The following is a 144,179-nucleotide window of genomic DNA, read 5'->3' on the forward strand; positions in this document are numbered from 1 at the left end:
TAGACAAATTTCACATATGACCACATTGCCCTTTCTTCTAAATGATCTCAATCGTATCTGCAAACCCATTCTCTCGACTGTGGAGGATTCAAAACATTTGGAATCAAAGCAACCGCTTCCGATCACCTGCAACTCCATTTCAGGCGACCTGACCTATAAATCAAAGGCTGCTACTTCTCGTGATCACCACCGGCTTGGGTTTAAGTTTTTCGGCGACCTGTAAATCGAAGCTGTTGCTACTCTCAGTTCTATACTACATGTAAATCGAGAGATTCTACTACTCCCCCTTGTGAACTTCAACTCAAACTGCGTGTAGGTAAGTTGGGTAACTACAAACTTCGATTAGGGTTTTAGAATTGTAGACGCTGATTTTTGTCACCCCCTAATTGGCGATGATGACAACGGGACATGGACGATGGATGACGCACCCCCCTCTTTTCAGACCCAAAGATACCTGGCCCATAAGACCAAGAACCATGCTGAGCACAAAATGAACAAGGAAAAATGGCACTGCGCGCCCACAGCGCCGTGGACTCTTCCCACGACGCCGTGGACGCCTTCCCACGGCACCGTGGGTACCTTCCCACGGCACTGTGGGGGAGGTGTACCGGATTTCCACGGCGCCATGAGGGGGTGTGACATCAGTCTGCTGACGTCACCCATGGCGCCGTGGAGGACTTCTTCGGCCAGGAGAGAGAAAAGGTCCCTCCCTATAAATAGGAGGGTCCCCTCCCACACTTCCCAAGGAATTTTGGGTAGAGAGACCCTCCCCAAGTGATTCCTAGTATCTTTGTCTCCCTTTTCACCCTCATTTCTCCTCCTTCTTTCATGAGTGTGTGAGTATTTGAATTTTCCTTGAGGTGGACAGATCCTTCGATTGTCCCTCTGAGTATGGAGCACTTTGGCTCCTTAGCTTTGGTATCCCGTCTGTGCACGGATAACCATCGAAACTCCCTTGTTCCAGACGTTATTCTGTCTGTTTAGTCTTTTCCAAATCACTCAAAAGAGCCGTTACTCTGCCAAGAAAGAAGTAGCGTCGGTCCATTTGTCCATCTCCCCTGAGCCAGGGGCATACAACCATACAGGTATAATTCTTGCATTTTTGTTGATTCAATGTAGTCCTTTCATATTTTACCATTTTAGTTCACATTTTTCACATATATAATGTAGTTTATTATACTTTAGTTCAATTCATAGCATCTGAATGTAGTTCATAATATCCCCCATCCTCGTAATAAGAAAGAAACAACATTCGTCCTTATGTAGCATCTAACACAGAGAGACCGGCTTTGGCCGGGCGAGGTGGGTGCCTAACACCTTCCCACACTCGTAACCTGACCCCTTACCCGAACCTTTGGTCAGACCATATGGAGTCACGTAGCCCGATTCCGCTCACCACGGGTAGGGCTACACTTAATGGGTCCTAGGCCCTAACCCTAGGTGGTGACTTCTCATTATGTTAACATTTTTAATGCATGATCCCAATTCCCTATTCATCATACATTGACAATGATATCCACATCCATACACACACACATGTATCTCCCAAAACCCTATGACACTAATACACCTACAAAAAGGACTGAGGAAACCTTCGTCCCGAAGGACCGCGGTACTTACAAGAATGCTTAATGTTCTTCTTCCCTTGTGAATACCAAACCATCCCACTAAAAAACCTAAAACCAAAATGCTAGTTAAGGTTTTACTCAAAATAGCTTGATTTTAGATAACTGTTTATCATAGAACTTGTAGAAACCCTAATTGAATTTAAAATATGGTTGTTGAGATTCAAAGAAATTGTATAATATTACAGAGATTGATATGGTTGTCTACAAGTCTATTTTGTAGGTAAGATGTCGTCTGGTAGAATTAATTTGGAGTGGATGCACCACTTTTTTAGTTTGAATCAAAATAACCTATTCTATAATTTTTTACTACATATTCTCCATGTTTATTATCTCATATTGTGAAGAAGATATATAAATAACACTGTTATCAATCATTCCAAGGTAAGTTACAAAGGGATTTTCCTATTGATATCTTGTCAATTAATTTGTTACCCTTTTTTTTTTTTTTTTCCCCTTGTAGTATGAAACAATTTTATTTTTCAAAGGTAATAATGTCATTTTACACGTATACTCAAAAAATGTACATGACAATATATGACACCTTTTGATAGTGACAGTGATATATCATTTTCAACTTATTTTAAAAAATGCTTTTTATTCCCTTATCTTAAAAGACTTTTGGGAATAAGATAAAATGACAATTAAACGACGGTGTCCAGTTCTAATCAAACACACCTACATACAAAGGTGGCATTCAAACACTCAATTTCATAAAAGAACAAGTTTCCCTCTATCGTGGGAGAAAGAATCCATGATGTGAAAGTCATTATTACTTCTCCTTATTGGCGAATGTTTATACTATCCCTTCTCTTATGACACCTATTTCACCTCTACATTATCCACGGTGAAGGAGTACCTCCTTTGCCTGGGATGAAGGAAAACATAATGGAAAGTTCTTTAGAAGGTCTTCCTATTCGCTACAAAAATGAAAAAGTTTCTAAGTTCTTTCAATTTTCACTAAACAAAGGTCCTTAAAAGATCTTTCATTTTCCATAAGCCAAGGTCTCCAGAAAGCCATTTACACATAATAGAGACGGACAATCAATTGACCTAAGGGTGTCAAAATAGAATCAAAATTGAATACCGGAATTAAAACTAACCGGTATTCAATTAAAAAACAAATAAATACCTAAACTTCATTTTATTACTTCTTTTTAACAGGTTTTATTTTCAGAAAGGGGTAACATCGCTGTTTCTTTTGTTTATTAATTGAGTGGGATATAGGGATTTTCATCCTTTCAAGTGCACTTAGTGCACTTTTAAAGTGTATCAGACGGTTGTCACTACACTTGGGAGGATAAAAATCTAAGTCTCAAGTGCATTGCACCGTTCGATGCACCTTAAAGGTGCATTGACAGTACACCACACTTGAGAGAATAACAATTCTGGGTTATAGACATATAGAGGTTTGTGGAGGTCTCTTGTTTCTTGTATTTACTTTTCTTGACGAGGAGGGTATGTAGACATTTACATGCATTTTTCTAATTTCTGTTGCCATCTCGAAGGCCTGCATTTCGTGGATGTTCAATGTTAACAGCAGTAGATCTTCTGCCTAGCTTACTTGTTAATAGATGGATACCCATTACATGTAGGGCTTTAGTTAAATTTATGATCCGCATCATGCTCTCAAATTAGAGGGTACAAAGGTGATATGGAATATGAACTGACATTACAAATCGTGTATAAACTGAATATGAACCAAATTACACACATTACAAATGGAATTTGCAAACCGTTTTTTAAAACCGACACTATAAACCATATGTAAATCAGATATGATCGGATAACGAAAAGTCGAAAACCAAATAGAAACCAATAAAACTTAAATCGAATATAAAATAGGGGAAAATATAGGGACACCTCCTCAACTATGGCCTGTTTTCATGTACACCACCTCATCTTTAAAACTTTTCAAATACACCCCCTCATCTATTGAAACTAAGTAAATTAGTCCATCAAACTAATTGCCGTTTGTTTTAAACGTTAATACTCACTCAACCATTTTTTTAGGATCAAATTGCTCAAATTAAAAGTTTGAAGATGAAAATTTCCTTTAAGGGAAAATACTAGAACTAGAGTGCTATACACAACTGTTTGTTTCTGATCTTTACCTGCTAATAAGTCGGGGCCCACCGACCGATTCATCAGGATCACATGATTGTTAGAGTACCTTTCTGGGACAAATGTCGATCAAGATTGGCACAACAATTTCATCGTAATCCGTCAATGGCGCAGTGTCATGCGTGGCACTCGATCATTTATCTGAGTCTCGAATCAAACTCAGGCTATTTCACTGTAATTCAACGATGGCGCAGTGACCATGGGCGTGACACTCAATCATTTATCCGAGTCGGAGTCGGACATGGGACTCCGGAGTCGGGAGGATCTTTTCCTTGTACTACGTACTACTATCATGAGAATGGAAAAAAAAAGGAGAGGAGGGGGAGGAGGGAGGGAAATATAGGGACACCTAAAGGCAGACTAGGGGAAAAAAAAAAAAGAAGCATGATTTATATTTAGTATTTACCCTGAAAGGGTATTTTTCTTCTTCAAACTTTTAATTTGGGCAATTTGGTACTAAAAAAATGGTTGGGTGAGTATTAACGTTTAAAACTAACGGTAGTTAGTTTGATGGACTAATTTACTTACTTTGAATAGATGAGGGGGTGTGTTTGAAAGGTTTTAAAGATGAGGGGGTGTACATGAAAACAGGCCATAGTTGAGGAGGTGTCCCTATATTTTCCCCTATAAAATAATTCTGATTTTGATTTCAACATTCAAAATGTAAAATCCAACCATAACATAACTTATTGACATCCCTAGGTTGATTCAAGTCCATGGATTTCTTTTTTGCCAACAAACTTTCAAGAGAAGTTGGTGATAAAACTTAGCTCGGCCTCGGCCTCGGTCTCGATGCTTGGCCTCGGCCTCGGATTCGTTCCGTACGTTTACGTGGTAGCTTTTGGTTGGTTGGGGGATTTTAGGACACATCAATGAAAACAGGCCATAGTTGAGGAGGTGTCCCTATATTTTCCCCTATAAAATAATTCTGATTTTGATTTCAACATTCAAAATGTAAAATCCAACCATAACATAACTTATTGACATCCCTAGGTTGATTCAAGTCCATGGATTTCTTTTTTGCCAACAAACTTTCAAGAGAAGTTGGTGATAAAACTTAGCTCGGCCTCGGCCTCGGTCTCAGTGCTTGGCCTCGGCCTCGGATTCAGTTCCTGTACGTTTACGTGGTAGCTTTTGGTTGGTTGGGGGATTTTAGGACACATCAATGAAAACAGGCCATAGTTGAGGAGGTGTCCCTATATTTTCCCCTATAAAATAATTCTGATTTTGATTTCAACATTCAAAATGTAAAATCCAACCATAACATAACTTATTGACATCCCTAGGTTGATTCAAGTCCATGAATTTCTTTTTTGCCAACAAACTTTCAGGAGAAGTTGGTGATAAAACTTAGAAAAAGAGAATACTATTTGATCGTACAGCACACGCTACCCTTGCCTCCCGATAATAGAAACATGTGAAATGACCACCATATCCCTTAGAACCCCCGAGAAATGACCAGCATTTAACACTTATAAGTTATAAGTAGTGGTCCTTGTGATCGTGGACCCAATAAGTTTAGGCCTTTCTTTTTCACTTTCACTTCCTTTGTCCCGGTGGAACCAACACTTAATATTATAATCTAAAGACCCGTGAATTAGAATCAGCTTCTGTTTATGAGTGATTGCTCCGCAAGGAATAATGATAATATAATAAAGGAGGCAAGCGCCGCCGAGGAAGACGGAATACTAGTTAAGCTTGACAATCGATATAAGATTTCTTCCCCAATCCCACCTGAAATTACCGACATTTAATTCCCCAATAGAATGAGTCAAGCTCAAGTGTTCTCCAAACACGGTTTTCCCCACATGTCCCATGTGTCCCTTTAAATACGGCTGGAGTCCAGTAACTTTAAATATATAATATATATATATATATATATATATATATATATATATATAACTCAACATCTACAACTCATCTTAATTGCAAACCTGAAACTTAGAATAAAGCAATGGTTCAAACTATACAAACCCTTTCCTCCCCTGTGCATCTTCCCAACTTCCGGTGCCGGAAAACAGGACAGGTGCATCGCAGCAAGCGATATACGATGACGGTTTCTGCAGCGAAAAGAGATGATGATTACGATGGTAGGAGTAGGACAGGGAAGCTTGTGGACGAGAACATGGTAGTATTGAGGAAGCGAATTCAGGAGATGAAGATGGTGGAGAGGAATGAAGAAGCTCCGGAGTATTGGATGGAGTGGGAGAAGAGGTATTACACAAATTACTACTACTCTGACGTATATGAAGCCGTGGGTTTGCTTCAAACCCAACTCATGGAAACCAGGCCAAGCGTAGCTTTGGGAATGGTTGCTCTTGTCATTGTTAGTGTGCCCACGTCAACGTTCATGGTGGCCTTGCATTTGATGAAGATGGCCAATTGGATCTAATTATCTTCAGGGTTTCACCTCTCTTGGTCTTAGTCCTATAGGCAATGTTTCATTTATTCCACTCCTTTTTCTTTCATATTTTTTGGCTCTTAATTAGCATTGTTAGCTATTAATATATTTTTTTTCTACCAAAAAAAATGCTATTAATATTTTTTGGGTGAATTTGTAAATTAATGGCATACAACTTGGGTGATTTTTTCTTTTCTTAATCCTCTCTTGTACTTGGATGAATTAATATCAATCAATATGCATATTGGATATCTCAAACGAATATTACTGGCTGGTGCCCGGGCACCGCGCCCGATAGCTTACTATATAAGCGGGTGATGTGCCTATCTTTCTCACAAAATAAAAAAAATTGAATTATTTTCCCATATAAACCACCCTAAGAAATTGCTCATTTAACTAGTATTGATTCATAATTTTATTTTAAATAAAGTGGAAAAGCCAACATAATACAAGTTGGGCAACCTTAAGGTATTAGATGAAGATTGTAGTATATTAAAACACAACCAAGTGTTAGATGTAAGCATTGTAGATTACAAACCCGAAACCCAAACTCCACATAATGACCTAGAACATAAATACATTAACCATAAATAAAGGGATTAGAAATACCTTGCACCTCGTTTGTTGATGAAGAATGATAAAATATAATCCTTAAGCAATCTCCTCATGCAACCTTAAATATTGTGGATTACAAACCTGAAACCCTAACTCCACATAATGACCTAGAACACAAATACATTAAACATAAATGAAGGGATTAGAAGTACCTTGCACCTCATGCTAATGAAGAACGATAAAATATAACCCTTAAGCAATCTCCTCACGCAACCTTGATGAATCAGGCTTTGAAGGGATCTTCTATAGTCTTCCGCTTTTCACCCATGAATACTCTTTCTTGTGGGAGAAAACAGAAAGTGAATGATCGTGTCTGCAGAGACCTTCCTTAATAGTACTTATAGTATTGTCCCAAAATCCAAACTCACTTCCACAATGGGTTTGGGGTAACCCATCCCGGTAAATCGGGTGACATGTTTGAACTAGCCCATGTATTAGAATCTCCATCTAAAGACTGAACCCAGTAATTAATTAAGTCCATAAAATAGCTTTGAAAATCTCTTACACCAAGGTCATAGATAATCGATTTAGAACTATATCTCTGTCACTTTCAACGTGTCAAAACTTCATTCACATAGTTTTCGCATACAAGTATAACTTAAGTTGGTAGGGAGAGATACCACATGTTTATAATTGGGAAAGGTGTTTCCTTTACATGCAGGACTTGGTGTCAACTCATCTTGTTTGGGCATCAGAGGGAGATGCGGAGAGACAGGGCAAGGAGGAGGAGAGAAAGGAATGCAGAGGCCAGGAGGTGAGAGAGAGAGAGAGGGCATCTCTTTTCAGGTAAGATGTTCAATAGTTGAGATTTGATAGGGTTAGATCCATCTTTATCTTTTTGGGTCCATGATCGTGCTGCCAACTTATTCGCATATCCATCTCGCGACAATTTAACCTTACAATTGAGAGAAGTTCAGGAGATCCAATTATAAAACACATGCAATTTGTCACACGTTAAACAATTTGCTAAGCCAGACTTGAGAGACTTGGAAGTTGGAACAATACCCTCCTCCTTCTGACTCCTTCCTTCCTTCCTTCCTTCCTTGCCTTCTAAGGTAAAACAAATGTTGCTTTAAGCACGTGCTGTCAACCTTATCTAAACTAGACTAATTGTGCAAGCATTTCTTATCCCTTCACACTTCACCTATGCTTGCCCCGGATACACTTATACGGGTAGAATTTTTTTTTTTTTTTGGTGGGGGGGGGGGGGAGGGGGAGGGAGTGTAATAAGAAAGTATAAATAAACTTAAGATAACAAGTTCACAGTATCCTTCTGATATATAAAATCACACCTATTAGAAGGAACATTCCTACTACTACAAGTGTAACAACAAAATTTCGTTCTACTAGAAAAAGACAAAGTGAAAAAAAAAAATAGTTTAAAAGGAGAATCAATTTTGGGTGAAGCATAACAGAGACTGGAATATCAGAAATCCTGCTTGAAAGATTCAAAAGTTGGGGAACTAAATGCCATAACCACGTCACTTTGGAAGTGAACAAAAAATGGAGCAGTCCCTTCCTTGTACACCAAATTTCTCGGAGGAAATTTTATTGCTACACTTATAGTAGGAATCTTCCTGCTACAAGGCTCGCACCCAAGAAAATGAGATCTTAAAAGGTATTTTAGAAAATACTAAAACCTAAGAGGGTATTTATGAACCTAAAGGGGAAGTGAATTATTCTATTTTCTTGGTTGCTAGCCTTGTAACAGGAACATTGCAAAATTTTTTCCAAATTTCTCCAATTGCCTATGCAATCGAATCGCATGTTCCAATCCCTTGTCCAGACTAAGAATCCCAGACTCCAAGTCTTGGGATGTGTCCAAGAAACCTGCATCAATCAAAACAATTTGTCCTTCTAACAGAAAGTCGTAGTATGTTCATCCCGCTCTACCTTGGACTGAATTAAAGGATTCTGCGTAAATCAAAATAGAATAACTTAAAATAGGTAAAATAAGAAGTTAAGGGTGACAATATCTAATCTAATCTTTGTCTTTGGAACAGTTGATTATATAATTATATGCGTCGACGTACAAATACAATCCCAACTGCGTCATCCAAACCTTTAATTATATTTTGTTGGGAAGTGATAGGTAGGGTTGGCATTTTAGTCTTCAACTAATTAAAAAGAATTTATATTCAAGAGCTGCGTACCAATTTTAGACAATGCACTTTTGGCCATCATATGCGAGAAACCAACTCCAGACTTCTTGGTTGGGTTTCTACATTCCTGTCAAGAGTTACATTTTTGTGTTGCTAGCCTCCCAAAAGCTCTTTCCGTTACTGTACGCAATGACGTGAATGAGAAGAAATACTACCGGGTGTAATATCTGCTCCTCTTATTAATCTAATATAATATCTCCCTTTCTTCAAGAAAAATAAAAAAATTAAAAAAAAATTATTTGGGTTTTCGACCTTCTGGTTTTGCAATAAATTAAATATATATCTTTTTCTTTGGGGGGTAAAAAATTGAATATATATCGTTTGCAATGTCAACCTTAGTTTGGTTCCAAAAACAAAATTTATGTAAACTTGGCCTCTAGTCGACTCAGAACGGACTAATCCCATACAGAAATTAGGGTTTAGATTGTTTAATATCCATCAATTTTAGATCAATTCTGACTGATTTTGACTGAAATCAATTGAGATAGATCTGAATCTCGATTCCTGATTTTTAAACTCTGATTTAAGGTGAACTGAGCTGTTTCAAGTTACATAAAAGGGAAAAAGTTTCTTATCGTCCGTGCACCATTGCATATGGGGAAGCATCAAGAGGGATGGGATTTCTCCCTTTTATGGGGTGAGATGGTCATTTCAAATCCCTTTGTGTCTGGATGTACGCCACAAGGACTTTTTGGGGTTTTTCTTTCTTTTTATTTATTTATTATTTTTTCTTCTTTATGCTAACGGCTAACCATGTGGGCTCCATGGAGATGATACTATTCTTGCGACGACCTACCTCACCTCCCCCACTCCCCGGCCCAAAAAACAAAAGTCTCAAAAACACAGCCGGTTATTAATAAATATACAGGTAGAAAAAACGCCACTAAAGCCCCACTATTTGTGTAACAGTTATTTGACCGCCTTATTGTGGAATTTTTTAGTGCTTTGACTGCCTTATTGTGAAAACGGATTGCAAGGAATTCTGTTCTTATATAACGGGTGTAAATACAACGATGCCATTGATTGATGAAATCTTATACATCTTAATGAATCGAAGTTTTTAACCCCCATGCTTTGATGCGTTAGCACTCGTAGTAAGAAAATGCGCCCCTAACAAAGTCGAGGCAATGGTGGCCTACGATCAATCGTTGCTAGGTTGCATGGTTGCATGGCTCGTTAGCCTGTTTATCTAGTGGTAGACCTTTTCTTTTTCGGGGTGCGTTAGCACATCCGGCTCCTTGCTTACTGTTGATAGTAGACCACCCTGTTGTTTTCTTCGCTGATCACGACATATTGTTTGTTAATATTGATGGAGTTTAGCTTACTGAATCCATAAACCGTCAAAGTCACCGTTACTGGTACATTAACTCTATAGGTAGGTATCGATAGGGATTGCGTAATGTAGTTGTACTTAAGGTTGCATTGAAGTAGCGCTTTTCTTTTTGAAGATATAGTGAAGTACCAAAGGCGAACGGGGCTTTCAGGCGGGGATGTCTAGTAGAATGCTTGGAACTTCAATGGGAGAGGAAGGGATCATTGAGGGCATTCTTGGTCTTATAGTGCATTCATGCAGCAAGATTCAGATTAAATGGATATAGAGGGAACAAAGTCTAGTTCTGGTAAATTTTATAAAATGAAGTTCCAAATTACCTCTCTGTGTTTCTAGTTATATTCGATGTTGATCGGTTTTAACCGATGTCGATATTTTTCATTGTGTCTCTTGAAGGGACACATCTCTTAAGAAGGGTGTCTCCAAGGGGTCTTTTTCCTCTATATATAAAAGATATTTTTGGACATGCACTTTGTATGATGATTTACAAATGTCTTTCCACACTCTCTTTTGTACTCAATTGCTCTAAAATTTTCTTTCTAGTTTTTTATTGTTTTGAGAGGTCCTATTATTCCATTCATGTTATTAATTGAGTACAACCCGAATGTGTCTCGATGAGCCCAATAAGCGAGTACAATGACTATTAGAGGACTAAAAGGTTGTTTTATCTTAGAAGTAGATTCACAAGAACTCGTATTGCACCATAGAGGGACGTCTCCGTCTTAAAGAAAATGTCCATTGCCACGACTCAACCTCTTAAGTTTTTCAACATAATTTTAGGCTCGTAACGCTATAATTAGAGCTTGAATTACCGACTTCAACATTGGTTTGTCTACAAAACAGATAAGTAATCTAAACTCTTTCTTATACATATTTCATGTATGGTTTGGATCATATATTTCCAACAAGTTCATGTATGCCTGAAAAAACGCTTCGCCATTTCCTATTTCATAAACACGTTTAATAAAGCGGTCATTGAGCGCTAACGCAACAAATTGAAGACGATGAAGAAAATGATTTGTAATTTGGGGTTTTACCTAGCCTCAAGGGTATTATGGATAGTTCATCATGTGAAAAGGGTAATTTTGCCATTATAAAAGACTTAACAACGAATTAACTGCACGGACCTAAAGAATGGACTAAGTCAAAATAGAGTCATAAAATAAGGAATGTCTATGATATTTTGAGAGTTTTTGAGCTGTCCGTAATATACGTATGATATCCTTATAGGGGATGTCTGAGAAATTTTCCCTTCTTTTTTTGGGTGCTGAACTTTAAGGTCTCTCTTATAACAAAAAAAATAACTTTAAGGTCTCTCACTATCGCTCAACAAAGGACTGTTGAATGCCTTTCATTTTCCCTAATAAGACTCTAGAAGGCCATTTACACAGAATGGACGCACAAACCAGTTGACCCAAGTCCATGAATTTCTATTTTTGTCAACAAACCTCAGGAGAAGTAGATGATGAAACTTAGAAGCATTCGTCATCGTGGTGGTTGTGGAACCAATAAGTTTGGGGCTTTGCGTGTGCACCTGTGTCATACACTACCTCAAACCCACGAAAGACATTACTTTTGGCTTTCACTTTCGCTTTCATTCTCCTTTCTCCTTTCTCCTGGTACAACAACTTAATATTATTGTAAACTAAGGAGGCGTGGATTAGAATCCCTTCTGTGTATGTATTATTGCTCTGCTCTGCATTGCACTGCAAGAAATAATTATAATATAAAGGCGCCAAGCGCCGTCAAGGAATATATTACGTACACGAGTGCGTGTGGAGAGAAAAAATGAAAGAGATAAAGGGATGAAGATAAGAATGAGACAAGGAAAAAATACGGATATAGATTGGGCTTGATTGAATCCAGATCCTCAACATTTAACCATCGTAATCGATCTCTCACCATCTATGAGATGTGGTCCTCACACTGCAAAGGGTGGTGTACGTCCATATCCATGGATGGAAAATTATCTCCTTTAGTTTCCTACACGGCTCAGTTTCCCAGTGCCTCTAATAAGGGGGTTGATGGGCCCCACCTGGGTAGGGGTAGGGTGGTCATTGCATCGCCTTTGTTAGGGGCATTGAGCCGAGCAAGACACTGGAGGGGATAAAAATCCACCCATGGATAGTCTAAGATCGACTTTGGTGGTTAAATGTCATTGGGCTGGAGAGGATCTGGGCTCGGCTTGCTTTACTTAACTACAATTACACCTATAACCCTTAATTATTTAATTGCACATACACCTTAACATAGAATAATCACTTGTAACTCACAAGACTAACTCATACAAGAGTAATCCATATACCTTATGTGAGAAAAAACGCTAATTGGTCGTGCGCCTAGCATGGCTCTCATGCCTAGAGACAGAAACCGCCTTATCGTCTAGAAATGATCGTCTTGATTTCATGGGATTTCCTTCTTTTTACAGGGGTAAGACGGTCATTTCTAGGCGGCAAGGTGGTTTTTGTGTCTAAACATGGGAGTCACTCACTCTATGTGCGCAACCGGTTAGCATTCTCTCACCCAAGCCTTATTTTCAATAATATTTTACTCTATTCTATTCCTATACGTAACTTCTCATGCATATCTAGACACGTAATGGGGGAATCGTTATCCTCTCCTGTTACAATACGGTGCTGTAACGTATCGTGTGACGTTGCAGAGGCCATGTGACACAGTGGATCCCATATGATGTACGTGGCCTCTGCAGCCACCGCACGATGTGTTACAGCACCATGCTGTAACAGGAGAAGATAAATACTAATTTGGTAGTTAAACTCGAAAATCTAGATAAAAGCTTTCTTCCCTTCTGAAAGTTACCGACATTTCGCCATTAGAATGAGTCAAGTTCAAGTGTTCTCCAAACACGGTTTTCCCCACATGTCTCATGTGTCCCTTTAAATTAATACGCAATCCAGTTCGATGAGACAACTATATATATATATATATAAAAAGCAAGCAACACAGCTCACAAAGAACATTCCCTCGTCTTCCAACTTGAAACTTAGAATAAAGCAATGGTTCAAACTATACAAACCCTTTCCTCCCCTGTGCTTCTTCCCAACTTCCGGTGCCGGAAAATAGGATTGGTGCACCACTGCAATAGAAATACGATGACGGTTTCTGCGGCGAAAAGAGATGATGATTACGGTAGTGGGAGTAGGACAGGGAAGCTTGTGGACGAGAACATGGTGGTGTTGAGGATGCGAATTCAGGAGATGAAGATGGTGGAAAGGAATGAAGAAGCTCCGGAGCATTGGATGGAGTGGGAGAAGAGGTATTACACAAATTACTACTACTCTGACGTATGTGAAGCCGTGGGTTTGCTTCAAACCCAACTCATGAAAACCAGGCCAACCGTAGCTTTGGGAATGGTTGCTCTTTTCATGGTTAGTGTTCCCATGTCAACGTTCATGGTGGCCTTTCATTTGATGAAGATGGCCAATTGGATCTAATTATCGTCAGGGTTTCACCTCTCTTAGTCTTAGTCTTATAGGCAATTTATCATTTATTTCCAGTCCTTTTTTTTTCAGTTTTTTTTTTTTTTTGTGGCTCTTAGCTTTGTTAGCAATTAATATTTTTTAGGTTAATTTGTACATTAATTGCATACAACATTGGTGATTCTTTCTTTTCTTTAATCCTCTCTTGTACAGTTACGTGGATGAATTAATATCAATCAATATGCATATTGGATATCTTAAACGAATACTGGCTAGCGCCCATTGAATCTATCTTTCTCTTCCCCTATGTAAAATGATCACCGCCGTTCCTGTATGATGCCTCGTTCCACAAACCTATTGGTGCCGCTGGTTAGTCCGCCCATCTCTCTCACAAAATAATATAAAATTAAATAAATTGAATTATTTTGTCCTATAAGCCGGATCGTGATCTTTTACGGATTCAGATCCTCTACTGTCAAGCTGCCCAACAAAATCGTACTGTCAAGACACAGTAAGGCATTAAATGACCGCCGTACCCCCATTTGGGCAAGGCACTCAGGTAGGGGTAAGACGGTCATTTTCTGCCTAGCTGTGTCTTGGCAGTAGGGTCCTGCCGGCCATCTCGGTAGTAGAGGATCCAAATCTGCAGAGCTGCCCAGTAGGACTATGCAACCCAGACATAATGAGGCGCGCAATGACCGCCTTACCCCCACTCAAGCAAAGCGTATGGGCAAGGGTAAGGCAGTCACTGCACGCCTCAATGTATCTGGACTGCACGGTCCTGTCGAGCAACTCTGCAGTAGAGGATCTGGATTGCTATAAGCCACCGTAAGAAATTGCTCATTTAACCACTATTGATTCAAAATTTTATTTTAAATAAAAGGAAAATTTTCATGAACATCCCAAACTTTGGAAAAATATCACAGACACTCCTTGCTTTATGATTTTATTTCAACTTAGTCCACTCCCTTAGGTCTGTGCAATTAAGTCCCTGTTAATTCTTTTATAATGGTAAAATTACCTTTATAAAAAGATGAACTTAACATAATACCCTTAAAGATAAAACCCCAAATTTACCAAAAAAACAAACACCACGGTTTTCACTGGACACGCACACCACCCATTCTCTCTTCCAACATTTTCGCTAGGCTGAAGGAGGAAGATGCAAAGGGAACTTTTGTATGGGCATATATTGCTGTAAGGATTCCCCAAGAGGGGTTGCTCCCTTGACGCCATCAAACTCCTCTCAATAGTTAAAGATTTGTTTTTAGTATTTGTTGGGTTTTCCTGTTACAAAGTTTCTACTTGTTCGCACCTCCAGTGCCTCTTTATTGAATCTCGTGAAAAAGTTAAAAGTCTATGGTGCTATTTCTATAATAACCACATCAAGAGAACGATGCCTAGGTTAAAGTGTTTTCTCTCTTAATGTTCTATTATATATTTTTTAAAATGTTATGCATGTTAACTGGTCAAAACTCTCTCTCTCTCTCTCTATAATAACCACATCGAGAGAACGATGCCCAGGTTAAAGTGTTTTCTCTCTTAATGTTCTATTATATATTTTTTAAAATGTTATTCATGTTAATTGCTCAAAACTCTCTCTCTCTCTCTCTCTCTCTCTCTCTCTCTCTCTCTCTCTCTCTCTCTCATCAATTAATTGATTTGTGTTATAACAAATTGATTGGACTAATTGACTTGGATTATAAAAATATACAGCCCCACCTAGATTTGATTCCTTAGAGCACAGATTGAAGTTATATTTCAGGACTCAAAAAGTTTAAAGATGCGATGATGGTTGACATCTTGCAAATGACAACTGCAGAAGACACAAGAAAGAAGAGGAGCAAGAAGGGAAAAAACATAAAAAACAAAATGAGAAATCAAAAGGGGACTTGCAGCAACGGAGGTAGAAGAAGAACAAGAATCCCATACCCATCGTGTTACCGTTTTGAGTTGATTTGGGAAAGAAGATTGGTGAAGGGGGAAAAATCTTCACCTACCACTAAAACTATATATGGGCTTAGGGCCATTTCTTCAAAAATGTTATAAAAATTATTTATATATTGATAGTTACTAAACGGTTTCTCGTTCTATACTCTATTATGTCTACTAGGTACTAAACGGTTTTCATTTTTTGATCAACGGAGGTCGAAGAAGAACAAGAATCCCATACCCATCATGTTACCGTTTTGAGTTGATTTGGGAAAGAAGATTGGTGAAGGGGGGAAATATCTTCACTTACCACTAAAACTATATATGGGCTTAGGGCCATTTCTTCAAAAATTTTATAAAAATTATTTATATATTGATAGTTACTAAACGGTTTCTTGTTCTATACTCTATTATGTCTACTAGGTACTAAACGGTTTTCATTTTTTGATCGAAAATGGTTATCAGTAATGATTTTTTTTTAAAATAGGCCATAAGAAAAAAAACAAGATACCAAAAAAACAGATCGAATTTCTATTTCATTTGATTTTACTCTTGCTTTTTAATGAACACATGGTTAATTTGATGGACAAAGTAGTAATTTCATGTTAAAAATAAAAGAGGAAATTACTCTTCCCCTTCCCTCAATTATGCTCTAATGACAAACCCCTCCCCTGGGTTTTGGGTAATGATTCTCCCCTCCCCTGCATTCCTTAGATTCTATCAACCGTACCCATTCCGTTAAAAAAGGCTGTTAAGTGTTATAAAAAGACTATATTACCCTCTGACCTCCTTCTTCTTCTTCCTCCTGCAACTCCGGCAACTCTGCCCCCAATCGGTTGATTCAAAAATAGAAAATATAAAATCACTTTTCGTTATAAATTGATCATCCCTATCCATTTAAAAGGAACGCTACCGATCCATAAGTTATCGTCTCTCCTCTTCCTACTTTCAGATGTCCATTGAGGATTTTATGTTATCAGTCTCTGTTTCTTGTCAAATCTTTACTAATCTCAACAAATCCTAGCTAATTCGAACAAACCCAGATTAGATTCTTTATAGGGCCTTCTTTTTTTTCTTATTTATTCCTCAATTGCCGATCACTCTGTAGTCTTTATAGATGGAATTCTCTTTCATAGTGCAGCATAGAAGAATTCCAGAACCACAGGGTTAGGAATTAGAACCAGATTAGAGAAAGTTGATAGTTGGAACAAATCTGGTTGGGGCTGAACCTGGTCGATACGGTCTAATTAACAGGGATAATATGAGAGTAAGATTTGATTACAATACACTGGCTTATTTGAGACATATTGGGGTTTCCTGTTCGGGTTAGGAAACTTGAAAACCCAGATGGAAAACAGAAATTGGTAGCAGTGATTTAAGGGCTCAAAACAATGAACTAATAATGGTATGATCTAGTGATTAAACAATAATATGTGCAATTAAAGCAATAACTGAAACCAGATTCAGAAAAATCAGAATTGAAGAAGTAGCCTTGAAGTAGACTGGTGGAATATCAAACAGAAACCTGAAGATTATACAGAAGCGGAATCCTTGATTAAAGAGGCAATTCAATAGCTGGTTGCGAAGGAAGAGAGAGAGAGAGAGAGTTATGATATTGGAGTAACCTAAAGTAGGGCTTAGCTTCCAGTTGTGATTGGAGTGACCTAAACTATCTTCCTCACTTCACCTCATCACCATGACCCACTCCCTTTCCAAGACTCCCAAAAACGAAACTGTTATGATCATAGATAGATGGATAATTTGTGTTGGGTTAATCTATTTGGGGTAGATAGGTAATTAGCATGTTAGGGGTAAATGGGTAATTAATTGTAGATAGGGCTTTATAAAATGTAGGGGATGTTTGTAAAAGGGGCATCAAGAATTAATCAAACTCTGTTCTTCAATCTCGTCTTCTTCTTCTTCTGCTTCTTCTTCGTCTTCTTCGTCTTCTTCCTCTGTCTCTGACTCCCCCCTTCTTCTATTCCAGTCGTACACGCATCATTGGTCCGACCTGCTCTCGGCTCTTCCAGCATGGCAGAGGGTACCCGTTTGCGCCAACTTGACGAGTCTGTCAAAGCTTTGCAGGAGCGATCTACCGCTCACGGTGCCATTCTCCAGGAATTGCGTGCGACAATCGTTGGCCAGCAGGCTACGCTTTCTAATATCTCCGCGCAACTCGCTACTATCACCGGCCAGTTCGACCAGGTCTTACGCCTGCCTCCAGCGTCACCGGATCTGCGTTCTGGCATCAAACCCACTCCAGGATCATCCACCACCCCTGATCTTACCATTGCTCCGCCAATTCAGGCCCGCACCGTGAGTCTTGAGTTTCCTCGCTTCGTCGGCACCGATCCAGTTGGTTGGATATTCAAAGCCGAAAGGTTTTTTGATTTTCATCGCACTCCCGACGATCTGCGTTTCTTTGTATCTTCCGTTCACATGGATGGACCGGCTCGCCAATGGTTCCAGCAGGTACATCGTTCCACACCGTTCACCACCTGGTCCACCTTCACTGAAGCTCTCACAACTAGTTTCCATCATTCTCCTCCTTCTCCAACCTCTGGTTCATCCACTTCTCTGTCGCCGCTTGATGATCTGACCTCAACCATGACTCCCACTGAAACCCTCGTCACTCTTTCCAAATCTGAATATGAAGATCAACGGATTACTTTGGCCAAGTTGTGGCCAATACCCTCTGTTTTCGACGATTTTGAATTAATTTCCGCAAGCCACAACAATATTCTGCTGTAGGCGTGACATCGAATGGAGAACGAACCGGCCCACAAGCCACCAGGTTCGGCATTGGTTTAGATGACCACCACCTTGAGATTTCCGTCAACCAGTCACCGACTTGGATCAGATTAGTGTTTGATTGAGGAAAGACGGAATGTGTGACATCGAAGACAACGGTGACTGTTTGCTCTTCTCCAACCTCTGCATCGTCTTCATCTCCTGTTCAAATCTCTTTTTCAAGCTTCCTGAATTTATTCACCCATATGCGAGGTTGCAGTTCGATCAAATCCCTATAGCAGTGTTGTATGCGTTTTGGTTGCCGCTCACGGATATACACTTTGGTTCTCCACTCCAGAACCTTCTCGGTATGGAGGAAAAGAGCAACGTCGTCCGAATCAGAAAGGGCAGAGTACACACGATGCTCGACCAAAGACCCTTGGCCAAACTGAAAGCGCACTGGCTGTGGTACGTCGCTTGGCTTATGGCTGAACACACTTCGCCACTTTCGGCGTACACCTCTGCCAAGCAATCTCTTGAAGGCGTGATGCTCATCGTCCTCGTTGTTGTGCTACCACCGATCATTTTGGAGTATGCTGAGAGTGAAAACCCTGCGCCAGCCATTCAATTGTACCGTCAAATGCAGATTTCCTCCACTAGACTTGACACCCACCCCTACTCTTTTCTTCTCAAGGCCTACGCAAAGTTTCTTACCATCAGAGAAGGTGAGAAGATACACTGCACTGCCATAAGAAATGGGTATGGGTTTGAGACATTGGTCTTTGTTCAGAACACTTTAGTTCACATGTATGTTGCCTGTGGGTTTTATGAGCGCACACACAAGTTGTTTGAGTTAATGCCTGAAGGAACCCTTGTGACATGGAACTCTATGATTAATGGGTTTACTCTTAATGGGAGGCCCAATGAGGCTCTGACGCTTTTCAGGGATATGGGCTTGGAGGGTGTTGCACCAGATGGTTTCACCATGGTTAGTTTGCTCCTGCTTGTGCTGAGCTTGGAGATTTGGCTTTGGGTAGGAGGGCTCATTTGTACATGCTGAAGGTCGGTTTAAATAGTAACTTGCATACTGGGAATGCCCTTGTAGACCTTTATGCAAAATGTGGGAGCGTTAAAAAGGCACATACAGTACTTTTTGAGATGGAGAGAAGGAATGTTATATCTTGGACTTTTTTGATTTTTGGCTTGGCCGTTATTGGGTTTGATAAGGAAGCAATTGAGCTCCTTGTGCAGTTGGATAGGGAGGCATTGGTTCCCACTGAGATTACCTTCGTTGGGGTCTGGTATGCTGGCAGTCATTATGGAATGGTGGATCAAGGATTTGAGTACTTCAAGAGGATGAGGGAAGTATATAGGATCATGCCTAAGATAGAACATTATGGTTGCATTGTTGATTTGTTTGGAAGGGATGGGTTGGTACAAGAAGCACATGATTTTATTCATAATATGCCACTGGAACCCAATGCTGTTGATTGGAAGACTCTACTTGGAGCTTGTGCTTATCATGTTCTCAAATTCCCTTCTAGCAATTGGGTTATTATTGACGCAACAATGAAGATCGGCAAGGGCAATCATCTCTCCCGTGAGGGTGCTATCACTCAGCTGCCAATTAGAGTACGTTTAGTGTTCGATCCGGGGATCCATTTACAAACTTTTGCAGCAGAACCTTGAGGAGTTTCAGCTCTAGTTGTCCATGGATATCCGTTCTCAATAGAACCTTGAGGACAAGGTTCTGTCTGAAGGGGTTGGCAATGTTATGATCATAGATAGATGGATAATTTGTGTTGGGTTAATCTGTTTGGGGTAGATAGGTAATTAGCATGTTAGGGGTAAATGGGTAATTAATTGTAGATAGGGCTTTATAAAATGTAGGGGATGTTTGTAAAAGGGGCATCAAGAATTAATCAAACTCTGTTCTTCAATCTCTTCTTCTTCTTTTTCTTCTTCTTCTTCGTCTTCTTCTTCGTCTTCTTCCTCTGTCTCTGACTCCCCCCTTTCCAAGACTCCCAAAAACGAAACCCATCTTCCTCACTTCACTTCACCTCAACTCAGACGATCTTAATCCCTTCTTCTTTCTTATCTTTTCTGGGTCTCTTCTGTTTGTCCAAACTCACCATAACTCTTCTTCGTTGAGAACACCCAGATCAAGAATGTGGTGGTTTATTTCTCCGGTGACCTTTCCAAAGAGATACGTCAGATTCAGGAAGCCATTGAAGGTCTGGATGTTGGCATTCTCATTAACAACGTCGACGTTTCCTAACCCTATGCAAGGTTCTTTCATGGTGGCGGCGGTGGCTACGAAAGTGAAACTGGTGGTGGTGGTGGATACAGCCGTGGTGGCTGCGGTGTTTCCTAGAGATGTTTTTAGGGTTTTGATATGGTTAGAGGGTATTATTGGAATATCACAAATATATGAGTATTTTGGGGTTTTATTGAATATATTTAGGATGATGTCACCATTTAACGGTCATTTTTAACGGAATGGATACGGTTGATAGAATCTTAAGAATGTAGGGGTTGGGAGAATCATTACTCAAAACCCAAGGGAGGGGTTTGTCATTAGAGCATAATCGAGGGGAGGGGAGAGTAATTTACTCAAAATAAAACAGTACCCTTCTTCTTCTCCTAATGGTCTCACCATCACCACCCTTCCCAAAGAATTTAAAGAACTGATTCTCATAAATTGAACTACCAATGGATTTTTTTTTTTTTCATTCTTGAAATATTTCATATTTAATACTACGGTTGTGGTTCGGTCGGGCTAGGTTGGGTTCGGTCGGGCCTACCTAGGCCTCACGGTGCTTAAAGCCTGCACCGTGACCGCCCGTTTAACTATTCAGGCCTGGCCTTTCGGGCTTGATTGGGCCTCGGGCTATAATCAGGTAATATAATTGGTCCTTAACCAGGCCTTAAACGGTGCAATACCGGGCCATGGCCTGTTTAAACATAAACGGGCTTTAAATGGTGCAACCTATTAAAATTGAATATTTTAATTTTACAATGAGGTGTACCGTCTTGCCACCTCTTTTCTATCTTTTCCCATTAAAATTGAATATTTCAATCGTTCGAACATGACCGATTCATTAGAAATTGGTTGAAATGGTGCAACTCGTGCTGCCCCATGGCCTATGATATAAATATAAGCTAGAAAAATATCATAAAAATATACCTAATACATCAAACCCATCCCAATAGAAAGTTAATATCATAAAAGTATACAGCCTAACTCAACAGAAAGTTAATATCATAAATAGATTTGAGCCAATAAATCAAACAGGTCCCAAGCTCATAACAAAATTTACAAGTTAAAGGTCCAGGCTAGGATGGGTTGTAACCGGTCAGACCTATAATCGATTGGTCCGGTTGGGCTCCCGAGCCTACAAGGTTAGTAAACATGTTGGGCTCAAGCCCAACACGTTTAGTAAACATGTCAGGCCGGGCAGTGCTGGGTCTAGAATTGACACCCCTATTTTTCAAAAATCTATTTTTTTAGTTCAACAAAAATCTATTGTTTTGTTCAACAATTTCATTTTTTGGTTCAACAATATCATTTTTTTTTTAACTATTTCATGAAATCAATCCAAAATTGAAATAAAAACCATATCAAATTTGGCCATATATAGTAGCATTTAAGTTGTGGAATTTTAATAAAAAAATTTCTTTTTAATTAAGGGAAATTTACACATACCACCCCTGAGGTTTGACGAAAGGATATTTTCACCCCCAGTTTTGGAAAATTCTGCATACCCCACTGAGGTTTTCAAATGGTAACAAATAAAGCCATTCCGTCAGTTCATGACTAACACTATTAAAAATTAGACTTGAATTGACGGAATTGCCCTTCTAAGGAGAACCCAAAAAAAAAGAGATGAATGGACAAAATTACCCTTACAAAGAAAAAAAAAACAAACCTGCAACTCATCTTCCCCAATTATGAGTTGCAGGTTTCAAAACCATAAGGGTTTTTCTTAAACAATATCCAAACCAGAAGCACATGCAGTCTGAGAACTACATCAACTATCAGATCTACTACCCATTACTCCACCAAAATCTGAAAAAAAAAAAAAAACAACCCGCAACTCATCTTCCCCAAACGATTTGGGGAAGATGAGTTGCAGGTTTCAACCTCTGCACTATTTCTTGCTTCTATTCTTGAAATGGGATAGATTCAGATGAACAATCACCCTTGGAACAATCGAAGATGAGTGGGATGAAGAGAGAAAAACCAGCAACTACTTGCCTCCTTCTTCTGCAGAGCATCAAATGGGTCTTTAAACCTTGTAATATCGTCCACATTATGGAGTGTGGGGCGAAAACCATGGAACATTCTGCGGGACAGATAGGATTCAAATGCGTATTTCTTGTGGGACCTTTTCAAGTAGACAACTGATTCTTCAATGGAGTTGGCAGCGAGGTCAAGATCCCAGCATGAAGCTTTCATCAGACAGATCAAGGGTTCAGCAAAATCCTGAATCGACTTCGCTGCCGCATTGAAAACATCAACAAACGAATATGGATCCAACTCCCAACAAGGCCCATATTTTCTTCCCCAAAATCTTTTTGTCTCTTCAACTGCTCTTCCAAAGTTGCATTCTTCCGATCCAACCCTTCAAGTTCTCGCCGTAGTTCGAAGATCTAGGAGTCTTAGTGTTGTATGTGAGACTGTAATTTCTCCAACCGGCTTTCATGATCTTGGATCTCTGCAAGCAGAAGAGAACTACCAGAGGAGGAAACACAGTTGGATTTGGTGATCTGCTTCTCTTTGAAGGTACGCTTGATGTCAGAAACGACTTTGAGCTGGGACACAACAAGGTCATCAGCGACTTCGATTTTTTCAGTGTTTAAGGGAATGTGAGACTCCTGGAGTTGAATGTAAGCTAGTTTCAGAGCTCAAATGCTATCAAATAGCTTTGGAATCACAGCAGTAGCAGCCGCATTGTCACTTCCAACTAGGGTTTCTTCAATGGGATGGGGATGTATTTTCTGCTCATCAAACTCGATCTCAGCCGTAGTATTACTGCTATCTTCAGTAGAAGAGGCTCTATTGTGGTGGTTGTTGATAATCCAAAAAAAGGGAATTTCTAGGGTTTTGAGGTGTGAATCAGTCTTATTGAATTGGTCAGAATCGAAACCTTTCACAGCCAATTCATATCCGAATCAACCTATTCACCGTTGGATATTGTTTAAGAAAAACCCTTATGGTTTTCAAACCTGCAACTCATCTTCCCCAATTCGATTGGATTGGGGAAGATGAGTTGCAGGTTTTTGCCCCTTTGTTAGGGTAATTTTGTCCATTCATCTCTTATTTTTTTTGGGTTCTTCTTAGAAGGGTAATTCCATTAATTCAAGTCTAATTTTTAACAGTGTTAATCATGAACTGACGGAATGGGTTTATTTGTTACCATTTGAAAACCTCAGGGGGGTACGCAGAATTTTCCAAAACTGGGGGGTGAAAATATCCTTTCGTCAAACCTCAGGGGTGGTATGTGTAAATTTTCCTTTAATTAATGAGCTTTGTTCCTACGTAACACACTTAAGAATGGTTTCATTAACCATTCATCCATCTATCACATGATTATTCAGTTGTGGCCCATTTTTGTGGATAGATAGGCAAGAATGCCCTCAGACATAACTTGTTGCATAGTAAAATAGCTTAATTTTAAAATCAGGACTATGCACTTGATAGTAGTGCGAATAGACAGACATGAAGATACATGCCAAGGTACGAGAGAATTTTCAATTGAATTAGTTGGACTTTGAGAGAGAAAAAAAAAAAAAAAAAAAAAAAGGGCGTACCTAGTGCACGAGGCTCACACCACTGCGGGGTCTAGGGAGGGTCATAATGTACGCAGCCTTACCTCTACTTAAGAGTTAAGACATGTGAATAATTTACCATGTCATCTCCATCCAATTGTTGTAAGCTCTTATGCATTTTTTATTTTTAATATTGGAAAAGGAACACTTACCAGTCGTGCGGAACGGCGTGTACCTGCTCCCAGACAAAGCCGCATGCAAAATGACCAGCGCACCCCTGGTCCTTTCAGCCTTTCTAGGGGGTGCATCGCTCATTTCGCACGCAGTTGTGTCTGGGCACAAGTACACGCTACGTTGCACTACCTAAGCATGTGTGGTGTGCTGCTCTTGCACCCAGACACATGGATGCATAGAATCACCTCTGTGCCACTAGAAATTTCTACCTTTTCATAGCGGCATGATGGTCATTCAGCGTAGCCCTGTGGCTGGGTGTAGGGGCAACCCACTGCCTGCACGCACCCAGGTAGCGTACTGTATCCTTAAAATAATTAGTTACCAAAAGAAGAATCAAATCCGCCTTGTAAAAAAGTAGTCACTTCTAGGGGTGCATATTTAACCCTGTTAGCTCGAGCCTGCCCTGGACTATTTTGAGCTCGAACAAAGCCTAGGCTAAGATACCTTAGCCCTAAGGGCGGGTCAAGGTTGAGAATTGTTGGGCTGAGTCAGGATTGAGGCCTCAGATGAGCCCGACCCTATCTTCTTCTTCCTGGCCAATCCAGCCTTTGCATCTCCATTCCCCCCCCCCCCCCCAATTGTCGAGGCCATTTAGGGTCAGCCTGGCCCAACCTTAAGAATGGGTTAGGGTTAGACTGAGTAAGGGCCCAACTCCCTTGTTGCATGTCTTGCATCCCTAAGTCAGTTCAGTTCCCCCATCCTCAATAATATAAGATTATTCTTCATAGGATTAATAATAATGTTTGTGATACCCTATCGTGAGCATTCATTGATAACATGTGTAGGGTTTTAAATCCATTTAATGATAATATGGTCTTTTAGATAGGTACAACGGTAAGAAGTATTAATTAACTAAATGCAGTAAATGCATTGAGCAGAAGACTAACTCTCTCCTCCTATGTCTAAGATGGTTGAGTTCCCACTTCCCATGTTGCGCGCAAATGAAAAGAAGAAGAAAGTGAAGCATCGAAGTCATGGGCCGGAGCCAAATATAAATACTATGGATGGTCATTTCTCTATCAATAATAACTGCTTCCAAACCCATTATTATCGATCTTTCCTGAATTTTGGGTTTCCAATGCATCTTAATAGAGTTGAGGGAGGTTACTATTGACGATATGATTCTCTTCTTCGGTTGTACATTTCATGTATGATTCAATCTTCTATTTTAGGCAATTGCTATCACATACAATATTATGGGACTCTACCATAGTTAAGAACCTATGATCACATGCGATATGGATTCTATCTCAAAATGGAAGTCTCACCTTCAATCACTGTCAATAATATCACACTAACAATTAGCTTTAATTTCCAAGGAAGAAGAAGATCGAATATGAGAATTCTAGGAATTAGTTTTTTTATGGGTAAAGTACACGTACCCTCTATAATGCACCCAATATTCCTCGTACCCCCCTAAGCGGCTCAATATTCCATGTACCATCCTTCAATATTCCACGTACCACCTTTGCTTTACACCCCAAATGCCAGATAGGTCCAATCCGTTAAATACCACCGTTAGATGCCAAAATGTTTACCATTTTACCCTTTGCTCCATTTCCTTAAATCTGAAAAGACTTAATTACCCTCACTTATTTGTTGCCCTAAACTAATTGAAAATAACTATTTTACCCTTTATTTTATTTTTATAAATAAAAAGACCTAATTGCCCTCATTTATGTATTACCCTAACCTAATTTAAAAAGACTATTTTACCCTTAAATATTTGTTCCTAAAAACCCCAAAATGCCCTCATCTTCCCCAAATCATCATTCTTTTAACCCTGATCCTTTTTTTTATTGGGTAAACAATTCAACTCGTCTCTATAAATAAATAAATAAATAAATAAATAAAGCAATCACCTTATGAACCGAGCACTATCCTATCCTATTATCTTGTGAATGGTCTTAAAGGGACCTTATCCAAGGCTGCCTTCTCTCTGGCAACATCGATCTCAACAACCCTGATCACTTATCTTAAGATAAAAAGTTCATTGTCATACAAAACTCTATCAAGATCAACGGTTGAAGATTAAGCTCCACCAAAATAGCTACCAGATTCTATCCTCCTAGTTCAATTCGTCATATGTGATAATGTTTCACTCTATCTAAACCTCTCTAGTTGCTCCTCATCACGAATCACGATAGAGTTCTTCTTACCTTTGTTGTATAACGACTCTATATCAATTAATTATTTATAGAGGTGATGTAAGCTTCCCGTATACAGCTTCAGATTCATCTTCAAAAACACATTATTGTTTTTGAGAAGATGCCTTCTTCAACTTCCGCAGCAGAGGCTGCAAAACCAGCATTGGAAGCACCAAAAACCCTTGCGGAAACAGTAGATGTGTCGTTGAGGTCGAATCAGATTGAGTTTAACTTTCATATGAAGACGTATAATGCAGTTTCTGAGGCGGTGAAGACAACGGTTGCTGAGGCGGTAAAGGCGGCGGTGGAAGCTTCAAAGTCGGTTGCTGCGGAGGCTCCAAAGGTGGATTTGGCAGAGGTGGTGAAGACGGAGACGGGGACGGAGACGGCGAGTCTAATGGCTAAGTTGGCGACTACGGAGGAGGAAACAACAAAACTGGTTGAGATGCTGACGAAGTTGGAGAAGGAGCCGACCCAGAGGGCGAAGCTTCAGTCCCATATTACCAAAGGAGTGTCCGATGTGTTGGAGATGAGGACGAACGAGAATACTGCAAGAATAGTCTATTTGGAGTCGGAAGTTAGGCGCCTTGCTGTGTCTGTGTCTGCGCTGTCTAACAGATCTGGATTCCCCAAGAATGGTGGCTTTGGAACAAGAATATGACTCTTCCTTAAGTTGAGTTGAGGCCTGACTCCTGAGGGGGCATACGGCCAATCAATCGAGTGTTTAAAATTTTTCTCCTTTTTTTTTTTTTTTTTTGGGTAAAATCTTTTTGGGTAAAATCTAGCTAGCGTCGTTTAAATATATATATATATATATATATTTTTTCCTTATTTTTCTTTTCAAGTTTAGGACCGTTGGATGTTGCACTTGCTAGATGTCGACATCTACCTCCACCTCGAACTGCATCGCACTGCACCATGTTCAATTGATCCATAGAAACCTGCAACTCCCACCCATTCCCTGAGTTTGCATTTTGAACCTTAATGCAAGAAATTAAAATTTTTTGATATTTGCATGCCTTGGCCCTTGTGTGGGCAGGTCCTCATAATCCATATAGAATTGATCAATTCGACTGCTATTAATTAAGTGAGATATCTCAACTCTTGTAGTTGTAGATCGAGTCTCTTCCTCTTTTAGACGTACGGCTTGTGTATCCCTTGGCCCGTTATGTGTTTGAAATTTAAAGTCCCTTTATGTTTACCCAATTACCTGCTCCAATACCCTACTTCTTTTTAGAGTAATACGTATATATTATTGTATTTCTACCACCCCATTGTCGCTATAATTACTTGATCGCCATCATAATCAAAATTATAATTTTATGCCAATTTGGATTTGGTGCCGGTGGTACATGATTTTCAATTTTACTTGAGCCATTGGAATCTTTGGCCTACCTCTGGATGACCCGACCCTTTGGCGGCCGGGTTTCTTTCTTTGTATGGCTGTCCTGGGTTTGTATACCCTGTGGCCTGTTTTGTGAGCTGTCTGGTATCTTTGAAATTACTAATTTTTAATCCTTTTTTTATTGCAAGTAAAAAATAAATGTCAAATTTAAGATTGTTTAATTTGGCTGCTGAAACTTTTACTGTGGAATTATCCGGCCACTGTAAGGTTAGGTTTCTGTTATTATTTGTTTTGATGATATTTTGTGCATTTTATTGATAGTTGTTGTAATTGTGTCTGAGAAGGATATAATGGGGGAGGTATACATGCAGGACCCACAAAGCAATTCAGTGAGAGTATGGAATCGAAATCTTGATTCTGCCCATTTTGATGAATTTTTTTTTTTTTTTTTTAATTCAATTAATTATTAATTATTTGGTTCATTTGCCTATGAATTTTTGTTTTTTTTTTTTTTTTATGGATGATGGGATGATGAGGACAACAAATAAAAACATGTCTTCTAACTCTGAAAGCGCGCTGATGTGGCTTACATGAACCTCTCTCTTTTTCTGTTGAACTATTTGTTGTCAACCCAAAGCAATTCATATCTTTTCTCACTTCTCCCCAAATCATCTTTGATCCACCTTTTGGTCTTTTTAACTCCTCTTATTAATTTGGATTATATTACCCTTCCTTCCATGCCCTCAATTGCAAATGCCTATTACCAGAAAAAGAAAAAATTGCAAATGCCAGTATAACCACAGAAAACCATAACCTTGTATATCTTCTCTGAAACACTCCTATATCACTTCAAATTTTTTATGTGGTGGCATGGAATTCGTTTTTAATCTATTGTACCATGTGAATCGCTCCAAACTCCAATAAACATCGACCCCATCATAGATTCGAATTACCAAAAACAGAAAGAAAAAAAAAAGCAAGGGCAACACCTTCTCCATCACCTCCTCAACTACCGTTCTCGGAGCAATCTGTCTGGGTACTTTTAATTTCTCCTTTGCTTGATTATTGCTCTTTTAAATGATAAAATCTCATTCTCATAATAATGGATTTTATTTTCAAATTTTGATTGCCAGAACTACTCTCACGTTGTAGAGCCGAAAAGATGGTTATTGGCATCTGATAGTTTCTTGAGACGAATGAGACCCGAGGGGCTCCACTTGCCTGGGTTGCAGATTCTCTTGGATTGCCTCTCGATTGTCCTTACTCTTCAGGGGTTGCCGTCTACTTTGAACTGGGTAGCAAAGATTGTGGTTGATGATATCCTGTCACTGTGTAGTAGTTTTTCTTTTATTTCTTTCTTGCATGTTTCTCGAGACCGTGTTAGAAGAGCTCATCTTCTTGCTAAAGGAACTTCTAGGTTTAGCTCGTCTCGGTACTGGTGGTCCCTACCACCCCCCATTCTTGTACATTTTTCAGCCGGCCAGAGTTTCTTTGTTGCCGATTTCTCTTAATAAAATTTTTTGTTCTTGACTAAAAAAAAAATGGACATTTCAACTTTGGGTGCTAACTATACTTAACGTTACCGGGAAGATTGATATTTTGACATAGTTTAGGGTGTTCGTGATATTTCATATACTTAGAAATTTGTCCTTTTTAAAAAAAAAAAGGGATGACGTTGTTTTTTGGGTCTTAGTAAACTCTGTTGCGGTAGGAGTCTAAAAAGCCAAAAGGACTATATAATGTACCATTTGTAGGTATCATGACCTATCGTGATTGGATTGGAAATAATTATTAAAATAAAAATAAAGATAAGAAAAGGAAATGTAACAAAGTCAAAAGGTTATCTTTTATTTTTGGTAGACGTCAAAAGATTATCTTTTAGTTTTATAATTTTTTTTTTATAAGTCAAACCTTTTCATAATTAAAAACATGAATAAATAAATAATCCAAACACAACAGAACCAATTTACTAAATAGTTTATTACAAGACAAACAGGGTATCTTCTTCTGTTTATATGAAGGCATTACCGGACATGGACATGCGGGCAACAAATGCAGCCGCCAAGCCTCTTTACAAGGTGAATTTCAGTCGAGCATAAACTTTTTCCTTTAAAATTTTAGGTCCTTCATTAATAGAAAAAAAAATAAAATTGTGGAAGAGAAACAGTTTAGAATATTGTGTTTGGAACAGTTTTTGAAACTGTTTCTATTTCCATAAGGTTTATTTGTGTTCTGATTTAAATTGCCATTACTTTACGGAGAGTTAGAGTCGCCACTCTTGCAGTTAAGGGTTTTGGACCCTTCAGGACGCAATGGCGGTGGTTTTGGGGTCTAATTTTAAATTGTTTTGCATTAACAATGCTATTTTTGTTTGGTTTTGTATTCTTGAATCCCTAATTGATATATAATGTATCTGTGGGTTGAATCGAATTGAATCAATTGAACTGAATCAAACCAGTTTTGATAATCAGATTAAATCGATAACCCTGTTAAGAGACCCAATTACCCGACCTGTCGAGTCAATACCCGTAGGAATTCTATTACCAATGGCGACTATTATCGATGTTGACTGGCAATTGATTGACATAGTTGACCAGTTTATGCATTATTTTTGTTTCAGTTTAAGTCAGAAACACTTTAAAATGTGTATTCTTATAAATATCTCTGTCTATACCTATTTATGAATTGGTTTATGATTACCATGAACTTGAAAAGTTATTCATGACCAAATGTAGATAGAAAATTCATGGCATTTTAATGCATACATGACATGTTCGGAACACCATATGAATAAATTGGATGTATTTATCTTGTATACTAAGAGCTTTCGCACATTTTTAGATGTACGGTGTATTGGAAAATTGTGAAAAGATTGGATGAAATTCACCAAAGTGGCACATCCTATTCTTTTATAGTTTTATCTCCGCAGTAAAGTTGGTGAAATATGCCCAAAGGTGATGTAAGGAAACAAATATTAGAAAAGACAATAACCTAGGGGTTCCTTCTGCCCAAAGATTTAAAAAAATTTTGAAAATTATTGTTCTTTTCGCAATAAATACAGATTAACAAGCATTCTTTGTTCAAAAGATAGGAATGTAATAATAGTTGTGCCTCTTATTTGGTTTATTTAGTTAGACTGTAGACTGTAAAATCTACATGAAAAAGTGTTTAACCCTTGGACTGTTAGGTTCTATATGGCAACTTTTCTGTTTTAAAAACTCAATTCTGGTCCGACACATTTCTTTGTGTTTCTGTGTTTTTTTTGAATGCTTCTGGGTCCTAAAATGTTGTATGGTAACATTGAAAAAAATGTATCTATAACTAAAAAGAAACAGAAACTTGTATGGGTTGCACTTAACAGATCGTTTCTCAACTAGTGTTATATCAACAGAAAGATAATAGATGATGGCTTCTTGCATGAATTTTTCAACGACAACCCTAACAGAAAAGATTCAAAGTGATACCCTAAAGGTCTAACCCTCTAAATTCTAACCGATAGAAGAGCTGTTGTGTCTGCTCCTTGCAAATCCTTGAATGTAGCATATGCAAGCTGAGAACTTTTAGATTCTCTAATATTAGGTGATGCAAGCTTTCTTCATAATTGAGCTAGTAAACAAGCAAACAGATACATAATAATCAAAACTCTCCATTAAACCTTAAATACACAGATGCACTTGGAGAGAGAGAGAGAGAGAGAGAGAGAGATGGGTTCATAAACTCTAAATCCAAGTAAGAATTCGATACAAAGGGACCACAATAACTAGTAGGACAAACTTATCCACGTAATTGATGAGAACAGTCAATTCAATCACAGCCTTTTAAGTTTAGACATGCAGTCCAGGCACATACCACACACCCCATAACCTAAACATCCATTACAATTCAGGTCATAGTATTAGTGGAGCTATTTCTCCTCACCCTTTCACCATCAACTTTCTCCTTAAGATCACTTGATCCATTACCTACTCCAATGAGCGGATTGGTCAATAACCCCATCTATTCAATGTTAAGGAAGATCAGTGTTTTTGTTATCAATGGGTAATAAACTGGAAGTGATTAACTCTGTAATAAAAGAGGCCAAAACTCTAAATCCAGGCAATAATTCAAATTCATCTTCCATTCCAAAAATAGCTTGAAATAATAACAGTATCAATTCAATCTCATAGTTCATAGGTCTGATGTTTCACTGACCCAGGGTGCAGAAAAACCCAGAAATACATTGATGTATCATTCGTTCCAGATATTTTTAGCATACACAAGAAGCTACAAATCATTACTATTTGATTCATGAAAATCCGCTGCTTAATTGCTCAACATCTCTCTGAAACTAAATTCCTTTTAAATAATTTGAAATTTCTACACTAAAAGATGAGATAGGAAAGCACAAAATGTAGATATAACAATCAAAATCTGAGCAATGCATATTACTAGAGGAGGGTTTCTTAAACGGTTTAAACAATACTGCAATCAACACCAAGTACATTAACATAGCAAATAAGAAAGACTCATTTCGTGAAATTGAAATAGGTAGATCACTGATATATTTTCGCATAGAATTAGCCCCTGCTTGAGCCTTAGATGTTAGAATTTTAGTTCTAATAAAATTCTATATGGACATAATTAAATCCCTAAACCAGGCTAATTAGGGTTTTGGTCTAATAAAGTGGGGTCATTAAGTTATATTAGAAGTCTAATGTGGACTGGCTTAGTGTGGGCCAGATAGATTCCTATTGGGACTGTGATGAGTCAGACCCTATAGGGATTACTATATAAGGAGAGCTAGGTCCCCCCTCTACCCAACACAACTTATTATTCTCAATTGCTATTGAGGAGTGTATTCTAGAAAGAGAGGGAGATATTCAGTGTTCGTCGTCCCTGCGCATTCGGTATTCTCATCAGGCCAGTTACTTTGGGAATAGAGGGGAAGGGCCTAGATCTTTGTTCTTTATTTTCCGCTGCAATCATCATCACTATGGATGCGAAACAAGGTCAGTGGTTCTATCCCTATTTTCTATTATTTATTTGATTGTGTTCTTGAACGCCCTATGGAGATCCTGGCTTTTGGGATTTTGTCCCTATTCGGATCGATTTATTCCAACATGTGGTATCAGAGCCTCCATAGATCCGTTCTTGAACCTATATGGATTCAAAATAATATAACATAATAAGGGAATCGAAAATTTTTCGATTCGAATCAAGGTTTTTAGGGTTTTTTCCAGTTTTCCAAAAACCCGTACGGACACTGGCATTCTGCCAATTTTTTTAGCCGGCGAAAACAGAATCTGATCACATGGGGGCGTAGAGCTCGCAAAATCAGAGTTTTCGGTGGGTGGATCACCGCCAACGGCTGCCGGACGCGCTCTCACGCGCCGGCGGCAGCCGCGGGTGATCTTCACTCGCCGGCAGATGTTAAAAAAAAAAAAAAAAAAAAAAAAAGAATCTGGGTTTTGCTATCGTGCGCCTGATTCTATGTACAGGCGATGCTAACGTGCGCAGCTCGGGTCGGGTCAACCCGATTTCTGACCCGAAACCCGACCTGTTGACCCGTCTAATGACCCGATTTGGTCTGACCCAAACGGTTGGACCGGGTCTGAACCGGTTCGATCGGACCGGGGGGTTGAACCAAATTGATTTGGTTTGACTTTCGGACCGGTTTGACCAAGACAACCAGCGATTTTGACTTGAACTTTGACCGGGCTTTGGGGCTACGAGACTCCATTTGGGGTCCGTTTTTGCGTTGGCTCTATTTTTCTGTGCTCTACACAGTGGTGCCATCTGTTTTGATCAGATATGAATATTTTACATATTTTTGGTATTCTTTTGATGCATGCCCTTTATATAATTTATCGGTTTGTTCTATTGGGAACCGAACCAATTTCTCAATTGCTGGAATACCTACCTTGATGAACAGTATTATTATTATTTTTGTGTTAATTTTAAGACATTTAAAGCCCCTTGTCATAAAGTATAAAATAACACAATTTGTTTAAGGATGTAAGTAATTTTGGAATATCCCAAGAGAGGGTTCCATGGGTTCGACAGGATGCAGCCGCCAAAGCGACCTTCCTTGTTGGATTTGTGAAACACCGGTCTCATACAGTTGTGGGGTGTCCTTCAACTCTAATGTGTGGTCATACACCCAAAGGTGGTGGTCATGTATTGGTACTTGAAGGGGTACATATACAGTATGCTTGTGAATAGGTTGACCCTAGAATTCTGCACACCCAAAGGTGGTGGATTTTGAAAGTTGAGCTGTATTCCCATGACCACTGGTATGTAGGGATTTTTACAATTGCATATTGAGAATTCAGCCCAAAGGTGATTTCACAATGATGTGTGTAAAATTCTCATTAGCTTATAAAGTTTTCAAGCTGTACTTGCATCATTTTAATTATTATACTGTTCATTGTTTAAATTTTCAGTCACCTTCTCTGTCAATAATAACATGGTTACTATTGAGCTCCTCACTGGGTCAAACTTTAAGAAGTGGAAAGAGGACATTATGTTTGCTATGGAAATGGCAGATGTGCACACGTCCCTTGTTATGGACACACCAATGGAACTAACTGCTGATAGTACTGAGGATGAAAAGTCTGTGCATGCTGCATGGCAAAAGAGTAATCGACTCAGTATACTGTCCATAAAGAGGTCGATACCGGAACACCTAAAAAGTGGTCTGCCTGAGAAATGTACTGCCAGGGAATTGCTAGATGCAATTTTCAAGAGATACAAAGTTTCATCGAATGCTGAGATTGGGACACTTCTGCAAGGGTTATTTAATATGGAGTATGATGGTTCTAGGGGTGTTAGGGATTACATTATTAGGATGGTTGATTACCAAACTAAACTCAAGGCCTTAGACATTCCTCTTCCAGATGCCCTAATTGTCCATCAAGCCTTAAATACCCTACCTTCTGAATTTGGCATCATAAAAACCAACTACATTTCCCAAGATGGAGTCTGGAGCATTAATGACCTAATTTCTAGGGTTGTGTCTGAGGAAGAGAAACTGAAGAAAGAGAAAAAGCCTACTGCCCTGTTTACTTCCAAAGCCCGTAAGAGTAAAAAGTCTAAAAACCATACTCATAAGTCTGCCAATAAATAGTCCGATCAGACTAACAATTTGGGACCCAAGAAAGACTCTTTGAAGAAAGAGAGTGATCGCTGCTTCTTTTGCAAGAAGAAGGGTCACATGAAGAAGGACTGCGACAAATACAAGGCTTGGTTACTCAAGCCCAAGCAGCCATCAGGTAATAATTCTTTGGCTTTTGTTTGTGAATCCAATCTATCAGAAGCCCCATCCAGTTCTTGGTGGCTAGATAGCGGTGCAACTAACCATGTTGCTTTTACCATACAGGGGTTCATAAACCGGAGGAGGCCAAACAAGGATGAATCAAGGCTGGTCGTAGGAAATGATGGACATTCTGACGTAGAGTTCGTGGGAGATGTCATTTTATTATTAGATTCTGGTTTTAAATTGACTTTAAAGAACACTTTTTATGTACCGTCCTTTAGGCGGAATTTGATTTCGGTTTCAGTTTTGGACATTAGTGGTTTCTATTTTGAAATAAAGAATACTATGGTTAATTTATTTTTTAATTCAACTAAAGTTGGTTCCTGCTTTATGTCCAACGGATTGTACAGATTGTGTTTGTCTCCCACTGATATCTACGTCTCCTGTAATGTTGAAAGTGTTGTTTCTAAAAGACCCTTACCTAAAGAACGGTCTTTCACATTGTGGCATAAGCGGCTAGGTCATATTTCTAAGGCAAGAGTGGAAAGGCTGATAAAGTCTGACATCCTGCCTACTCTCGAAAGTGATCCAGAAACTTGTGTAGACTGTTGTAAGGGAAAGATGACCAAAATAAAGAAGAAAACTGCAGTCCGTAGTTCTGACCTGTTAGAGGTCATTCACACTGACATCAGTGGTCCCTATTCAGTCACATTGTGTAAAAATTTTTATTTCATCACTTTTACAGACGACTATTCCCGATATGGATACCTGTACTTAATTAAAGAAAAGTCTGAATCTCTTGACAAGTTCAAGATTTTTAGGACTGAAGTTGAGAAACAGTTAGGGAAAGTTATTAAAATTGTTAGATCTGATCGTGGGGGTGAGTATTATGGCAGACATGGCGATGCTGGACAGCTTAAGGGCTCGTTTGCCAAATACCTTGAGGACTCTGGAATAGTTAGTCAGTTTACTATGCCAGGAAGTCCTGAACAAAATGGGGTCGCCGAAAGGCGTAACCGTACCCTTATGGACATGGTGAGGAGTATGGTTAGTAGGACAAATTTACCTAAGTTCTTATGGGGTGAAGCCTTGAAAACTGCTCTTTATATCCTTAATCGTGTACTTACTAAAGCCGCTCCTCTTACGCCTTAAACAAGTTGGATCCCAAGACTACTCGTTGCTACTTTGTCAGCTACCCAGATCATTCGAAGGGATATAAATTTTATAATCCCTGCGGAGGCACTAGGATTGTGGAGTCACAGACAGCGAAGTTTCTGGAATTTGATGTGGCCGAAAAGAATGACTGTTCTCAGACTGTTCAAGATAGTCACATGGTTGGTACATCGGTACCCATTCTTCTACCTATTCGATCGATGTGGGGCATCTTGTGCCATTGGTTACACTTGGAGTTCAGGAGCCTCGATATTGATACCGTCCCGACATTCATGTAGCACTGTTGAGATTCCTCTTATTCGGGATGCGGTTGAGGATCCTATCATTGATGCAGTTCCAGCTGAGATTCCTCAGATTCAGGTTGAGGCAGTAGTGGCACCATTACGGAGATCCACCAGGGAGAGAAGGTCAGCTATATCACCTATCTATGAGGTCTATCTGGGAGAACATGACTATGATATTGGTTGTGTGGTCGATCCAGTTACTTATTCAGCACTGTTTCTAGTCCTCGATGATTTGTGGATAGATGCGATGAGAGATGAAATGCAATCAATGAAACATAATGATGTTTGGGAGCTTGTTGATTTACCTAAAGGTTGTAAGCCCATTGGTTGCAAATGGGTGTATAAAACCAAAAGAGATTCCAAAGGAAAAGTTGAGAGGTTTAAAGCCGGTGGTAGCCAAGGGATTCACTCGAGAGAGGGAGTAGACTACAATGGGACCTTTTCTCCAGTCTCCTCGAAGGATTCCTTCAGGGTGATCATGGCATTGGTAGCTCATTTTGATATGGAGCTACATCAGATGGATGTTAAAACCGCCTTTCTCAATGGCAATCTTGATGAGGAAGTATATATGGTTCAGCTGAGGGTTTTGCGGTGGATGATTCAGATCATCTTGTGTGTAGACTCAAGAAGTCTATCTACGGTCTCAAACAAGCTTCTAGGCGGTGGTATCCGAAATTTGACAGTGTTGTGACTTCGTTTGGTTTTATGAAAAACAAAGTGGATCAGTGTATATATCACAAGGTCGGTGGGAGCAAATTCGTTTTCTCATTCGTATGTGGATGACATCCCGCTTGCAGCAATGACCTAGGGATGTTGCATAATACAAAGCAACTTTTATCTAGGGAATTTGACATGAAGGACCTTGGTGAGGCCTCTTTTGTTCTTGGGATTGAGATCCATAGGGATCGTTCTCGCCGTTTATTAAGTCTTTCTCAGAGGGCTTATGTTGATCGTGTTCTGGAGAGGTTCAGTATGCTGGATTGCAAACCTGGGAATGTTCCTATTCTCAAGGGTGACAAACTGAGTTCGACACAGTGCCCAAAAAATAAAGCTGAGAGGGATGAAATGAAGAAGGTGCCTTATGCTAGCGCACTTGGTAGTATCATGTATGCTCAGGTCTGTACCAGACCGGATATTGCTTTTGTGATGGGACTTCTTGGCAGGTATCAGTCAGATCCTGGTCTTAGTCACTGGGTTGCTGCTAAGAAAGTATTGAGGTACTTGAAGGGGACAAGAGATTATATGCTGACTTACAGACACGTTCCTGAACTCAAGCTAGTGGGGTATACAGACTCTGACTTTGCTGGCTGTGAGGATGACAGGAAATCCACATCAGGTTATGTTTTCTTGATGGCAGGAGGGCGATATCATGGAAGAGTAAAAGCGAGACATTGGTGACCACTTCGACTATGCAGGCGAGTTTGTGGCATGCTATGGGGCTGCTACTCAGGCTATTTGGCTCGAAATCTCATAAAGGAGTTGACTATTGTAGATTTTGTGGATAGACCCATCCGGATATCTTGTGATAACGCTCTGCTTGTGTTGATTATAAACAACAATAAAGGACTTAGAGGGTCTAAACACATGGAGGTCAAGTATTTGACCATAAAGGAGAGAGTAAAGGAAGGTGACATTACAGTGGAGCATATTAGTACAGATGATATGGTTGCAGATCCCCTAACCAAAGGTCTTCGCCCTTGTGTTTTTGAGAGACATGTCATGGGCATGGGCTTAGTTGCATCATGGGATGTGGTTAGTTAGTGGGAGTTTGCTTTATTTTGCTTCATTTCATTTTAAAGTTTCTTTTCATCAGTATTTTTACCTTATGGTAAACTTTGATTTATATACATATCAGGTGTCATTGCATGCAGTTTCTTTTAAACACATGAGTGTTTTATTTATTGACATGATGTATATATTTCTGATTTTAAAGTCTTAAGGAATGTGTTAACCTTAAGCAAGGCTGGGGCATTAAGTTGTTAGCCTAAAGGTATGTCTTGTAACACATAAAGTATAACTCGAGTTATTTCTGATGAGACATACAGATTTGTTAGAATCACGAAGTTTATTTCTCTAGTGAGCCTATGCCACTTAAAGAAGAGAAATTTTGGACTGATAAACGGATAATACATAAGGAATCACTGCGTGACTATTATCTCGTTGCCACACTACCACATTGTATCCATGTTAGTAGAGTTGAGGACTCTCGTGACCATGGAAGGCTCTGTGTCGCTTGATCATAGATGCAGTTACCGCCATGATTCGGTGTCTAAAATTCTATGGGATAGGATTGACTTTCTAATATGACCTCTAGACCAATTTATTTTAAAAATTGTGCACATAAAGTTTTCTTAAAGAGTTGTTAGCCTGTGATTTGTTTTGGTCAAAACTGTTTTTAAATCCTTTTAAAAATAAGGAATTTAATGTAAGTCCAAGTGGGAGAATGTTAGAATTTTAGTTCTAATAAAATTCTATATGGACATAATTAAATCCCTAAACCAGGCTAATTAGGGTTTTGGTCTAATAAAGTGGGGTCATTAAGTTATATTAGAAGTCTAATGTGGACTGGCTTAGTGTGGGCCAGATAGATTCCTATTGGGACTGTGATGAGTCAGACCCTATAGGGATTACTATATAAGGAGAGCTAGGTCCCCCCTCTACCCAACACAACTTATTATTCTCAATTGCTATTGAGGAGTGCATTCTAGAAAGAGAGGGAGATATTCAGTGTTCGTCGTCCCTGCGCATTCGGTATTCTCATCAGGCCAGTTACTTTGGGAATAGAGGGGAAGCGCCTAGATCTTTGTTCTTTATTTTTCGCTGCAATCATCATCACTATGGATGCGAAACAAGGTCAGTGGTTCTATCCCTATTTTCTATTATTTATTTGATTGTGTTCTTGAACGCCCTATGGAGATCCTGGCTTTTGGGATTTTGTCCCTATTCGGATCGATTTATTCCAACATTAGATCCCCCTAATAAATGAACCTCGAAGACTTTCTGTATAGAGACAAAACTAGAAAGAGCAGAAACAAAAAGTACAAGCGGGCAGGGCACATAGTTGGAGGTACTTTGGGAGTGGCCATTTGTGGATCAGGGTTTATCATAAATCACAAATTAACCATCGGTGAGTCTTGGGATGAGGAGCAGAGGTTGTAGGTGAATCTTCACAGAGAAGTAGAGTCGGAATGCGAAGATGAGAGCTCGAGTCGCAGAGGTCGAGCGCAAAGATGGAGAGGACGAGTTGCAGAGGTCAAGCACGAAGAGGAGAGGTTGTGTAGCAGAGGTCATGAGCGAAGAGGAGAGGTCGTGCGCGAAGATGGAGAGGTTGAGTTGCAGAGGTCGTCGTTCTTGCTTAGATGAGTTGAGAAGATGAGAGACCTTTGCGATTTAGGGCTACTTTTACACATTGTTATGTTTTAGATGGCAAATTCTATTATTGCTCTCGTCAACTTAAGTCGGACTTGTGTTTCTCCGAAAATTGGTAGAAGTGTTTCTACCAAGTGAGAAACACCAATTTGGAATTTTGCAAATGTGTGCTAAAAGTATGCCAAGTGCCCGGTTTGTTTCAAAAAATAAAAAAATCAAACTGGACATACCATTCAGTTTTTAGTCCAAAAAAATGGAAGAATACCAAAAACACTAAAATAGAACATTACCATACAGAGCCCTAGCCTATTTGTTTGGGCAAAGTTTTTTATTAACATTGATTATGATATTTACCTTTATGTTTATGAAGAATTAATATTTCATTGTTCATTTTATTGGTACTCTTTTTATGATTTTATTTGACTAATGTTGTTTTAACGGTAATAACCAAAGTCGGTTTGCCAAAGTAATGATTAATATCAAAGTTTATTGCTAGAAGGATATTCTTAAGTAGACTAATTATAAAATCAAAGAAAGTACATATATGAAATATTATTTCCATGGTTATATCTATCTCAAGGCGGTTCATGTTAATAAATGGACTTTTGTTTGTAATGACAGAAAGTTGTTTGTCATATATTGGGGTATATCTTCTGCTATCGTTTAACATGAGTATGTTTATTGGATGAATCAACGTTTTGTGATAATTATTTGTAATGTGATTCTATGGTCACACCACTCTATGGTGATTTTATAATTAATGTATCCCAAGTGGGAGACTGTTAGAGTTCTCAATTGAGTGAGCTTAATTAATTATAGAATTAATAGTTTGCTGGGAGTCTACGTACATGAACCGGTTTGGTCTGTCAATCTTAGAGATAGGCCAATCCTATTCATTATGGAAGTGAAGTAGGGTTGGGGTAATATTATAAATACTATGGTCATGGGTCCCTGCAGTTTATGTTTGACATTCCTCTCTTCTCCCACAAAGAAGAGAAACAAATAAAGACTGACAGAAGCTTATAGAAGACTCGGATCAAGGTTGTGATCGTTGAGTATTCGAAAAATATTTTCTTGATTATTCACCATTAATAGACGAACAGTGCAATGTATGCTCAATTTCTTCTTTATGTTTCAGGAAAAAATTTTGCTACTACACTTGTATCAGGAATGTTCTTTCTACAAGGCTAGCAACCAAGGAAATGGAATAATTCGATCACTTACCCTTTGGGAAAATATCCTTTAAGATGTCATTTCCTTGGCTGCCAACCTTGTAGCAGGAACATTCCTGCTGCAAGTGTAGCAGCACAATTTTGTCCTATATTTCATTACATTGTGTTCTGAATTTATTGTATGGTTTATGATCGGAATTTCATAACAAGGCATCCTTGATTGTCTCAACTATCAAGAGAATAGACCAAGACAGGATAAGTTGTCCTTGTTCTAGATGCCGGATTTGATGATTGGAGCACCACCGATGACAAGACCATTTCTTGTAGAAACTCAATTAACCACAAAAGTACAACAACCCAGCGTAGATTATAATAGTTACGGGGCTTGTGGAAAGATAAGCACAGCACTCACAATTTACAACAAGAGAAGTACAAGAGCATGAGCTATGAGCTACAACATACAAGCATAGATAGTTGAGAGAGAGAGAGAGAGAGAGAGAGATATTAAAATGGGCTCATGGAGGGTCTAGAAAGTTTCTTCGCCTCTAGGGAGAGGACCATGAGATCTGACGATGAAGAAGTTCTCGTACACAAGACCAGCAAGTCCACCACCAATAAGCGGTCCAACCCAGTAGACCCAATGATCGGTCCAAACACCGCTGACCACTCTGATTCCTTGAGTACATGTTGGGTTGAGGGGGTTTTTAGATCTAAGGGTAAAATAGTAACTATATACATTTGTTAAGGGTAGTTTAGGGTTTTAAATAAATTTAACTAGTTGACTTCATCATCATCAGTTAACAAACAATGTAAAACTAAACTAACGATAGGGACTAATCTCTAATATACGGGGCTCTAATACAGAGGGTGTTCTAGTATTTTCAAATAAGAAGGGATGACTTGACTTGAGATAGCGTTCCATTTTCAGGGGTTGAGTTTCGTAATTACCCAAATTTTTATTATTAAGCCTCTCTCACCGGGCAGACTGAAGTACAACTTTAGAAGATCCTCAGAGAAAAAAGGACTCCCATAGAATCCGATGAGGGTAACACTTTACTGTCTATTTTAAAATATAGTGGGTGACAACATTCACTATCCAACAGATTGACATGAAAGAAATAACAGGCCTTAATAAGGTGACTCTTTTACTTGTTTTCTTCCCAGAAAGTATGACCAAGGTATTTAATTATTGGGAAAAACGCAGGCAGACACGGCCACCTAATACGAGCCCCATCACATGCCTACCATCTCTCTCATCATTTTTAAGTAGATGAGAGAATTGGACAGAGGCCAACAAGGATAATATACATATGGATGATACAAATGATAAGAGGGGGAAACTGCAATAAATGTGTAGGGAATTGGACAGAGGCCAACAAGGAATACATACATATGGATGATACAGAAGATACGTATAAATAGATGGTCCAGCTTAGCCATGCCAGCAATCACAGTAGCAAATTAATACCAAGGTCGATGAGGAAATTTTGAGAAATCTGGGTGTCTGCATTGCACATAGGCTGTCTTCCCCTCATTCCCCTCCTCGGTACCATAAAATATAAGTGTAGCATTTCCACCAAGCTCCTGTAATCAGAATGATAAGAAAAATAAGGTCCGCAGGGTGTGAGGGATTTTTCCACTGTTTGTGTCAAAGCAGACCAAAGCCACCATATCCGATGATCAGTGCAAAACAACATGGATCATGCAGTCCAAACTGTTTAGTATTAAAGTTTAAAAAATTACATCACACAGCTAACCTTGGGCCTTAAAGTTATATCAGAACTTTGGAGATACCTGCAGACCAGCATGACCATCATCAACCGCATATTGAGAAGCTTTGAGAACCCAAAGTGCAGTGAGACTGTTTCTTAGGGTCTCCCTGCACTATTTAAGAGTTTCTTTCTCCAAATCTTCAAGCTGGTTAAAGTGAAAAATCAGGTATAGTTTGTTGACCAGAAAAACTATATTGTCTGTTCTGTCAGTGCACGATGCACGTAGTAAGAGAAGGGAACTAAAAAAGTGTTTCTTGAATGCATTCCCATAGAAAGTGGTTAAAGACTTAATGAGGAACTAACCGGCACCATGGTGTTAAGTAGGCCCATTTTTTCTGCTTCAGACGCACTGTAAAATCTTGCCAAAAACCATATTTCACGCACTTTTTTAGGACCAATCTGATCGAGCAGAAGAGAAGTTCTAGAAGTTAATAACAAATGTAATAGATTAAAGAAAAAAACCAAATCCTCTCAAAGAATTAGAACAAGTTCACAAGTGAGCATAAAATGGATGATGCAACGTACAGCTGGAACTTGAGAACCAGCGGAGAACCCAAGGTGAAATTGGGGATGGTGGGACTGCATATTAGCAGCAAGAAGCTCAGGAAGCTGTAGAAAAAGATGGAGCTTTAAATTGTTTTAGAATTGTGTCCATTACTTTGGTTCTGTATCCACTGGACAAGGTAATCTGGTGACCAAAAGAAAAGGCATCTCTTTCTTAGAGGCTTACCCAGCGAGACATAATGGAACTTCCGTAACCTGCATCAAAGCTCCCGACCTGCAATAATCATACATGAAGAATAGCTTGAGCATCCATCAATTACCGTGACATTTTCTCAACCAAATAATCAAATTTTAATTTTAATCATGATTTCAGTCGTGACAGAAACCAAAGTATTTTAATTTTAATCATGTAATATGCATAACTTCAATCCATGTCAACCAAAAATTTTGAAATACTTCAATTCCCTTCCCCATCAAAACGACTATATTTGGTGATATTGACCAAAACTTCAAACATCAAATTCCATGATCCCAACTATAATAGTTGGCTATAAGAATACTGTTCCACAATTCCACTATGTCAAGAACTACATCTTCCTTTAGTTCATAAACCTTCACCTTTTCTCTCACACTACATCAATCCAAGTCCTTTTTGGGCTTCCCCTTGCTTGTCTAGAGCTTTTGACTTCCATCACATGACCCTTAACAGGTGCGATCATTGGCTTTTTTGCCTGGGTATGGCAAGGAAATGAGTATGGATTTTGAAACATCCAGGTAATGTAGGTCATTCCACATGTGAACCATCTCAGTTGATAGCAAGTGATAAAAAGATGAAACCCTATTCTATTTTTAGGTAGGCTTGCTGCAATGAAGGGGATTTGGAAGGGGAGAGCAGCAAATCCTGTAATACCCCATCCCAGAAAAAGGATTTATTTATAAGTATTGATCATTGAGGTTTATGACTAATACGTACAATGCGGGATCGTTTCGAAGGAATCTGGTTCAAGTTAGCCCAACAAACAGTTATTGACATTACAGGTAAATATGATTTACATGATTTATAGCATTGAGTGGGTTGGATGACCCTAAGAATAGTGTGGACCCTACCGGTGTTCCACAGCTTAGAGAAAAGCTGTTAGAGGTACGATTTGAGGTGAAGTGTCAACTTCACTTGAGTTTTAGAGGACCATCGAGTCAGAATATGGAAAATCTCAAAACATGAAAAACATGGGAAATTGAGTTATCTTTCCATGGGAAAACGAATGAGGTCATTTGGATGTGTTTGGCTGAGATACGGCCGAAACAATGAGCATTGGTCGACCAGAGGAATTCCGAGTAAGCAGCCACTGTGACCAACCGGTTTCGACAACTGACTGGAGAATGGTAATCGACCGGTTACACCGAAAAAGGTCTTTTAAAAGAGCTGATTCAGCTCATTTCTAAGTGTTCCAACACTTGGAAGAGAGAGAGAGAGAGAGGGTTTGAGGCTCCAGATCTTGAAGATTTAAGCACCAAATCATGGTTGACACTCTTTGGATTGAAGAGGAAACACAAAAACCAAAGGAAATCTCCCCAGTTAAGGTTTTGAAGCTCTAAAAAGGTAAACTCTAAGGTCCTTCGATACTTGAGAGTTTTAAGATGATCTAATATGTTAGAAAGTTCCCTAATAGTGTTATGATAGTGTCAAAATGAATTATATAGAAAGGAGATGAGATTCCATTAAGTTATGGAAGAAAAAATAGTAAAAACTCTATTTTTCGGTTTAGGTTTTTCCAATTTGACTACCAGTCCGATTTAGGGATCGACCGGTGGTGAATAGATGCCCAAGTAGGCTATAGAGACAAGTTTAGTTAAGTATGGATGGTGGGGGACTATACCCATCATTCCAAGAGTATAAAAGAACAAACAACTGCTAGCTCAGTTGGTTGGTGGCATTGCAAGTTGGTGCATGCCCCCCCAGGAGGTCAAGGGATCGATTCTCCTGGATTGCATATTGTGCCAAAAAAAGGCACCTTTCTCCCCCTCCCCCCTCCCCCCCTAGTTGTAGATTGTGGGCTTGTCTTAGCCTTCCCCTTAGCTTGTAGTTGGCCTATGGGCCCTTGAGTAGGATAGTCCAAAAAAAAAAAAAAAAGAGTATAAAAGAGAAGCTTAATGTGAATGAAATGTCGTGTAGAGGTCCAGTTTGATCCGAAAGGTGACAGAGATTTGTCAAAGACACTGTTGAGTCCAGTAGAAACTCAGACAGGTGAGGGAATTCTAGTCATATCACCATTGTTTCCATACCACAACATGTTTTGAGATTATGACATAGCACTCTCTTACACGTTTTATAAGAAATGAAATATATGATATGTTGAGCACAACAAAGATAAGAAAGAAAATAGCAGAGAGACCGAGAGCTCACCCAGGCGACTCTTAAGATACGACCCAGATCCTTTGAGTCCCAAAGTTAGGGGTAAAAAAAGGGAGAGGCGCTGAGGGAGGAGCATGTGGGTGTCACTCTCAGGAGTGAATAAAAAAGTAAAGAAAAGTTAAAGCACGATAAAGATATTTTCAGTAAGCATGCTTTCCCAGTTAGTTTTAAATGTCATGCATGTTGTTTTATGTATGATCAGTTATAGTATACAGATTTACATATTATGTTAATAGCATGTTAATAGCATGATTGATTACATTCATGAGCATTATGTGAAATCTATTCTTCTCACTGGGCTAGTTGAGCTCACCCCATAGTTTGTGATCATTTTACAGAGTTTGCACATGTTGAGTGCCAGTGTAAGGATTGTATCCGGAGAGTAGAAGGCAGGATGTCAGGCCTTCCGAGTAGTTGATCAGAGAGATCAGAGACCTTTGATGTATTGATGTACTTGAAGTGTATATTGACAGATAGTCTTTTGATGTAAAAGTACAGACATAGTTTCAGTAGTGTAATTATGATAGTAGCAAACTAGCAATAGGGATGTGACAGTATGATGGCTGATGCCAAAGTTTTACAGATGATTAGAGGAATGTTTAAAGTATTTCCGCTGCGATATTCTAATGTCTCTGATGTATGTTATCTATAGTTTCTGCATTTAGTAAGTGACAGATTTCAACCGTTATTTAACGATGGTCCGTGAGGGCCAGCACCATATTTTATCTGGATTTAGGGTCTTACATGAGCTCTGTAGGGATGCTGAAACTAATACCTAAAATGCAAATGTGCAAGCAGCCAGTGACAATGTTTGCCACACAATCTCAGTACTCTTTCTTTTCCACCCTTAAACAGGATAACTATGGCCTGATCTAGTTATTTGTCTAATTGACAATCTAGAACATCATACATTTTAAACATGCTGAAACATAGAGATTGACCAAGAAGAAGAGTATGTTAAATGGTACACTATTAAGGATAAATAAACTTACATTTTCAAAAGCACTCTGTTATGAAACAGCCAAAGGAATTATAAGGATACTTTTTTTCCCGTGAGGAGGGGAGATTTGGGCAAGTTTTTAGTGGTTACTGTGTAGAAGACACATTTGCAGCCATCAATATTCAGAAATTTCATGAAATAGAATTAACTTGATTATGAATTGCAGTATCAAATCTTAAGTTCCAAGTGATGTTTAGACTTCAGAGGTTTCTTAACACTTCAATTATCACCAAGTGACTGGTATCCTGAAAATGATAAATGATCCGAGTAAGTCAAGTCAAAGTGAACAAAGTTTCATCAGCGCATGTCAGTCTTAAACAATGGCTGGTCAAAAATTTAAGTCGGGTAATAACAAGTGACAAGATGAACAAGATAAGGACCTTTGGGTCTGTTTGACCAAAAATAGCATTATCAGCTGTAATTGTTAGATCGCACACCATGTGCAATACATGCCCTCCTCCAACAGTATAGCCTGCAACCTGGAGAAGAGACAAAGATGGTTAATTCACAGGACAAATGACAAGAATATCAGACATATAGAGATAAAAACTGAGAGAGAATTACCATGGCTATTACTGGTTTAGGGAAACGACAAATTTGTACCTGTATGAAAACAAGGAGAATTGAAGAAATAATACAGAAGGATTATAGAAAATACAGGAGTATATTCCGGGGAAAAAAATAGATAATATACCACTGCTTGAATCTTAAGAAGACTAATATTTACACACAAAAAAAAAAAGCATCCTAGTGCAAGAAGCTCCCACTACTGTAGGGTCTGGGAGGGGCAAATGTATGCAGCCTTACCCTGCTTTGCAGGAGAGGCTGTTTCCAAGTTTTGAACCCACAACCAAAAGGGTTGCAATAGCGCAACTTAACCGTTGCGCCAAGGCTCTCCCAATTAAGACGACTAACGTTTATCTCGATATAAATATTTTTTTTAATTGCAGGAAAACAAATAAGAACAAGAAAAAACAACAGATAATAAGGACAAGAAGGCTGTACAGTACCGAACAACCAGTTCTCTCAGAATAAATTCCACCTGTAGGTCTAGAACATTAAGACGACCAAAGTTTTCAAAATCAGCATATCCATCTGTGCTTCTCAGTGATTGATCACCACCGCTACAAAAAGCCTTTGTACCCTGAAATGCAAACTTTCAACATTAACAACGAGCACCAACATATATAAAGAAAAGGACAATAACTGACAAGTACTTGTTAGCAATTATAATTTGGCTCTTATTGAATTTGGTCTGACCCAGACTCCATGACTCTATTTACCATGAAAGATCCAAGCAAACAGAAACTTAAAACAAAGGGAGAGACGTTAAATTACACTAACTAATCCTTATCCCAACTACTCAGGTCTGATGGAAGAATCCAGTCCTGCTGTACCCTAAGGCCATAGCGATTGCCAACTACTATCTTTTCTCACTTCTTCAATCCAGGTAACGTTCAATTTTCTCCTTGTCTATTAAACACCTCAACTTCACACCATATCAACCTCAGTGGTATATTCAATGGCACTCAAAAAAAAATTATAATAAATAAACTCTTCCTTCATCTTGTCAACTCTTGATGTTACTCATAAGTTCCCTGAAATTTTTTTTATTTATGAGTCTCTTGTTCCTAGTTCTTCCACTCATCTTTAAGGGCTCTAAACAAGATGCTTGATTTTATAACCTCGAGATTATGTAACTGCAACCCAGTGAAAGTCATGTTTTGGCAGGGTCCTGGGAGGGATGGATTGAAATGGTCCTAACCATTGCCAATCGTTTGCAGAAAGTGGCCCCTCTTAAAACTCAAACCGGTCTTCCCACTGGCGCCTGAACTTTTTACCTCAAGAAAACCACTCAAGGAAAATACATAGTTTATGACCAAAATAGATGAGCAAGAAGTCAAAACTGTGGCCTTATCAACCAATTAATCCAACATCATCCTTGGCAAACTACAAAGGATTCATAGTGGAAAACTTCCTTCTGATTTATAAATTTTATCAACCCATTAATCTAAAATCATCCTTGGCAAAAAACCTACAAAGGATCCATAGTGGAGGACCTCCTTCTGATTATAAATTCTTATATTTAGAATGTATAAAAGGAAAAGAGGCATACTGACATATTTAATTCGCAGAGATTACTTTTATTTGCTTCAAATATGTACCCAGAAAATTGGACCTAACCAAAATAAGATGTTTGTAAACATCCGAGAAAACACACTACTGCAAGCCCGACGCATGTTGGCACATCATTATCAAGGTTCAATGGTTAATAATCTGGTTGAAATGGTCCAACCTGATTCCAATCCAACCCATGATGTACCAACATATCCCAATCTAGATCACATGATCTGTATCACGATTTAGAAGGTAGGGAATTAACCAAACAAGGAAAATCCTAATTCTGAAAACCAGACATTTTCCATAGCTGGAAATGACAAAATATTAGATTACTGCAAACATCAAAATCACTGGAAATGACAAACATTAGCTTACTACCCAATAATAAGCTGATTTAGGTTCTGAAGTAGTATTATTCCTGCTTTCATCTCTCTCTCTCTCTCTCTCTTCTTTTCAGTTGTTTCCTCCTGAACAAACTTAAACATTCAATTTTGGAGTGATTCAGATTATATTCTGCCGTGGTCTCTATCCCTGTTTTCTCTTCCTGGTTTTTGTGTTCCCTGAAATATTCATTAGTACCCAAGACCCATCAAAAGAAATAGTAACAAAACTTGAGCACCCATGACCCAATGGTTTGCAATAAGTTGTTCTAGTAGATGAATCCAGCCAGTAGCAAAACAGGAGAAAAGAGAGGAACAGAAAAGAAAGGGAATTTGCAGAGATTATGTTCTAGAGAAAAAGAAAAAAGAGACAAAGTGAGGAATCTTTCATAGTAATTACTAAAACATGGAGACAGACACGCCTTCATCTTTGTCACAGTTTAGTTTAGTATAGCTCATAACTTCATAAATGCTATCCTTCTCAATGTATTTGGAAGAACCCATTACTGGAGGGCATATCCATTATCCAACACCCACTATCCAGCAGCATTTTGGAATACATTCTCGCATATCTCATGTTCTCCCATTTCACCAAATGATTGGAAGATCTGAGGTCCAAAGTCCAAATCCATAATCCAAAATCAGTGTGTGACAGAACCTCCAGAAAAATTTTCTCAGATTCTGTTTCATATAATCATCTCAAATATAGGCCATGATTTTCAGACTGGACATTTAGGTACTAATTCCCTATATTTTTGTCGGAAGAATTGTGCTTAATCCCCATCACATATTGGGCTGTCAAATTGTGTGCATCTTTGTACAAACTCCCCATTTTTCTACAGTGATTCCAGGTTGCAATCCTTTAAAAGCCATTAATAATAGCATTCTTGTCTCCAACTTCTGTTAATGAGATGAGTAATGGACGTTGTAATAAGCCCTTTGAATTCTATCATGCCTTGGGAGGAGGAATCCTAAAATGAGAAAGGAAGTAAACCAGAAATTGATGGAGCTTTTTGGGTTAATGAAATTTCTGGTTCATAAAGGCCATATATTCATTTTATTGATTTTGAAGCTAGATTCTTTTGCAGTTTTCTTGTTTGTTTTGCCTAATGATTAAGAACTCTCTATCTAGTTCCCAATCTAAGATTTTGGTCTTGGGGTTGCTTTGCTAATCTTAAGTGTGACTTACTATAAATGATGAAAACCATCTTATGCTACAAGACCTTTTAATTACTAAGTCGGAGAGAGACGATATAAGGAAAGGTAAAGATATATATAGAGAGAGAGAGAGAAGCAACCAATATCAAACAAAAAAACATGACAAAACACATATTTCAGACAAAGAAAGGAATAAGTTATAGCAATTTGTATACTGGTGAAGGAAGATATAGCAAAGCATACTGAATCCAACTAGGAGAGAGATGCATGAAGTTGAAACGGCAAAGAAATCCTAACTAAAACCTCTAATGGGTAAAATCGAACAGGGTTAGAGAGAAAAGAAAAACCCAGAATCAATCTTGAATTAATTGAAAATGATAACACATTAAGTAAAGCAAGACCTTCACTCAGATTCACAGTATGTAGTATATTTCACAGTTGAAGACACCTATTTGTCCAAAAAAAATAAAGTATAAGATTCTTGTCAAAGTCCATCCCTGATGTTCTACTTCAGAACTTCAAAGAACACAACAAATAGTGAGGAGGGGAGAGAAAATGAATTACCTCAGAAGGAAGTCGAAGGAGGACGGACTTCCATCAGTGTTGAGCCACTCATAGGCGATGCAGGGAGAAATGGGAAACAGGGAATCACGGGAGTTGAAGGAGTGGGGGATGAAGGGAAACAGGAGTCGGTTGGTTTTGATAGAGAGAAAAAATATTTGAGTATAATATGGGGTACCAACAATTCGAAAAAATAAAATAAAAAAAGATATTGAGGGAGAGAGGGTATTTAGATAAGAAAAAAAGTAAAGTAATCGAGCGAAACGTAGCATATGGTTGATTTTCTGAATTTTCAGGATTTGAAGTTGTAGCACTTGACTTTGTACGTTGCTTTGAGTAACCATTTATTCTTTACCAAAAAAAAAAGAGTAACCATTTATGTTTCCCATCCCCCCCACCTTTTATTTGCATGTATGGTTGCTCTTACGGTCCTTTTATTCTCATTGTATCTTTGACGTCAATTTTCTACATGCATATATTTGCTGGCATACTAACCTAGGGGGAAAATCCATCAAATTGCCATTAAAGAAAAGAAAAAAAAAAAAAAAAGGACAAATCAGTGGAAAAAATAAATGCAATTAAACCAACACATGAGACTGCTATCACATTATTCATGGAAAGGAGGCAAGTGAATTATTACTTGAACAAGTGCAGATTTTAAAACATAAATCCATTAAAAGGGAACTCAAGTTTTATGGAAATGGGAGGAACTAAGTGAAAAAGAACAATACATCAAATAAGATGTTGCAACATGATTAACTTATACTTTATGGAAAGGGGAGAGGACAGAACTGGGCTGGGTCTGCGGCATTATCCATTTGGACAGAGGGAGAGTCATGGGGTGGATGACAAAAAGATAGGTCATTACGGATGTATTCAAGAAGAGCTCACAACTGGCAAATGTATTTGTTCACCTGCAAACCTGAAATTCATGGAGAAACCTTCAAGTTCCAATTACACTTGTAGTCCTGTTCTGTGGTATATATGCTATATTCGATATTCAGTATTCAATACATCAAATTGTGCCAAGAAGAAAAATAGAGGTGGTCAGTTTTCAATTATTCATGGATGTTTAATGGATTCACAGTTATAACGTATGGGGATGAAGGAGTTATACACAACAGATCAAGTTATATCTGATTCTCTAATGCATCAGAGGAAAAGAGAGGGGGGAGAGGAATTTGCCAATAAATGGATGCATCTTTTTGCTTTCTCTCACGAGGGTTCACCCACCCAGTTTCACTGGAAAATTGGAAGGCTCTGTCAAGACCTCTACAGTGAGAATTTGACCTTTACAAGTGCAAAGAAGAGGAAGAGATTACAACCGTTAGTTAATCAGTTCTTGTGGTAGGTCCAAATGATTCGGCATAAAGCACCAAACCTCCACAATCATATTAGGAAGCCTGGTAGCTGTTACAAACAATTGAAATTGAATAGCTCATTAGAAACGAAAATTTTGAATTTTGAAAAGAAAATACTTCAAACAATGTAATCTTTTAAGCAAGGAGATATACACTACAGATCAAGTTATATCTAACTCTCTAATGCATCAGAGAAAAAGAGAGGGAAGAGCGGTAAGAATCTGACCTTTAAAAGCACAAAGAAGAGGAAGAGGGTGAGAATACAAAGTGAAAGAGACTGCAACCGTTAGGAAATCGGTTCTTGTGGAAGACCCAAATGATTTGGCATAAAGCACAAAACCTCCACAATCATATTAGGAAACCTGAAAATGTTACAAACAATTGAAATTCAATAGCTCATTAGAAAAAACAAATTTGAAAAGCAAAAACTTCAAACAGTGTAATCTTTCATGCAAAGAAAGGCTACCATTTCATAAGTCATTATCTCAATCTATTACAACTTAGATCGAAAATAGAATGATTTAATATTTAGTAGAGAAAGTGAAGTGTACCGAATAGAGAGAAAGAGAGCTTATGATGCTGATCAGAAAGAGAGGCACAGATAATAATGATTTCGGTTGTAGTGAGATAAGATATAGTGCTTATGAATCAATAGAGATACCTTCCCAATTTGTTGTCAAAAGGCTTAGACATTTGAGTATGTGAACATCCAGTTACCATGGGAAACTTAGTAAACTGATTTTTTTTTTTTTTTTTTTTTTTTTTTTGGATAGGAAGTAAACTTATTTATTGAAGCGTGTCCAGCGCGAGGAATCCGAATTACATAATTCCGAAATCCAACGAGTGGAAGGTGGCCAAACTGTCTCACACGCTATAGATAGGGCTTTCCTAGCAAGAGAGTCAGCCACGCTGTTCATCTCTCTTGAAACATGATGGAAACTACAAGCATTAAAGCAAGGACTCAAACAACGGATGTCATGCATGATGTTGATCAGCGCAATTGGGGGGTAAACTGATTTTTTGTATCAAGGAATTACACATGTAATAAAAGTTACAACAATAAACTAAACCAACCAAAAAAACCCATGCCTAACTACCCATTTCAAGAAAATGTAGGATGAACGAAGATGTCAAGCATGTTATTGGTGGTCCAAGTTTAATTGGATTAAATAAACTGGTTTGCTAGTTATTCCAATAAGATGACGTCCAAACTTGAATTAAGAATATCCATGTCAATCACCAGTCACCACAATGTTCAAGAATCATTAAGATCGAACACTTGATATGTATATGAGATGGAAAAGATAAATATAGCAAACGTGTAGCTAATAAAAATACCCAGAAATAAACAGAAGATAATGAAGCATGCAATTCTAATAAACAAACAAGTAAACATTAACCCCAAAATCAAATATACCTGATTCTTGACAGAGGATGCATTGGGTTTTAAGTCCTGAACGATGCTCTTGCTTTCCAGATCCCAAATCTTAACACTCTCTTGCGTCGCCGCGCAAAGCCAAAATCTATTCAGACTGTAACAGAAAACGTGAATAGTACCCCAAGCGTCACGCGAAAGAAGCCTCTTAGTCTCAGACAAGTCTCATACCAGCGTCACACCATCCTTCCCACCATTGGCAAACAGAGCCATCGGGTGAAATTGCAACGACGGAGGTCTTTGTTCTCTGCAATGACGGAGGCAGGGATGGACTATTATGAGAGAGAGAGAAGGATGTGGGGGGGGGGGGGGGGGGAGGGGGGGAGGGGGAATAGAGAAGAAGGGAGTCAGGGACATTAAAGAACACAAACTGATAGATTAGTTGAACCGCAAGCCAGGATGACATTTGTTCTCTGCAACAATGGAGGCAGGGATGGACTATTATGAGAGAAAGATAATGACATAGATAGGCAAAAGAGAGAAATGGAGTTAGGAACATTAGGGATGGGGTCGATTATGGGTGAGCCTTGTGCAACGATGAAAAGAGCAGCAGATGGAGATGTTTCTTGGTTCAAGCTCCAGGGCTTCTACGTGGAAAATTTTTCATTAAATCCTCGAGAGTGAAAGGAGTTTAATGGAAAAAAGTTTTCTTAAAAAAGGTAGAATAGAGAACAAAAAGGATTTTATTAGAAAGGGTACCGGAAATTTGAGAATGATAAAGAAAAAAAATATTGAATAGAGTAAAGCTGTTTGTAACCAGGTCGGTTACGAGTGAATGTTGTAACCATTTTTTTTTTTTCTTTTTTACCCTTGATTATTCTCCTTCTTGTAACACTTTTGGTAATTTCATTCTCTCTCTCTCTCTCCCCTCCCTCGTGGTCTCGGTTCCCCACTCCTCTCTGCCTTCCGTCTCCCTTTCCTCTCCGGCTCTGGTTCCCCCACCCATATTAAAGGAAATGAAATTCCATAGACTAGCTTTTGCAATTATATATATTAGTTCACAGAGGTGTTCATTGATTACCCAATATAATTTCCCCGAAGAAATACTCCCCTTCAACACCGTTTCAAAGTTCCCAATTTTCTTTTTACCGACATGTTCGCAATTAGCAAAGATTCAAAGAGGCTTTGCAACAGAGTCTCGCCCCAGCGCTCCCATGTTTCTCTCTCTCTCTCTCTCTCTCTCTCTCTCTCGTTCTGAAAGAAACACCAAAATCTCAACTTTTTGGAACCTGTCAGATGTTCTCTTTCTGATTTCCTTTTACACCCGTCAGCCTCGAGGAATTGCAGTGGCGACTTGAGTTGCAGCGACACCCAGAAGGCCCAAGATTGGTGTGATTCCAAGTAAGTACCTGAGTCGGGGGGCGTCAATCCTGAAGGACTTACAGTAGCGTCAATCTTCTGGCCCTGTTGTTGAGAGCCGGGTCAATGCATTGGACGAAGTGGCTGCAATAATGGATCGTAGGGGTTTGCAGCAGCAACACTCTCTCCCTCCAAAATATGTCGAGAACCTCCTCGAATTCCGATCTACATCGCTGGCAACAAACAAACTCTACTTTGCTTTTCAGTTCCAATCCGAGACCACTAGGGAATGTGTCTTCCCTGTCTCATCTCCCCGAGCCTCAACCTTACAGGAGATTGGTGAAGATCCGATGTTGCTTTCGGCCATTTTTTTATTTTTTTAGATTTTCCCCTTTTCTTTCCACCCTTGTTTCGTTCAGAAATCATAATTTATATTGCTTGCTGCTCTCGGAGAACATTAAGTCTGAGTGCTCCAGCAGTAATGGCAGCAGGGTCGACAGTTGTTGCTTTGGTTGCTGTACGGCCCTTATAGACGAGATTGAGGTCATCCTCACTTCTCTCGGAGAAGATGAAGTCGGAACTGTAGTCTGTTGGTAGCGACTTTGAATTGAAAAGTGAGAACTCAGAGAACTGGAAGGATTCCATCAGCAATGATTGGAGAAGATCGGAGAAAGAGAAAAAAAGGGGATGTCTCCTCGCTTCTCTTGGAGAAGATGAAGTCGGAACTGAAGTGTGCTGGTAGCGACTTCGAATCGAAAAGTGAGAACTCAGAGAATTGGAAGGATTCCTTCAGCAATGGTCGGAGGAGGTCGGAGAATGAGAAAAAAGGGGATGTCTGTGCCGGAATTGGAGAAGCATCATGATAAGAAGAGGGGTAGGGAAAGAAATTGTAAATTTACATTGTTAATCCTTTTAAACAACTGACATGTCAACTTATAAGGGATAAAAATGTTCGATTACAAAATCTGTTTGTAATCTTCTTGGTTACAAACAGACGCACCCTATTGAATGATAGAGAATAATAAAAATGTGTTAAAGAGATTTAAATAAAAAATAAATGATAAAATAGTCGTTGGGAACAAGACGATGGGGTTTCAGATCTTAATTGTCCTTCAAATGGTATAGTTAACCAGGGTTATGATAGGGGTATGGTTGGTTAATCAGAGTTAGGGTATGGGTTGGGGTAACCAGGGTTAGATAAGAACTTAAAAACTTCTTATTAAATTTAGACCATTAGATCAGCTAATGCCACGCGTCAAGATTCAAGGGGGTATTTACAAGAGCTTACAGATGGGGAACCTGAGAGGAGAAAAATCCGATAACTAACGACACAATTTCACCTTTCTAGATGAGGTTTTTTTGGGGTGTGGATTTCACTGGTAGTTTCTGCTCTTGTTAGTAAGACTGTTTATGCCTGACAACATTAACAAAATTAGTAGTTTCAACTTACCAATTGTATTGACTGCATCTGGTGATGGATGTGTGCTTGGTACTTGTACTTAGGCCTTTTTAACAATCTGCATTACTTCTCAACTTCTACATACATGTTTATATATATTAGTAAACGTACACGTGCATTTGACCTTGCACGTGTGATCATATGTAAAGGCAATAGAGAAACAAGTTGGGGTAGATCATAGAGAGAACGACAGATTTTAAGAGCGAAAGAACGTAAAGGAGAGTCAGAGAAAATAAGGCCCATGGAAGGGGTAGAGAGAGAGAGAGAGACCTTGGGAAGGAGCTGGAAAGAGAAAAGGTGTTATGTGTGTCTTGAATTCTTGGACCCGTTTCGGAGAATGACCCACTCCAACATTTTTTATGGCGACCTGAATGAAATTTTTTATGAGATCTATGATGGTAGCAGAGGGCTAGGACCGATAGACCCAAGCCCGGAGCCCATCACCCGATGGATCGACTCGGATCCGATGGAGGAGTATTTATGTTCTTTACCTGCTTGGTTGTTAGGAGTGAGATTTGGGGTTTTTTTGTTTTAGGGTTTTAGGGAGGGAGCAGTAATGCCGTTTTTGGGTGTTCTTAAGAGATTTCCATTGTAACTTTCTCCGATTTTCATAGTGAAACAGTTTCGCCTTTGCTCGTGGATGTAGCACACCATACTGGTGTATGAACCACGTTAAATCTCTGTGTCATCTTGCTCTGTTTTTATTTTTTTTCGTGTTTTGATTGGTGTTTTGCTCTAACAAAAGGGGACAAGGTAAAGGGGAAGAATTCAAACGGACAAAAAAGAGAGATTGAGTTAAAAAAGAGTCTCCTCTAAAATGTCTACGAGAAAGAGAGTTTGTTAAATTAAATAATATATGAGAAAAGACCTTGCTTTGTCACTGGCCTATGCCCAAACATGAGCACCTGAAATTATTGCCCAACCCCTCCTGAAATAAAAAATCTCATCCGTGTTGATGTTCCTATGCACGCGCAAATGCACATGTGGGCATTTTTAAACAATCACGTATAAGCACAAAATATGCATGGATGGAATAATTTGATGAAACAATATACATAATGCACCAACTTCAGTAAGTAAACCATCTAAAGGAATTCAATCATTAACTTACAACATAGTTTTTTCAAGTCAAGTAACATGACAGACCAAGAGTCAATTGCACTATAGCTATATCATCAATGAAAGGAAAAATTACACTGCCACCCTCTGAGGTTTGTACTAAATACAGAACGATCCCAGTGTTTCTAAATTATATAGCTGCACCCTGAGTTAGGTGTTATGGTTTTAGTTAAGTTTGCCTTCAAATGTCTAATATTCCCCTTAGATTGTCGACACATGGCAGAAATCCGACAGTCAGATTTGAATAATGACTTTCACCCATCCAACCCTAACCTATCCCTAGTTACCCATCCTCTCTCCTCCTTCTCTCTCTCTCTACTGCAACTCCTGTCGGAGACGACGGCACAGCCTCTGTGAGCATGGTAAAGAGAATCGTTGCAGGCCTACTCTTTGGACAACTACTGTCTGACTGTAAGATCGAGTATATACATGACTGTAAGATCGATCTTTGAGGCCTCTCTCATACCTGAATTTTTGATTTTGTGAAGAAGCATTTTACATTTGTCTATAGCATATAGAGTACAGCGTAGAGAGAACAGAGAAGGGAAAAAAAATCATAGAATGAGATGAAGAGAAGAAGAAGAAGAGGGTTCTATGTTTATATCTTCTTTTTCTATTTTTTCCCGTTAATCCTTGAGAACATGTGAGGTGAACAGAAATGAATGATACAGTTGAGTATGGTTTCTTGCTTCTTTCTTCTCAAATGCAGCTTTTCCTCTTCTCTTTTTTTTCCTTCCTCAATCCTCCTTTTCCCTTTCCCCTTTCTTTTAGAGATTTTTATGGAGAGGGATAGAGAAGGATGGGAGAGAGAGGTGCAATCAATCTTCAGAGTTGTCATTTTCAAATCCTCTGGATAATCACCATGAATATCTTTATCTGTGCTTGGTTGCCGTCGAGAGTTGCAAGAGAGAGAGGGTGGGGTGAGATGCTTCCTTAGAAGTGGTTCTTGAGGTTCAACACAGAGACACTGGTATAGAGATGACACCTCTTGGAAGCTCAACCACTTCAAGGTGCCACACCCCCATCAAAAGTTCCTCCCCTGCTAGGCACAACCCTCCGGCTAACAGGTCAGGCCCCTTGGGCTTGGGGTCTTCAAATTCCAGCAGCGTTACTGAGTTCCAGGAGTGCCATTTCGCGAAGCTTGAGTTTGGGACACAGTTTGATTCAGTTGTGTCAAATTGGAGCTCTAGGGAAGAGGAAGAGGAAGTATCATAAAGCTTGAGATATTTTGAGACAGACAGTGGTTGTCCAAAGAGTAGGCCTGCAACGATTCTCTTTACCATGCTCACAGAGGCTATGTCGTCGTCTCCGAGAGAGGAGTTGCAGTAGAGAGAAAGAGAGAGGGAGGAGAGAAGACGGGTAACTAGGGTTAGGTTAGGGTTGGATGGGTGAAAGTCATGACAATTTAAGGGGAAATGGACAGAAACACTGAAAGGGGTATATTAGTCATTTGGGGACAAACTTAATCAATACCGTAACTAAGGGTGTCAATTGGGACGGTTCCCGGTACTTGGGACGGGACGGTACCGGTACCGGTACCAAAAGTGTCAATCCCAGTACCGTCCCATTTACTTAACGGGACCAAACCTAGATCCTAGTCTCGATTACTAGCGGGATAGGACGGTACCGGTTCCTAAACGGTTCTAGGCACTGTAGAAAAAGGAAGAAGTTTAATTGTTCCTAATGGAAAAATCCGATTGTGTTTTCCTCTTTGATTTCCCAAACAAAACCTTATTATCACACATGTTACTGTCACATGGTACTACTAAGTGGAAAAAAGAAAAACCTGGTACATGAAGTTGCTTGCAGGAAGAGAGAGTAGCACTGAACCAGGATTTTGAGAGGCGAGACTTCAAGAGCTGCGACTGTCCCGTCCCTAATGCATGATAAATATAATTCTTATACCCTATTTTTTCTCCCAAAAAAAAAAAGATCTTATATATTTTTTCTTTTTTAAACGGTACTAGTATGTCCGGTACCATTCCGGTACCTTATTGGTATTTCGGTACTGGTACCGTTGGGAATCCCATCCCAGAACCGTCCCGTCCCATTTATCATTCGGTACCAAAATCAGATACTAGTAACTTCCCATTTACTAATGGGACGGTACGGTACCGGGTTTTAACGGGACGGTATTGGGACGGTTCCCAGTTCTGGTCCCAAATTGACACCCTTAACCATAACACCTAACTAACTGAGTGGGTACTTAGGGGGTGCGGCAGTATAATTTAGAAACACAGGTGGTCGCTCTGTATTTAGTACAAACTTCAGGGGGTGGCAGTGTAAATTTTACCTTAATGAAAACATCCTTCATATGGTTCATTAACCTAGCGAACAAATTAGAGAAAGCAAATCAATGAACACCTGTGAAGAAAAGAAAAAGATGTTTAAGTCTCGATTTCGATAAGAAAAGAGAGGATTAGAGAGATTCGATGATCTTCTGTCTTGATTTTACTGTTCCCCTTCACCCCAAGCCCTTAGTTTTGCTTTGTAGCTCATTTGAACTGAAATAGTCTGGCTGCCCATTCAATGGTAACTAAAACCTGCAAATCTGGAATGCGAAAGAATCAAACAGGTTAGAGAGAGAAAAAAATGCAATCTATAAACCCTTACTCAGACAGAGAAGATAGAAGGGAAAGTTAAGGGGAGGGTCAGAGAGAGAGAGATGAGAAGAGATGTGAGTGATTGTAGGGAGAGAGATGAAAAATATATCTGCATTACTTTTACCTTGAACATCCATCACTGGGGAAGAAGACCATGAACGGTCAGGGAAGAGAAACTCTTCAAAAAAAGGTGGAGAGAATCAAAGGTGTGAGAAGGCACAGGTACGATGGAGAGACAAGTGTTTCAATATAAGAAAATAAAGAAATAAAAAGGGTACCAATAATTTGGGAAGAACAAAAGAAAAAAGTCAAGGGGCAAAAGGTTTAGAGGCTGCCATAGACCAAAAGGTCAAGAGGCAAGCTGTGAAGCTAGGGAACACTTGTGTAGTTTTGGTATAAGTATATTCCTATGAAAGGTCAAGAGAGTCATTGAATCTAAGAGGTGAAAGAAAGAAAACTAATCAAACTATATCAACTGTTTGTCTTTACACAAGATTGGGGCATATCAAAGTAGTTTTCTCAGAAGTTGTTCCAATTTCCAAACAATCTTTTTTTCTTTTCCTTCTTGGGGAGGGGTATCTAGGCTGTGAAATTTTACAAGTCACTGAAGTTTTATTAATTGGTTGTTGTACTGCAATGCCTTTATATTCTTCATGTTGGTGAATTTTATTATCCTTTACTTGACATTGTTGTGACATCAATTTGATTCGTTATCTTTTAAACTTGTGCATACGGCTGGTTTAAGTATTGTAAGGGGTATCTTCACTGATTAATTTATGTCTAAGTAGTTACCAAAATCGTGGTTGTTTTTTGAGCAACCAAATAAGAACTGATGCAATGCAAGTTCTTTTTATAAGAGGAAAGCCATTCAGTAAACAGAACAGTAATTAGCTGCACAGGTGGGACAAAAGCTGTGTGACAGATTTGGTGTATTCACCAACTTATGCACAATGTATTGGACTGTCTATTAGACCATTGGTTGCAGTAATTCTGTATTGATAACGTTTATTGAAATCAGAGGTGATGCTTTCTTGGTTTACAATATCTATTTATACAATTTTATTCTTGAACCCTCCCAAAAAAAAAAAAAAAAAAAAAAAAAAAAAAAATATATATATATATATATATATATATATATATATATATATATATATTAGTTTGTCATGTCATTTACTTGCATAGGATTCCTGTGCATTAATGTTTGTGTGTAGAAATTTCTCCATTTACTCTTATGTTGATGACTGAAACAAGGAAGAACACAATCTTCAAAATAATTTCAATCAATTTACATAAGATGTGTTAGGGAACATATCAAAATATATACTAACATAACTCAGTAAAAAAATTCATCTTTATATGGAGTAGCAAATCTCCAGAATGCCATAACATTTGGTATTTGGATTTGCCCTTAAATAAGATATTTTCTTCCTTCAGCGAGTGTACTTCTCCTGAATAGTAAATAAAGTACTGTCAATCATTTCTGCAACTTCGTCAAGGTAAAGAATTAATATTTGTTTGTGGCAATTAGTACACTGAAATACGAAATCAGAATCCTAAGAGAGCTTTACGTCATTGGGCATCAGTTTATATCCACGAGAGTAAGGGAGGTAAGAATAGAATTTGACAAAGAGATGGAAAGGGGGAGGGGGGAGTAAGGATTGCGGAAACTAATAATTTAAAATAATAGAGGAGAGAGAAAGTGATGAGATAAGGACAAGAGAGAGAGAGAGAGAGTAAGGGAGGGGTGTGTTGGGGGGAAGGACATCATTATATCCCTGGGGTGGGAAAATCAGCAGCTTGGAGATAAAGAGTTTTTTATATCTTCACCCATCAGTGTTAGAGGTATCAACAGTGGCCAGACCGGATGAGCAGTGGGGCGAGTGCCCTTGTGCTTTCATCACATTGAAGCCAGGAGTAGATGGATCATATGAAAAAGATTGTCTGAGAATATAATAAAGATTTGCAGGTCCAAGATGTCAGCATATCGGGTTCTTAAATCTGTAGTTTTTGGTCCTTTACCAAAGACGGCTACAAGATACAGAAAAGTTTGCGGTGAGCCAAGACTAAGGAAATGGGACCCATCATGAGAGTATACTGTAAACCAGTTGTGCTTTAGGCAGGGGGTTATGAACTTCTAATATTGTTGTAGTTAAGAGTGTGTCTAAAAGGGGGTATTTATTATTGTTGAGGCTCAGTTGTGGTTCGCTTGTTCTTAATGTAATGATGGAAACCTATCAGTAATCATTATCTTTGGTTTTGGTATTTTCCCTTGCAGTTACAGGGTAAATACAAAAGATCACTGGTAATATGGATGGGTTGCCTAAACATTCCCAGAGAAAAAAGGGGTTGGGGTTGGGGTTGGGGTTGGGGGGAGAAGTAGGAGGAGAAAAGGGTTATCAATGGTTTTGTTTTTGGGGAATCGAAGAAGTCCAATCTTGTTAAGATTCTAATTTCATCTATTAAGAACATAGAGCTTAGAATCCTTTTAACTTCATTAGGCAGTGGAAGGATAAGCTCTTAGATGTTGGGGTGGCTTCTGCTCACTGAATAGTAATTCAGGAGTTGAGCATCCTAGAAATGGATTGAGATGGTTATTTGGCTTTGGTTGTGAAGCCATTGGTTGGATCAGTGGAGACAACAATGGTCAAAAGAATAACAAATATATAGCAGCTATTCCTATGACATGGATCTGATGGACTCTCGATTGAGGAAGGATACAAGCCGTCAAAGAGGTAGTACTTGAGAGACGTAATATGTTTGGAGAGATCGAGAGAGAGAGAGAGAGTACTTGAAGAACGTACTTAATTGTTTGCCACCATAGATTGAACATTTCTGATTGATGAAAATAACTAACATAATAAGATTAAAAAAGAAAAAACTTAAAATTGCAGTGAGGCCATAAAGAACAGAATCTGTAAGGTTACGACAGTTAATTATTGCCTGCCTGCTCTAACCCGCCTCAATCTGTCATTTAATAAACACTATGTTCAACGATTTAAATGTGCAAACATGGAGCGTAACTGTTCATTTGCATGATAAAAACTAGAACCAAACACTTACAAGTTTGATCAAATTTCAATGGCCAGATTCAGATATGCGAGCCAAAACTACAAATAGAAAAAACTCAAGATCCCAAAAAAATTGAAGTCCAACTTTATGTCACCCCATCCAATCACTGGAAAAAAATAGTTATTTTTTTTATTTTTTGGTAATAACATGGAAAAAATAGTCATCCAGGGCCAGGGGTATTAAACCCTTTCCAGGTTAAAATTAATTTTTACAGTCCATCATGGAATGAGCAGATGAAAGAAGTGGAATGAGAGGTTCATTTTGTCTCTTTTTCATTGTAAGATTGAGGGAGAAAGCTCTTCTGGTATATATGGTAGAGAGGGTTATATATTTCCCAAATAGGCTTCCACCAAGTAGGGGTGGTGGTAGTTTCCCAAACTGTACCACCTCTCCTTTATCATAATAGTCACTAGGTTCAATTATTCTACCAAAAAAAAAAAAAAAGACTAGGTTCAATTAGCCACCTTAAGTGGTTGGGAATCAAATCCCACTGACATAGGATGTGGGAGTTTGAATTTTAAATTCAAAATCTCATATCCATGCCTAAGACGAATGGGTGGGTCCTTACTCCTTAGTCCACTTTGATGGACACATCTCTTCCAACAATCTCTCACTCGTACATCAAAGCCAATGGAATTAGGATCTATATCCTTACAACATTAGATCAAATCTCATATCTAGAGATTTCAAAATAATATATCCTCTCGTGAATATATGATTCATATAGACATGTTGTCGTAAAAGGTGATCTAAATCATAAAGGGGTAGGACGACCTCATTGGGATATAATCTATCATGCAATGTATCAAATAGTACATTGTTGATATAATATCTATCAATACAATGTGATACATTGCTTTGTGTTAGACCCAGCTCCATACAAAGAATCCCATAAGGCCTCCATTGACCATAATAAATCTGCTGAATTCTGTCGATAAGCTTCGAATAAAAACCAAACTGCCACATCACATTAAAGAGGAATCCCCATTCTAGAGTGTCATAAGCCTTCTGAAAATCCAACTTCAATCCTATATTATCATCATTGATTTTTGAATGCATTAAAAATTTCATCTATGAAGCCATATAAACATTGAAATTATCACTCTCCTTTTCAAGAAAGCACTCTGCTCTTCAGATATTATTTTTGGGAGAATCAAAGACAAACGAGAAGACCCAACATATAGGCCTGAACTGAGACACCAGCTTAGCACCCTCTACCTTTGGAATTAAGGTAATAAAATTCCTGTTTACACCTTTTGTCACTACCCCTTCCTAGAAATTTTTTTAACAGCTTCACATATATCATTCTCCACAATAGACCAGCAAACCCGAAAGAAAATCTTTGGGAATCCATCTGAATCAGGAGAGCTATCCGGATCTAGATCAAAAAATGTTTTTTTTTTTTTTTTAAAATCTTCTCATCTTCAGTGATTGCAACTAACATAACATTATCAAACGCAATGATCAAAGTTGGAATTGATGCCAAAATATCTGTTGCCCAATCAGATTCTGATACGAAATAACAGTACTGTCCTCCTTTTGCATCTCTATAATCATGCTTTTAGGCCTGGTGATTTTGGAGAAGGTGTGAAAAAATTTGGAATTTCAGTCACCACACTTCAACCATTTCAAACGGGATTTCTCAGTTCATACTTTCTCAAAGAATAAGTATTAACATTCAAATTAAAGAAAGAACATAAGGAAGAAAAGAGAGAAGAGTGGTTGGAAGGGAGAGATCAATGGTGTTTTAAAGAATTTGTGAAGTTGGTTTTGAAGGAGAAACAAGGAGAGCTATCCGGGTCTAGATCAAAAAAATGTTTTATTTTTTAATCTTCTCATCTTCAGGGATGGCACCTAAAATAACATTATTAACCTCAATTATCAAAGAAGGAAATGTCAGGATGGCCGAGAGGTCTAAGGCGCCAGACTCAAGTTCTGGTCTTTGTGAGAGGGCGTGGGTTCAAATCCCACTTTTGACAAAATAAATAAATCTTTTGCTGGATTGTTGACTGTTGGATGCGTCTTTCAAGTGTCGACTTCTCCACCTAACACTGTCGAACACATTTTAAGAATTGAAGAGGATAATTTTCTCTCATTAGAACATAATATAATTATATGGGATTCATCTTGGGTATAATGGACTGTTTGGGGATCATGGACTTAATTAGAACCTAATATGAATAAATAGAACTTATATTATGTGTAAGGACTAATATCATGGAATAAGGGACTGCCCTATACATATTACTTATTTTAGGGTCATAACACATCTTATGAAAACACTAATAAAGGCCATGGTTTGGGTACATGAAATGCATGATTTAACATGCTAAATTAGGCTAGTATTGGGGCTGGACTTTATGATTAGCTTAAATTACACACATTAAATGATATATATACCTAGGGTCATGTAACTTACTAATTAAAGACTAAAATGAAGTAAGTGTGCCACTACTCTAAACTATAGAGGGAACCATAAATAAATACTAACTAGGGTACTGTTAGAATGGGATATGAAACAGTAAGCCAAATTAGAGCTATAAGACTAGTTTATTTTATTTATAGGAATGATTTAGAGCCTAATGGAAAAAGTAATATGATCTAGGGAGTATTATGCACATATTAAAAATAGTAAGGACCTAAGTTTAAAATTATTGAATAAGTATACTATGCATGGTTAAAAACTGTTAATTAAAATAGTTATTTATTGAGATAGCAAATTGCCATCCTATAAACTATAAATCAAGAATTTAAATAAAGGCCGAAAGTAAAGAATTATACCCTATAAATATTAAAAGGATCCTGGCATAACCCTTGGACTTAAAATATAATTTTAATGAGTATGACAAATACAAAGACTCAAATATTAAGATAATTATAAAAGATGGACCTCGGACCTAAGGAACCTAATAGAAGGACCATATATAGAATATAACTAGAGTTTAAAAAACTGGAATAAAACCCTAAATTAAAAGGATCCGTCTATGTTGACGGAAATTCAAGAACACTAGCAGAAAGAGGTTCTTTTAGCTCCTTTTAGACACAAACTGCATCGGTGAGTGGAACATCGATTTACCCATGTTTTACAAAATTACTATTTTATTTAATGATGCCGATGCATACAATTTAAATGATGTTTTATTATTATAAATTGCAATGAAATGATGTGTATTAAAATCGAATGGAATGATAGAAATGGAAATGTAATGGATGGATTTAAATAGAAGCCCATGAGCTGCAGACATTCCCTAATAACCTCCCATCTTACCCCTGCCCAGTACTACCGTGTGTGCCCTAGACATAGTAGGGTGGTGAAAAGACCACCTTACCCCTGCCCGAGCGAGGGTAAGGCGGTCTTTACCGCCTTGTTGTGTGTAGGGCGTACGGCAGTACCAGGCAGGTAGGCGGAAGTAGATGATCCGAATTCGTGATGAAACCTTAAAGATGGCAATATTAAAGTAGTAGGTCTGAAAGAAATTCAGAAATAAACATCATATAAAAGAGAAGAAATATGTAAAAAAATTCTGCGATGTTAGTAAATTTGACAAATTAAGAGAAATCTCAGGTCCAAATGAATAAAAACAGGGAAATAAAATAAAATAAAATTTGGGGTGTCACTGCTTCCTAAGTCAATTCAAAGCAACATAGACATAATTATAACCTCATTTGAACTGGAATAAGTCACAAAATACATATTATTAAATAAGAAATAAGGTTTAAAATATAAATTTGAAATGGCAGTGGGCTTAATTACTCCAAAGGGGAATGATCCTATTTTTATAGACTAATTAAGAGGTGGTTTCACTTGCCTGTTGCCTAAGAGCTTGTGAAGCCTGATAAGAAGTTCAACTTCATCTTGTGTGAACTCTCCTCTCTTTATATTTGGGTTGAGATAGTTTACCCATCTCAATCTGCAGCTCTTTCGGCATCTTCGCAGCCCTGAGAATTGAACAAAGACTCTCTTTAGTTCATTTTTCTGGATCCAGACCTTCTACGGTGCGCTGCCCGTAGCAGCCTGTGCGGCACAGACTGAGCTGCGTGCATAATGACTGTTGCTCGGGCAAGGCGTTTAGACAGGGGTAAGGCGGTCATGCATGCTGGGTTCAGTCTGCACCACTCAGGCCACTATGGACAGCGCACCGTAGTGGATCTGAATTCCATTTTTCTTCTTAAGTTTCCAAACATCTATCTCTCTCTCTCTCTCTCTCTCTCACTCTAGAAAGTAAAAAAACAGAACCTAAAAGAGACCAGAAGATCGAGTAAACGATAATACCTGCTCTAAGAGGAACATGGCGCCAATTTCCTTCTCCATACTTAGTAATGCATTGGCGTAGAAGAATGTCTTCTTCTTCAGTCCAACTTCCTTTTCTTACTGCAAACGACGACCGATCCATCGAAGGGTTACCTTAATTACTTCAATAATACTTTGAAGGGTTAAGGGTTACCTTATAATTACATATTTATATATATATATATATATATATATATATATATAGATGGGACTGCGAGAGTATGGATATTACCAGCCTGTCTTGTGCCCGACCTGTCTTATACTCTATGTGGTTAGCCTAATAAAGATAAGGGGTATAAATGGAATTTTAATATTATCATTTCAAATCCCGAGCAGAGGACCTACACCCTATGGAGGGGTCAGATATGTCCCCACCCATCCCCATGTGGGTAGTTGATCCGGATTCCAATGGAGTTCAGATCTGGTATCCACATGGGGATGGGTGGAGACAGATCTAACCCCTCCATGGGGTGTAGGTTCCACACCCATGGGGTGTAGGACCCACCTCTAGGGTGTGGGACCTACACCCTATGGAGGGGTTAGATCTGTCTCCACCCATCCCCATGTGGGTAGCTGATCCGGATTCCAACGGCGTAAGGGTTTTTCCATTGTCGGCAAAGGTCTTACTGTCCCGATGATAAAAATTAAAAAATTGGTTTTTTTTTTTTTGGTAGAAAAAAAAAGGTTGATTTTTACCGCAAATGAGAATGTTGGAAGTAAGAGATCGAAAACGCAACATAATTATACTTGCACGAAAACACACACACACAGAATCTGATAGAGATCGAGGAATCATTCTTGTTTCTAAACCCCTTCTATGTAAAACTTTGGATTAAGTTTCTCTCCACCCGCCATCTCCTGAATGAAAAGTCATCATCATCTTAGGATTCACAAATCCCTCCTAAATTGTAGTATGTTTCTCGAAATACCCTCTTCTAATAATGCCTCTCTGAATTCGCTTTAATAATAATAATAATAAAAGGTCGATCCAATAACTTTTTTACCATAATTTGATGGTGGAACACTTTTGGTCAAAATAGGCTTCTAATTAGGAACGCTTCTCCAAACTGTTGGCTCTAATGTGCTGAAATTTGATGCAATAAAGGTTGTTGACCAAGAGCCATCAAGTATGGATGAATTTTGGAGCGGTAATGAGATATGGAAGCTGAAATCGAATTCGGATAAGCTATCCACATGGAGACGGGTGAGGATTGATTTGACCCTACTATGGGGCATGGATCCCACACCCTAGAGGTGGGTTCCCCATCCCATGGTGGATAGTAGATCTGTCCCCACCCGTCCCCATGTGGGTAGCAGATCTGAATTCGCTGAAATCTAAGGGTGTTGAAGGCTTGAAGTTGTTTAAGAGAGAGAATTAATTTAGCTAAGGGGGAGGGGGAGGGGGAGGGGGAGGGAGTTAAATAGAAAATTGGGAAAATAAAAGATCTCTCTCTCTCTCTCTCTCTCTCTCTCTCTCTCTCTCTCTCTCTCTCTCTCTCACTCTCACACAGGACCAGCAGAAGAAGAAAAGAAACAAAAAGATGGTTCCTCAATGTTACTTTATGGATGTTATGGCCACCGGCCATTTCTATTTATAGACAAATAGGGACCCTCGAGATGATGTCAAATGTTAGAGCAGATTTTTTCACTGTTTTTTTTTTTGGGGGGTTCAAATGCCGACACATGTTCAAAAGGGTGAACCAACTTTTTCACGCCATAGAAAGTCAAGTTCATTGAAAGGATACTGTGAGTGACAAACAAAGACATTCTAAACAAACCCATCTAAGTATGATTGATGCGACATCTTTGTGTTTGTGGTAAAGTTCTTGTGGTTGTCACTCTTTTTAAAATCCAATGAGTTACGTGTTGGATGGAAAACACATTCAATGGGACAAGCACCAATGAGGATCCCTTGGCCCCTAATTGGAGAATGATACGGGGTAAAATAAATCAACCGCTCAAAATATGACATGTGAACAAGATAGATCTGGAAGAAGATTGGTGAGTTTGACACTCAAACCAGTTCATATCTTTTTAAATAAAAACCAACTTCAAATCAAACACGTATGGCCACCTCTGCTGTCCTTCCCTGGATTGTGCGAAAACTAATAATTTAAAATAATAGAGGAGAGAGAAAGTGATGAGATAAAGACAAAAGAGAGAGAGAGAGGGAGGGATGTGTTGGGGGGAAGGACATCATTATATCCCTGGGGTGGGAAAATCAGCAGCTTGGAGATAAAGAGTTTTTTATATCTTCACCCGTCAGTCTTAGAGGTATCAACAGTGGCCAGACCGGATGAGCAGTGGGGCGAGTCCCCTTGTGCTTTCATCACATTGAAGCCAGAAGTAGACGGATCATATGAAAAAGATTGTCTGAGAATTTAATAAAGATTTGCAGGTCCAAGATGTCAGCATATTGGGTTCTTAAATCTGTAGTTTTTGGTCCTTTACCAAAGACGGCTACAAGATACAGAAAAGTTTGCACTGAGCCAAGACTAAGTAAATAGGACCCATCATGAGAGTATACTGTAAACCAGTTGTGCTTTAGGCAGGGGGTTATGAAATTCTAATATTGTTGTAGTTAAGAGTGTGTCTAAAAGGGGGTATTTATTATTGTTGAGGCTCAGTTGTGGTTCGCTTGTTCTTAATGTAATGATGGAAACCTATCAGTAATCATTATCTTTGGTTTTGGTATTTTCCCCTGCAGTTACAGGGTAAATACAAAAGATCACTGGTAATATGGATGGGTTGCCTAAACATTCCCAGAGAAAAAAGGGGTTGGGGTTGGGGTTGGGGTTGGGGTTGGGGGTGGGGGGGAGAAGTAGGAGGAGAAAAGGGTTATCAATGGTTTTGTTTTTGGGGAATCGAAGAAGTCCAATCTTAATTTCATCTATTAAGAACATAGAGCTTAGAATCCTTTTAAATTCATTAGGCAGTGGAAGGATAAGCTCTTAGAGTGAACAGAGAGCCTTATGTCTTTTCTTTGGTGCTGGACAGAAATGATGCTGAAATACGAAAGCCTAATTAACAGATATATGGAGTCTCACTCAGCCTTCAAACCAGCCAAGCTTAATCCATTGATTTAAAGAAGAATACAAATAGAATAAAATGATTGTTATCAAATAGCTACAGAAATAGAAAACCAAATATCCAATACGATTAAACTGAATGAATGAATTCAGTTTCTGTTTCTCCTAAAAGGCAAATAGAGAAAAAATTTAGGGAAAATTATAAGATTAGGCAAAATCAGCTTTGTCTTTACAAAACTAGTCACTCATTGTTTGGGTTTACAAAAATACACTCTTTTGGGTTTGTGTTTACAAAATTAACCAAAACAGTACTTCTCCCTCAATTAAAGGATTTTTTGGACAATTTTACCCCCACTTCCTTCTCTTCCACAATCGATACCACCGGCTCCTACTCTTTTCTTCTTCTTCCTCTTCTTCCTGCAGTTTCTCCTCAAACTAACAATGTTTGTGGAAATCGAATTGATTGAATCGGAAATAGTAGTATCGACAGAATCATAGATCCTCAAATCCAAAGAATATTCCAACCATTGATGTCTTGGAGTTGTTGATTGAAGTGGGTTCTCTGAGACGGCTTCTGAGACATTAACTTCACTCCTGCTGGAGGAAGTGTAGGAGGAGCTATTATCGTTTCTCCTATTGAGAAACCCACAATCAATAGCGAAGAGAACATACAAGCGATTGACTGAATCCCAATTCCTTCTTCACTAAATTGGGTTTGAAACCCTAAGAAAGCGAAGAAATTACAAAAAATAGATGCGACAATGGGGAGCAACACGGTCAATTCCATCTCTCAATTTTCTTTGAAATTGAAGTTTTCAATTCGTGAAGTCTCTCTCTCTCAATTTTCTTCGAAATTGAAGTTTTCAATTCGCTCTGATCGTTGTTGCTCCTACGCATCTCCCTCTGATCATCGTCTCTGTAAGTCCGGCAATAGCCTGCTCTTTCTTATTTTATTTATTTTTTATCAGTTGTTTTTTTTTATAATGAAAAGGAAATTATCGGCATTTGGGAAGGCGTTTTAGGGTGCCGTCGGTGATTGGAACAGCAGTCGCATCTCCACAAGCGGCTGGGAGATGCGCATGGGCTGTGTACCGGTTGGTCGATGCGTGGCGCAGAAGCGGCTGAGTATGAGTTTTGCACTAGGACGTGGTTGTCACATGTTCCGGGCAAGCATGGCAGGGGAGGGTAGTTGCAGGGGTTGGGGCAGGATTGCAGAACGAGGGGGTGGGGGGGAAAACAGAGGGCGAGGCAGGAGAGGGATTGGGGTTGCAGAGTTGGTGCATGGTGGTTGCAGGGTTGGGGGGGTGGTTACAGGGAAGGCGAAAATCAGCTTTTGAGAGTCGTTTCAGCAGAGATGTCCTTGAGAGAGATACAAACGAAGGCTCGGCTTGATCTTGGATTGGGGCTGGGAGCGAAACCGAGAGTAAGACTGAGGGAAGTATCAACGGGAACAGATATGGGGATTGAAGGAGATCATGGCGGGGGGAAGGGTAGCGGCGGGTGGGGTGGGTTGGCGTACAGCAGGGTGTGGGGGTGTGTGGGTGCTGGGGCATGGAACAGATATGGGGATTGAAGGAGATAATGGCGGTGGGAAGGGTAGGGGCGGGTGGGGTGGGTTGGCGTACAGCAGGGTGTGGGGGTGTGTGGATGCTGGGGCATGGTAGGTGGTTGGTAGGAGGAAGAAGAAGAAGAAGAAGAAGGGGGTATGAGCGGGTGGACTCGTGGAAGAAACGTAATTGGACAAGGGAAGGTGGGGCAAAATGGTTCAAAAAGTTTCTTAATTGAGGGAAGCCTATGTTTTGGCTAGTATTGTAAACCCAAACAATGAGTGGTTAGTTTCGTAAAAGCAAAGTTGATTTTGCTTAATCTTGTAATTTTTCAAAAATTTATTGACTGAAAAATTACAGAAAAAATTGCTTGCACATACAAATATAGAAAAGGGAGTTGAAGGAATGGGTTTGTTGCTAGGTTTGTTTATGGCCAATTTGAAGGAGTTGGGACAAGGTCTTGAGACTGATCAGCGTCTAGACGCCAAGAGAGAGAGAGAGAGAGAGAGAGAGAGAGAGAGAGGGGGGGGGGGGGGGAAGGACGTGAGATGCAGATAAAAGAAAACTATACTAGTTGAGCAAAAATTAATGAGAATCCTCATATACAGTAATATCCAAAAGTACAATTAATAATAAAAGAATGGATATTGAAAACAAAGAAGAGGAAGAGACAGTAGGAGGCATACCCAATTGCTTAACGATTCCAGGTGAAGATCCTGCAATTCTGGAGAAGAAGAAATTCAGTTATTAGCGAGTCAAAAAATATCAAAATAAAAACATAAGGCTACCACCAGCAACGGCATGCATCAGCCAAATTATGACAATCCTTCATTGCAATAATCTCATTTGTAAAGGAAATAAAATGAACAACATCCAATGAAAGAGCACCTTTAATCAGAAAATATGTTTTCTATACACTTTATGGGCAATGTCACACCAAATGCTAGTGCAAGTGCATGTGCATAACGGCAACATCAGGGACCTGGTCTGCAAACTCTTTTATCTGCTTTGCATTGGTGAGTGCCTTTGCTACACAGCTTAATCCATGTAGGGACCTTAGCTGGGTGACCTAGTCAACCAATGGAGATGCCATTATTTATGTCCTTTCATTTACTTGAACCTTTCATGTGTTCCATCACTGTATGGGTGATTAGTTTTGTAAACAATTGATCAACAAGGACAAATATTAAGCCACATGAAGCATAAACGTCATGTTTTAGAGCCTCCGATATTAGTCAAACACAAAAGGAAAACATGTATTAGACAAATTACAATGCTTATGTGAGAGAAATTACTTCCAATTTCAGCTAAAAACACAAAGCATATTAGTATCAGATAAAGTGCAACATTTGTGGGAAAGACCTCTAAGATATGTTGTGGCATTCAAAATAAACAAGCATACGACCATTGAGAACATCCAAAATGCCTTCACTCTTGGATATTGATTATAAACTATGCATAAGCTTCATTGTGATAAAAATTTAGGATCTTCCCCACAGGTTAGTAAATTCTACTGAAGCTCCAATCAAATGAGGCAACGCAGAAAGGGAAAAGAACACTACTAGGTCGTGTGGCTTGCATGGCTCCTGTGCCTAGACATAGAAGCGCATGAAAATATCGCAGTGCCACGTGCCAGTTGCCACCATTGGAAGGGTGGAAAAATAGCTATTACCATTACTCTCTCTCTCTTTTTTTTTTCCCCTCTCTCTTCACTTTATATGAAATGACCTTACTATCCTCTACTCCGCTGCTAGAAAACCCACCCTGTGGGGTGGGGTTGAAAATTTAAGATGAATGAGCTGCTTCAAGCAATTGGGAAAAAAATAAATGAAAAAAATTTCTCTATGTAGTACCAACACCCTAACTCTAATACCAATGAAGTGTCACAGTCCACGGTAGGCCCCACATACCATGATACTTTTCGCTTTGGTTAAGGTTCGTCATACGATTTTAAAACGCATCGTGTCATGTGAAGATTGACTGCCACTTATATGGACATTTCTTGACCAAGGCACAATCGATGTGACACTAAATTCCACAGCACAACACCCCTTACATTGGTGGCGTGGGAAACCCTCTCCCAAAAAAAAAAATAAATAAAAATGTTGTGTATGAAGTGGGTGACATTGGCAAAAAATCATGAACTGAGTGACATTGGTTAAAAGGACCAAAAAAATAAAAGAGTAGAGCTAGAGAAATCCGATTGGTCAAACTAGAAATTAATTACTAGATTGGGCTTTCTTTCAGTCATGGTGTAAGAATAATTCTCATGCCATAGACATCTAAAATCTCTTATTGAACTCAAAAAGGGTATTTGTGATCATGAACAATAGGATGTGAGAGTTAATGATGAACTCAAAATCCATATTATAGGATCACACCACCAATTCTTCCAGAAAAACTTTTACCTTAATTCTATTGGAGAAGAAGATCGATGATACTCGAAAATAATTGAATTAATCCATATTTAAGAATCCTCTAAAAAAACAAATATATATAGTGTAACACATCGAGAATGTTTGATATGATCTCAAAGGCTCAATCAAGCCCCAAATAACAATGACTCAACACGTTTTTGAAGTCTAGCGATTTTCTTGAAACAAATAATGCTTACTCCTTTCATGTAATTAAATTAGGGGAGGGAGTAACACGTACGTTGCATACTTATATTGACATCTTACACACTAAGTAAGGGTGTGAATTATAAATTGAAACATTTATCATAAATGATTTGAATCCTTTTAAATAAGAATTATTGATAAAACCATTTTCGATCCAGTTTTGGTTTTAATAGATGAAGTCATTTATTAATCAATTCCGATTTGGTTTAAAAAAGTGAAATCGTTTACTAAATAATAGTGTAATTCAGTTTTGAACTGATTATAATTGATATGCTATTAAACCAATTATACATATAACATACTGAACCGACTTAAAACAAACAGTTAAGTCTTGGCATTTTATATATATGCTTTCCAGCCTTTTTATAGTGGATTGGCACAATGTACATTATTAATCTAAGTCTAAACTAGTTTTATTTCATCAGTCACAATTTGGGCCTAGATGACGTCGTTCAAGCCCAACCCAGCCTAGTAGTATCAAAATTCTTTATTTTGATTCAATAATAAATTTGTTCCCAAATAGGCCCAGTTAAGTCAAACTTGAAGCAAAGTCGAAACTACCGGAATCATTTAAAAAACCATTTAAGTAGAGAACTATTTATTAGTAATTGATCAACTTGAGATGTTCGAACCATTTAATAAAGTAAATGATTTGGTTCATGTTCCTTCTATAGTTCTTTTTTTTTGTTTTCAAACCTGAATATTATCTAGGACCCAGGCTAGCCCTTAGCATTTTATTGAATAGTCAACTCATAAAAAATCAAGAAGTATAATGGGGGGGACTTAACCCGCCTTACCCCAACCCACGGAGACAAACTTTTCACTCTCTCAACCAACACACAAGTGCAGATAAAACCTGCATCCAACCCTCCCATAGACAAAGACTACTTACGAATAACAGGTAAACCTATTGCATCCTCCCAAACTATTTTCCTTACCACCGGAGGGAAGTCGAGCCACAAAAGAAAAGTCGTGTTCGATGCTGAGTCGCAGGCATGATTAGCTAGCCAGTCAGCCGCTCTGTTACCTTCTCTGAAAGTGAAAGAAACCATCAACCGAAAGGCTTGCACCAAAGCCAGAATGTCATGGAACCAGTACAATCCCTTCCAAATATTGCATCTCTTTAAAGAGACATAGTGAACCTGTTACACCCGCACCCCGGATCATAATTAATTATTATTTCTTCCCCGTGATGTGTGGTTATCACTGCCACGTATGCTGGTGAGCTGTTCTCACTGGTGGTCAAACCCAGCTACAAAATTATTGACCACAGTGCGGATTTACCTGTGGAGGAAACTATTCGGGGTCACGGGGGACAAACCATGACAAGGAAATAGTAAGCCCTAGCACTTAAGTTTATTTATTTATCCTTTCTCTCGATGCCCTTGAAGTGCGGGTCAAGATTGGGACCGCCCGGGCTATTTTAGTTGAGTTGGGAATATTCCATTTGTGGGTCCCACTTATTTAAGGGAGCGTGTGATGGGCTTATAATCCCATGGTGGATGGACCCATCCCCAAGTGGGTTCTTTTTTTTTAAAACCAATGGGTCAACCCATTTAGCTATTGACCCATTTAACTTAAAGGACCCAAGGCCCATTTTCTATAAATAAGACAAAGGGGGGGGGAGAAGGATTCATTTTCATTTCTTCTCCCATCTAGCCTAAATCGTGGAAGAGAGAAAGAGGAGAGAAAGGAGAATGAGGAAAGAAGAAAGAAGGAAAGAAGAAAGAAGGAAGGAGAAAAGGAGGAAGAAGGGTGGAGAATCTTGGTTGGAGGTTTGAAGATCACTTCTTGGAGCCTCAACATGGAGCCTTCTACCTTGGGGTGGGTAAGCCATTCAATCCCATCTCTTTTCTTCTATTTTGGGTTTTGGGGTTTGGGAAATGGGAGAAATTCGACCTAGGGTTCTCTTGGAACCTAAGGAATCGATGGAACCTCTAAACCTAGACTATGGTGGAGTTATTTCACTCCATTACAAGCCCTAAGCCTAAGTAATCTCTTTCCATTTAAGAAATTTAAGATTTCTACCATATTATGTCCTAATTTAGGTTCTCTTTGTTTTCTCTTAAATCCATGGGATTACATGGACCTAATGAGGTCTTAGAACCCTAATGGACCTAGGAGGAAGCTTTCTTGAAGCCTCCCTACCTTTAAACCCCTTGGAAAATGAATCCCTAGTGAGAAACCCTTCAATTTTCGGTTCTGCGGTATGTGGTTTTACACTCGGATTCGTTTTAGAAACCACATCTGCATCCGACCTTGACTAAAACTATCCTAAGCCCCTGGTTAGCTAGGATTTACATGTGGTTTCGGACACTGCAAGAAACCACCCGAAATTACCTCCCTGAAAAGGCCCCTGTGAAGCTCGGATTTACACTCGGATTCGATTTTACGAAACCACATCCGCATCCGACCTTGACTAAAAGCGCTCCGGGCCCCTGGTTTCCTAGGATTACACTCGGATTCAGTTTTTCGAAACCACATCGCATCCGACCTTGACTAAAACGTCACGGGCCCCGGGTTTCCTAGGATTTACATGTGGTTGCGAGAATTTGGGCATGAAACCACACACGCAACCACTTCACTTCGAAACCTTATACTTAAATGATTTATGGGAGACCTTTTGGGGATCCGTCCCTTTACTTAATTAATCCTGTTTGCACTTTTTATTTAGGTTTAAAGTTTTCATCTTGTGACGTGTTACTTGATTGCGGCGACAACTCATAACATCGGGACATAACACAAATAGTGAGTGGGTTTGGTTGTTTGGGCTTGATATTATTATTGCATTGTATATTATGTCATCATTATAAATTATTAAGCATGCTTGCGCATATTGCATACTTTTATATATGAATGTTATGATGTTAATTGGAGATGCTTTACTTTGATGGGTCTCGGTGCCGGTGGGTGCCGGTGCCGAAACCCCGGATAATATATATATTTATGAAGAAATTATGTTGAATGTCATGTTGAATCTGTATGCGCCGTGCCGTGCTTGTAACCGGGCACTAAACCGGATGAAAAGTTGATGCGCCCGGATTACCTCGGGACGATAGGACTTGCATGTAGCTGTGGCTAGGATTTTACACCCTTATGCTACGACCCTTACCAACAGGGGTTTAGGTGTTGGGTAATCGATACCGGATTCGTGGAGGTGGGAGAGGCGATCATGGTAGTATTGATTATCGTGGGTGCCACCTGAGTGGTCTTGGAGGCTTCGATCGGCGTAGGTCCCAGGTGACAATTGAGGTTTCATTGTGGCGATAAGTTAAGTGACCCACAGTGTCTCCCGAGTTGTCACAGTAGCATATGCCATTGACTTAGTTGTGATGTTAGGTGAAAAATTTACTTAACATATGCATGCATCATTGGACTATGTGAATTGTGTGTTTGTGCATCCCCATCCCCTCACTGGCTCAGTGGAGAGCTAACCCCTCGTGTACACAATTTTTAGATTATGATGCAGTACGGAGGAGCCGGAAGTCGTGTTAGAGGAACATGGCAATGGGTGTCCTTGTGACAATTGTGCCTACGGGCCGTGAGAACTCTAGGGACTTGTTCCCCTTTTGTTTATTTTAGGGCGTAGGCCCATGTAAAAACATTTTGCTATACCCTTGTTAATCATTATTAGATGGTAATGAAAAATGGATTAACTACGTATTTATCATCTAGGCTTTGATCATCTTGTAATTATTGATTTTATACGCTTCCGCAAAACTACTGATCATTTGGAATGTAATATTTTCTTTTTCGCACTCTGATATTATATTGTTTTAATATTAGTTATGACTGTGCGTTGGGACACTGTGTCAGTGATCCTGGCAGCTTAATAGGATGACAAGCGTTGTCCTAGTCACCCCTTATAATGTATTTTATCCCTTTATGCAGGATGGGGCGTGACAGTGGTATCGAGCCATGATGCTCGCACCGACCACGCTCTCGAGACTCTTGATTTACTCTCCACAATTAGGTTCTAAACTAAAAATCTTCAAGAACATAAATGATGGTGTGCAGACATAGGAGAAGACTGATTGTGGTGAAACAAGAACTTAGAAGATAATAGGTAACATGGAACTTAGGACTTGAACCATAGGCTGTAAAGCTACAACTATATAATTGCTTGGTTGAGCCTTAAGTAGGTCATAAATGGGTAACTATATGTTATAATTCATAAACAATAATGAATCAATCATAACCAAGCACAATTATCAACAATGATTTAAACAAGAGAGAATTAAGCAAATACATAGAGATACATATAAGATTAATTACAAATATTCAATTATTCCAAATCTTCTTGGGAGGCAATCATATCCTTCCCATTTCAACATTCATGATTTCATCTATTCCAACAAAAACATACGACTCTATCCTGCTCAATCAAAAGATACCAATCTAAACACTATAATTGTTCCAGATTCTCTGCTTCGGCATAACTGTGCCTTTCCCAACTCGAAATGCAAGATCTCATCTGTTCCAACTCAAAACATTTGATTCTATTCATCTCAGATTAAATATACAAGTCTATCATTTTTAAAAGTCATCCTAAGATAAGAACTAGAAGAAATGATCCGGGATAACTTCAATTTGTTGAGAGAAAGCTGGGCTAGTCATTTGCACCACCGCCACCACCGCGACCAAGAAAGGTGTCGATGTCACCTACCCCTCTCTCGATACCCTCTAGGCGCCAAGTCTGGTTGGAGAGTTGCTTCGTGACCTCATCGAAGCCATCCACCACTCGCAGGTTCAGTCGCCTGATGGCCGTCAGAATGTCAATACCTCCCACTTGATTAAGGTATAGGAATTCCTTCTAAGTGAACAATAGGTCCTTGCTCCTCCAATGGACACGTTGATAACGCCGGCCAACTGTGCTGCAATGAAGGCTATAGGAACCCCCTTGACACAAGAAACAACCCGATAATTCTGTATGCCTGGGTTCTCGGTGTCCATATTTGTATAGAATGGCAAATGAGTTGTAGGTAGTATGGTTCAGGAAGGTTGAGAATGTTGGTCCACCCCAATTCCTCGAATCTCTGCCCCACCATGGAAGCTTTGAGATCATCCAACACTACATCCCGCCCTTCCACTATATTTTTTTTAAAGCGGAAGTAGTCTGGGTAAAGCTCTGGGTCCTCTATCTTTTGAAACCATAGTGGATCTAGGACAGTTGGTGCAACTTGTTCAACGCATGCACGCTGTGTTATTGGAGCCATTGATTGTTTTAACCTGCAGCTAAAAGCCAAGATTGATAGCAAATTTGTACCTTGAATGCTAAGGCCTAAGTAGATGATCAATGTAAGGTTGTGAAGTTCAAAACCTAGTCCTTGATTTTCCTTCCAAAGCAAATTAAATTACAGCAGGATTCTTAGGCTAGAAAATTTTGATTTTATCCAATTGTGATCTAAGAAGTTAGGGAAAAAGGAAAGGCATGGCCATTATGTGAATGACATGATAAATAATGAAGATTCATGGTCATATTATGCCTAGGACATGATATTTTATACAAAGTAGTAAGTTCAAACAAGAAGTAGACTTGTTCGATCATGGAGCATGCCTTGGGCTTCAAAAAAAAAAATTTTCAGATTTTGTGATTGGAAGTTTGAATCTTGAGAAACAAGTAAAGTTGGCTTGTGACCACTCAAAGGATGTAAACTAAGCCCTATCTAGTAAGACCGATTCATACATGGCAAAAGAGAAGAGGAAAATTCGAGTAGGTTTTGGTTTTTCCAAAATCCAACCTAAATCCTTGAGTTAGATGCCAAGATCGTATGCAAGCCCTTGTATAGGTTGCTTATGGTGAGAAAATGGTTAAGATTAGATTGTGAACAATCTACTGAGCAAAAGAAAGCAAAACCCCCAAGTTTCCAAAACCTAAATTGTGTTTTGGGGTTTCTCCTTGAGAGAACTCGATGGGAGAGAGAAAGATCTTACCTGAATGCGATTGGATGTTGTTGAGGAGTAATTTGGAGCACTAAAATCCACCGAGGAAGAGAGAGCAAGAACGATCACGGCTTTTGGTTCTTCAAATGTATTAGAGTTGTGTTTTGAAGGAGGGAAATAAACCTCTAAGTCGTGGGTTTTAAAATTTTAATTTTTGGGCCATGCGGTTTCATCCGTGGATTCAATTTTGTGAAACCGACTGAGAATCCGTGAATTTCTAATAACAAATTTGGTTCTGTGAAAGCTCGGATTTACCTGTGGTTGCAACTTACTGAAACCACACCTAAAACCGCCCAAGCCATAAAGGATTTTCTTGCCCTGTCTTGATGAACCAACCTATGTTAGGCTTTTATTACTTCTATTTGATGTTTCCCTCGCCCCTCTTGTGGCATATCTTACCCCGGTAACTTAAGCTTTATCTTGGCAAATAAAAGTATAGAAATGAAATGCCTATAAGATGTGAAAATTGTATTGTGACAAGAGCATGTAAGGGAAATGAGACATGATAACCATAGGAAGATGTTTGGAGTGAAGAGAAATGAATAAGATCAATGCACATGTAAAATCCATGTGAGATTCCTAATGCGTGGATGTGAATAATGAGATCAATGTGAACAACATATACTTTTGGCGACTTTACATCCCAACCAATATCAAACAAACAAGTTATTGGATGAAAATACCCCAACAAAAGACAAGAATTATTTATTTGAGGAAAAGAGGAAAGATTCTAAGGATTTTTATTAACGATCATGTATACAAGAGAATATGCTTGAAGATAAGACAATGTGATAATTTTCTATGAGATTTTATGGCATGTAAAAGAATTAGATTTGAACTTGGAGAGTTTTCCCAAAATATTGTGAATTGAGGATTTTACTATAACTAAAACCTGAACATAATCCAAGTAAAATTCAACTATATATGATAAACCTAGCAACAATCTCTAAAATGCTTGCAAAGACTTGAAATTTATAAAAGATGCAATAATCAAACAAGGATCCAACAACTTAGTGCCATCGATCAAATAGGACTTGATTTACACCCAAAAACCCTAGTTCCAATCGGTTTGGCATGGATTTGGTGTACATGGTCATGGTATTACAAGCAAAGTCAAGACATGATCACAACTTGAAATGATTCATCCCAAATCCAAGAAAAGAGAAAGTAGGAATGGGAAGAAAGCCATATCTTGAACAAGTGAGAGTTAAACCTTGAGGCTTAAGATTACAAGAAAACCACCCGAGGGAAGCTTGAACGGAAGTCCCTGTAGAGCTTTTTCTCCCTGCGGTTATGTTCCTTTCTTTGGAGCCAAAAGTGAGTTTTAAAACTCGCGGCTCTGTTATGTTAAATTTCTGCAAATGAACGAACGAGCGAATCCACTTATCGTGAATCCGCTCCGCATAAAACTTGAAATTTTCATTATAAATCTGTGCGGATCAACGAACGGATCCACACTCATGCATCCGTCCGTAAATCCGTTTGACTTAAACCCTCTCGGCCATTGAGACTTTTGAGATTGGACAAACGAACGGATTCGCATTCCACATCCGCCCATTAGTCCACTCTCCCTATTTTCGCGGAGGGGCCATGAATGCACCCGGAGTGTTGACGTCGCTCGTGAGTCCACCCAATTTCTTTTAGGATTTTTAGCTTGTTTTGGAGACCTTTGACTACAATTATATGTGATGATTATGTGCCTATACCCTAGATCGGACACCCCGTTGTGTGACCCATTTGTGGGAACCACCTAAGTCTAGTCAATACCTTGAATTGAAAGAGGTTAGGACTTGTACCCGATTGGGCCAGCTAATAAAAAGTAGCAGGCATTGGTAACCGCTGTGACTCCTCTCTTACATAAAGGAAGAAGAGTTACCTTTGAGGATAAAGACCTTCGATCCTATGAATTTAAAGACCCGAACCTTATGGATAAAGAAACCTAAACCTATACGGGTAGAGACCCTCAATGGGGTGCGTAGGAAAGGAAAGTAATAGACTGGTTTATTTGAGTAAGCCATGAAGGTCACGTGTATTTGGAAGTCATTCATAACACCTCAAGCCAGTGACGACTCTATTTGAACTTTACTTGGTCCATCCAAACCTTGTTTAGACTCATAGAGAAAGTCCTACACCGTGATTTGACTTTCCAAAAAAAAAAAAAAAAAAAGAGACTTAGTGAACCGTACCTGAGAACTTCTTGTTCTTGTGGATTGACCTAGATGACAGATATGTCCATAGGGATTTGAATGTAATTATTGAATCTATGCCTACATATTGGTGTGATAAATATATATAGATATCCCTTAGAACCTTGGACTTGTGTGACTAGAGTGATTCTCCGGTACTACAAGTATGACCTTACCTCGACCTTGCTGTGTAACTAGTTGATGCCCTGACCTTGGTTGACCAAACCTTAGGGTAATGAATAATGAATTTAATGACCGGATAGGTTAAATTATGGAGACTGCTTGAAGAGTTGACTTGGACAAAAGCTAGTAAAGGTTGTTGGTTCTCGAAAGAGGACTGATGTGGACTCTTCCCTGTGGGATAACTGTGTAGTAGGTTTAAAGGTTGTGAAAGCTAAAACTGAAGGATGTAACAAGACCTTCTCCAACGACAGATATGAATGGGGTAATGGATCACCAAATGCGTTCCCTCCGTACTGGGAGTGAACAATAGGAGATTCCATCAATATTCCAAATCATTCTAAAGTTGGGTTAGGTAATGAGACAACCAGATGTGAAAGCCTTCAGAATGTGAACCCTATGTTGGGACATGGACAGGTTAAATCCTGTAACCCAAGACTGACCAGAGTAGTGAAGGCTAGAATGGTATCACCTGATCTGGAAGATTTAGGGAACTCTGTTCCTTGAGACTTAACTTAGTAGTTGGAACCCTGTTTTTCTAGGGTTATTGTGAACCACACCCCTATGGTAATGTGACCCTGTAAGGAAAAGAGAATTGTGGAACCTGACTTGCTGTGCCACGTAGGCACTGCCTCATCTTGACCCGACCTTTGACTTAGTTCAAGATGTGGGTGACCTGGGATGTTGTTATCCAACAGCCCTTCTCACTTGAGACCCTAGCTGCCTCAAATTTCGGGGACGAAATTTCTTGTAAGGTGGGGAGGATGTTACACCCGCACCCCGGATCATAATTAATTATTATTTCTTCCCCGTGATGTGTGGTTATCACTGCCACGTATGCTGGTGAGCTGTTCTCACTGGTGGTCAAACCCAGCTACAAAATTATTGACCACAGTGCGGATTTACCTGTGGAGGAAACTATTCGGGGTCACGGGGGACAAACCATGACAAGGAAATAGTAAGCCCTAGCACTTAAGTTTATTTATTTACCCTTTCTCTCGATGCCCTTGAAGTGCGGGTCAAGATTGGGACCGCCCGGGCTATTTTAGTTGAGTTGGGAATATTCCATTTGTGGGTCCCACTTATTTAAGGGAGCGTGTGATGGGCTTATAATCCCATGGTGGATGGACCCATCTTCAAGTGGGTTCTTTTTTTTTAAAACCAATGGGTCAACCCATTTAGCTATTGACCCATTTAACTTAAAGGACCCAAGGCCCATTTTCTATAAATAAGACAAAGGGGGGGGAGAAGGATTCATTTTCATTTCTTCTCCCATCTAGCCTAAATCGTGGAAGAGAGAAAGAGGAGAGAAAGGAGAATGAGGAAAGAAGAAAGAAGGAAAGAAGAAAGAAGGAAGGAGAAAAGGAGGAAGAAGGGTGGAGAATCTTGGTTGGAGGTTTGAAGATCACTTCTTGGAGCCTCAACATGGAGCCTTCTACCTTGGGGTGGGTAAGCCATTCAATCCCATCTCTTTTCTTCTATTTTGGGTTTTGGGGTTTGGGAAATGGGAGAAATTCGACCTAGGGTTCTCTTGGAACCTAAGGAATCGATGGAACCTCTAAACATAGACTATGGTGGAGTTATTTCACTCTATTACAAGCCCTAAGCCTAAGTAATCTCTTTCCATTTAAGAAATTTAAGATTTCTACCATATTATGTCATAATTTAGGTTCTCTTTGTTTTCTCTTAAATCCATGGGATTACATGGACCTAATGAGGTCTTAGAACCCTAATGGACCTAGGAAGAAGCTTTCTTGAAGCCTCCCTACCTTTAAACCCCTTGGAAAATGAATCCCTAGTGAGAAACACTTCAATTTTCGGTTCTGCAGGTATGTGGTTTTACACTCGGATTCAGTTTTCTGAAACCACATCTGCATCCGACCTTGACTAAAACTATCCTAAGCCCCTGGTTAGCTAGGATTTACATGTGGTTTCGACACTCGCAAGAAACCACCACGAAATTACCTCCCTGAAAAGGCCCCTGTGAAGCTCGGATTTACACTCGATTCGATTTTCAAACCACATCGCATCCGACCTTGACTAAAACTGTCCGGGCCCCTGGTTTCCTAGGATTTACACTCGGATTCAGTTTTCTGAAACCACATCTGCATCCGACCTTGACTAAAACTGTCCTGGGCCCCGGGTTTCCTAGGATTTACATGTGGTTGTAGAATTTGGGCATGAAACCACACCTGCAACCACTTCACTTCTGAAACCTTATACTTAAATGATTTATGGGAGACCTTTTGGGGATCCGTCCCTTTACTTAATTAATCCTGTTTGCACTCTTTATTTAGGTTTAAAGTTTTCATCTTGTGACGTGTTACTTGATTGCGGCGACAACTCATAACATCGGGACATAACACAAATAGTGAGTGGGTTTGGTTGTTTGAACTTGATATTATTATTGCATTGTATATTATGTCATCATTATAAATTATTAAGCATGCTTGCGCATATTGCATACTTTTATATATGAATGTTATGATGTTAATTGGAGATGCTTTACTTTGATGGGTCTCGGTGCCGGTGGGTGCCGGTGCCGAAACCCCGGATAATATATATATTTATGAAGAAATTATGTTGAATGTCATGTTGAACTGTATGCGCCGTGCCGTGCTGGTAACCGGGCACTAAACCAGATGAAAAGTTGATGCGCCCGGATTACCTCTCGGGACGATAGGACTTGCATGTAGCTGTGGCTAGGATTTTACACCCTTATGCTACGACCCTTACCAACAGGGGTTTAGGTGTTGGGTAATCAGTACACGAATTCGTGGAGGTGGGAGAGGCCGATCATGGTAGTATTGGTTATCGGGTCCGCACTTGAGTGGTCTTGGAGGCTTCGATCGGCGTAGGTCCCAGGTGACAATTGAGGTTTCATTGTGGCGATAAGTTAAGTGACCCACAGTGTCTCCCGAGTTGTCACAGTAGCATATGCCATTGACTTAGTTGTGATGTTAGGTGGAAAATTTACTTAACATATGCATGCATCATTGGACTATGTGAATTGTGTGTTTGTGCATCCCCATCCCCTCACGGCTCGGTGGAGAGCTAACCCCTCGTGTACACAATTTTTAGATTATGATGCAGTGCGGAGGAGCCGGAAGTCGTGTTAGAGGAACATGGCAATGGGTGTCCTTGTGACAATTGTGCCTACGGGCCGTGAGAACTCTAGGGACTTGTTCCCCTTTTGTTTATTTTAGGGCGTAGGCCCATGTAAAAACATTTACTGTTATACCCTTGTTAATCATTATTAGATGGTAATGAAAAATGGATTAACTACAGTATTTATCATCTAGGCTTTGATCATCTTGTAATTATTGATTTTATACGCTTCCGCAAAACTACTGATCATTTGGAATGTAATATTTTCTTTTCCGCACTCTGATATTATATTGTTTTAATATTAGTTATGACTGTGCGTTGGGACACTGTGTCAGTGATCCTGGCAGCTTAATAGGATGACAAGCGTTGTCCTAGTCACCCCTTATAATGTATTTTATCCCTTGTCTGGGATGGGGGCGTGACAGAACCACTAATGAGGAATCTGAATTTACATGGAAATCTTCAAGACCCAATTTAGCACAGAGCTTAAGGCCATCCCTTAAGGCTCTAAATTCCGCAATGGAGTTGGTACACTCCCCATAAAAGTGAGCAAAAGTAGCCAGAACTTTTCCTCTTCCATCCCTATTAATCCCACCCCCTCCCCCCACACCGGGGTTACCTCTACAAGCCCCATCCACATTGAGCTTTACAACCGTGAAGGGGGGACACCAAAAAATTGCTAAAGGTGGCTTGCAACGAAAAGGGACAGGAGCAATATTGAACACTTGGAGGACATTCCTATCCCTAAAAGAGATTGATCTTTTGGAGGCAACACAAGGGATTTTTTTCACCCAATTTTTCACCACTTCAACAATGACACTAGCCGGTCTAGGTCTCCCTCCTTGCCTTCTGTTGTTCCTTTACTTCCACAATTCCCAAAAAATGAGAGAAGGGATCAACCCCATGATATTTCTACTTAAGCCTTTCCCCTTGGCATGTTTCTGCCAAAATAACATACGACCTCTGGCATCTTGGGACATTAATATCTCCACATTGAAAACTAAGGAAAAGTAGTTCCAAACCTTATAAGTTGTCCTCTCTTCCACCAAACAGTGAGAAGTCGACTCAGAAACAAGCAAAGCACAACAAAGACATTTGGAAACCAAGGGAATACCCAAACCTTTCAACGATTCATCGGTAGGGATGTCGCCACACATGATCTGCTAGGAAAAGAAACCAATTTTTAGGGGGAGAGCACAGTTCCATAGCCATTTTGCAAACGATTTCGGAGTCGAGGAAGTTCTGATTATATCCCAAGCGGATTTAGTGGAGAAGGTATCGTCACTAGAAGGAGAACACACTAATTTATCTTCTTTGTGCGAGATGGAATTGAAACTGCTCAAGATACTGTCTCTGACAGCCTGGGAATCAATTTGCATCAAGATATTGACATCCCAAGAGCCATCAATATGTAGCACATCTCCAACTCGAGTCTCCAAATCCAGGTTGATCGTCCCATCCACCTGGTCCAAAAGTGGGCCCCATCCTGACCAATTATCTAGCCAAAATTTAATGTTCCCCAAACCAATGAGCCACCTGGAGTTAGCAAGTAATAATTCCTTGTGTTGTAAAGCTCTTCTCCAAGAGATGGTTCCTATGTTCCTTTGGTTAGCCAAAGCAAGATGCTGATTCTGAAGATATTTAGCCTTGAAGAAAAAGCACCAAAGGGAACTTTCATGCATGATTCTCCAAAGGCCCTTGAATCTCAAAGCCATACTGATATTTTCTAGCCTGCGGATGCCAAGACCCCCTTCTTCAAGAGGTTGAGTGATCTTGTGCCACCCCACCCAATGATGTCGCTTACCCCAGTCAGAATAGCCCCACAAGAAGTCAGCACAGATTCCATTAAATTTCCTAACCACAGCCTTTGGAGGATTTAGAGTAGAGACAATGTGAACTGGCATAGAGCTCAAGACGTGCTTCACAAGAGTCACTCTCCCACTTGAAGATAATAATTTACCCTTCAAACCTGCCACCTTTTTGCGCATCTTGGCCAAAAACTCATCGAAAAGATGGATTCAGAGACGCCCCGTATACATTGGTCCTCTAAGGTAAGTTAAGGGAAGTCTTTTCCTGGAAAACCTATAATCCTCTCAATCAGACAACTTCTACTGTCTTCCATCCTTTTGTCAACAATAAAGCAGCTCTTTTGCTTATTTACTAGCTGCCCTGAAGAGACCTCATATTTGGCAATAAGTCCCATGATTTATTTTAGAGAATTTTTGAGACCCCTTGCAAAAATAATGGTGTCATCTGCAAAAAGACTTTGATAAATTCCTGGGCAGCCCCTAGGAAGGTAAAAATATCGCGCCCGCCCTTCAAGGAATAAAGATCTAAGATCCCTGCTTAAAACTTCCTCCGTCAGGATGAAAAGGGAAGGCGAAAGAGGATCACCTTGTCTCACCCCCCTGGTCGACTTGAAAAACCCCTTAGAGCCTCTATTCAAAATTACCGAAAACCAACAGTTCTCCACAGTTTTCCTAATTTAATTTAATCTAAGGAATGGCAAAACCAAATTTCTCTAGGACTTTATACAGGAAGTCCCATTCCAGGCGGTCGTAGGCCTTGGCCATGTCCAATTTGAGAACCACGTTCCCCCCTATGGCTTTCCTGTCAATATCATTAATAACCTCCTGAACCAAAGCAATATTATCATGGATGCATCTGCCTTGGACAAAACCCGCTTGTTCCTCCGAAATAATCGAAGGGAGGATGGGCGCTAATCTGTTCCTTCTATAGTTCTATTCATACCTTGAAATGAATATTAACCTAATCGATTAACACCCATAAGACCCGGTTTTAGGAATTGATATTGGATTCTTTGATGTGTATTGATATTGATATAGTTGGCCGAACAATACAAATATTATTTTTCTTTATGAAAAAATAGTGTTTTGATCTAAAATCATAACATGGGTCAATATACAGCAGTATCAGTATCAATATCAATATTGGTGGCGACAATAACATCGGCGATACTGTGAAAAAGTCATGTTAGCAGTGGAATGGAATAACCCATTAATTTGCCTTTGCTGCGTCCCCAACCTCCTTTCATCATCCTTATTGATCGAGAATCATATCATAGCAAATGACCACCTACAGTGAATGTCCTGCAAAAAAGGAGATGCATGGTTGAAAGGAATGAATCATGATGAGCCACCACTGTAGGACGAGTGATGGATTGAGAATTATGACTCCGACGATATCTGTGAAGCCATGGAAGGAACATTTTTTTCTTTTTTTTTTGGTGAATGAAAAATATATTCAACAAAAACAAAATAAAACGACACCAAGCGGAATGAGAGGATGGGAGAGAGAGAGAGTGCTGCCCAAAAGGGCCAACCACTAAGGAAGGGATTACATCCAATAAGGGTACAAGAATGTTCCAACAAGACACAATGTGCCAATTAGCATTATCAAGAACAGCTCTAGGGACTGATCTAAGCTTGGCTCTGATCTCGAACCCGATGGCATCCCAAATTTACTGATGTGACCTCGACTTCCCAATCCACCTTCTAAGATTCTGCTCATACCACACACGGTACGTACTACTGCAGAGAATGCTAGCGCCAGCTTCCCAATATAGTCACAACTAGTCTTTCCACTGGAAGACGAACTAAATTGGTGTCATTCTTGCTCGAACCAAAGGAGAGTTCTCGGATAGGACCAGCATTTGCTACTGATGTCATCTCAGATAGTACAAGAAAATGACATTAAAAGAATAAATTATCCAAAGTCTCCATACTAGACCAGCAAAGAGCACAGGTAGGTGACACCATGATCAATCTAGAGAGGAGCAACTCCATAGTTGGCAAGGCATGGAAGAAGGGCTCGCCATGGAACCATCGGATCCGTGAAGGATCAGATCCCATGCGGAGGCAGACAAGAATCTACCATAGCTAGTGGTCGTCCACCTCACCAAATCCCCACAACCATGGGGCCCCCTCTTAATGGAGGGGAGGGTATCCCAAGCAGCCTGGAGGAGAGGTGAAGGGGTGGGGCCAATACACCACGAACCATCGGCCATAATAGAGGACACTAAAACCATACGCTCTATACCTACATCGTATATGATTCGATCACCGTAAGTGTGAAGGGGAAACCCATGTCGATGCCAATGATCAAGCTAGCCACTGAACAATAGGATCTCCTTCATCAATAGAAGATATTATCACATGTCTCACAAGATGCCTAAGCTTCACCAACAAGTTCCAAATAGAGGAGTTCGGGGAGCAAGAAACGGTCCAAATGGAGTCTTTATGAAGATACCTGTAAATATGCCCTGATGCCTCAAAAAAAATTTCCAAATGAATTTGATGATTCCTACTTTACAAACATCCTTAACCCACCGAATTCCAAGCCCTCCCTTAGATTTTGGCTTACACACAGAATCCTAGTTGATAGTATGAAAAAAATTATTATTGTAGCTGCCCTTCCAAAGAAGGAACTCATTAATTCCAATTGGTAAGTACTTACAAACTCAACTGATGAATAATACTTGGCAAAGCTTGGCTGTAAGAATGATGGCCCTAGTTGCTGGTTGTGACTGCTTAATTATCATTGTTTGAAATGGTTAAGAGGATCATACATGAGACTCATCATACTTGATAGATCTTACTCTTTTTTGGGTGATATTTTAACTCATTAAATTGATTTCTAAAAATAAATAATATTACCCTTTCTGCAGGGGTGTCAACCAATCGGGCCTAATCAGTTTCGATTTGGTCTAATCTGTCCCCACCAATTTAAGGCATTGCATTGCTATCGCCTGTTTAGGTAATTGAGCCCCGTAGCCTTGGACATGGACACACTTCTATTCGGTCGGTCGATTACCGGTCCATAACTGGGCTACAGACAAGTTAATTGGCTAATTGGGCTATAAATGGACCATAAGTAAACTATAATCGGGTTATAAACGTTCGGATAACATTGTGTCAGTGGATCTCGGTCAAGCACCTGGCAGTCTACAATGAAACACTATTATCAATCCTTTCCGTAATTGGGCTAAGCTTGGCAACAGACCATTTACTAACTGGTTGGTTCGGTATCAGCCTTTAACTAATTGGGTCTGCCGATGCGGGGTTAGCATTTAACTATGAGTGGAAACAAACAGTTTAGATTTTTTAAAAAAAAAATAAAATTAAATGGCTCAAATTTATCTTGTGATTTTCAAAAACATAACCTTTCATTATTTTCATTCAGTTGATGAGAAAACCAAGTGGTAAATCTTCCTTTATTCACGTTCAATGGTAGGGTGGCATCGGGCCAGTTGGGTGGGCTGAAGGATGTCCTGATGTCAACCCGAGGTCTCGAGGGACCAGACTAGGTCCAACCTGGTCTTGGATTTAAGATTCCCAACCAAGCCCAAAAGCCCAAAAGCCCAACTCCATGTAGTTGGGATTGAGTTTTCTTAGGTTGGGCTAGGCTCGAGGGTTCAAGTGTCATTCTTCTTTTTTTTGTAAATATTATTTTTGGGGAACACACTGAAGTCTAGGGTAGATTAAGACCAATTTATATTTTCATTCAAAAAAAAAAAAAAAACCTATCTTCATTGTTCTTTGGCACTTAAGGGTGTCAATTGGTTGGTTCAGGGCAGTTTCCATTGGGCTGAATTGGTTTCAGTCTATTGCTAGGCCAACCTGAAACCAAAATGTTATGGAAATTTTATTTTTCAGCCTGGTTGCTTATCGATTTTTGTTATCGGTTTGTAATCGGTCTACTATGATGTTCAGTTTGGTTCGAGTTTACATATATGTATAAGGAAATTAATAGGAATTTTGTAAGGTTTTCAGTTTCTTATCAAGTTACTATTGATTCGGTCTCGTTTTTTTAATCGGGTTTGGCACTGGTTGTTGTTTAAGTAGGTGGTCCGTTTTGGTTTTGGCTGCTACTAGTTCTATAAAACCCCAACAAGAACCCAACCCAATAAGGGTCTGATTCGGTCTGGGCTGAATCGGCCGATTAAGTCAATCCAACCAATTTGGGCTGAACTTTGACATCCTTATTTGGCACCCATCCAAGCGTAATAGTAGGGCATCGGTGAAGGAATTCCTCCTTCACTATGGCTCAAGTAAAACTTGATCCAACTAATAATATTCTAAAACCTGGCTCAGCAGTCCAGATTCATGCACTTCAGGACTAATTGATAGTTGGAAAAAACATAGCAAAACCATATAATTCATCATTCATTGGATCCATGGTTTTAGTGCACGGTATCGGATTGGGTATTAGTCACCTTCAAAACTGATACGATATCGATATGGTATCAATACGGATTGGCCATATTGGATAAATTTACCCCTAATTTTTCTTACAAAATGATTTATTTATTTATTTTTAAATATTATACACTTTGTTTGTATTGTTTCACCAATACAGAATCAACCTAGTATCAATATCAATCACCTTCAAAATCATGCAATATCGATCGTATCAAGCGATCTGATACCGATACCTCAAACCATGATTGGATCCTACCTAACTCACATAGAGTTTACCAAAAAACAAAAACCTAACTCACCAAGAAAAAATCAAGTACTGTGATTTTAGTGGCTAGTAAATGACACTCTTCAATGATAATCCAAGACTAAAGAGTACCAATTAAGGTCCCACAAATGGGAATTCTAGTGATCCATCGATTGCATGCAAGAACGAAAGGGACAGATAGCTGAGATACATAGTTATGGTGGGACCATCATCTATGATAAGTGTGGAACCAAACTGTTATAGTCAGATCACAGTCGTTTGTGTTGCAGATGCTCTTTTATTGCCTAGAATATAAATTCAACTCCCCTTCCTCTTGGCTCTACTGCAAGAGTGCAGGGGAGGGCATACAATCATACCATCCGTAGACTGATGACTAGGATTTTAATACACGGTATCAGCATCAGTATTGGTTGCCATTGATATCGATATCGATATCGATATCGATACAGATCGGTCATATTTGGTTAGATTGGACTATTTTACCTTTCAAAAATATGAAAGACCTCTCTCCATCCTGAACCAGATCATTTGTCGTTACGCATTGGTACACTCCTCAAGCAAGGTTTTATAACTTGGGATTTGATTTGATCTTGGTTGATCTCGATTCCAATTGATCTGTACTGTATTTCTAGGGTTAGGTTAGAACCTAGTCGATTCAATCAATTCCAATCTCCTGAGCAACCGATCTACATTACATTTCTAGGGTTAGGGTAGAATCTAACCCGAATCCAATTGATCCAGGATTCCTGATACTGATTCTACTTTATAAAACCCTTATCCCTATGTCGCTTCATGGGATACGTTTGGTTGCAAAGGGAATTAAAGAGAATGAAAGGGAGGAAAATTTTTCAAACCTAAAAAAGAAAATTTTGTAATCATTACCCCATATGATTGTATAAATTACTTAAATTTCTTATCATATTTAGTAATGATACCATTTATAGGTAATTATTTTTTTTTAACATTTTAAACCAAAGGGAATTGGATGCAAAGTAAGGTAGATTTTAATAACAAAATAAGAAATGATTTGGAATTAGTGATATTGTCATATAGGATAATAATTACAAAATTTCTTTTTTAAGTATGAAAATTTCACTTCCTTTCCCTTTAATTTCCCTTGCAACCAATCAAAGCCTCAAAGAATATTTTTTTAATGACAAAGCACCCATGAATTACTTAGTGGACATGCCATGCCTTCTATTAGGTTGCTTCTTCGAATCTCCCCCTCATTGGATTCTTGACTTCTTATTATTCGCCGATACTGTACCGTTTTTGTATGGATGAAACCGGTATGGACAAGGGGTAAAACTGTAAATAAAACCCTCACCTAGGGATGTAAATGGATATTCGTAAATTCGTATTCGATCTGCGTTCGTATCCGTTTAGGAGAATCCGAATCCGTTCGAAACTAATCGGATACGAATATGATAATTCCCCTATCCGACCGATTATTATCCGATTCGTTTAGCAATCCAACGGTAATAAAATATCTGAAATATAACTCTGTGTTTGTCTATCCTTTTAAATTACCTTATTGGATTTTGTTATCTTATTTTTATAAATTTATAAGTTAAGATAATGTGATTCTTTTCCTAGATTTATTATTGGTTTATATATATATTATTTTATGCAATGTGCCACATGGAATTACATATCCATTAAAAAATCAAAAGTAAAAAACGTAAGAGAATAAAAGACTAAGAAGAGTAGAAGAAAGGGTAATAACTGAACTCTCAAGTTTCAACCCTAACCTTCATCTTAAAAATGGTAAATATGTCAACGGATAGTTGAAAAATCGTATTCGATTTTTATTCATATCCATTTAGGAGAACCTGTATTCAAAAAATCATTATCCGAAAATTATTCGAATCCGTCTGAATGCCGATAGGATATTATCCGAATCCATCCGAATATAAACGGATACGAATATGATAATGCCACTATCCGACCGAATTTGATCCGTTTACATCCCTACCCTCACCCCTCACTAAAACCATGTTCCCCTACACCACCACCCCTCACGGCCTCACCGCCCCTCCTTGCACCGCCCCTCGCCACCTCCTAGGGCTGCCATCCTAGTGGCCCATAGGAAATCGACAGGATTAAACAAAAAAGAAAAATAAAAAAAGCCTCTATCTCAACGTTCTCTCACTTCAGCCAGTCACGCTTGCCCTTTTCAGCTTAAACAACTAAAACCCCAAGGTTGTTGATATTTCTCGGAAGTGGGAAGGGAAGTGACCAGGAACAACCACCTGACCAACCTCACATCTAAATTTGAAGGTTTTACTGCTCAAGATCTCTCTCTCTCTCTCTCTCTCTCTCTCTCAAAACAGAATCCCCAGATCGGAAGATAAAGCTTGTTGTCCTTGTATTTAATTCCCGTCTTTGATCTTTATTGAACTCTGTTGGGTTTTCTATTCTCTCAGAGTCTTTTAATGTCTTACAAACCCCTTTGAAGACGTTCTGTAGTGGACGCAGTGGTTATTAATTCCTTCTCTTTCAATTGCCCCAGAAAGTAATTGCTTCTCTTTCTGCATTGAGCTCTTGGGGATATCCATTTGCATCATAAGAGATAGGGCTCCATCTTCTATACGTTTGTCTTTCTTTTTTTTTTTTCCTTCGGAGTTCTAATGGGCAATCGGCAAATGACAATCTAGCGATGGATTTCTCAAAATTTTAACATAAAAAAATGCTTTCTTTAAGGTCAGTTTCCATGTTTGATTATTGCTTCAGATTTTTCTCTGTAAAAGAGCTGATTTTTATTCTTGAATTCTCTCTCTCGTTTGAGCTTTCCATGGCTATCCAGTTTAGGTGGGCATTCTTATAGGAACCGTTTTCCTTCAATTGATTGCTTTTGCTTGATTTGGGTTTTCTTCCATTTTCTGTAATGTAGGGATTTTTGGAGAAGGCATCGTAGGAAGGTTTTTGTTACCGTGGGAGTTCTAGGGAGCGGATATGTTTTGTATAAACTTTATCATGCTCATAAGCAGAAGCTCTCTGATTTGGAGAGAGAACTTGAAGGCGAGAGGGCAACTGATGAACTCATTAAGGCCCAGTTAAGAGAATTAAATTCCTACACTCTTTCTGGATATTTTCGTCTACAGTACTCTTTTTCGTTCATTCTTCTTCCTGACTTCTGTTTTCTTTGATTGGTAGACTGCAAGCCCATTTTGAAAACATTCAAAGAATAGCTGATTCGACAACGTTGCCTTATTCAATGAATTATTTGCAAAGTCGGATCTCGGAGGAGTTGGACCTTTCACACTTGACTGCAAGGCTTTCGCAGGGGAAGGGTCAGCCCAACACCCTTACCTCTTTGGAGAAACTCCAGCTATGGGAGAGACTCAAAATTTTAAGTATGAATTTGTTATGTATATTTTGCTGTCAGTCTTGTCTGAATTTTCGGTAATAATTTCATATAGTATATGCTCTCTTTAATCTGATGCATTCCACTGGAAAGGTGAATAAGATGACATTTAAGAAACAATTGGATTCTTTTTCTTAGTTGGGTTAATTTTGTCAAACAGGTTTCACAAGAATGATATCGTCATTGTGGGGGATGACAATGCTTAGCTTATATATAAGAGTACAGGTCAACATTTTAGGCAGACATCTATACATTGATACAGCCCGGGAAGGTTCTCATCTACTGGTAAGAACTACTTTCTTTTCCATAGCTCTCCTTAATCTACATGACCGGTTCTCCTTATTTGTCATCTGGATTGTACAATTGATAATGTTCATGGAAATAACTGAACTTCTGTTCCTTATAGCAGTGTAGCTATTGTTTCATGTTTCTTATCATTGTTCTCAAACTAAGAAGTCATGCTATGTTGCCAATGTTGCAAAGTTGCTGAGATTCTTTTGCATTTTGGGATGGTTTTAATCATTTGCATCCAAGTACTGTTGCTAAATCTATATTTATTAGAAAATTGGATTGATCGGATAATAGACTATTATGCAATTTGACAATATATAATGGAAGTGGAAATCTGGAATAGCTTATGTTCATTGTAAGGATAGTTTGGAGGACTCATACTAATGGACTGTGAATTGTGACCAAGGATAACTCATCAGTATAATATAGGACAGGGGCACTAAAATATTTCAAAACTTTTGAAGCGATAGAATGAAGATCAACAACTTTGGTGGGTGAGTTAGAGTTGAAGTGAGGATTCCTCAAAATTTATTCCCCAACCCCCTCTTCCCCAGAATAAAAAAGAGGAAATTGTCAATGAAATCTGATTAGTTCTTGAATATACACTTTTTGGTCTCATAAAAAACTTAGATGATGGACACACATTTGTATCTTATTTGTGCCGACATCTCTGGGAAGCATGTCTTGTTTGAAGTCTGTGGAGGCATGTACAAAAGGTGGTTTCAGATACCTCCTAAAGATTCAAGGCTACTCTTCTCTAATAATATTCTCTCAAAATACAGTTACAAGTTTGAATTTTATTTCTTGAAACTCCTACAATACTGATCTCTATAAATATAGCATTTTTCTCACCCTTAGAATCTGCATGGTGACTGAAACTGGTTTCTATTGGAAGATTTTAGCATTTCTTTCAAACTCTCCAACTATAAGTCTATAACTAAGGGAGTTTGACTGTTGTGTGAATGTTGGAAGGATATCTTTTGGAGGAGGGGGGGGGGGAGTTTATGACATTCTCAGGAGGAAGAGGAGAGAGTTTATGGGTGTGGCATGGACCAGTATTATGGAGTGAGACAAAAATTTGAGAGGGGTGATAAGCTGTGGGTTTGGTGTGACATATGATGTGTGTGCGGATTTGGAGAGGGGGGGGGGTTGAGGAGCCTCTTAAATCCCTTGATGAGAATGCTTGGGTGATGGATTGCTATGAATGGAGGTGCGAAACCTCAATGACTGGGAGTTGGAGTAATGCAAGGGCATTACCACCACCATTGGATGTGGTTTGATCTTTTATTTTGGGCCTTGGATTTGTACTTTGTAACTTGGATGTGTTGTAATAGGGAAAATTTCCTGGATCTACTTAACAACAAAAAGATTTACAAAACTGGAATATATAAATTATGCTTTACAATTACAAATTACGATGTTGAAAAGATTTACTTAACCCCGTCAAATTAAAAAAACTAAAATAAACAACCTAAAATACCCCCACAACCCACCTTCTTCTTCTCACGAATTTGTTATTCAACCGCTTCACAACTCCCGCCTTCCTTCTCTTTGATCTTTTATTTCAATCAGAATTGCTTTCGAGTTAAGCATTGTGCCTCTCTCTCCCCTTCTCTTCTTCTTGCTCGATTGCTCCCTGGGTTATATCTGCCGGAACGATGTGCTCGACTTTCTTGAATTGGGTTGGCTTGGGAGATGAAAGCTTCAAATCAAGTTCTTTTATGGTGTCGAAGGTCTTGCGTGACGTTGGTTTGGAGTTGAACTGTGGGAAGAGTGATCGGTTTAGGGAGGATGCTTCTGTGGTATTGGAGTTGGGAGAACTTTGCTGTCAACAGTGGCTTAGAGGTCTTCCAAAGCTTTGCTACTCTGCACTAATTCTTTTTCTAGTTTACGTATGGCCAAATATTTCAGAGACCTCAGAAATAAAAAGAAGAGATGGGACGGTGAACAATAATATTAAATGAGAATTGTAACTTCTCAAAGCAGTATCAAATAAGGCTGAGATTTTACCAACAGAATCGTCTGGCTCTCTTGATCACTTCCAGGCCAGAAAATAATATTTTAATAGAGTTGAAAATGGTGCAATGTGCTGGTTGCAGAAAAAACTCAGAAACAGAGTATGGAAATGGTTCTTCTATATTTTCATATTTGAAAAACTAGAATCGATTTTAAAATTTCAGAGAGTCTTTTAGTATCTAGGATGAGGAAGATAAACAGTTCAAGCGAGCTGAAACTTGACCAAAAAACAGAGGTTTCGACCGGCTTAAAAAGCAAGGGAAAACTGAGGGAAGAAAAGAAGAGAAACAGAGAGAGTAATAAGAAGAGATCTGACTTGAGATGGAGTAGGAATAAAACTGAAACAATTGGACCCAGAACACTATACGATAACTCTAGTAGTAGAAGAATGCAGAAATGTTCCTTAGTCATCGAAGAAGTTGTCAAGGATGAAAGATTCCAACAGAAGTCGAGAGCGAGAGAGTGAGTGAGACTTGATAAATTACAAAGATGTTGGGGGTATTTTAAGAAATTCACTTATCTTTTTCTAATGGGTTGGGGTTTTTGTAAATCTTTTCTACCTTAAAACTAATTCGTGTAAAATAAATTTAAAGTGCGCCGGACGGGTAAATCTTTTTTTAATCATGTAGGTGGGGGTGGTCATTTTGCATCCCTTGGGTCTGGGCGCAGGTGCCACACTGCCATGCAGGGTTCTTTTTCCCTAACTTAATAAAAGAGATAGAAGACTCAACTGAACAGGAAACTCCCCTTCATTGCAGGCTGTCTTGGAGAGTCGATCCTTTACTCAAATACTGTAATGATAAAGAAAAGATTACCCAACAGAAAAGGGAACCTTCTCCCAGCCGCAGGCTGTGATTAGGTGTTCTAATCTAGCCCACAGTTTCTTGTTTCTATAAAAACCAGAACTGAACAGCAGGGTTTGGTTTGAATCAGATGGAACCAAAACAAACCACTCCTGCACTTGTGGTATTTAGGGAGGGGAAAGAGTTCAGATTATGGAGATTTGGTTTCAGGACTGTTTGCGTCAAGCCCTTTTTTGCCATATTACAAGATGGTGGTTGCCTCTTTTCCCACACAATTGTATGGAATTCATCCATCCCACCATGTGTTACCTCTTTTTTTTTTTTTCTTTCTTGATCTCCAATCATAAAACAAGTAATTAATAGAAACTCCTAACTTTCTAAATAATTAATTAGGGCACTTAAGCTGGGGAAAACAATCACCAAGACTTCATCTTTTTAATGGCAGCAGGAATATGAGTATGCATATGTTAAAAAATTTGTAGTTCATTTCTAAAACTGTTATAACCACCTATCACCAGCTAGGGTGTTACACTTATTTTATGTTGTTACGCTCCCTCTCTGACTCTTAATTTTTTACACTCCCTCTTTACCGCTATCTTCTCTATGGGCCCCTACCACTAAGTAATAACTGAGGGAGGGAGGTAGGGGTACAAGTCATGTAGATAGGACCAAGAGTAGGTGAAAATCTTCATCCCAGTAAGGGGTATAAAAGGAAAGTTACTAAGTATTCCCATCACCATCTAGGGAGTTAATTTAGGTTGTTGCTCTCTCTCTCTCACACACACACACACAATTCTTTTCACTCCCTCTTCAGCAAAAGCTCCTCTATGGGCCCTACTACTAAGTATTCCCATATGTGTAATAGTCAGAAAGGGGAGGTTTAAGTGATTATTTATTCCCTCTTAAGAGCTCTAACTAATTGCTTTGAAATAGGGAGATTCTATTAATTACTTTATGAGAAGGGGGATTAGGTAAACGTCAATTTTGGGAGCTCATGGATGATTTAATGCAGAGTTTTGGCCAAGATGAATCGATTATTATTGGAGCTGACCTGAACGGACATGTTGGGAGCGATCGTAGAGGTTATGAAGGTATCCATGGCGGTTTCGGGGTTGAGGAGAGAAACGATGAGGGGACCTCAATCCTAGACTTTGCGGTAGCCTATGATCTTCCCATTGTGAACACTTTCTTTGAAAAAAAGAGAGGAGCACTTAGTTACCTATAAAAGTGGGAATCATCACAGCCAAATAGATTTCTTCCTAACTAGAAGGATAGACAAATTGATATGTAAGGACTGTAAGGTTATCCCTGGGGAGTGCCTCACCACCCAACATAGACTGGTAGTCATGGATTTGTGCCTTAGTGCACAAAAGTGTAGCAGGAGGGAACCTTTGCACCCTAAGATATGGTGGGGAGATTAAAAGGGGAGTCCCTTCGGACATTTACTGATAATATAGTAAAACAAGGAAAATGGGACTTTGAGGGAGACACCAATGTGATGTGGAACGATATAATGACTTGTATTAAGAGGGTGGCCAAAGATGTGCAAGGCGAAGCAAAGGGTAACCGTCAGGCCCCTAAGGAAACATGGTGGTATAACGATGAAGTCCAAGCAGCCATTAAGACCTAAATAGATTGTTTTAAGACATGGCAAAGGACTAAAGAGACGGAGGATAAAAAGAGGTATTTTGAGGCCATAAACGAAGCTAGGAAGATTGTGGGAATGGCTAGGGCAAAGAAATTTGAGGATCTCTATATCAGCCTAAACACAAAAGAAGGGGGAAAAGCTACATATATGATAGCTAAGATGAGAGAAAGGAAGAGTAGAGATTTCGACCAGATAAGGACGTAAGGTGTATCAAGGGCGAGAATGGAAGAGTGTTGGTTATGGATGAGGGCATTGTGAAGAGATGGGACGAGTATATCTGTGACCTACTTAATGGAGATGGGCCGAGTAGAATTGACCCAGACGAGTACTCTATTCAACATGATACCACACATCATAGTTATTTAAGAAAAGTTAGTATGGCGAAAGTTAAAGAAGCATTAAGAAAGATGAAAGCTGGCTAGACTTCAGGCCCATATGAGATCCCAATAGAAGTGTGGAAAACCCTAGGAGTTTATGGAGTTTATTGGTTAATCAAGCTGTTTAACAGGATTATGAACACAAGGAGGATGCTAGATGAATGGAGGAGAAGCATTGGAGTCCCAATTTACACAATAAAGGTGATATCCAAAGCTGTAGTAACTATAGAGGCATAAAGCTAATGAGTCACACTATGAAACTTTGGGAGAAGTTTCTTGAAGCCCATTTGAGAAGAGAGACTCATCTCTTGGTGAACCAGTTTGGCTTCATGCCCGGTAAATCCACAACAAAAGCTATCTACTTATTAAGGAGGCTCATGGAAAGGTATAGAGATAGCAAGAAGCATCTCCTTATGGTCTTCATTGACCTGAAAAAAGCCTATAACCAAGTCCCTAGAGATTTAATCCAGCATACTCTGGTGAAGAGAGGAGTGTCGAGTAAATATGTGCAGGTAATTAAAGATATGTATGAGGGCGTGGTGACTAGTGTAAGATTTATGGGAGGTCAGGGCATGGAATTCCCAATTACGATTGGGTTACATTAGGGATCCGCCTTAAGCCCTTATCTATTTGCGCTTATCATGGACGACTAACCAAGAGCATTCAAGACGAGGTCCTGTGGTGCATGCTCTTCGCCGATGATATCGCTCTGGTGGATGAGACAAAAGAAGGGATTAACGCTAAGTTAGAGCTATGGAGATCAACCTTGGAAACAAGAGGCCTTAAGATTATTAGAACGAAGATGGAGTATATGATGTGTAATTTTAGTCATACTATGATGGATACTGATATGGTGTGAATTGAGGAAAGAGAGATACCGCAAAGTGATTATTTTAGATATTTGTGGTCTATCATGAAAAGAAGGTGACATAGAGGATGATGTTTCACAGAGAATTAAAGTTGGATGGATGAAGGGGAGAGGTGCGTCCGGAGTTTTGTGTGACCGACGTATTCCTTTAAAGCTTAAAGGAAAGTTCTATAGGATTGTTGTTTGACTGGATATGATGTATGGGGCAGAATGTTGGGAAGTTAAGAAGTATCATATTGATAAGCTTTGTGTAGCAAAAATGAGGATGTTAAGATGGATGTGTGGAAAAACAAGGAAGGATAGAGTACGGAATGAACATATTTGATCGGACTTGGGAGTAACCCCGATCAATGACAAGCTATGAGAGAGTCGTTTAAGGTGGTATGGTCATATTCAATGGAAGCCTAGGGAAGCCCCAGTAAGGAGGAGTGAGATGATTCCGATTGAAGGAGCTAAAAGAGCTAGGGGTAGACCTAAAATGACCATAGGAGAAGTGGTGAGGAAGGACATGCATAGGCTAGGGCTTGTTCCAACTTCCGAGTATGATCTCGAACAAAGCCTATTGGAGGGCAAGGATCCATGTTGCAGACCCCATTTAGCTGAGATTCTCTTGACGGGCTGGGCTATGCCTCTTTCCTCTTACTATCTTTCATCGTTCATTTTTCTATTTATTTCCCATCTTTCATTTGTCCGTTTCCGACCCCATTAAGTTGGGATAAGGCTGAGTTTGTTGTTGTTGTTGGTTTTTATGAAGATATTAACAGTTAATCATCTGATCAATAGGGTGGGAATGCCCGGTGCAATTTTGTTTAAGCCATTTGGTAGAGATCCTACAAGCATTTAATGTGCCATTCAGCTCCTAGATACTGTCCTTGAAGATGGGAGACAGCTCATATTGGAGGAGCCGTAAAGAGTCTGGAAGGTGACGCCATTGCTGCTTTTTGAAACTTATGGTGAGCCCCTAATCTCAGTTTTTGAAGAAAAGGAGTTGCTGCTGGAAATCGTACTAAGAAAACTTAAATGGGCTGTGGCAGCTCGGAACTCTTTCTCCTGCAATTTAGATGTTAATTGTTTCTGAATGTAGATACATTAGGTTTCCTTTTTCTAGAAGAACTTCTATGGAGAGGACAACTTATTATTTTTATTCTATTGATACTGGTTTTGGTGCAGCAAGGACTCTCGGTTGGGCTTAGGCAGGGCTGAATCTTCCCCAAATTCTGGGTTTATTTAAACCCATATCGAGTAACCTATGCCAGCCCATTCTGCCCCATCAACCAGCCTTAATTGGAGGAAGATATTTTCCAGAATAATTTCCATATTTCCCAGATTCCCTTTCTGTTTAAGGAGGACATAATGATCAGATTGTGTGGGCCCCATGGCCAGCTAGCTGGGAGATAAAGATTGAAGATTAATTGGCCATGCGTGGAGGACGATTTGATAATTTCTTTTGTCCTAGATTTTAGGGAAGAGTTGTTACTTGCGTATGGATTTTATTAGCTTAGGGATAGTTTCTACTTTAAATTATATTGCTTATGTAATTAGGACTTTATCTTGCCAATTAGGATTGGATTGTTGTTTGGTTTTGAAAAACCGAGGCTGCTGTGAGATGCAGTTGAGCGGTGAGATGCCTGGGAGAGAGTCAGTGACTCAATCTTATTTATTGATCTTCTTCTACCTTCTATCTTATATATATATTTTTTTCTATTGAATCCTGTCTTCTATTCCAATCGATTTCAGTGAGAGTTCTGCCCAGAAAATTGCTGATATGCTGAAAACCATTTGAAAGCCTGAATCAGCCACTGGAATTGATGTTCGATTGTTACTTGAAGGCCTGAGAATATCAGTACATTGATCCTACTGTAGTGTTGGTTCTTAGTTGAACTAACCTCTACATTATGATATCAGAGCCTACCGTGGCGAGCCATGAAGACGGACGTGCACAACAAGAAGCTTTGTCCAAGAATGATCAAAACTCGAGGACAAGTTTTTTCTATGAGCAGCAAGGACTCTTGGTTGGGCTAAGGCAGAGCTTTATCTGCCCTAATTTCTGGGTTTATTCCAACCCATATCGAGTAACCTATGCCAGCCCAACCGAGATGGGTTTATATCTGTCAGGTGATGACCACCCTCTATATTTGTCAACTGGGTGAAGGCTTGTATCTCTTCCACAAAGTTCTCTGTTCTTGTTAACGGCAGCCCTGCTGGTTACTTTGATGCCTCTGTGGGAATTAGACAAGGCTGCCCCCTTTCCCCATATTTGTTCACTTTGGCTTTGGAAGCTCTTTCCAGGGAAATTCAAATCAGCACTGATCATCAGCTTATCACTCCTATGCCCAAGTGTAAAGCTCTCAACTTATCTCACTTGGCCTTTGTGGATGACCTAATGATCTTCTCAAAGGCTTCCCTTGCCTCCCTGGACTCCATTATGCTTTGCTTGTAGCACTTCCATGAGTTATCGGGTCTTCGCATCAACCCTTCTAAGTCTCTCCTATTCTTTGCGGGGGTCTCTGAGCAGAACAAGGCTGCCTTGTTGGATAGGTCTGGTTTCCAAGAAGGTCATCTCCCAGTCAAGTATTTGGGTCTTCCTTTGGTCCCTGCCAGGCTTTCAGCCCATCACTGCACTCCTATGCTCGACCTCATCCGGAAAAGGCTTCAGTTATGGAAAGGCAAGCTTCTTTCTTATGCGGGCAGACTAGTCCTTATCAGATCAGTTTTAGAATCTTTTTATATTTACTGGTCTGGAATCTATGGGCTACCTCAAGCTACTATTAAATCCTTGGAATCTCTTCTGGCTTCCTTTCTTTGGAAGGGCAGCGATACTTCTAGATTCCTGCATCCCCTTCCCTGGGCTGCTGTGTGCCTGTCGAAGAAAGAAGGTGGCTTGGGCATTAGAAGAATTAAGGAAGTGAACTTGGCCGGTATCTCCAAATTAATCTGGAAGATTGCTTCAAGGCACAAGAGCATTTGGGTTGACTGGATCTACTCGAGGCCCCTTAGGCATTACTCCATTTGGACGGCTTCTCCGCCGAGTGATTCTTCTTGGGTTTGGCGCAAAATGTTAGATTCCCGTCACTTGGTCAGCCTTGTTATCAAAACTCAGATTGGGGATGGACTATCATCCTTTCTCTGGCTGGATCACTGGCATCCTAAGGGTCTTCTTCTTCCCCTGGTCACTCCTAGGATCATTTACACTTTAGGCCTTCACAGGCTCTCTTTGGTGGCTGACATCCTTGATCACTCTAGCTGGGCTCCTCCTGCGACTTCCTCTACGGTCCTTGCAAGCATATGGAATGATCTCTCTTCCATCACCAGAAGGCCTTTGGGCCATGGTACTAAATCTCGTTTCGTTTCGGTGTTTCGGTTTGACCGAAATTTCCAAGATACCAAAATTTCGACGATCGCCGAAATATGGTATCTTTCTGTGGGTGTAAAATGCCAAAATGACCGAGATTTCCGAAATTTTCGAAACGAGATTACCGAAATTACTGAGATTTCCGAAATTTTCGAAACGAGATGACCGAAATTTCCGAAATATTGCACGTGACACTTTTAGTGACTTTTTCAATATCTCGCGATATATCGTGAGTCCACGATATTTCGTCGATATCTCGCGAGATATCTTCGAATTATGGTATTTTTCCATTTCGGATTGGTATCGTATCTCGGACAGCTCGAGATATACGAAATTTGGCGAAATATCGCCGAAATTTCGCAAGATTTTGAACCTTGCTTTGGGCAGCCAGGATTGTGTTAACTGGTTGGCAAGCAACCCTGCTCTCTTATCCTCTAAATCAGCCTGGGATCTCATTCGGCACAAGGGCCCCCTCGCCCCCTGGAGAAAGCTGCTTTGGTTCAAGCACCACATTCCTAGACACTGCTTCACGGCTTGGAGGATCTTCAACAACTGCCTTCTTACTCAGGCCTTCTTGCAGTATCGCCACATTCCTGTCTCCTCCTCTTGCTGCCTTCGCTGGAACAATGTGGAAGACACTGACCACCTCTTCTTCGAATGCCCAACTGCGGCAGCAATCTGGAAAGGCATCCTCCAAAAATGTTGGCCTGCCCCTAGGAGAATCGTCCCCTTCTCTCGGGAATGGATTTGGATTGATATGACTTTTGGGGGCCGATCGGTGTGCGACACTGTTGGAAAGCTTGCTTTTTGTGCTACCCTGAACCAAATTTGGATGGAGCACAATATCAGGAAATGGACGTCCAACTCTAGATCCTACCAGCAGATTTGGGATTCCATCTCCTTCGATATTAGGGCGAAGCTTTCGGCTGCTCCTCCCTCCTTTTGTTTTGACACCCTTAGGAACAAGCTTATTGTTGTTTCCTGGGGCCTCACCTCTGTCTCCTTTGATTCCCCTAGCCAGCAAAGCTGATGCAGGGGTTCCTTATTTTTTCTTTGGTTGCTCCCCCTTGAGGGCACTGTAATTTTCTTTCCTTCTTGGTAATGAATTTCTTATTCTCCCAAAAAAAAAAAAACCTATGCCAGCCCATTCTACCACATCGACCCGCCTTTATTGGAGGAAGATATTTTCCAGAATAATTACCATATTTCCCAGATTCTGTTGCTGGTTAAGGAGGACATAATGATCAGATTGTGTGGGACCCATGGCCAGCAAGGTGAGAGATAAAGATTGAAGATTAATTGGCCATGCATGGAGGAGGATTTGATAACTTCTCTAGTCCTAGATTTTAGGGAAGAGTTGTTACTTGCTTCTGGGTTTTATTAGCATAGAGATAGTTTCTACTTTAAATTATATTGCTTATGTAATTAAGACTTTATCTTGCCAATTAGGATTGGATTTGTTTGGAATATTTCTGGAATATTTAGGATGTAATTGGTTTTATTAATACAGGCAATAGACTTGACAGAATGGCCAACGATTGAGAGAAAATTATGAGTTTGGTTTTCTAAAACTGAGACCGCTGTGAGATACAGTTGAGAGGTGAGATGCCTGGGAGGGAGTGAGAGGCTTAATTGAATTTATCCATCTTCTTCTACCTTCTATCTTCTATTTCTTTTTTTCTATTGATTTCTGTATTCTATTCCAATCGATTTCAGTGAGAGTTCTGCCCTGAAAGTTACTTCGAAAGCCTGAATCAGCCACTGGAATTGATGTTCGATTGTTACATGAAGGCCTGAGAATGTCAGTACATCGATCATACTGTAGTGTTGGTTGTTAGTTGAACTAACCTGTACATTAGGTTTAGGTTTTGTTTGGCATGTCGAAAATATAGAGGTGGTATTGCTCAGTCTCATAAGCATGACATGGTTGGAAAATTCATCATGCAAAAGAAATATAAAAGTTAGGTACATTAATTTTTCTTCTGCATAAATTTATAAAGAATGAAGAGATGCCAAGGTCATTTTTCTGTTGTAATATAGGATGATATATGATAGCATTGCAAAGATAGTATGTCGTTGTCTAAGGATGACCTAGAACACCCTATGGATTTCTATTTTCTAGAACTTACTGATGCAGATAAATCACCTAAATGGTCTTATTTTATTTGAAATAAGCTTTGGGTTGGGTCTTAAGGCCTTTGATCCAATGGGTTTTCTTTGTAATGAGCCACTTTAATGGGCCTATAATATGGGTAGAGGCTTGGCATGCAGGATTGGTTATGTAAAATGCCTTTATTTCTTTATTTTGATTATTATTATTATGTGTTTTAGTTAGGCTGGATTAGGATTCTATAAGTCTAGTGCTTTTTTGAGAAAGATTCCTAGTCAGTTTATGTTACCTTATTAGTTAAGGATTTCGTTAGCTCTTTCCTTTTTTGTGTTTGAGTCTTCTATATAAGTTTGTAAGGGGCTACAACCTTGTACACAAATTGGATTAATGAGATTTTGGCTTGAGCCTTTTCTTTACTCTCTGAGATTCAGATTTGCTGTGAGATGCGGTGTTATGTGGTGGGGTACCATTAATGTTTGGTGGATTCCAGTCGAGGCTAGGTGGGATGCTTAGTCATATCTTCTTCTTCTTCTTCTTCTTGCAGGATTAAGTGAGGTACTCCCTCCATGCATCAACTCTCCCCGGCTTGAAAGCATTCGTCCCCGACGAATATAAAAGTGACATGTGTTGCTCGTAGAGGTCCAGGTTGAGTTGCTTGAAATCGTCTGCATGAATCCAAATGCAACCAATCTTTGGTTGTCCCTTCCACTTGACAAGAAACTTGTGGTAGCCACTGCCATTACGTATCACAATGTATCTATCATTGAAGACATCTTCAATCTCGTCCGTTAGTGGTGTAATGAGCTGGGGTACCCAAAGGAAATGCTCAGTGTCGCCCTCATTTGAATGGTGACCCACACAAAGAGCCAAATATGCCACGTTGAAGACGTTGCTAATGGTAATATCCGGTGGCAGTTCTAGAACATAAGCATTAGGGCAATCTTCTTTAGTATTTTGCAAGGACCCATCTTCTACGGATGTAGCTTGTGGTTGGTGCCAGGTGTAAACCTTTCTGGAGTGATTCATAGCATCACCAATTCACCATATCTCCAGGTCTGAACTCGACGTAACGATGATGACGACGACGACGACGATCAGCCATAGCCTTATATGTATCATTATTGAGAGCAATGCATTGGCTCAGGTCAGCGTGTAACTCAGTGTTATGACAGATAAACTCGTTCACCTCAATACTAACACATACATGAGAAGAGAGGGGAAGCAAGTCAATCGGCTTCTTAGGTTGAATTTCGAGTATGATCTCGAATGGAGTACGTCCCATAGTGCAGTTAATCGAGTTGTAAGTGAACTCGACTATGTTGAGTATGGACGGCCAGGTCTTCTCACAATCCCTCACGAGGCAACGTAAGAGATTACCCAAACTTCGATTGACAACCTGTTTGTGGTTGGAAGCTTGTAGAGAATTGCAACTTTGTATTCGTCTTCATCCACAATGTCTTCCAGAAATAACTCATGAAATTAACATCTCGATCTGAAATGATTGTGATAAAGTTATAGAAAGGATTCAGTAGCCCAACACCTACATAACCCAACCCAAAGCTTATTTCCAATAAATAAGCCCTTTAGGTGACTTATCTGCATCACTTATAACCTCTAATTCTGTTTTATTCTTCTCTATTTCAATCCCAATGATTATCCTCTCCTTTTAAAATTACTTCCAGATTCACCCACTATTTGGTTTACCTTATTTTAAGGGCTTGCACTGTTCCATATATTACAAAATTGCCATTTGAGCCTTTACTAGCTTGGGTGGGCCTATAGCGATCCCAAACTTAGGGTTTCGATCCCGAATTTGCATCAGATCGACTCTGGCAACCCATGTATACGCACAAAGAGGGCTGCAATATGACTGGCATCAAAAGTTCTGGCATCAAAAGTTCTCCGACATGGAATGAGGTGCACCATCTTCGAAAACCTATCAACCATCACAAATATAGAATCGTGCTTCTCCTGAGTAGTGGGCAGGCCAAGCACGAAGTTCATGTTGATGTGAATCCAGGGTGTATGAGGAATAGGCAGCGGGGAATATAGAGCAGTATTTTGCTTCGTCCCTTTCACGAGGTGACACATGCGACACTGCTTGTGTACATGCTCGACATCCCTTTGAAGATGTGGCCAATAGAAGCGTTTAGTTACTTGGGGTGTTCTTTGATTCACAAAATGTAGAAGACTTTTCTTCGCTAGAGCCTACCATGGAAGGCTGTGTAGAAGAGTTCAAAAGAGGACGATGTTGAAGTAGTGGTGGAAGATAAGGCTAAGAGTGAGGACGAAGCCAAGAACACTTCACAAGAAACCGTCACGATCCAATATTGTTGTTCTTGAAGAGATAGAGTTCGTGTTACCGCCTTGTTCCTTTGACACAAAAACTCCCCAGGGTTGAAGACTTTATTCCTAATATCCACGAGCTGCCTGAGTTCTATGATGGTTTGAACTTTGAAGATGAGGTGTTCACCGCGTAAAGTTGGTTCTTTGACTTTGCAAAACTCGAGGTTGAGTTTCTTCAAGCCCGGGAGAACTGATGCAGATAAATCACCTAAATGGGCTTATTTTATTGGAAATTAGCTTTGGGTTGGGTTATGTATGTGTTGGGCCTTTGATCGAGTGGGCCACTTTAATGGGCCTATAATATGGGTAGAGGCTAGGCATACGGGACTGGTCAAGTAAGTGTCCTTATTTTTTATTTTAATTGTTATTAAGTGTTTTAGGTAGGCTGGATTAGGATTCTATAAGTCTAGTGCTGTTTTGGGTTAGTTACTTCATTATTTTTGTTTTATAGTCAATTTATGTTACACTATTAGTTAAGGATTGGGTTAAGCCTTTCCGTTTTAGTGTTTGAGTCTATTTTTGAGTCTTCTATATAAGTTTGTAAGGGGTTACAACCTTGTTCACGAATTTGATTAATGAGATTTTGGCTTGAGCCTTTTCTTTACTCTGTGAGATTCAAATTTGCTGTGAGATGCAGTGTTATGTGGTGGGACTCCATTTGAGTCTTGGTGGGATGCTTAGTCATATCTTTTTCTTCTTCATTCTTCCTTCTACATCAACATTCAAGTAAATACTCTATTGTTTTCTACAACTCCATATCTTGTCCAAAATTCCAAAACAAGTGTTTTTTTTTGCTTTTAATATCGACATTGGCTGCTATAAGGAAGATCCGATCAGCAGACATCCCTATCTTTTTTCAATGCAAACCTGGGCTTGTTGGGTTGCTTATAGGCCCTCCTGAATAATAGATGACTCAATGGCAAGAAATAATGACAATTCTGTAATTATATTGAAGTTAACCTAGGAGATGGCACTTTGGTAAATTAATGGAAATCCAAAGAAGGCTAACAAGCAAAGTGAAGAAAAGGAATGAAACTTACGTAAGTGATGGGAGGGCAAATTTGGAATGAAATATAAAATAAGGGATAATGGGGAATAAAGGCAAAAGAAAAGGGTATTAAGGGAAACAAAAAAAATAAAATAAAAGGATTTTAAGAATCGTGGGAAGGGGGCTGTCTTCTTCAACCTGATATGTATATGGCTATGGCGATAAGGCAGCAACATGTTTTTGGAAGAACCTCCACACGACAAGCCCAAACAAGCCAATATTCTGGGAGCTGTCTCGCAGTGCACAACCCTATGAAGTTCAGGTGTTATCTCAGCGATACAGCCTTGATTCATTAAGCAAAAAACTCTCTGAAGTTATCCCAGGCAGCAGTTACTGGTTTCACTCTGAATGCAGTTAGATTATTCGTAACAGAGAATGATTTCGGGCTAAGCATCTAGGGTTTAGATCGCCTACGGTTTACCTAATGGATGCCCAGATTCTTAGGAGGGAAGGAGTTGTATCAATGGAGATCAATCCAACTGTAAGCGGCTGCTATTACTGTCCAGAAGCAGGGGATGAGGAAAGAAAAACCAGAAAGGAAGAATAATGCAAAAGTCGACCTCGAACCAGGGAAACCAGCGGGAGATCGATTGCAGCCAGGATCAACACGATAAGGAACAAATTAAATAACTAAAACTCCCTGTTTTTTTATTGTTGTTTTCTATTACATATGAATGGACCCCATTAAGGATAAGAAGAAAGGAGAAGAAGATCAAGAAGAGAAGATAGAAGAGAATGGGGGGTAGGGGATGGCTCTCTCAGCCTAGGTCTCTCACCCACAACTATCCCAGCTATTGAAACATGGTATTTCTCCCATAACCGATGGCAAGCTTGGCCGCAAATTCTATTCTCCAATATCTGTTTCTATTACAAGAGGGGCTGCCTATTTAATGGAATAGGTCAGCTTACAAAATTAGAAACTTAAGAAATAGTAACCTCTAAAAATAGAAACTAGGGTTTATAGTTCAGCCAACATGCAATGAACAAAATTAGAAACTAGTAAATATAGTAACTATTAAAAAGAAAGAAACAAAATTAGAAACTACTAGATAACTAGATTTAATAACTAAGAAACTATTACAAAAGTAGAAACTAAGTTAATGGCAGCTTCTAATAGAATATTATACCAACATCCAGTAGCTAATTTCACACCAGCTGTCCATATCAGCCCCCAAATCACTGTTCACGTGAACAGTAACTCGGGTACTGTTCATATGAACAGTAACTTCCTTTTTTTTTTAAAATAAATTTCTGTCTTGGTTTCTTTTCTTCTTCATGCTTCTCTCTGGGCTGGGGCTGCCTTAGGTGATGCTCCATCGAACCAACAAACTTGCCACATCATCAGACCAGGCTGCTTCTCACAGTAGTCGAATCCACAACCTTGCTGGGCTGGTTTTGGGGCTTGTTTCTTGCGGGAACATATGGACTTGTGATCTACATCAAAGAACCTGAATCTATCGTATTAATCTGGTAACAATAAGAAACCAAATTTCTTTAACTCGAACCTGATCTTCGTTGATTACAAGCTAGTATTTAAAGAAAATAACTGAAATAAATTCCTAATGCAATTCTATCACTAATTAATCTATTAAAATAAAAGATTACAAGATAATCCCTACTAATAAAAATCGTAATAAATAAATAAACTAAATATCCTACTGAACCCAAAGACCCAATTGAACTTTGTTCGTCTGGCTTGGGTTCTCTAACGGGTTTGGCGCGGGCCATGGAACAGCTCCTGCATCACTGTTGGGGCATCAAGACCTCCCTAAAAGAGGCTTTCGACCAAGACCTGGTGCAGATCAGGTCTGCTGATCTGGAATTATTTAAAATCTCTCTATTCTGCCCTTTTTATTTTCTAAATTTATTCTTTTATTAATTAGTCTTAATCTGACCCTTAGATCATCATCATTTTTGGGAACTTGTTCCTCTATTGGGCGACTACAATCCACCAGAATCTAGTGTCCATCTGAGTTCCTGATTGGCTGTAATTAGAGTTTTCATCTATTCTGATTTATTTTTGCTGATTTCGCTGTTTTGCTAACTGGATTAAATCTGGCTGTTGAATCATCACAGTATTTTGGGGATTTGTTAAAGTAACATCAACTTACCTTTGACCAGAATTTGAATTCCATCTGATAAGGTTGACTTTTGACCTTATTTTTTACCCTTTTTTTTCTCTGTTTTGGGTTTTACTTAGGATCTTGTTGAAAGGGGTGTGTAATCTGAACCTAGGGTTCATCCTACCAACCCCCAATCACTTGTGCATCGGAGAGATGAATACCTCTCCGATACACTCCTTCTCTTTTGGAATCTACAAAATGAAAAAACCCAAAAAAATGGGCAAATAAAATTAAGCAAGGGACAGATAAGAAACTTACAAATATGAAAAAGAGAAAACAAATCATGGGCTACTTTTCCTTTTTTACACCCACACGCATACATTCTTTAGGCCTTGGTGATTTGGAGAACCAGAGGAGGTTGGTTTTGGTGTGGGAGTTTTTGGCCAATGTTTTCTGCTATTCTCTATGCTTGCAGGGTGATGCAGCCAAGATGTCACTAGCCATTAATGCTCCCATGACATCACAAGAATTTAGTGCCCACTCCACTTTCTCCCTCTCTTTCAATGGCTCTTTTTCAACAGCTATTTTCCAATGGCTCCATACCAACGACTCTATTTCAATATTTCAATTGCTCTTTCTCCTCCTATATATATATATATCTTTTGGCTTTTAGAAGTTTGAGTTGATAATGTGTAGTTTTGGAATTTGTGGGTATGCCATGATGCGCCCCAATGTGAATTTTAGGCCGTCTAGTGGTATGTGTGTGTGTATACACACACACACACACACACACACACACATATGTATCTTTTGGCTTGCAAAAGGTAGAGTTGATTATTTGTAATTTGTATTTCTTTCAAAACTTGTGTCTGGAAATTGCCTCTCTGCGAAAGCAGAGGTAAGGCTGCGTACATTATGACCCTCCCCTGACCCCACAATGGCGGGAGCCTCGTGCACCGGGTATGCCCTTTTTTGTTTTATTTTTAACTTGTGGGTGTGCCATGGTGAGCCCCATTGTCAGTTTGAGGTCCTCTAGTGGTGAGTGAGTCCCACACTTGGGTAGGTGAGTTTCCAAGAGACCTAGAGTTAAGTGGTCTTCTTGGACCCTTGTTATCTTGTACTTTCTTTATTTTTATAATTTATTTTGAATCCTCCCCTTTTGAGCTGCATCAATTTGGTATTAGTGCAAGTTATGATTCTTGTGGTGAGCAAGTTCTAAAAGTGATCTTAAAATCAAGAATCAAACTTGACAATTGAGAAGGTTGCTAAGAATTGTTTCGTTACTCCAGTAGACAGGCACTAAACATCTAGTATTCAACGAAGCGCAACAAAAGGTTGTTTGCGGAAAAGAAAGATAGTCGCTTCAAATTAGAGGACAAGTTCTTTCAAAGCATGGGATAATGACACAACCATGATGTCACTAGCCTTTAATGTTCCTATGAAATCCCAAACATTTAATGCCCACGCCATTTTCTCCCTCTTTTCCAACGGCTCTTTCTCCTCCTTATATATATATATCTTTTGGCTTATAGATGGTAGAGTTGATAATTTGTATTTTTGGAACTTGTAGGCAAGGTTTAAAGAATCGGTATTAGCTATGGTATTAGAAGGGTGATTTTAAGAGACGTATTGTATCGGAGAGACGCAAGATATGCTAAAGATATGTATAGAAATTGTTAACAAACCTATGAAAATGCTTAGGATATGCAAAATATAATTTTGAAGCGTAAAACACTATAAATAAGTAATAAGTAAAAATATCATGTATAAAAAAGGACAACAAAGTAGAATGAGACAAGTGCAATCAATTGATTATATATAATTATGAGATTTCTTGCATGTACTAATACCAAATTGTATTAGATATCATATCGGTACCTTGAAGTGGGCGGGCCTTGGTGCAATGGTAAGGTTGCTCCATTGTGACCAAGTGATCACAGGTTTGAGTCTGGAAACACCCTCTCTGCGAAAGCAAGGGGTAAGGCTGCGTACATTATGACCCTCTGATGCAATCTGAAAATCCAGATTAAGGATCTCAGATGCAAGTAGGCCCAATAATCAAATCTGTAATCAAATCCGAGCTAAAGGAAGCAACTCCGTTGTCAAGGGAAGAAATAAGATTTATGGAAGGGGAGGGAAGAGAGATGAGATCGATCTGCTTGGGAGAAACCAGAAAGAAGAATAGAACAGAAGAGAAGAGAAGAAATTAGATTTGGATGATGCAGGGAGAAATTTGCTCACAAGGTTCTTTTCCAGAACCTAGTCTACATGTTGGTCCAAGACCAGCACCAAGCCAAGCCCAGACCTTGCGGATAGGCTGGCCAAGACCTGGCCCTGCTGAATTTATTTTATTTGTTTTTTTTTTTTTGGTCCACTTGGGTCCATTATTTTGGAACAGCTGCTGGAGAAGACTTTTGGTATTCTTAGTGTCTTCTAGAATTCCAAGAGTTAGTTAATTTTCTTGGTTTACGTTTCCTATGTATTAGGGGTGGGATTCAATGTTTTGGGTTTAGTTTTCTATGTCTTGGGGGCAGATATCTATGTTTAGGATTTGTTATCTATGTATGGGGAATTCCAAAGGGGTTTCGGAATTCTAAGAGTCTCTTTAATGTTATTGTGTTGTACTGAAGATTTTTATCTCTATATAATGCAAGTCCTGGCTGCTCTCAAAAGGCAACCTTGAATTGAAAACAAATTGCTCTCATTGAGAACTTTTGCTTGTGAGACTTAAGTGGGATCAAAGTAGGACTCCCCTTCGATCATGACCTCAGTGGGACTCCGACAGTTGGGCAACTAGTAGGCTGCCACCTATATATCTTCATCTTCAACTATCGTCAACCTCACCATCAACATCTTACAATCTGAACTCTCCAACATCTACAAAGTATTTTCAAATCTGTTCATAATCTGGTTCTTTATTCTCCGCCAGATGGATCCTGGTTGCTTGACACCTAGTCTTACATCAATTGGTATCAGAGCATGGCTGGATAGGAGAATGACCTTGATTTAAATCCTTAATATTCAAGACAAGAGTTTGACTACCTAATGGAAGAACAGCCTTGTTGGTTGTTGGTGAACGATGGTGTTACAACATCATTTCACAATCCATTGTGGATATATTGTCTCAGACAAACGAGATAGTCATTGAGCTTGCCAATCAAGTGATCGTTGAATTTGAAATGTTCTCATACTATGACAGAGGTCAATGCCAAATCTTTCCAAGTTCAAAGAAATTTATCAGAGTTGGTTGTGATTAGCTAGAACAGCGAAAGGGTGAGATTGATCGATCGACAATATTTGTATCCTAAGACCCTCACATCTGCGCATGACTCAAGTTCTGAGAGGATTAAAGCCAGTAATGACCACATCAATCGTGCAACCACAGGAGGAACCGACTGATTCGACACAAGAAGAAGAAACAGTGATTGAAGCATCATCAATCACAGTTGAACAGACCGAAGATTTTACTAAGACAGCATATGTTGAAGAAGTTCAAGTACACAAAACAGAAGAAATTCAAGAAGAAGGCCAAGCTGAAACAGTAGATGAGAACATGATCAATACGTTCAACACTTCCATTGAAGCAAAGATTGCTCATGCAGATCCGAAGATTTCTACGGATACTGTCCACTATTGAGATAATGAATAGTGAAGTAGTTTCTAAAGAATATGTGGTTAGTCCCTTCGTAACTGAGATTGAACCAGAGGTGGAGACTGAAAATATTGATTTTATTTTTCCGCCAAACTGTTTTGACGAACGTGAACCACAATTACATGACTACATCCCCAACTTCAGAGAGTTGCAAGAGCATTGTTTTGAATTAAAGTTTGATCTCCATCACGCCAAGCTGATCCCTTCCTTGACCAAAACTCTAGTTCGAGTTTTTTCTAAGAAGAGGAGAATTGATGTAGGGAGAAATTGGCTCACAAGGTTCTTTTCCAGAACCTGGTCCATATGTTGGTCCAAGGCCAACACCAAGCCAAGCCCAGACCTTGCAGATAGGTTGGCCAAGACCTGGCCTTGCTGAGTTTATTTTATTTGTTTTTTTTTTTTTTTTTTTGGGTCCAATTGGGTCCATTATTTTGGAACAGCTGCTGAAGAAGACTTTTGGTATTCTTAGTGTCTTTTAGAATTCCAAGAGTTATTTAATTTTCTTGGTTTACGTTTCCTATGTATTAGGGGTGAGGTTCAATGTTTTGGGTTTAGTTTTCTATGTCTTGGGGGAAGATTTCTATGTTTAGGATTTGTTATCTTTGTATGGGTAATTCCAAAGGGGTTTTGGAATTCTAAGAGTCTCTTTAATGTTATTGTGTTGTACTGAAGATTTCTATCTCTATATAATGCAAGTCCTAGCTGCTCTCAAAAGGCAATCATGAATGAAAACAAATTGCTCTCTTTGAGAACTTTTGCTTGTAAGACTTAAGTGGGATGAAGGTGGGACTCCTTCGATCATGACCTCAGTGGGACTCCGACGGTTGGGCTGGGCTGCCACCTTTATATCTTCATCTTCAACTATCATCATCCTCACCATCACCATCGACATCTTACAATCTGAACTCTCCAATATCTACAAAGTATTTTCCGATCTGTCCATAATCGGGTTCTTACCAGATGGATCCTAGTTGCTTGACACCTAGTCTTGCATCATTGGGACACCAATCCCGTATGCACTGCTCAACAACACCTAAACTTTAAAAAAAAACTATATTCTTTACTCAAATCATCTCTAATTGAGTAATTGATTGGGGGGATGTATTACTGTTGTAATATGGGTACAAGGATAGAATTGTCTATAAGGGTATTTTGGTCTTGTACTCATTCTAGAATATTCTATCCATGTCATAAATCAAGTTGGCCTGTGTCTCATTGACACAAGTCATTCTCCCAAATTCCAAGATTGATTTCATCATGGTATTCAGAGCCAAGAGAAATCGATCTAGGGTTTCGTGTCATGCTTGAGAGCCACAGCACAGCCGCCGCCATCCCTCACCAAATTGTAGCATCACCACCATAGCACCACCACTTCCACCTCTCTCTCTCTCTCTCTCTCTCTCTCTCTCTCTCGAGCCTTTCTCTCTTACCGCGAGACTACTGCCCCCCTCCCCAACTTTTTTTCCCGCCTTTTTTCACCCCTCCACCACTTTTCGCCTTGACTTATTAGTCAGATGTCCTGTCAAACCTCGGGAGCCAACAACAAGAGAAATAGACCTTGACCATATGAGGTAATTGTTTCTATCAAGCTTGACAGAGTTAGTCTAGAAGGCCACACCAAGGATCTTTGTTGGAAGCTCCATGGTCGCCCCTCTGAGTCTCGTGGGCGTGGTCAATCACGGTCTAGAGGCATTGCTACCCATCAGTCCATCTCTGAAGATCATTCATCTAGTACACCTCTCTCTACAGATGAGTTGACTCACCTACTTAGTTTGATGTCTAAATGGAAGCTACTACTCCGGCACCTTCGGCCCATGCCAGTGTTGCCTCTACCACTACTGCCCATTCCTCTAAGAGTTCTACCACAGGTATTGAGTTTTGTGGTCATTGCTCCTCTGTCAAATCAATTTCTTGGATCATTGACTTTGAAGCTACTGACCACATGACAGGTTCCCCTTCAATTTTTTCCCAATATTCTCCATTAGTTGGTAATAATAAGGTTCGGGTTGCTAATGGTTCTTTTTCTCCCATCTCAGGCAAAGGTGTTATTACTTATTCACCTTCTCTTTCCTTATCCTCTGTACTCCATGTTCCAAAATTTTCTACTAACCTGTTGTCCATTAGTAGTCTCACACGTGAGCTGAATTGTAGAGTAACTTTTTTTCCTTCTCACTGTTTATTCAAGGCTTGGACACGAGCAGTACGATTGCATGTGGGAAGATGGAAGGTGGCTTGTACCTGTGAGAGCAGCCTCCTACTGCATTATCTACTATGGCTTCTCTCCCAGGATCTGCTTCGAAAGCCCTTGCTGATTTGCACACTTGGCATCGTCGATTGGGATACCCACCCTTAAGAACTCCTCTAGTTTATTTCCCACTTTTACTAAATCATGTAATTTGAACAATTTTCACAGTGATGCTTGCATTCTTGCTAAGCAAACCAGACATACCTATCCTGTTTCAGATAAACGTAGTTTAGTTCCTTTCAGTTTAATTCATTCTGATGTGTGGGGCCTTGCCCGGGTGTTTTCTTCTTCTGGTTATCGTTGGTTTGTGACATTTATCAATTGTTATAGTCGGACTACATGGGTTTATTTAATGCAACAGAAAAGTGATGTCTTCCATATTTTTCAACATTTTCATAACATGGTTACTATTCAGTTTTATGCCAAAGTCAGAATTCTTCGGTTTGATAATGGAACTGAGTACTCGGTTGGGACCTTTCAGTCTTATTTTTCTGCCCATGGGATTATCCATCAAACCTTCTGTGTAGATACTCTACCTCAAAATGGAGTAGCAGAGAGGAAGAACCGTCATCTTCTTGAGGTTGCTAGGTCCTTACTTTTTGCTATGAATGTTTCTGTTCGGTTTTGGGGGGATGCTGTTAGCACTGCAGCCTTTCTTATTAATAGGATGCCCTCTCGTGTCCTGAATAATAAAAGCCCCATGAGAAATTTGATCCGGGGGGTCTCCAGTGTATTTTTTTGGGATACTTTGCTACCCAAAAGGGATATAAGTGTTCTCATCCTTCTTCCCGGAAAGTTTGTTTCCATGGATGTTGTTTTTCAGGAAGATGTTCCCTTCTACCCTATCCCTCTTCAGGGGGAGTCTGTTCAAAATGAAGAGGTCCTTCAGATTCCTCCTACAGGGCTGCCATGGGAAGAAGAGGAGGTTCTTGAGGATTGGGTTGCTAGTCAGGAACAAGATCAAAGCCAGAGTGAGATTCCTATTCAGGGGGAGACTCCTGTGCCGATTGAAGCCACGGTTCAGCCAGGACAGGAAAATATGGTTTAGGGAGATAAGCCACTAAAAGTAGCTTCTAGGAAGAGAAAGCAAGAGCAGCACAAGCCTACTACCATCTCTCCTACTGAATTGACTGAACGGTTCCAGGTCCTATTGACCCTGTTACCTCTAGTAAGCAACCATCTATTCCTATTAGTGATCCTACTTTAGAACTTCCTATTGCTGTTAGGAAGGGTAAACGTAGTTGTACTCATCACCCTATCTCTAATGTGGTCTCTTATGACTCTTTGTCTCTTAGTTTCCAGACCTTTCTTGCTTCTTTGTGCTCTGTTTCTATTCCTAACTCTTGGTAGGAGGCAATGGTACACACTCGGACTAGAAAGAAGCTATGGAGGAAGAGGTGAGAGCCCTAGATAAATGGGTTTTTGCAGTTAAACATAAAGTTGATGGAAGCATTGAGCGATATAAAGCCAGACTGGATGCTAGAGGGTTTACCCAGACGTATGGGATCGATAACCAGGAGACAATTACTCTAGTGGCCAAAATGAATACTGTGAGAGTGCTCCTATCTTTTGCAGTGAATCATGGATAGGACTTATTTCAGCTAGATGTAAAAACTGCCTTCTTGCATGGTGAATTGGCTGAAGAGGTCCATGGACATTCCACCGGGTTTTGATTCTCGGAGGACCCAGGGAAAGGTGTGTAAACTCAATCGAGCTCTCTACGGGCTGAAGCAATCTCCTCGGGCGTGGTTTGGTAGGTTCCATAAAGTAATGGTCTCCATTAGATTCAAGCAAAGCAATGCGGATCACGCATTGTTTATTAAGAAGACTACCACACATGTAACTATGTTGATCGTGTATGTGGATGACATAGTTATGACAGGAAGTAGCCAGGAGGAGATTGAGTTGTTGAAAAAAAAATTGGGCACTGAGTTTGAGATCAAAGATCTGGGTAAACTTAGGTACTTCCTGGGTATTGAGGTTGCCTATTCTAACAAAGGAATCTCTACTTCCTGGGTATTGAGGTTGCCTATTCTACAAAGGAATCTCTACTTCCTGGGTATTGAGGTTGCCTATTCTAACAAAGGAATCTCTCTATCCCAGAGGAAGAACATCGTGGATTTATTATCTGAGACGAGTATGCTGGGATGTAAGCCAGCTGAAACCCCTGTTGAACCTAACTGTCACCTCCAGTCAAAAGGAGAACCAGTGAATATGGAGCAGTACCAGAGATTGGTGGGAAGACTTATTTATCTGTCTCATACTCGCCCTGATATTCCCTTCACAGTGAGTCTGGTAAGCCAGTACATGCATGACCCGTATTCTACCCATTTGGATGTTGTTTACAGAATTTTGAGGTATTTAAAGGCTGCACCTGGCAACGGGATTTCGGTTTCACCTCATGGTCACATGAAAGTTGAAACAGATACAAATGCCGATTGGGTTGGGTCACCTGATGACAGGCGTTCTACTTCTGGCTATTGTACTTATGTAGGAGGAAATCTTGTTACCTAGAGGAGCAAGAAACAAACAATTGTGGCTTGTTCTAGTGCTGAGGCTGAGTTTCGGGCTATGGCCAAGGGTATCTTTGAGGCTCTTTGGCTCCAAGAGTTGTTGCAAGACCTTGGTATTGATGTTGAGATGCCAATGCGATTGTACTCTGACAGTAAGTCTACAATCAGCATTGCTCACAATCCTGTTCATCATGATAGAACAAAGCACGTGGAGATAGACCGCCATTTCATTAAGGAGAAGCTCGACAGTGGTCAAATGTGCATTACTTTTGTTCCTTCAGATGATCAGCTTGCTGATGTTCTTATCAAAGGCTTAAGCCCTAAGTTATTTAGTTCTATTGTTAGCAAGTTGGGCATGGTGAATAGCTATGCACCAACTTGAGGGGGAGTGTTGTAATATGGGTACAAGGGTAGAATTGTCTATAAGGGTATCTTGGTCTTGTACTCATTCTAGAATATTCTATTCATGTTATAAATAAAGCTGGCCTGTGTCTCATTGACACAAGTCATTCTCCCAAATTCCAAGATTGATTCCATCAATTACATATATATAGACCTTCTAAAATTCCTAATTTGACTCATAAAAGGACTCCTAATCACTCTAATACACTCAATAAAGTAAATAAACTCAAAACAGATTCTGTCTAGCTATTAAGTATCCTAATCTAACTCAAACAATCAACATGAGGGTTATTGAAACAGCCCATTGTGAGGTCGAAGATAACCTCCTTTTGAGGGTTATTCTTACTCATATGTTGTATTTCCGAAAATTCCCTCCCACTTATGAATTTATTATCTTGCCTCTAAGGGCTCGATATTGTATTTTTAATTATGAAACTGCCACTACCATATTAATTTTGATATTTATCATCTATGTGGGCCCATAGCGATCCAAATTAGGGTTTTCGAACCCTGGGATCACATCACCCACCCCCACTTCCTTTGGGGAAGGATGGGAATGAGGTGGAGGGTGTATTTTTTTATGGGTACCTACTTTATAGTGGGTGGGTGGGTGGGTGGGTGGGTGGGGGGGGGGGGGGTGAGACCAGGATGCTTGAACCCCGAGACCTCCTGGTGAGGATGGGCTTTTACCACACCACCCGACACCAACTGCGCTAGGCAATTGTACTCGAGTGGAGGATGTATTATTCTATTTTCTGTTTCTCTAGTTTATTATTGTCATGGCTGTGTCATCCCATTCACTAGTTTATATCCATCTATAGTTTTTGTGCAATGGACCATTAGTATAAGCTTCCCAGCATATGCTTGTTATTTTACTCTTGGTACAGAAGGGTTTATGTATTGTTGAATTATGAACAAATCTGGCTAATTTTTGTATGCAATGGCCAACATTAGCCTGAGCCATGAGGTTAGTATTAGTTAGATCATGTATATGGTTTAAAAGCATAAATTGTGTGTACAGGAACAAGCAGATCCGTTTGACAGGCATAGTCACCAAGAGTTTTTAGCAACTGCTGATTACCTTTCCAGTTATGGCATGATCACATTGATCTCAGACATGCAGACGGCTGCAGCTGAAGTTCTCAACGGGTGAGTTCCTGTTTATTGGTTGGTTTGGTTGATCCAGTTGGTCCTTCAGTTTGTTCTTGTAGACTGTTCTCTGGTGATCTGTTACATTTTCCAGTCATCTCCACATGCAGAAAACAGCTGAGGGATCTATTCAATACCAACCTACTTCATGAAACCATTGTGCTTATACTGGATATTTTCATGAGTCTGGGGGGTCCTAATCACTGGGTGACATACTTGATGCCGGAAAATGCTATAGCATACAAATATCAAATGGCAACATCGTCCAGTACACTCCTTCCTGATGTTACCAAGCTTGATCAACTCATGGTGGAGACACGCAGTGTCCTTTTGTGGTACTGGCTTATTCCATTTTTTCTCAAATTTTTTGGTTTGGTGTATTTTGGTGTGCTTTTTTCTTTCCATACTTATTCTTCCTTGTTTTCTTTCAGTGATGATTTCAGAAATGTTGTTACTATATCATTGAGAACAGTGGTGGATGCGTTGATGGATGACATTGGGTTACAATCAGGAGGCAATCCTTCAATAGGAATTCCCCTGGCCAAGCTATTGCCAAGAGTGGCGCAGATGGGTCCTTTACTGCTCGAGGAACCTGGCAGTAACAGGTTTATCCAGATCATCCGAAGGTTGCCAGAAGTTGAACTCTTCTATACTCTTCTTTATGCAAATATGCCACCCTCAGAGACGACCCAAGAAGCCGATAGCAGTTTCAATTCAACATCACCTTTTTCAGGGCAATGAGCCCAAACAGGTGTGGGATTTCAAGGTTCCTACAATCTGGAAAGAAAATAAATAGAAAGATGACTCTTACTTTGTGCAAATTGTAGCTTCCTTAGGTTTTGTTGATCAATCAGGCTGTTAAATGCATGTTCCTTAATTTAAAACACAGAGAACCTCACAGTTGGTCAAGTATTGAATCTCAGATAGATAGGATTATCATTGTTTGAACAATTTCAGTATTTTATAGGCCACCATTGTTTGAAAAATGTCAGTATTTGATAGGTTATAAGATAGATTTGAAAGTTTCTGGGACTGATTCATGGTTACTTCAGTTATTTGGGCGACACCACTGCTAGAGAAGGATTAACAAGATTGCAGCTTGAGCATGATTTTGCTAGTTGATTTCTGTAGGTAATCTTTATCTAACATGTGGTTGAGGAGGCTAACTCTGTCCTGGAGATAGAATTAGCAAACTCTGTAGACGATTGGAAGGAGCATTAAGGGCATCGTGAACAGGAAATGCTTCAGTTCCAACACAAGCTAGTATCACTGCCGAACTCCATTGCTGCATCATCCGATCAAAACAAATGATTCTCTTAACATTTGATTTGTTCATGAACTATTAAGTCAGTAACAGATACACACATCTAATTGAAGAAGAGAAACACAAAAAAGGGAAATATCCTAAATCTGGTAGTTTTTTTTTTGGTTGTGAACTTTTGATCCTGATAGATACCATTGTCAAATTGCATGTTACACTCAACCAATCAAGCGACAGCAGAAATTGAAGGACCTAGAGAGAGAGAGAGAGAGAGAAAGGATTGTAAGCATAGTTGTCTAAACCTACACCTTGGCGTCCAAGCGCCATGGTCGCCTTGTTGGTGTTGCCTTACGTGTAGGCCCCTTCCAACGCTTTGGGTTGTCTAGGCACACCATGACAACTATGATTGTAAGGACTTAAAGTAGATGACCCTTAGGTCCCATTCCACCTATCAAATGAGTCAGCAGCAGATATCATAAGACTCGGTTAAACCTTTGGGATGATAAAACACGCAGAACATGGCATCGCAAGAAAGCTATTATAAGAGAAGTAAAAGGAGTTAGAGAGATGTCATAGAATGGGTAGTTTCGATAATGAGAAGTAGTTAGACACATAAGGACAAAGTTTTCCTCCACCCATAGAGGATAATTCACCCACCATCATAGGAGGGTTCACAAACCCCAGTAGGGTTTTAGTATTTTCCCAATAGACCTTCATGATGCCTTTTCCTACCCTCTCTTGCTCCACAGTCACCGTGAGTGGAGGGAAACTCGGTCCTACTTATAATGTTTAATGAAAATCAATTTTTAAATCCTAAACAAATATTCTAACGAGTAGACGTCATACCTTCTTCGATGAGGCCAACCATCTAACCTTAGTTCCCGCATCTTAAACCTGATACCAATGTATCTTCCTTGTCTTGGTTCTCTATTTCTCTCTCATAGACAATTACCCAAGATAGAGAAGCTAGGCTCAACCACGTACCTACCACATAGAGGGGGTATGGGAGGTTAATGGAAAATTTAAGCTTGCATTCACCATGTTTTTGGATGGTGAAGTAGAACAAAATGCCCAAAAGTTCCAAGCATGTTCAGGGTTTCAAGAATCAGATTTGGATCCGTCAAATTGGTTGATTCAGATCTGAATCAGTTTAGTTCAATCCCAATTTTGGCCGATCCATATTGGGTTTCTAGGGTTCAGATCGATTCCGACCAAATGCTTCCAAGTAATTTCGATTCGATCGGCTGGACCCAATCTGATTCCCGATTCCGAACTTGATAATATCTGAGACACTCTAAATTTGTTGGTGGGCTTGGCAACAAATACTCTCCTCTTGTCCACACCACCGATCAACCTTTTACAGACTCGCTATGCCTCTCACATCTCGTCTAAATAAATGATCAGAGGCAAAAACAGAATGGACTCTACCAAAATCAAAGAAGAAACTCCTTCCAATTTGGGGATAAAGCTAATTGATACTGTCAAGCTATCCAAAATCAAAGAAGAAACTCTGGATGACTTTAGTCAAATTATCCTTAACGATGTCCCAAGAAGTATTGTAGAAGTCCATGCTCTAAACCCATCAAGCCTCAAGGCCTTCTACACTTTATAGGACTTAATAGCATTAAAAATTTCCTCCTCAGATGGAATAGAGGCAATCATGGATCGTTACTCCTTAGAGATCTTCTCAAAAAGAATATGAGAAGGAATTTCAGAAATCGGGTCCAAGGTGGAGGGCTGAATTATGCTTTGGAAGTGGCATAAGATTTCCTGCTTGACACCAATCGGGTCAGTCAAAGTGCTGCTACCAGTAGAAGTAAGCTGCAAAATGGAGTTGTGTTTGAGTCTTGCCTTCAATGAAAGGTGAAAGAATGTAGTAGTATTAGAGAGAGTCACCAAGAGTTAACCATTGTATTGAAGATTTCTGCTTAAAAAAACTTTCTTCTTCTTGCATAAGCTTAACTTCCCCAAACAATCAGAAATTTTGTGCATATCCAATGCAAGCAAGAGATGTAGCCAAAGGAGGATTTATTCCACTCTTTGAGAACCCATTTAACAGCTTTGAGCTTTTGAACAACATAACCAAGAGAGGGAGACTAAGATTTTTAGGTTGTTGGGTCCAAGATTGCTTCATCAAATCGAACTCATTACATGCAGTTCACATATCAAAAAACTTGAAAAGCTTCGGGCCAAAGTAGTAATTTGGGGATCAACTAATGATTTCAAGGGAGTGATCTGAAATCCTAGGGGCATCAAAATGTACATTTAGAAGTTGGGAAACTGTCTAGCCAACTTGGGTTTGCCAATGCTCTGCTCTGTCCAATTAACATTGCACTCTATTATTAGATATATGAAAGGAATAAAATTCAAACATACATGTAGTATCTTGTCTTGGGGGGACAAGCCAAGACTAGAAAAAAAAATTAAAAATTAAAAAGAACAAATCAAATGAAAAAAAAAAAGGCAATAACACCAAATTCCAGACGCATCAAAGAAGAAGATAAAAGAGAAAAGACCCAAAAGACAGCCCTACTCCAATGACCAAAAAATCAGGAGCCCGACATAAATGCATTAATCTCTTCGTTCAACACTGTTGGATACTTGATCGATTTGCCAAAAGCTCCGAAACTGATGGAACGGTTAAATCAAACCCTTTAACTTATCTCATACTAGGTTGATCCAATCTAGCGCCCATTTACTAGAGTCGACCCCATTAGACACATAATAAGCACTAACTGCTTTGAAGAGATGGAAATCCCTTCGCTACGCTCTTTCTCTTTTAGAATCTACAAAACGAAGAAACCCAAAGAAAATGAGCAAATAAAACTGAGCGAGGGACTGATAAGAAACTTACATATATGAAAGAAGAGAAAACAAATAATGCGCTAAAGCTTATGTCAAACTTCCAATGAGAACAAATATGTTTGTTAAAATTAGACATAGGAACCTCTCTACTATGATTAGAGCATCTAGTTACCATAGTCCAAAAGAAATCTGGCTCCAAATGAGTTTAAAAGATCTAGCATGTTGCTTGAATCTTATATTATTCCTTTTAACCCATATGTGATAGGTGGTTGTCGCAAAGACACTTCTACCCACATGAGCAATAATGAATCGGCCCTTGAAAGTTCTTTTAACCCAATTGAGCTCCCCATGACAATTGCTTAATTCTTCTAACAAAAGGGTAAATATGGGATAAGATAATATCCCAAATTCTCTTGAAAACATGGCACTCAAAATAAAGTTGGTCCAAAGACTCGGCAGACGAAGCCTCACAAAGCCAATTCATTACTGCTTGTATTGAAGTTCCAACCAATACACCCAGGTTGATAGGAAACCCGGGAAGAAATAGAAACTAGGGAAGACTAAATAGGGGTGTAAATGAATAGTCAAAATTCGTTTCCGTATTCATGTCTGTATCCATTTAGCACTATCTGAATCCTTCCGAAAGCTAAACGGATGCGGATACGGATAGGCTATAGCTATTCAAAAAACTATATTTACATGTAAACGGATAAAATATTTGATCCGTACCGTTTAGCACTATCCGAATTTGTCCGAAAGTTAATCGGATGCGGATGCAGATATAGCACTATCCGAGCCGAATCCGATCCGTTTACATCCCTAAGACTAAAGAGATTCTATCGTTTGTGTCCAACATGTGGAATATTAGTTAGTAAGCCACCAAATTTGGTTTGTGTCCTATATAGGGAAAGATCGTGCTTGGCGCGTTGGTCAAGTGCTCACTTGTTAAAGGTGGTTCAAGTCTTGGAAATAGCTTTTTTGGAAACAAGAGTAAGACAGCTTACATTTGACCCTCCCCAGACTCTGCTAAACGTGGGAGCCTTGTACACTGGGTACGGTCTTTTTATAGGAAAGTCGGCATATATTCAATAATCAAATGGTGTTACGTGGCAGGTATAGGTGATTAATATAGAAAAGCATTTGATTTTTTCAGACAATTTTTGAAATCTAACATATTATGATGTTGAATTAAGCTCAAAATGGCACTGTGTCATTGAATGAATGGTTTTTTATATACAAAACATAGAGCAAGATTTTAAAGGGAGCGTCTAAATGACTACTCTGTAGGTGTATGTAAAACTTGATATCTTCATTTAAGTGCCTTTTGGGGTATTCCTAAATTTCTTTAAGTTAGAAGTATAAAACGATATTCAGAAATATGACTTATCATTATGCACTTTACCGTATTTGCAATAAGACTAACACCAGACCAACATTGTCAGTTGCATTCACTCGGATGTGGAGGAACGATGTCGGACTATCATTCCCAAGGGGTCAAAAACCCCTCGGAATCAATTTCTCATGGACAATTGGATTATTGAGCCCATATAGTCATCTAAGATAGTCTTATGCTGTTGTTGTTTGCTTCTATTCCTCCATAGGGGTTTCCTTTGAGACTTTTCGATTTGGGTTATCTTTCCCTCTTTGGTTCTTTTTTGTTTGGTTTTGTCTTGGGCATGCCCCAGACTGTGGGTAGCTAGATTTTAATTGTATATTGTTTTCTTTCTTTCTTTTTTCTATAAATTTAATATTATCTATCCAAAAAAAAAAACAAAATTAGAGTATACATGCGAAAGGATAGTAGTTGCCCTCACTGAAAAAAAATGGAACATTAAAAAGATTAAAAAAAAAGTTATAAATTATTTGGCACCTCAAGGAGTGGGGGTGTCATAAGAAAATCCCAATTTTAAGGATCTGATTCTCCTCCAACAGTGGTGGGCAGGCCTGCCTGTGAAATGACCTAAACACCCCTATTTTGGTTGGGCTGGATCTTTCAGTTCCCGCCACTGCTGGAGGAGAGCCGAATTGAATTTTAAATATCATAAATTGAAAAAAAAAAAAAAAAAAAACCCGAAGTTCGAGTGGTCATTTGATTATCATCCGCAGCTTTTCAGTTCTTTGTTTGGAAAAAAAAAAAGAAACCCGTGATGATATGGGTTTTGGTCACAACAACCAAGTCAATGGCGAATCTTTATCCCCTCAATTACACTGTCGGTACTTGACGTCAATGTAGACACCACATTTTGACACCTTGGAAGTATGTCTTGGCAATGATGGTTAAGGACGTAACTCGTGTGGTGACTGAATGGCAAGAATTACCAAATTACCCCTACCCCACTTTTTTTAACCAAACTGTCCCAAATAGAGCCTAAACCCTTAACATAGCCGTATTTAACCATTTTAAGTTCACATTTAAAGTTTCACCCAAATCCAACACCATTCATGAAAATGACCGTTTTGCCCCTGACACGGTTCTCGGTATTTGGACCACCCGATTTAGTCCGAAATACTTTGGATGACCTCATTTGGTAATATTAAGTTTTCACGTAAAGTTTCGGCCAAATCGGGTAACTTTTGTGAAAATGACCGTTTTGCCCCTGGTATGGTTCTTGGTACCCGAGCCACCCGATGTGACCTGAAATCATTTGGATAACTTTATTTGGTCATATTGTGCTTACACGTAAAATTTCATGTAATTTTGGCATCATTTGGACCTTGATCGGTGTGAATCACCATTTATGTGCTTTCCTTGATATCCGTGCCATTTTTAGGCAAAATCAAGCCATATCTGCCACACGGATGGAAATTATGTGTTAAGACCTTCGCGGTGATATGTGGTGCGTCAAAATCGGCCATTTGGTTTTGGAGATATTAGCATTTGAACGTGGACCTTCAAAATGGAATCTTTGAGAAAGAGAAAAAAAAATAAAAATAAAAATTGACCGATCCTAGTCAGACCGGATTGACCCGACCGGATCAACCTGGCCTGACCCGACCCAGCTGGATTGTCGGCAGGAGACAAGCCCCCACCATTTAGGCTGAACCACACATGGCCCCATGCCCACTTGCCTGAGCCAGGGTAAGGCTGCACCGGCCTAGGCTGCCCAGCAGACCTAAGCACACGCAAGCCCAGCGAGCCCATCACTCACCTTATCCCCAGCCATTAAGGCCCCAAGGATCTTTGAGACCTTTCCTCGAACAGATTTTTTCATATAAATAGGAGGCCATTTGGAGGGTCTAGGGACGGAGGAAAATTAGTAAAAAATTACTTTCACGTAGTCCTTGATCCCCTCTTTCCATCCATGGTTTTCTTATATATATTTTATGCTCCATTAATGATATAAAATTCCGTAAATACCCCTTCTTCACCACTCTTGCCATTATGAGAAACCACACTTGGAGCGGCTTTTGGAGATTTTCGGCAATACTTACAGTCAAAAAAAGGTTACTCAAGCTGAGCCCAGGCACTTCCACGCTTCAAGGGTATTTTTCCATATTTTTTACTTATTTCTAAGTATTTGTTTTGATTTTCTTTACAACAAAGGTTGTTTTTCAGTTATAAAAATGTTAAAAATAATTCAAGAGTGATAAAAATATGAAATTTTCAGGGATGATGCTTGTGACTATGTTTGATATTCATTAATTTTTTCAAGCTCCAAATCATTTTTTTTTGTGATATTTTGGCCCCTGTAAAGGATTTTGGATTATGTAAAATCTGAATATGTGGGTGGGTATTTGGACAAAAGTGTTATGACCATGTTAAAGATCATGTTTTGATTAGTGGGAATGGGCTCTGGTTTGATCCAATTCGGATCTGTGATGGGGATTTTGTATTTTTCTTTGTTTTTCCTTCTTTTTTAGCATTTCAAAAAATATTAAAAATAATATAAATGCATAAAAATTCACAAAAAAATTATGGAATGCATATTTCATCATGCTTGATTTTATGGAATCATTATCCATTGATATGCATGTTTGATAGTTTTTATACATTTCCCACCTCATTTAGGGGTATAAATGTCATTTTTCTAATTATAATGAAAAATTCTGGAAAAATAGGAAAAAGTGTTTTTATGCATGACATGCTGTTTTAGAATGGTTTAGGATGTTTCATATGCATACGTGACCATCATGCTTGATAGATATGCATACAAAGTCATTTGTGCCCTCTAGGGGCATTTTGGTAATTTATCAAACGTGGGCCTAGACTATCATTCTGGAAATATCATTTGGTGTGTTCAGTCATTTTAGGATGTTTAACATCACTTTCGATGCCTACAATGATTCTAACTGTCTTTTGACACTTTTGCCATTTTGCCCTTAGGGGCATTTTGGTCATTTTGTGACCAAACCTTGCTTAGGACCTCGGAAAGGCTCCTGTTACTTTTGCCGCATGTTTTAACATTTAATAAACATGTTTTAAGCATAAGTCAGCATTTTCATGAATTATCATGTGTAAGTACCGTGGTCCTCGGGACGAGGGTTCCTCAACCTTATGGCGACAAGGATTGGGTTCGATGAATAATGGCGTATCATTCCGATTTATCATCATGGAGATTGGGATCCTGCTTTATAAAGAAATGGAGTCGCCACCTAGGATTAGGGCCTAGGACCCAATGGGTGTAGCCCCATCTGGGGTTAGCGGAAAGGGCTACTTGATTCCATATGGTCTGGTCAGAGATTCAAGGTAAGTAGTCAGGTTACAAGGGTGGGAAGGTGTTAGGCACCCACCTCGCCCGGAGAAACTGGTCTTTCTACTAGACGCGGGTTTTTGAATATTCTCCCTTGATAATATATCTTATACTAACATGTAAGGCTAAATTATGATACACTAATCTTGACAAAGGAAGAGAAAATCATCTATTATGTATACTAAACGAGTTGCTTTAATTGTCTACATTATGCCAAAAATAATGAAAGGGAAAGAGACAGATACCCGTCTAGAAATGCAAGAAATAAATGAAAGCGCACCGAGAACGAAATATGTGATGTCCCACGGCTCAGGTGGAGACGGACGATCGGCTTGTCTCTCTCTTGTCGGACAGAATGAGGCTATACGAGATGAGTTTTGTCACTCAGACTTCAGGCAGAGTAACGGCTATATAAGAGATTCTCGTTATCTGTATACAGACAGAATAACGGCTGTAAATGGGGTTTTTCGTCATCCATACACTAATGGGATAACAATACCCAAGAGCAGAATCGCTCTATGCTTGAATGGGTAATCGAAGGATCTACCCAAGTCGAAGAACTCCACTCACTCACATACTCAAGAGGAAAGACGAGAAAAGAGGGTGAAAAGGGGGCAAAACAAGCCCTGGAGGTCTCCCCGAGAAAAGCTTGAGAAATGAGGGGGAGACCCCTATTTATAGGGAGGGGTCCCCTCTCTCTGGCTAGATAAATCCTCCACGGCCTGTGGGGACTTTCCACCGCCGTGGTGACGTCAACGTGATGTCACACCCTCTCATGGCGCCGTGGAAACGGTACACATCCCCACGGTGCCATGGGAAGGTGTCCACGGCGCCGTAGAAAGAGTCCATGGCGCCGTGGGAGCACAGTGCCATTTTTCCTTTTTTTTTAGGGAGGGTGATCAGTACCTCCTTCAGCATTTGATAAAAGGGTCTTATAAGTCATTTTAGGGATGTTAGGGTGATTTGGTTTATATGTAGGGACAAGAGTCCTTCTTGAGAGAGATACCGATGTCTGTCCGTGTCCTGTTGTCATCATCGCCGGGGGGTGACAAAATACAGTGTCTACATCATGCATTTTCTACATGTTTGCCATAACAGGGGCATTTTGGTAATTTTTATCACCCCACATTTCCTTGCCATTTCATGTGCTCTTGATGATCCAAATGCATGATGTTAATGTTATTTAATCATGTTTTGCTTATTTACAGCATTTAAATATGACTTCATGCCTTTGTACATATTTTGGCCCTTTAGTGGCATTTTCGTAATTTTGGCTATTTTGGCCTATAAGCTGTTTTACTTATCAATATAATTGTCCTTCTCCATGATATAATTAGACTTGGTTTTCTTTTTTATAGTCACCCTTGTTTTAGACCATAGAGTTAGGCTTTCTAATTTAGGTAAAATCCATTAATTAGCTTAACTAGGATGCATAATGTACATAACCATCTAGCCTAGTGATAGTAATCAGGATTAAAACATTAATCTTAATTAGCCTAACTAGGTTCATAAATTTCAATTAAGATAATAAAAAATCTTCAAAAAAAAAAACTAGTTTAATTAGGTACATAATATGTATAAAATAACAGTACACAACAGAGTTTGGTCTAGGAAGATCGGCCGTCAACCGGACGGTTGCTGGGTGCCTAACACCTTTCCAGCCCGTAACTTGACACTTACCTAGAGATCTGCGGCAGACCATCCATTGAGTCATTGGAGTTAATTTAGCGCCCCTTCTGCGAAGGAGGGGCACCATTCATAGGTCCTAGACCCTAAATCTAGGTGGCGACTCCCATTTTTCCATTTTCCTTCTTTCCCCCGGGTGCACGCTCAACGACCCTCCGTCCGCTACACCTACAGTGGCGACTTCACTGGGGACTGTCAGACTTCTGAATTGACCACACTTTGTTGTATACTTGTTGTGTTGTACATAATTGTGATTGTATTAATTGCGTCATGCATCATGCTCGAAGTGAAATCAAACGACGAGAGTACTCCCTGTTGTGCCTCTACCCCCGGGGAGGTGGGGCACATCATACTAAGTACGCTGAGATCGGATGATAGCCACTTCCTACATCACATTCGTGCACACACTCACTACATGGAATCACTCAACCCTGTGGTTAGTCGTTGGAACCCATGTGTAGTCATGGGTAATCCGCGGCGAAGCCACACCGCTTGATATCGTACCTCTGGTATATCAAAGGAACCACGTACTCTCGACTCGCTCCGTACATACGAGCGATAGGTATATCGGTTCTGTCAAGGGTGACATTTTCTGTCCTATAACCCTACCCTATGCATGCATCATGTACTGAACATAGACCCAATGCATAGGAGCGCCACAAATTGACTGTACTTTGTCTGCGGTCCCTTCCGGAATTCCTTCATAGCCAATCCTACTAGTTTCAGTCTCCCATCTATCGACGGATGAATAAGGATTTGATTTTAACACTAGGGCACAAATGTTTATAACTACATCATCGTTGGTTTTTATGTCCACAACACAAGATTGGAACTGTAGGGTGATGCCTACTCCTCGATAATCAATCCAATGTGGCGTAGATCTCAACCTGGTAAAGGTTCCACATTTGCTGTCCCTGTGTTAGGGGAAGATCCGAATTTATCCACCACCAAGTTTTGGGTGATTGTCTCAAGATAGTATTGCCTGCATGGAAATTCTTGTTTAGACCACCTTGATTGATTTATCATGAGAGAGTTCACCCAATTTGAGTGCACTTTTCTCCAATATGCCTTTGAGTTGGTCGCACTCTCTTTTGGACTAACTTTTATGTGTTCAAATCTCATTGTGCATGCTTACTGTCTATAGTCATGTTCAGAAAGGAGAGTCTATCTGTTACCATCTCATCACTTCGTCTTTTTTCAAGGCACTATTTCAAATCTAGGGGGAGGGTCTCACTGAAATTCCACTCTTTCATCCTTTCCCACTCATTCGAGGTACCATTTCTCGTGAAAGAGAGCCCTGGGTTAGGGATTCCACTACCGGTAGACTTGTCAAAGTTCCTTCTTTGCCCCCATCAAGTGTCGCATCAGAGAGTTCAGAAAGTTCCACCAGTTCAAGCAAAATGAGTGAGCATGGTGATCACTCATCCGGATGGGAAACGATGGAGAACAGATTAATGACCAAATTGGAACAGATGATGGTCAACATGATGACAACTATGAGGACACAAGGGAATCCTGAGCGTACACTAGATGTTCCTGGACAATCAGACCCTCTTTATCCTCCTAGATTCTCCCTGCATTGGCCTACTCCTCCAACCTTGGCAATTGGTGACGAGGACCAAGTTGTGATCGATTCTACTCCTGCTCGACAAACACATCAGAGTTAACAAGATAAGACATGGGAAGATAAGTTTTATCGGCTAGAGCGCACAATCCAAAATCTGAAAGGAGTTGAGGATCAAATCATTGACACTGAGGGATTATGTTTTCCCCCCATGCTATACTCCCAGATAAGTTCAAGTGGAAATCTGATAAATTTGATGATAAAGGAGATCCTCGTACCCACTTGAGGTCTTTTATTGGTCAGCTGAAGTCCCGAGGTTTTACAGATGAACAGTTGGGGCAAGCTTTTCAGTTTTCATTGATCGATGCTGCTCATCGTTGGTTAATGGCTCTAGATCCATCTTCAATCCATACTTGGGAAGATATGATGAAGGATTTTTCCCGCCAGTATTCCTACAATACCGAGGTGGAACTAACCCGACGAGAGTTAGAGACAACAAGGCAACTTTCTGATGAAGGGTTCACTAGCTACCTAAAAAGATTTTGTGACAAGGCGGGTCAGATGTAGGACCGACCCAGTGAGCGAGAGCAGGTCGGTATGCTTATGAAGGAGTTGCGGCATCCATACCGCACATACATATTTGAACAAGGCATCACTACTTTTGATAGCTTGATTGTTGCTGGCCAGCAGGTTGAAGATGCAATCCATGATGAGAATCTCCCACAAGGTAGCAAATATCAAATGGGTTCGCCAAAAGCTAGCAATAGCTCGACACCCCCTCAGCCAGGAATTCCAGGAGTTAATACAATGGCAGTTGTCGCTCCCCCATCTCCAACCTCATCCCTGAGGCCATCACCACCCACAATGGGGCAAAATATTACTCGTCCTCCCCGTCATCCTAGAAGGCAATTTACAAATCTGGGAATGCCCTTGGGGACACTCTTTAGCGGTTTGCTCGAAGTCGATTTGATTGAGAAGGCGGAACCCATACCTCTTTCGGATCCAAAACCAAAGTGGTGTGACCCAGACTTATTCTGCCATTACCACGATCAGAAGGGTCATGCAACCGACAATTGTACCAATCTCCGACATGCAGTGCAAGACTTGTTGGATGCGAAGAAGTTTGAACTCCATCCCAAGCAGGATAAGTAGTTCTCTTTAGCAGTAATGTCAGGCCCAACAAGGGCGTTTGAAGGTTTTGGACAGCATTAGGTTTTTGACACAGAAGTTGCTAGAGATGGAGGAAACAGTTTCCCACCACACATCTGTTGATCCAACCTACTGTGGGAGCCTTTTCGGATTGAAGTTTCCTAGATGATTCTGTTCATCCTATGGAGTTGGATTCAGTTTTGGTCATGTCTGGGTCGAAGTCCGTTAGTGTTGTAGGCAGTCATGTTGTTGTTCTTTCTTTTTTCTCTGTTTTTCTCATGTGAAAGATGCTATCTTTCCTTCTTGGTGTCGTGTCAGTCCTAGTGAGTGTGTCTGATGTTACCTTTTTAGCTTTCAATAAAATAGCTTCTTTTGAGTATATTGTTTATTTTTCCATTTTCCCTATCTTTTGATGATGAATCTTACGACGGCCCGTTGCCTAGCTTTCCTAAAAAAAACAAAAACAAAAACTCATCAACCATTCATTGTCCATTTTGGGTGTCAAAGTATTGATAATAAAAGATCTTGAGCTTTCCATACATCTGATCCCCTTCCAATGAGAGTGGAGCTTAGAAGGGATTTCACCGCATTGAACCTTTTAAGGGAGGCCATCTTCGGCCGCTTGCTTTCCCAAAGAATCCAGAAACATTTGAATCCGCTAGTTCCCCTATTGTGCCTTGGCATTTTTTTTGAAAGCTCATTTCAGCTTATTTACAACCCATTATCCAAATACCCTCCTACTTGTAGCATGTCCCCATATCTTCTAGGGTCTGATCAGGAGAAATCTCTCTGTTGAAACCTAATGCCACAAAGGCAATAAGGCCCCCAGGAATGAGAAAAGAAAAGATTTTCAAAACCCAAGCCGGTGCAATCTCAAAAAAAAAAAAAACAAAAACAAAAACAAATGTAAAAAAGAAAAAAAAGAAAAAAAAAAAAGATAGAATCAAAGATCAATGAGATGCATCAGTTCAAGTGACGTTGGGAAAGATCTTGCAAGTAACCATGGGGCAAAAGTTTCCAATTTTCTCAATTAAGCCTTTGAGGCAAAATTGCCAATCTATTTAGCAAATCACGGGGGTAGAAGCTTCTTGATTAAATCTTTGGGGCTAGAAATGCTAAGTTTTCAGTTAACTTGTTGGAGTCAAAATTATCAAGTTCTGGTTAGACCCTAGGGGCATATATGAGCCTTTACCATCCTTTGCAACCAAGTCCGAAGCTCCATTACCACCTGTTAAGTCCTCCTAGGCTAGATACGGTGAAGTTTTCTTCGACAACTTTGAGCTCACCCGGCTATGATGGAACTTAATTATCAAGGCTTTGACACCAACACATCATCAGGCATGAACTACGTCCGACCTAATTCCCGACTTGGGATACGTAGGCAGCTTTCAAGCTCGGTCATACCAAACTTCATTACCTATCATTTTAGGGCTTCATAAGAATTTCCTTACCAACTCTCATGTTTTAAGGGAACGACAGATTTATCGCTGTTTTCATCATCTAATTCTCTCACAATCTCAGTTGAGCTCTTTCCACCACTCACTTCATTAGTGGAATTCTCAAAGAGTTTTATCCACCTCTAGAGTCGACGGGTTTGCTCTTTCAATCGCACCATCCTTTTTCCTTCAAACCACTGATTTCTTTCTAATTGTGCGATTTCTCTCACGAGCTCACCATTCCTGTTAGTCTCTCCGTCCATGGTAGACCCATCAGACCTCTTTGTAGTGTCTTACAAAAGTATATCATGTAGTTATTTTAGGCTTGAGTGGGTCTAGACATGACGTGTTATCTTTTGATGATAACAACTTGAACAGATCACCCTTGAATACCATCAGTAGCAAAAGGAGAGTATTAAAAAATATATATATATATATTGCTGGTTGTGGTGGGGAATTGACCGGGGCAACTGGTAGCCCTTGTAGTAGAAGACATCAGATGAGATTGTCATTGGTGACAGCTAGAGAACCAAGTACTGCATGTTTTGGACAAATGGTTGTGGCAGAGTAATGCGGATGACTCACACATGTCTCCCTACTTCAATTGTTGGTTCAATCTAAATCAAGGGACTCCAAATAAAGTCATGTTTTTACACCCCATAGAGGAATTGATGAAAAAATTGGCATATTTCATAGCAAAACTGGGGAGTCGGAATTTTCCTGAATTTATATTGAGTGGGTCGGAGGCAGTTTGATTTGGATTAATACTCATTGATGGGTTTCCTTCTTGTTTCTCCAATCCTCGTTCCCTGGTAACGGATTACGCTCTCTTACATGAACATGCTATTAGACCGTGTTTGTAAATTAACTATTAATTATGGTCATTTACCCTAATCTGCATCTATTTCATGCCTACATGTTAATTGCATTTGTGTTTATTCCATGTTTAATTTAATAGTTGTGCACGTTGATTGCATTTATATATTTCATGCTTGCATTTGTACTTATTCCCAATTTAGTTTAACTTGGCATGATGTTTAAAGAGTCCAATTTGCATGTGAATTATGTTTACACCTGTATCTTGACCCAATAGAGTGTCAATCCATTTCTTGACCCAGTAGTGCGTCAACCCATCTTTTGACCCAGTAGTGCGTCAACCCATGTCTTGACCTGGTAGAGCGTCAATTCATTCGTGACCCAGTAGAGTGTCACACATCTCTTGACCTGGTAGTGTGTCAACCCATCTCTTGACCCGGTAGTGTGTCAACCCATGTCTTAACTCGGTAGAGCGTCAATTTATACATGACCCAGTAGAGTGTCACACATCTCTTGACCCGGTAGTGTGTCGATCCATCTCTTGACCTGGTAGAGCGTCAATTCATTCGTGACCCAGTTAAGTGTCACACATCTCTTGACCCGATAGTGCGTCGACCCATCTCTTGACCCGGTAGTGTGTCAACCCATGTCTTGACCCGGTAGAGCGTCAATTCATTCATGACCCAGTAAAGTGTCACACATCTCTTGACCCGGTAGTGCGTCAACCCATCTCTTGACCCGGTAGTGTGTCAACCCATATCTTGACCCGGTAGAGCGTCAATTCGTTCATGACCTAGTAGAGTGTCACACATCTCTTGACCTGGTAGTGCGTCGATCCATCTCTTGACCCAGTAGGGCGTCAATTCATTCGTGACCCAGTAGAGTGCCACACATCTCGTGACCCAGTAGAGTGTCACACATCTCTTGACCTGATAGTGCGTCGATCCATCTCTTGACCCGGTAGTGCGTCAACCCAAATTTTGACCCAGTAGTGCGTCAACCCATGTCTGGACCCGGTAGTGTGTCAACCCACGTCTTGACCTAGTAGAGCGTCAATTCATTAATGACCCGGTAGTGCGTCAATCCATCTCTTGACCCGGTAGAGAGTCAATCTGCTTCCCTAACCCGTTAGGGGGTCAACCCTATATTGACCCGATAGAGTGTCAATCTGTTTTCATGACCCAGTAGAGTGTCAACCAATAGGTGCCAATAGTGTATCAACCAATAGGTGACCCGTTAGAGTGGCAGCCTTATAGACTCGACCATTTAGAGCGTCGCGGTCCTCTTCCTTAGAAGGAAGGAGAAGGCAAGTGATTAGAGTTCCTCGATTCCTGCCCAATTTTCATCTTCCACATGATTTGTAGGCCGCGTTAGGCCAAGTTCTAACAGTACAGGTGATCGTGGTTTGGAGGCTTCATCCCCCAGGTCGTATTTTCGCTCCCCTGTGACAAAATGCGGAATCATTCATTTGACTTTCGTCCACTGCGTGCCCTCAGTCAAATGGGGGCATTCTGTAGACACCACATTTTGACACCTTGGAAGTATGTCTTGGCAATGATGGTTAAGGACGTAACTCGTGTGGTGACTGAATGGTAAGAATTACCAAATTACCCCTACCCCACTTTTTGTAACCAAACTGTCCCAAATAGAACCTAAACCCTTAACATAGCCGTATTTAACCATTTTAAGTTCACATTCGAAGTTTCACCCAAATCCAACACCTTTCATGAAAATGACCGTTTTGCCCCTGACACGGTTCTCGGTATCTGGACCACCCGATTTAGTCCAAAATACTTTGGATGACCTCATTTGGTCATATTAAGTTTTCACGTAAAGTTTCGGCCAAATCGGGTAACTTTTATAAAAATGACCGTTTTGCCCCTGGTATGGTTCTTGGTACCCGACCACCCGATGTGACCTGAAATAATTTGAATAACTTTATTTGGTCATATTGTGCTTACACGTAAAATTTCATGTAATTTTGGTATCATTTGGACCTTGATCGGTGTGAAACACCATTTATGTGCTTTTCTCGATATCCGTGCCATTTTTAAGTAAAATCAGGCCATATCTGCTACACGGATGGAAAGTACGTGTTAAGACCTTCGCGGCGATATGTGGTGCATCAAAATCGGCCATTTGGTTTTGGAGATATTAGCATTTGAACGTGGACCTTCAAAATAGAATCTTTGAGAAAGATAAAAAATAAAAATTGACCGATCTGAGTCAGACCGGATTGACGATCGGATTGACCCGACCGGATCAACCCAGCCTGACCCGACCCAGCTGGACTGTCGGCAGGGGACAAGCCCCCACCATTTAGGCTGAGCCACACATGGCCCCATGCACACTTGCCTGAGCCAGGGTAAGGCTGCACCGGCCTAGGCTGCCCAGCAGGCCTAAGCACACACAAGCCCAGCGAGCCCATCACTCACCTTATCCCCAGCCATTAAGGCCCCAAGGGTCTTTGAGACCTTTCCTCGAACAGATTTTCTCCTATAAATAGGAGGCCATTTGGAGGATTTAGGAACGGAGGAAAATTAGTAAAAAATTACCTTCACGTAGTCCTTGATCCCCTCTTTCCATCCATGGTTTTATTATCCATATTTTATGCTCCATTATTGATATAAAATTCCGTAAATACCCCTTCTTCACCACTCTTGCCATTCGGAGCAACTACACTTGGAGCGGCTTTTGGAGGTTTCCGGCGATACTTACGGTCAAAAAAAGGTAACTCAAGCTGAGCCTAGGCACTTCCACGCTTCAAGGGTATTTTTCCATATTTTTTACTTATTTCTAAGTATTTGTTTTGATTTTCTTTACAACAAAGGTTGTTTTTCAGTTATAAAAATGTTAAAAATAATTCAAGAGTGATAAAATATGAAATTTTTAGGGATGATGCTTGTCACTATGTTTGACATTCATTAATTTTCTCAAGCTCCAAATCATTTTTTTGTGATATTTTTACCCCTATAAAGGATTTTGGATTGTGTAAAATCTGAACATGTGGGTGGGTATTTGGACAAAAGTGTTATGACCATGTTAACGATCATGTTTTGATTAGTGGGAATGGGCTTTGGTTTGATCCAATTCGGATCTGTGATGGGGGTTCTGTATTTTTCTTTGTTTTCCCTTCTTTTTTAGCATTTCAAAAAATATTAAAAATAATATAAATGCATAAAAATTCACAAAAAAATTATGGAATGCATATTTCATCATGCTTGATTTTATGGAATCATTATCCACTGACATGCATGTTTGATAGTTTTTATACATTTCCCACCTCATTTAGGGGTATAAATGTCATTTTTCTAATGATAATGAAAAATTCTGAAAAAATAGGAAAAAATGTTTTTATGCATGACATGCTGTTTTAGAATGGTTTAGGATGTTTTCATATGTATACGTGACCATCATGCTTGATAGATATGCATACAAAGTCATTTGCGCCCCCTCTAGGGGCATTTTGGTAATTTACCAAACGTGGGCCTAGGCTATCATTCTGGAAATATCATTTGGTGTGTTCAGTCATTTTAGGATGTTTAACATCACTTTCGATGCCTACAATGATTCTAAGTGTCTTTTGACACTTTTGCCATTTTGCCCTTAGGGGCATTTTGGTCATTTTGTGACCAAACCTTGCTTAGGACCCCGGAAGGTTCCTGTTACTTTTGCCGCATGTTTTAATATTTAATAAACATGTTTTAAGCATAAGTCAGCATTTTCATAAATTATCATGCATTTTCTACATGTTTGCCATAACAGGGGCATTTTGGTAATTTTTACCACCCCACATTTCCTTGCCATTTCATGTGCTCTTGATGATCCAAATGCATGATGTTAATGTTATTTAATCATGTTTTGCTTATTTACAGCATTTAAATATGATTTCATGCCTTTGTACATATTTTGGCCTTTTAGTGGCATTTTCATAATTTTGGCTATTTTGGCCTATAAGCTGTTTTGCTTATCAATATAATTGTCCTTCTCCATGATATAATTAGACTTGGTTTTCTTTTTTACAGTCAACCATATTTTAGACCATAGAGTTAGGCTTTCTAATTTAGGTAAAATCTATTAATTAGCTTAACTAGGATGCATAATGTACATAACCATCTAGCCTAGTGATAGTAATCAGGATTAAAACATTAATCTTAATTAGCCTAACTAGGTTCATAAATTTCAATTAAGATAATAAAAAATCTTAAAAAAAAAAAAATAGTTTAATTAGGTACATAATATGTATAAAACAACAGTACACAACAGAGTTTGGTCTAGGAAGACCGACCGTCGGCCGGGCGGCTGTTGGGTGCCTAACACCTTCCCAACCCGTAACTTGACACTTACCTAGAGATCTGGGGACAGACCATCCATTGAGTCATTGGAGTTAATTTAGCGCCCCTTCTGCGAAGGAGGGGCACCATTCATGGGTCCTAGACCCTAAATCTAGGTGGCGACTCCTATTTTCCCATTTTCCTTCTTTCCCCTGGGTGCACGCTCAACGACTCTCCGTCCGCTGCACCTACAGTCAAGTACATCTAACAGAGGAAGTAGAATTAACTATCCTAACCCCCTGCCCGAATACACTGGCCTAGGTGTGTCCACGTGGGATCCCCCTCCTTCTATTAGATGTACTTGACGTCAAGTACGGGCAGTGTAATTGAGAGGATGAGAGGATAAAAATTCGTCAATGACACTCACATTGGTTTCCTGATAAGAAAGGTTATTTTATAAACAGGTTCTGGATGCTCTGAGTAACCATGGTTGGTTATGTTGAGTTTGTTACAAAGCCGAATGAATGTTCTGTCTTTTGACAATTATAAAGAATAACCAGGGAGGATCGGAGGAGGAGGAGGAGGAGAGAAGCTACGATTGGAAGAGGTTGGAAGCTTCACTTGTCAATCCTTGATTAGAAACCGTTACTGTTATTATCATAGATCATAGTTAGTATCAATATTGCTGGTGTGCCTTCATACGATATCGATACAAATTGGACTAATCAAGCCATATCGGGATCGATTTGGTTGGTTTGATCCACTCAATCCATATCAATATCACATCAGTGTCAGGCCCCAACGATATCGATACAGATCGGGGCGTATAAGATACCGATACTCTTAAGTTCAACATTGACATTTTATGTATTAGTAGTAGTGGTAGTAGTAGTTTATGCACCTTTATTATAAACATCAAATTAGTGAGAAGGCAGCGTGACCCATACCATAGTTTTTTTTTCTTCTTTTTTTTTTAACCCTAAACATTCCATACAGCTCAATCAACCTTTATATTTCCCCAATCTTTGGTTTGATACAATCAAGACCAGATTTTCATTCTTTCAAGTGCCGCCCAGTGCACCACACTCCTGAGAATCTAACCATAAAAAAATGGGCAGTGGCGTCTTTTCATTTTCTCGAATGTTAGGTGGGCACGGGGTTAGATTCTTAAATGTGATGCACCACATTTGAGAGGATAAATTTCCATCAAGGCCCCTCCATGCCCTGAAGTGAATTGAAGAGGGCTTTTAGCCTTAGGGAGGTTGAAAAAACTTCCATTCTCCCATAGGTCACAATTACTCAAAACTCACAACACATAGCAGGGAGCCCCAAAGGCTCTTTTCTGTGTTATGTGAATTCTTCTGGTGTTACTGAGTTATTTTCTAAATCAAAGGGCCATGGATGAAGGATTTCTAACCAAAACTGGAGCAAGAACCAAAAATGAAAAGATTTATTAAACTGATCTCTCAATAAGGCAAACAAAACTGTCTAAAAAACCAACACAAAAATTGCA

General features: G+C 39.6%; 3 protein-coding genes, 1 long non-coding RNA gene, 1 other non-coding gene and 3 pseudogenes across 5 annotated transcripts; 6 read left to right on the plus strand and 2 right to left on the minus strand.

Annotated features, from left to right (window-relative positions):
• Positions 1-5,690: 5,690 nt before the first annotated feature.
• LOC122649918 lies at positions 5,691-6,249 on the plus strand. The gene has a single exon (XM_043843179.1). The coding sequence runs from the start codon at positions 5,704-5,706 to the stop codon at positions 6,139-6,141; it is 438 nt and encodes a 145-aa protein (XP_043699114.1). The 5' UTR covers positions 5,691-5,703; the 3' UTR covers positions 6,142-6,249.
• A 7,003-nt stretch (positions 6,250-13,252) lies between these two features.
• Positions 13,253-13,739, plus strand: LOC122649919. The gene has a single exon (XM_043843180.1). It carries the CDS (start codon positions 13,275-13,277, stop codon positions 13,710-13,712), a length of 438 nt encoding a protein of 145 aa, XP_043699115.1. The 5' UTR covers positions 13,253-13,274; the 3' UTR covers positions 13,713-13,739.
• Positions 13,740-18,516: 4,777 nt separating this feature from the next.
• Positions 18,517-20,048, plus strand: LOC122650877 (annotated as a pseudogene).
• A 2,509-nt stretch (positions 20,049-22,557) lies between these two features.
• On the minus strand, positions 22,558-24,446 carry LOC122650878 (annotated as a pseudogene).
• Positions 24,447-42,530: 18,084 nt separating this feature from the next.
• Positions 42,531-54,007, minus strand: LOC122650879 (annotated as a pseudogene).
• Positions 54,008-65,238: 11,231 nt separating this feature from the next.
• TRNAL-CAA lies at positions 65,239-65,322 on the plus strand. Its single transcript has one exon. It is a non-coding gene; the product is annotated as a tRNA-Leu (tRNA).
• A 29,902-nt stretch (positions 65,323-95,224) lies between these two features.
• On the plus strand, positions 95,225-123,872 carry LOC122652927 (peroxisome biogenesis protein 3-2-like). The gene is made up of 7 exons (XM_043846812.1): positions 95,225-95,437; positions 95,628-95,789; positions 95,891-96,090; positions 96,262-96,386; positions 122,857-122,984; positions 123,095-123,319; positions 123,416-123,872. The coding sequence occupies exons 1-7, from the start codon at positions 95,424-95,426 to the stop codon at positions 123,723-123,725; spliced, it is 1,164 nt and encodes a 387-aa protein (XP_043702747.1). The 5' UTR covers positions 95,225-95,423; the 3' UTR covers positions 123,726-123,872.
• Positions 113,135-115,688, plus strand: LOC122652928. The gene is made up of 3 exons (XR_006331671.1): positions 113,135-113,149; positions 114,769-114,774; positions 115,537-115,688. It is a non-coding gene; the product is annotated as an uncharacterized LOC122652928 (long non-coding RNA).
• Positions 123,873-144,179: the final 20,307 nt, after the last annotated feature.

Source organism: Telopea speciosissima, chromosome 2 (assembly GCF_018873765.1).
Source record: "Telopea speciosissima isolate NSW1024214 ecotype Mountain lineage chromosome 2, Tspe_v1, whole genome shotgun sequence".
Lineage (NCBI taxonomy): Eukaryota > Viridiplantae > Streptophyta > Magnoliopsida > Proteales > Proteaceae > Telopea > Telopea speciosissima.

What these genes read in the sequence shown, in the direction of transcription:
- LOC122649919 (XM_043843180.1), top strand. Translation starts at nt 13,275, where the DNA reads ATGGTTCAAACTATACAAACCCTTTCCTCCCCTGTGCTTCTTCCCAAC.
- LOC122649918 (XM_043843179.1), top strand. Translation starts at nt 5,704, where the DNA reads ATGGTTCAAACTATACAAACCCTTTCCTCCCCTGTGCATCTTCCCAAC.
- LOC122652927 (XM_043846812.1), top strand. An exon ending in GCAGCTGAAGTTCTCAACGG is followed by an intron (nt 122,985 to 123,094) that starts GTGAGTTCCTGT and finishes CTCCACATGCAG; the next exon opens with AAAACAGCTGAGGGATCTAT. An exon ending in ACACGCAGTGTCCTTTTGTG is followed by an intron (nt 123,320 to 123,415) that starts GTACTGGCTTAT and finishes GTTTTCTTTCAG; the next exon opens with TGATGATTTCAGAAATGTTG.